The sequence below is a fragment of the Juglans regia genome, chromosome 13 (assembly GCF_001411555.2).
Source record: "Juglans regia cultivar Chandler chromosome 13, Walnut 2.0, whole genome shotgun sequence".
In the NCBI taxonomy this organism is placed as follows: Eukaryota; Viridiplantae; Streptophyta; class Magnoliopsida; order Fagales; family Juglandaceae; genus Juglans; species Juglans regia.
The window spans coordinates 5343207-5481796 of record NC_049913.1 but is presented as its reverse complement, the minus strand read 5'-3'; the positions used below and the strand labels follow the sequence as shown (position 1 = coordinate 5481796).

The 138590-nt window shown below is 35.4% G+C and overlaps 18 protein-coding genes, 1 long non-coding RNA gene, 1 other non-coding gene and 1 pseudogene across 38 annotated transcripts; 10 read left to right on the top strand and 11 right to left on the bottom strand.

Moving 5' to 3' along the window:
• Nucleotides 1-540: 540 nt before the first annotated feature.
• Nucleotides 541-3783, bottom strand: LOC108986957. Its single transcript, XR_001995457.2, has 3 exons — nt 3773-3783; nt 1267-1273; nt 541-625 (listed from the first exon to the last, which is right to left on the bottom strand). It is a non-coding gene; the product is annotated as an uncharacterized LOC108986957 (long non-coding RNA).
• A 358-nt stretch (nt 3784-4141) lies between these two features.
• On the bottom strand, nt 4142-5631 carry LOC108986974 (bZIP transcription factor 11-like). The gene has a single exon (XM_018959793.2). The coding sequence runs from the start codon at nt 4858-4860 to the stop codon at nt 4390-4392; it is 471 nt and encodes a 156-aa protein (XP_018815338.1). The 5' UTR covers nt 4861-5631; the 3' UTR covers nt 4142-4389.
• A 10905-nt stretch (nt 5632-16536) lies between these two features.
• On the top strand, nt 16537-22893 carry LOC108986967 (phosphatidylinositol/phosphatidylcholine transfer protein SFH8-like). 2 transcript variants are annotated; one of them, XM_018959781.2, is made up of 14 exons: nt 16537-17002; nt 17744-18044; nt 18532-18631; nt 18713-18979; nt 19089-19166; nt 19280-19381; nt 19463-19512; nt 19645-19744; nt 19941-20039; nt 20201-20314; nt 20694-20826; nt 21153-21556; nt 22337-22411; nt 22535-22893. In XM_018959781.2, the coding sequence occupies exons 1-14, from the start codon at nt 16969-16971 to the stop codon at nt 22553-22555; spliced, it is 1878 nt and encodes a 625-aa protein (XP_018815326.1). In that variant the 5' UTR covers nt 16537-16968; the 3' UTR covers nt 22556-22893. The 2 variants fall into 2 exon arrangements, with proteins under 2 accessions (XP_018815326.1, XP_018815325.1); XM_018959780.2 differs by having other exon boundaries at nt 16632-17002; nt 20198-20314.
• A 293-nt stretch (nt 22894-23186) lies between these two features.
• On the bottom strand, nt 23187-28773 carry LOC108986968 (phosphatidylinositol/phosphatidylcholine transfer protein SFH3-like). Of its 3 annotated transcripts, none has more exons than XR_001995463.2 (16): nt 28516-28773; nt 28101-28257; nt 27245-27506; nt 27026-27125; nt 26656-26922; nt 26377-26454; nt 26155-26256; nt 26020-26069; nt 25668-25767; nt 25465-25557; nt 25000-25116; nt 24640-24757; nt 23940-24319; nt 23782-23856; nt 23595-23668; nt 23187-23413 (listed from the first exon to the last, which is right to left on the bottom strand). XR_001995463.2 is itself a non-coding variant. In XM_018959783.2 (15 exons), exons 2-15 carry the CDS (start codon nt 28153-28155, stop codon nt 23651-23653), a joined length of 1803 nt encoding a protein of 600 aa, XP_018815328.1. In that variant the 5' UTR covers nt 28156-28257; nt 28516-28773; the 3' UTR covers nt 23187-23650. The 3 variants fall into 3 exon arrangements, 1 of the variants encoding a protein (XP_018815328.1); XR_004798066.1 differs by having other exon boundaries at nt 25012-25116; XM_018959783.2 differs by having other exon boundaries at nt 23187-23668; nt 25012-25116.
• Nucleotides 28774-30770: 1997 nt separating this feature from the next.
• On the top strand, nt 30771-35031 carry LOC108986926 (annotated as a pseudogene).
• A 4507-nt stretch (nt 35032-39538) lies between these two features.
• LOC108986993 (bifunctional dihydrofolate reductase-thymidylate synthase-like) lies at nt 39539-45032 on the top strand. Its single transcript, XM_018959816.2, has 12 exons — nt 39539-39841; nt 40806-41322; nt 41403-41802; nt 41913-41957; nt 42153-42218; nt 42879-42940; nt 43072-43146; nt 43237-43402; nt 43483-43606; nt 43861-43967; nt 44130-44320; nt 44669-45032. The coding sequence occupies exons 2-11, from the start codon at nt 40892-40894 to the stop codon at nt 44238-44240; spliced, it is 1587 nt and encodes a 528-aa protein (XP_018815361.1). The 5' UTR covers nt 39539-39841; nt 40806-40891; the 3' UTR covers nt 44241-44320; nt 44669-45032.
• Nucleotides 45033-46182: 1150 nt separating this feature from the next.
• Nucleotides 46183-49273, bottom strand: LOC108986998 (AAA-ATPase At3g50940-like). The gene is made up of 2 exons (XM_018959823.2): nt 47982-49273; nt 46183-46846 (listed from the first exon to the last, which is right to left on the bottom strand). Exons 1-2 carry the CDS (start codon nt 49020-49022, stop codon nt 46394-46396), a joined length of 1494 nt encoding a protein of 497 aa, XP_018815368.1. The 5' UTR covers nt 49023-49273; the 3' UTR covers nt 46183-46393.
• Nucleotides 49274-63406: 14133 nt separating this feature from the next.
• Nucleotides 63407-65090, bottom strand: LOC108981082 (7-methylxanthosine synthase 1-like). Its single transcript, XM_018952155.2, has 4 exons — nt 65016-65090; nt 64500-64907; nt 63946-64221; nt 63407-63787 (listed from the first exon to the last, which is right to left on the bottom strand). Exons 1-4 carry the CDS (start codon nt 65088-65090, stop codon nt 63407-63409), a joined length of 1140 nt encoding a protein of 379 aa, XP_018807700.1.
• Nucleotides 65091-66704: 1614 nt separating this feature from the next.
• LOC108981080 lies at nt 66705-67819 on the bottom strand. Its single transcript, XM_018952151.2, has one exon. It carries the CDS (start codon nt 67523-67525, stop codon nt 66845-66847), a length of 681 nt encoding a protein of 226 aa, XP_018807696.2. The 5' UTR covers nt 67526-67819; the 3' UTR covers nt 66705-66844.
• Nucleotides 67820-68396: 577 nt separating this feature from the next.
• On the top strand, nt 68397-71924 carry LOC108981085 (40S ribosomal protein S25-2). The gene is made up of 4 exons (XM_018952161.2): nt 68397-68624; nt 68734-68808; nt 68940-69074; nt 71615-71924. The coding sequence occupies exons 1-4, from the start codon at nt 68622-68624 to the stop codon at nt 71726-71728; spliced, it is 327 nt and encodes a 108-aa protein (XP_018807706.1). The 5' UTR covers nt 68397-68621; the 3' UTR covers nt 71729-71924.
• Nucleotides 71925-74504: 2580 nt separating this feature from the next.
• LOC108981084 (glucose-1-phosphate adenylyltransferase large subunit 1-like) lies at nt 74505-79842 on the top strand. Its single transcript, XM_018952160.2, has 15 exons — nt 74505-74651; nt 75007-75337; nt 75542-75664; nt 75813-75983; nt 76345-76437; nt 76888-76971; nt 77061-77116; nt 77351-77444; nt 77802-77987; nt 78114-78194; nt 78627-78713; nt 78791-78895; nt 79011-79117; nt 79205-79265; nt 79389-79842. The coding sequence occupies exons 2-15, from the start codon at nt 75104-75106 to the stop codon at nt 79488-79490; spliced, it is 1584 nt and encodes a 527-aa protein (XP_018807705.1). The 5' UTR covers nt 74505-74651; nt 75007-75103; the 3' UTR covers nt 79491-79842.
• A 1000-nt stretch (nt 79843-80842) lies between these two features.
• On the bottom strand, nt 80843-86026 carry LOC108981083. Its single transcript, XM_035684790.1, has 4 exons — nt 85687-86026; nt 83116-84627; nt 82639-82664; nt 80843-82457 (listed from the first exon to the last, which is right to left on the bottom strand). The coding sequence occupies exons 2-4, from the start codon at nt 84572-84574 to the stop codon at nt 81627-81629; spliced, it is 2316 nt and encodes a 771-aa protein (XP_035540683.1). The 5' UTR covers nt 84575-84627; nt 85687-86026; the 3' UTR covers nt 80843-81626.
• Nucleotides 86027-91223: 5197 nt separating this feature from the next.
• Nucleotides 91224-95257, top strand: LOC109013797 (protein RER1A-like). Of its 3 annotated transcripts, none has more exons than XM_018996007.2 (5): nt 91236-91345; nt 91863-91988; nt 92070-92426; nt 94623-94803; nt 94965-95257. In XM_018996007.2, exons 3-5 carry the CDS (start codon nt 92080-92082, stop codon nt 95016-95018), a joined length of 582 nt encoding a protein of 193 aa, XP_018851552.1. In that variant the 5' UTR covers nt 91236-91345; nt 91863-91988; nt 92070-92079; the 3' UTR covers nt 95019-95257. The 3 variants fall into 3 exon arrangements, with proteins under 3 accessions (XP_018851551.1, XP_018851552.1, XP_035540699.1); XM_035684806.1 differs by lacking the exon at nt 91236-91345 and adding an exon at nt 91559-91681; XM_018996006.2 differs by lacking the exon at nt 91863-91988 and having other exon boundaries at nt 91224-91345.
• Nucleotides 95258-96295: 1038 nt separating this feature from the next.
• LOC109013798 (adoMet-dependent rRNA methyltransferase spb1) lies at nt 96296-102062 on the top strand. The gene is made up of 11 exons (XM_018996008.2): nt 96296-96835; nt 97557-97604; nt 97726-97884; nt 98004-98050; nt 98766-98922; nt 99035-99096; nt 99351-99540; nt 100005-100094; nt 100384-100526; nt 100620-100746; nt 100856-102062. The coding sequence occupies exons 1-11, from the start codon at nt 96362-96364 to the stop codon at nt 101861-101863; spliced, it is 2505 nt and encodes an 834-aa protein (XP_018851553.1). The 5' UTR covers nt 96296-96361; the 3' UTR covers nt 101864-102062.
• A 2074-nt stretch (nt 102063-104136) lies between these two features.
• On the bottom strand, nt 104137-109256 carry LOC109013799 (probable pinoresinol-lariciresinol reductase 3). 11 transcript variants are annotated; one of them, XM_018996009.2, is made up of 8 exons: nt 109029-109256; nt 108803-108937; nt 108060-108297; nt 107734-107937; nt 106019-106181; nt 105681-105701; nt 105257-105342; nt 104137-104858 (listed from the first exon to the last, which is right to left on the bottom strand). In XM_018996009.2, exons 1-7 carry the CDS (start codon nt 109206-109208, stop codon nt 105258-105260), a joined length of 1026 nt encoding a protein of 341 aa, XP_018851554.1. In that variant the 5' UTR covers nt 109209-109256; the 3' UTR covers nt 104137-104858; nt 105257. The 11 variants fall into 11 exon arrangements, 10 of the variants coding, with proteins under 10 accessions (XP_018851554.1, XP_035540778.1, XP_018851559.1 ...); XM_018996010.2 differs by having other exon boundaries at nt 104164-104660; XM_018996011.2 differs by having other exon boundaries at nt 104164-104605.
• An 893-nt stretch (nt 109257-110149) lies between these two features.
• On the top strand, nt 110150-111932 carry LOC109013808 (syntaxin-112-like). 3 transcript variants are annotated; one of them, XM_035684793.1, is made up of 3 exons: nt 110150-110337; nt 110774-111663; nt 111764-111932. In XM_035684793.1, exons 2-3 carry the CDS (start codon nt 110797-110799, stop codon nt 111767-111769), a joined length of 873 nt encoding a protein of 290 aa, XP_035540686.1. In that variant the 5' UTR covers nt 110150-110337; nt 110774-110796; the 3' UTR covers nt 111770-111932. The 3 variants fall into 3 exon arrangements, with proteins under 3 accessions (XP_035540686.1, XP_018851566.1, XP_035540685.1); XM_018996021.2 differs by having other exon boundaries at nt 110774-111932; XM_035684792.1 differs by having other exon boundaries at nt 110754-111932.
• A 548-nt stretch (nt 111933-112480) lies between these two features.
• On the bottom strand, nt 112481-114968 carry LOC109013800 (laccase-11-like). The gene is made up of 6 exons (XM_018996016.2): nt 114818-114968; nt 114567-114718; nt 114227-114471; nt 114012-114140; nt 112945-113868; nt 112481-112800 (listed from the first exon to the last, which is right to left on the bottom strand). The coding sequence occupies exons 1-6, from the start codon at nt 114926-114928 to the stop codon at nt 112670-112672; spliced, it is 1692 nt and encodes a 563-aa protein (XP_018851561.1). The 5' UTR covers nt 114929-114968; the 3' UTR covers nt 112481-112669.
• Nucleotides 114969-116231: 1263 nt separating this feature from the next.
• Nucleotides 116232-117981, bottom strand: LOC109013804 (putative pectinesterase 11). The gene is given in 8 exon segments (XM_018996019.1): nt 116232-116439; nt 116599-116834; nt 116950-117085; nt 117087-117136; nt 117375-117494; nt 117496-117535; nt 117735-117816; nt 117819-117981. Coding segments are annotated over 8 exon segments (1035 nt in total).
• A 1169-nt stretch (nt 117982-119150) lies between these two features.
• On the top strand, nt 119151-119238 carry LOC118344359. Its single transcript, XR_004798132.1, has one exon. It is a non-coding gene; the product is annotated as a small nucleolar RNA U30 (small nucleolar RNA).
• A 2447-nt stretch (nt 119239-121685) lies between these two features.
• On the top strand, nt 121686-124114 carry LOC109013801 (universal stress protein Slr1101-like). 2 transcript variants are annotated; one of them, XM_018996017.2, is made up of 5 exons: nt 121706-122169; nt 122263-122342; nt 123435-123553; nt 123627-123703; nt 123792-124029. In XM_018996017.2, exons 1-5 carry the CDS (start codon nt 121935-121937, stop codon nt 123815-123817), a joined length of 537 nt encoding a protein of 178 aa, XP_018851562.1. In that variant the 5' UTR covers nt 121706-121934; the 3' UTR covers nt 123818-124029. The 2 variants fall into 2 exon arrangements, with proteins under 2 accessions (XP_035539973.1, XP_018851562.1); XM_035684080.1 differs by having other exon boundaries at nt 121686-122169; nt 123435-123703; nt 123792-124114.
• A 2982-nt stretch (nt 124115-127096) lies between these two features.
• LOC109013802 (transcription factor bHLH63-like) lies at nt 127097-130440 on the bottom strand. Its single transcript, XM_018996018.2, has 7 exons — nt 129603-130440; nt 128973-129212; nt 128711-128845; nt 128517-128588; nt 128108-128320; nt 127912-128014; nt 127097-127294 (listed from the first exon to the last, which is right to left on the bottom strand). The coding sequence occupies exons 1-7, from the start codon at nt 130122-130124 to the stop codon at nt 127257-127259; spliced, it is 1323 nt and encodes a 440-aa protein (XP_018851563.1). The 5' UTR covers nt 130125-130440; the 3' UTR covers nt 127097-127256.
• Nucleotides 130441-138590: the final 8150 nt, after the last annotated feature.

Genomic DNA, 138590 nt, shown 5'->3' with positions numbered 1-138590 from the left:
CACATGCCCTCTCTCTCACGGGTCATCTCTCCCTTACGGCCAAATCCACTACCAAACTATCGACTGACTGCTGCCATCTCGACAATCGACGGCACCTCGATAGTCGACACCCGAGGATGGGCAAGGGGGGGAGGCCTTGGGCGACAAGAGTGGTGGGGAGAGGAAGGAAAAATGAAATTTGAAATGGGAGGGAAGTGGGTTTTGTTTGGGGCGTTTTAGGTCATTTTACTATGTTGTGTTTTGGATGATCTAAACAGTAGGCTGATGCGACTACTTTCTCTATTTTTTCACCCATCAATAAAAATTGACCACATAAGAGATGCAAGAACAAACATCTACACTCGCACACACGCTCTCTCTCTCTCTCTCTCTCTCTCTCTCTCTCATCTCTCTCCTTGGTAGTGATCTCTCTCTCCTCACTTTGTCATTGCTCACTAGGAGCATTTAATTTTTCTATCTTCTTGCTGCGAGTAGAACACAACAGTGTAAATTCTTAATTTTTTTTTTTTTCTCTTCTTGCTGGGAGTAGAACATAGCAGTGCGAACTTCATTTCCCTTTGAAAAAATATAATAGTGCTAGGAAAGACCAATGGAGAGAGAGAAGGTTGCAGAAGTGCTTCTAGATCTTAGTTTTTTTTCTCTTCTTGCTTGGAGTAGAACACAACAGCTTTAAAGCTTCTTCAATGAGTAAATTTGATGGGAGTAAATTTACATATAACTTCTTCGAGAAGAAAGAAGAAGATGGTTCCATGATACTGGGTCTGGGCGTTTGCTGGTGATTCAATCTTTTTGGGTATTTGTGATTTGTCTATAAACATTTGCAAATTCATAAAGAAAAGCACAACAAATTGGATGCATATGCCAAAATTCACTCGGCATAGAAAAAAAACAAAAAGAGAGAGAAGAGAGAGGGGGAGAAAGAGAGAGTGAGATAAACAACATGCGGATGCAAAATGTGTTTTGCTGAGATGTCTATGAGGCAGTTTCTAATTGGTGGGTGTTAAAAAGAATTACACACTCGACCGGCTGGGAGCTTCTCCCAAATGAAGAGATAAAAACGAGAGATGCTCTTGAGAAAGAGCAATAATTCTTCGTGCTCAAGCATTATTCCAATGATTGAACAATTGAGTATGATTCTCGACCTTTTTTTTAAATTATTATTAGAGATTTGATCAAATTTTCTAGATATTCTTTTCTGATCTCCTGTTAACTTCAAGATACACATGCCAACAACCAATTGCTATCATGGGTCCATTTGCGCCTAACTTCATGCCTTATTCAAGTTCTCTAGGGTAGCATCTTCCAACAAGTAAAAAAAAAATGTAACTTTTGAATAATGAGATTGCAATTATGACAAGGATCTACTGCCTCATCAAATTTCTCAACCCTCATTAAGATCAAAGTGGAAATCACATTACCCTTAATAACCATTTAAGATAATATCATCCATTAAATAAGACACGCATACGTATTTGACACAATAACAAATGTTAACAGTTGTCATTCAAATTAAGTTTTTTTACCGTAATTTATCCGTCTGTCGTTAAAAAACCAAGAAAAAATCTACTTACAAGCAAAACGCTTAATTATATGATATAATTTAATTTAAAAAAAATCTTAAAATTTTAAATAATATGAATTGTGTATTCTATGCACCGACTTGTAAATAGAAAAACTCATAAGTTAATTAATCCGTGTTGATTTTCATTTGTTGAACCATGTGCTCCACTAGTTAATCATATTGCTGAAATTCTATCGATTTATAGGGCTGGTTTAGATATTGAGATCAAATGATATAGCTTTAGATGAAAATTAAATAAAATATTGTTAAAATATTATTATTGTTTTAAAATTTAAAAAAATTGAATTGTAATTTGAAAAAATTGAATTATTTATTATATTTTATATGAGAATTTAAAAAAATTATAATAATAAGCTGAATTGAGATGAGATGAAATACTTTACAAATCCAAAAGAAAGAGACATAAGTGACTTTACCTTCCCCAACACAGACCCAGTTTTTGTTCCTTTTTTCTTATCATCTGGTTTTGATTAATTAATATAATTATAAACCCAGTTTAAAAAAGGGGATAGTAATATAATTAAATAGTTTTGAATTCAATATATTTAATTAGTGGCCACCACATGTTTTCCAGCATACCCAACCTATAATTTTTTTTTTTTTTTTTTTTTTTAATAAAAAAACAACTTTCTTAGGTACAATGTATATATAAATCAAAAAGAACAATATAGTCATTTTAATACGCGTGCTACATTGCTTGTCTTTTGTGATTATTGACTACCTTACATGTTACTCTCGAAAAAGAGATTAAGGAAATAGGTTGTTTAAATGCTTACGGAATCATGATTTAGACTGACCAAACTAAAACATGACAGCCCTTATCCCCCCCCCTGCAATGTTTTTTGTATTTTGTGGAAGAAAAAATGTGGCAAGACAGGATCATCAATCTTTATTTTATTTATTTCTTCTCCTTTTTCAAAACGACATCTTTACTTTTTCTATATCCCTTTTTCTCCATTGTCTTTGTTTTTTTAATATTTTTGTTTGATCTATATGTGAGATGGAGGAGTCCAATTGGTATTGGAATCTTTGAAAACCAGAACCACCTCTAGTTCTCAAGAGGGAAAAAAAACAAATTGAAGTTGGAGCCCACTTACCATCTCAGTTGGCTTTATCTACACACACAGAGTACCACTCTTTCATTATTCTTTGCACACTTGTTGGGTGCTTTATGGCAGGATGTCTATTTAGAAATGGAACAACAGTGTCAATCAAGAAATAATTCTCTGTTTGCAAATCACTGCAATCAAACTAATGAAATCATGCCTTCAAGCGCGCAGGTTTTGTCACTTCAAAGACTCATGTGAAGTCAATACAATGAAAAGTGGGTTTGGATTGAAGTTATCATATCTCTTCAAGTTCTTAATGAGTTTTTACTCTCAATTTGGGGTTAATGAACCTTTTCTTTTCTTTTTTTTTTTTGCTGATATTTCCGTGAGAAAAGTAGACCAAAGCTAATCTCCTCATAGCATTTAGCACATGCTTTTTGTACAATCATGAGAAATGGTGATTGATGATAGTGCAGGTAGATCTTAAGGAACTGATAGAGAACCGTGACTTCTACTTCTCATCCTGCATGTGTTTTTGAGTACTTGCACTGGAAATCTTGTTCCCTGCACGTGGAACTACTTCCTCCTCAACATGAGCACCTCAAATCTTTAGAAAATCATGTGGCCCTATGGCTTTTTACATATCTGTACTCTTCTTGCAACTTTAACAGTGTGTTAATCTTTGACAGGCCCTTTTTTTTTTTTTAATCTCTTGTACTTGATGTCTCTTTTTGCATCTGTGTTTTCCTTTCAGAAATGGAGCATGCACTGAGATACTTGGTCCTAAGGGTTTCTTTAACTCTTTCCCATTTTCAAGCCAATTTGCTTTAACTTGTTCCTCCGGGCAATTCTCTCCAACAACTGCAGCCATGGATATACATCAAACATAGCCTGAACTATCGCGACTGTTTCTGTTTATGGACTTGACCCCTGATACTGCAATTCCGAGGTGCAGATCATGCAGGGACTCCTCTCTTAAGATTTTGTCCTTAATTCATTCTAACAAAATGATGACTTAGAGACTAATTTACTTAAATTACTTTGCATCTACGCATCTAAGAGAGTCGTTTTAACACTGACTAACCACATTATTGACTTCAGTTTCACGTTCCTGATCTCCAAAAGAAACAATAAACTAAACAATGGAATAAGACTTCCTGCCCGTGAGACCTCGATCGTGAAAGTTTAACTTTCAATCTCATTAAGAATGATCTTGTCCGGGGTTAAAAAGAATAATGAAATATCTATTTACAAGTCCTTTATTAAAAGAGAAGTATCCTTGCCCAAGATTGTGAAATTGTATTTCCTATCTTATTCGAGGTGGGATCTCAAATTATGAACAGCTCGGAATTCCAGTAAGAACACTGTTACTAGTTGACATGTATGAGTTCTGATGATCAGTTCTCACTTTGTCAAACAAAAGCCGTCTCTTTATGTGATAGTTGTCTAAGAATTTAGTCAAACAAAAGGAAAACGTTATTATTGTTAGCATTCACACAAGTAGGGCAGATTATGACGAAAACATGGCCAATATTATTATAAAAATAGCAGCCCACTACAATTGCAGCCACCATTTTACACACCGAAATACATAACATCCATCATATGGTGGACGCATACAATACATTAATACATTGTTTATTCCTTACCACCACCATTATAGAGATATCTCTGAACATAGGCTAGACACTAAAACCAACATTTAAAAAAAAAAAAAACTCTCTTTTACTCCAGGAAAACACTAGAAGCACACCAAGACTAATACTGAAATATGTCTGCAGTTGCCATAAGAGGCTGGCTCAAATATGACAGATTCAGTGGATTCAAAAGGCTATCGTTTGGCTCAGTGAAGGTATTTGAGACCCCAGCTCCAAAGACACCATTGCTAGCATTCAAGAAAGTGATGATCTCGTCCAGGGACTGCAATCTGTGGCTAAGCTCGCCCACTTGAGCTCTGAGTATTGAGTTTTCAGCCTCGATACTCAAGTACTGCTGGGTGGTGATGTTCACGCTTGTTATGATCTGGTGGTTCTCCGTCCTGAGCTGAGCTACCTGGGCCGTCAGTTCGTCCAAATGCTGCTGTTTCCTCATCCGAGACCGTCTTGCCGATTCTCGATTCGATATCATTCTCTTCCTCTTCCGCAGATCCATCAAAGCTTGCAAATCCTCCTCAGAGCCCGAGTTGTGGATCAAAGTTGACCCTGAAGATGTCCCACTAGAGGAAGCCATGAAGCACAAGATTTTTTGCAGACTTATCACAGTAAGAGTAGATTAAGAGATATAAACAGGACCCAGACACGAAAAAACTAATATTTTAGATTACGGCAATATAACTATACTATTAAAGCCTAATAATCAGAGTTCGAGAGGCGAAAAATCATGAAACGTAGTACAACCAGTAAAGGAACACAACTGAGAATGATTGAACTAAGTGGGTCCTGCGCCTGAATGTGGAATTTATCATACACCCGGAGAGGAGGATTTCACACAGAATTGGAAACATGAATCTCAAACATCAAGAACAAGTTGTTGAGCATTAAGATAATCCTTGTAGAAACTAGCAGTGTGTTACAAAAAATAATTGCGATATGGAGTTCGCAATAGTCTCAGAAACTCCAACTCAGCATGCAAGAGTTGGGATGTTTTCCGAGATTCAAGTAGCAGGGATCTCCGAAGGAAAATACAAGAAATCGACAGGGTTTTGACACGGGTGGTGGGATTTGAACCAACCGAAAAAAAAAACCCAACTTTGAAAGCAATACTGGACAAGCCCTGAAATCAAGAAAGATGAAAGAGCAAATGGGTGCTAAATTTTGGACTCGGAAAATCAGAATCCCATTAAGTGGGATGCTTGCTTCAGATTAAAGCCGGAGCTTCTTCAGAGATACAGACCAAAATATCTGCAACAGCAAGGCAAAAGAAAGACAGCAAATAGAAAGCGAAAGAGAAGGGGGCTTCAGAAGTGTTGGGGGTGGAATATATAAAGCAAAATGGACTGGCAAGGTGATGAATTAAATTTTTTTTTTTATTATTTTTTTTTTTAAAAGGAGGAAGTCCAAAATGAGGAAATGAGGAAATAAAGGCGAAAAAGAACTTTGGAATCTGCTAGAGAAAGTAGTTGAAAAAGTTGATGGGACATGTGAGGTGGGGGAGGGGGGGGTGTGGGGCGGAGGAGGCTCAGGAGGGGGCTGTTGAAGAGCAGACACCATGACTGTCCGGATCCAGCTGTGAACCAACAATGTAAGATTGCATCATGGGTCTTAAATTATTGTATTCGTACTACCTTCTTGGCAACATGTTCAAAACTACACTATAAAAATAAATACAATTTAAGGTAATTAAAATATTTAATCTGACATTTAACTGTAAATTTGATTCATTTATTTAACCCCCACAATTTTAATATTTTTTTCTCACTAAAATTCGTTTTATTTTCAATATTTCAAGAGATATTTTAAGTCTTACACAAGTGTCAGTATATTTTGGCATGAATCACGAGAGAGTGCGAACTTTTTTTTATATTATTCTAGTTATCGATTTTAATACTTACATAGAAATAAAAATTAAAAAAAATTGTTACAATAAAAAAAATTACATAAAAATAAATTTACAAACTAACATAATTTTACATAATTAATTAGATCTACTTTACAATTAAAATAACTTTTTAATCTGACATATTACATCAAATCATATCAATTTATAAATTTATTTTTATATAATCTCTTTATAGTTAAAATATTTTTAAAATATAATATTTTTTGTATTAGACGACTTTAAAAATGAAAAATCCAAATTTTGCATTAAAAAATATTTTTATTTATTTTATAATAAGAAATAATAGTTACATTAGTGAATATATAAGTATTTTATAATTATTTTAAAATAAATATAAAATTTCTATAAAAATAATAATTTTTTTTAAAAATAATTACATAATATTTACTTAATGTATAATTCATTACTTTTTATAATATATCATACATCTAGTGATGCGTGAGTGCGTGTACAAAGTACAAACTAATGAAAAAAAAAACACACACACACGTTCCCAGATGTTTGCCTACCTTTCACCGTCTTCTCTGTACCAGACGGGATCTTTTTATTTCCTCCACGGTTGATGTTCTGACACGAGTGTCTCTGAAAAAAGGGCGATGTGTAGGTTGGGACTATTAATTACGCTGCTTTTTCAGTTTGGGTCCAGACTCAGAGTCCTGAGCTTTATAATTGAGACTGCACATTGTCTAAACTGACCCTTTATTTTGTATTTTCCATTCATGAGTGCAATGGTTTCTCCGTCTTTTCACCTTCAGACATTGTAGATTCTTTTTCAGAGTAATATATTTTGATCTTAACCCTTTCTATGGACTGTCTCGCGGGTACCATAGGAGTAAGGACCATTGCCTTGCCCCCATGTCACTAATATTAAAAATTGAGAAAACTATGACATTGTTAGTGGAATTAACGTGGGGTCCCCGTAAGGCAACATTGATTCAGGGACATATGGCAAGATACAGAAGGTGTTTGATGTTTTGTTCTCTTCTTTCCTCGGTATGGTTTAAATAGTTTTAGATTTGCCAATCATTCTAAAGTTTTACATTTAGAAGACGCATTGAAAATGTGTTCTGATTGCCCATACGCATGAAATTGAGTGTGTCTCTTTGTCTATGAGCTACAGAACAATCATCCATGGATTGTACAGTGTTCAATGAATCCATGAAAAGTCAAGATGTTTAGCATCCACCCAATATACAACTTGACCAATTTTGTAGAAAATTAAGATCCTATGATATGATTTTATATGAAATATAAAAATTAAATAAAATATTATTTTTTAATATTATTATTATTTAAAAAATTATAATAAAGAGAGTATATGAAATCATTTTCTATATATCAACAGAACCTAAAACATTGGGATTTGTACATTTTGACTAGCTCAACACCTGACGTCAAGAAACATTAATACCCACAAAAATAAATGCATGTCTATTGTTTTGTGTCAATCTCTAATTCATTGATCAGTCTTGAGTCTTGACCAATGACAGTGGAAGACACAAAGCATAACTCAATTGGTTTTCTGACCAATTCCTCCCTCTTTCTCTCTTTCGGCAATTGGGGACTCCATTTTCCTCGTTTTTTTTTTATTTTTTGTGTCTCCATTCTTTTTAATGAAAAGGGTTAGCAGCCAGACCAGTAAATTTGCACGTGAATCCACATTATCCATGCCAATCAGTGAACAAAACCCAAAAGCTTTTCTGGGTTTGTAGCCAAGTTAAATAAAGTGTTTGGATGTTGAAGTGAGTTGAGTTGAGTTGAGTTGAGATGATAAAATATTGTTAGAATATTATTTTTTAATATTATTATTATTTTAGGATTTGAAAAAATTGAATTGTTTATTATATTTTATATTGAGATTTGAAAAAGTTGTAATGATGAATTAAGATGAATTGAGAGAATTTTTGAAACTGCCAAAATCTGGAAACCAAGTAGGGTTATTCATGGAAAACTAGTGTGTCTCGCACTTAGGTACCCATCGTTGTCAAGATGAGAAAAAATCCAAAATATATAGAGATGATTGGGGGGGTGCTTTGGTGGCCTGGTACACTGTATTAAGGCTCCAATTGCAGTTTTTTCCTTTGCGAAGAAGAAAAGCATGGGAGGGTGTGGGCGCGCAAACATGGAAAGTGAAAGCCAAATGGCGTAGTGGGTTGTTCGCAAAAGAGATCAAATTTATAAAAATGACCTCCAACCCCAGCAGACCGACTACATCCAAGATTCCAAAGCTAAAAGTTGAGTCCTCCTTTTCATCTTTGGCACATAAAAAAAGGACCAATTAGGCTGTTGTTGAGAGCCGAGCTTTCTTCTGTTTCAGTTGGTCTCTTTATCTTGTTTCATAAACTGGAGATGTTCTGGTTTTTCGTTAGTTTTTGTGTTTTTCCAGCGCTTGTGTTCCTTTAAAGCAACTGCCCATTTCCTGTTCTTAGGAAATTGCAACACTCGTACATATATTCATCGCCAAGTTTTTTTTTTTCATCTATGCATGCCTGCGTTTCGTACGCACGATATTATTTTAAGGTCAGTTTAGATTGAGAAAGTATTTTATCTTATTTTGTTATTATAATTTTTTTAATTTTTTATATAAAATATAATAAATAATTTGATTTTTTTAATTTATAATTTATAATTTTTAAAATAATAATATTAAAAAATAATATTTTTTTTTTTAATTTTCATCTTTTATCTAAAATAATCTCATTCCATATGTGAATGCAAACCAACTCTAAGATGACACGAGCATCAACGCCGACGCCTAAAGTAAACTAATATGTCATTTAAATACACGCGTATGTATTAATTATTATAAATAATGCTATTTTGATACAAAATAATAAAAATAAAATAAAAGATAAGAAAATAATGACAGTAGAAATCATTCCCAGATGATGATTCTCGATCCACCTTTATCGAAGTCACCTGATATGATTCTCCAAGATTCGTGTAATATTCTCTTACATCCCAACCCAGCACGATGCCGTCACTGTCTTAAAAAGTAAATTCTATTTTTTTTTTTTTTCCATGATTTTTAAAGATCCTCTGAAAATTAACAGTTAAGCTAAGCCGCACATATCTATGCCTTGTTTGTACCATTGTTTTGATTCGGCCCAATTTGCAGCCTTTTGGGGTCCGGGCCCAGTTCCTAACTGGCCCCTAAGTTTGTTTTTTACGATAGAATTATGGAAAAGATAAGTTAGCCAGTTGGAAAGGTCAAAGGAGTAAAGTCACATTCTTCTTCTTACAAATATAAAAAATTATTCTCATCAATTACTATTCATCACCTCACATTTCACTTATTATAAAAAACACTCTCATGCCCTATAAAAAAATTATAATTATAAGATATGAGAATGAATAGTAACTGATACATAAAAAATCCCTACAAATATTTACTAGCTTGTCATGAGACTTAGTACTCGCGTTCTGTTATTAAAAATTAATGTTTATATAGGTGATTTTAATGTCGTGTAATCTGGTGATAGGATAGATATACTTTAAAATAATATAATAAATTTAATCTTAAAATTATAACCCATTATTCTGATATTAATATTAAATTGCTTGCTATAATAATAATTTACGCATTACAGGATCAAAGTCATTGTGCACGGGCTTTCTTTTGTATCTAATTTAGCCTAGCCCACTCCTACTGGGCCAATTCTTGGCCCACTTTGAATTTTCTTCTCGAATATTTGCGGGGAAGTTGATTAGGAGATTAGCCCAATCCCAATCCCAATCTCTATCGGAAATAACAAAAGATGAACGATTATTATAAAATGAAATTTTATATTATATATTTTTTATTCAGCTCCGCTTTGCAACGGCCCGTCCGTTGCTAAGGCTTTAACAACCTCCAATAGAATTCCGCCACATTAACAATTCCACAAAAAAATCATGAGGATCATTACACTGGATGAAATCAAAATTTCCGCACAAATCAGTTATGTCGACACAAAAACCACTCAACCTCAGTCGAAACTTTGAGCACCTCACAAACTTCAGACCGCCGTGTTGGCTGCAAGATCTGTCGCCCACCGCCGCACGACTTTATTTGGGTCACCCACCATTTCCGTCGCCCACCAGTTCCATCACCCATCATCTTCGTTGGTTTGTCAAGTGAAAACAAATTGTACTTGTTTTTTTCTGGGTGTTTGTTTCCTTTGAAGTGATAACAAATTATAAATTTCTTATACCGACAAGCACAAAAGAAAAGGACCAGAGCTTACCTTGTGCGGGGTCTCTGTTGATTTGTTTATGGCTCACATTAGTAATGTAGCCTTGGTGCTGCTTAGAATTTTTTTGTTATCTCTTTGTTATTTTATTTTTCATTGCTGATTTATTTTGATCTCTTTGTGATTTGATTGGTTATCGTTATATTCTTTGAAATTAGATCTGTGAAAAACCAAGCAGATCTGTGAATTCCATTACAATTATATGCTCTGTATCCCACCACCATAAGGCTTTAAACAGATCATTCTAGATGAAATTGTTCTAATGTATATGCTCCTTTTTTTCTTCTTCTAATGTATATGCTCCATGTATTTGGGCAATGCCTTTTTTTATCTTAAATAAAATGTTGCTTATATAAAAAAAAATTATTTGTTTTTCTCTTTATTTGTTTTGAACAAGTTCTTTTTAAAAATTATAAGTTTTGAACTAAACAAAACTATGGGAAGTGGAAATTGGTTCACAGTTCTAAATTTCAATGATTTGATGCTATAATAAGTTGCATCATGAAAGCCACTATGAAGTAACAGTATCGTTAATGATGTAGTGCAAGTTTAGAAACCTGTCTACATGATTATGTGGAGGACTTCGCGATGAAACTCAAGTTCTTAGGGCTAGGAATTATACATAAATATATGTTGGTTCGTAGTTGAGTTTGGCTTGGATAGCTTGGATTTCTAAAGTGAAAAGGGGCTAAAATAGAGAATATGAATTTGAAAATAAAAGTAAAATCTCAAAAGAATTTGTAAAAGGGCATACTAGAAAGGCTAACGACACCAATCTTGTCCTCGAAGTGTCACGACTTCAATCTGAACATCAACGGCGGCAGCTTCAAGGGTTTCTAGATCTACAAGAGAGAGACAGGAGAGGGTCATGAGTGAGATGCGGCTTTAAAGTTTTTGGTCTGGTCTTGAGAGAGGATGGGCGGAGAGGGGTGGTTTCTTTTTTTCGTGCGAGAAGGGGGGGGGGGGGTTCTTGCAAGGTGGAGCGAAGAGGGGGGGAGAGGGGAGGGTTAGGTTGGAGTGGGGATGATTTTGTTTCCGTTCGTTATCATCTGATATGCGGGCACATGGGAGCTCAAATGGGAAGCCTATTTATCACTCACCCATTGGAGGGTAGTTATTTGGAATATAATGGACAGACTAGCCAGATTAACTCTTTTTTATTTTATTTTTTCCAATTACACTGTTTATACATTATATATGTTCATCACTTAAATGGAAACCCACTTAAAATGTACTATCTCAAAAAGTATAACTAAAGACGGTAAAATCAATTATGAAAAGCAGCATTGATCTTACAAAATTGATAAATTTAATCAACCAACTTAAGCTTTGTGTGTTATGTGATGTTTCTAACATTATAGTAATACTAAATACGGTTTAGAGAGTTGGGGAAGACTCTTGCGTACAATGGCATTGTTGGAATAATTCACCTACTTATGATTAAGTTAAATCTCACAAATTGTTAGGGATTAAATTGACTAGGTCCTGACTTTAGGTCGATGTGTTTTTTTTTTTTTTTTGTTGATTTTTATTTGTAGGAAAAATAATGTGAAATAGGCTATTGGACTTATGTCCATAGCAGTATTGGTTCCTCCCTTCTCCGGTTAGGAGGATGGATGTGGTGTTTACTTCTCCTCTTCTGATGATGGAGTTTTTATGCAGGTTGTTCTACTTCTATTTTATACAGCGATTAATACTCTCTTTTGAGAGTTTTTGAAGTTTAGACAATGTCGTCGCAAAAATATTTATGTAATTTAAGTCACAGATGTAACTTCCTTATGAAATGATGCCTATTTCCTATTAAAAATAAATAAAATTGACTAGGTCATTCCCTTTGAAAACCTACCATTAATAATAATGGAAGAGATAAAACCAAGAGATAAGGCAATAAAAAGATAAGCCAAAAGAAGTTGACTTTAGACTTCTAAATAAAATAGATTCAGACTCCTAAAAGGAAATAGGTTCACAAGGCAAGTTAAAGTCAATCACTTTAAGGAAATAAACCTCTATATAATGAGGGGACTCTCCACAAGCTCTTGACATACAAAACTCCACTACACATGGTGACTCCACCAAATCACTCTCAAGGGAGGCATCAACTTCAACCTCCTTAAATCTTAGATTTTTTCATTATATTAAGCGATATATGAGATCATTAGAGATTGTAAAATCATCTATCATAATAGATTTTGTTCTCCAAATAACCTGTGGATGTAAGCTTTTATGTCGAACTACGTAAATTTATATGTCTCTTTTTATTTATTTTTATTTGGTTATTTACATATATTTTTTATGGATAAATATGAAAAACACCGTATCGAAACCTGAATCACTATCGTGAACCAAGAATAATTCATTCCTCCCTTTCAGCCTATTATTCGAATTTAGGCACTAACACATATATTTCAATAAAAATGAATTGGATGCTTAATATATTTATTGGTTAAATCCCATTACGAGAGGTGTCAGAGAAAAATAAATTATCATTATCATTTTTGGTCTTGATTGAATTATGTCTACTAGTTTTCTCCACGGACTACGCAATCACACCTCGTTTGTCAATATTCTTTCTCTTAAAGTGTTTTTTTTTTTTTTTTCAAGTGAAAAAGCTGAAAATTAAAGTGTTTAATAAATGTCATGAAATTAAACAAAGCTGAAGCCCATTTCAACAGCCATAAAAGTATCTGATTTAGTGTACCATATAACTGGCCCTAATTGCATCCACGAGTCATTTGGTGTGGACCAACGCACATATTTCTTTTTTATTTTTTTTATAAATGGCCATCATTAATAAAATAGGGTACAAAAAAAAGGTAGTAATTCGTAAAGAATATAAATGAAAACGATAGGATAATTAACCAGCCTTAGGGTGAGTTTGGTTCCTAAACTCATCTCAACTCATCATTATAATTTTTTTAAATTCCAATACAAAATATAATAAATAATTCAATTTTTTCAAATCTCAAAATAATAATAATATTAAAAAATAATATTTTAACAATATTTTATCATCTCAACTCAACTCAACATCCAAACACAACCTTAATGTACTTCGCTCTTCAAGATTACTAGTGAACATGATTATTGTATATAACTAGATGGTTCTTGCATCAAAGTAAAGCATCCTCTATGGGGCTTGACATGTTACATAAATGGAGTCGAAAATTACAAAATTCGGTCCATATTTATACTTATAGAGTGTGTAGTTTTTTCGTACTCTCTTTGAAAATAATAGATAAATTTAAAATTTACATAAAAAAAATATTATTTTAATGATTCATTTTTTTTCAAAAATAAAAAATAAAAATAATATATTATAAGACTGTATTTAACATTATCTCATATTCACGTGTCAACCGAGTGGGTAAGGCACAATCTTTGTTTTTCAAGTTTATTTTTGATTTTACACATTCTATATATATTTTTTTTGGTATGTCTACCTAGTACGACAGAGGACCCCTACTTGTTCAGCAATTGGCAGTAGCCTTAATAATGTTTCAACATCTAATGGCAATTTGTAGGTTCGGTTGTTCGTTTATGCATTTCAGCATTTAGGAAGAAGTCTTGACCGGCAGGCGCTCATTATTTGGCGACAGCTTGTCAACTACAAGCTACCAATTGGATTGATTAACCTGTCGATGTTGGGTGCATATAATTAAGGATATATATATATATATATATATATTTAAGTTGACCTTGTTACTGTTTAAAATTAGGCACAAATTCTCCGACAACAATTTAGACAATATTGAAGAATGTTTAATATATTATATCCTATCACTCATACACGGAAAATTAATATTTAAATGCATGATAATTTAAGGCTTACATAATAAGAATAATTTTTATTTTTTTATTTTTTGAAATCTGTCCTTGCAAAGTTGGTGATAAATATATAGCAAACCAACTTTACAAGTTATTTGTAAGATTAATTAATTTAATTTTGGAATCAACCCAACTACTATAAGTTAATTAGATGCTTTTAGAAAGATGACAGATCATTAGGTAGTACCAAAACTCCTTGGTATCCCCTGTGGGTTACAATTCTATATAACAGTTGGTATGCTAATTGTATTTTTTATTTTTAAATAATATTTACATTTATGGAATCCGTAAGCATCCCTCACTTTTTTAAAAAAAAAGTGAGTAAAGATATGATCCACATAAAAAAAATTAATTTTTTAACAATAAATTATATTTTTTCTAAAAGAATATATAGAGTTTGGATAATTTATGATTGCATCTAATATTATTATTAATTTTTTTTTTTTTATGCAAGCTTGTGATAACATTTTAGAACATTAAAAAGAAAACATAATTTTTGTGCTTCACAAAATTATTTGAAAGCGTCCAAAATCCAAACTTGTGATGGGTAAAGAGAGTCGAACAATATTGACAAAAATAATTCATAGAAAAAGGTGAGAGGTCAACTATGGAAATCAAAAAGAAAAAGGAACAAGGGCCCTACGTGGGTCACCAAGAAAGCTCCACGTCGATACCTTTTTTTTTTTTTTTTCTTTCCTTCTTTTTGTCAAAAAATAAAAAAAAATTTAACTTTTATATGAAGAAAAATTAGCTTCCCAGAAAATGTGCAGAAACGTATGTGCTCTTTCATATGTAATGATTTGGTAGAGAAAGTGAGGTTTGTTGGCCTAAATTGTATTAGCATTTAGCCACCCCCTCCCCATATTACATGGAGGAGGTTAAGCGTTTTCGGTTGGGATGAATGATTTAGGTTATGTTTAGATAGTGAGATTATCTCATTTGATGTGTAAATAATATTTAAAAAGTAGTAACAAAATAATAATAATAATAAAATATTAAATAATAATAAAAAATAATGATAATTTAAACACAGTCTTAGCCTACGTTTGAATAATGAGATGATTTCAAATGATTTATGAATAATAATAAAAATATGATAAAAATATAATAATAAAATAAATAATAATAATAAAATAATAAATAACAGCAGAGTGATAAGAGATCACTTGAATACCAAAACAAAGCCTAAGGTCATAAAATGGGTAACAAATTGCAACGACTAAAAAGTAAGAGCTACATAATATGGAGTTTGATATACTCAAACAATTGATGAATATTTATTTTTTGAGTCCCAACATTTAATGGCATTTATTTTTATTGACCATTCTTTAGCTGATTAAGATTTATTGTACGTTTTATTAAAGTTGCGTTTAGATAGTGAGGTGATCTCAAATATTCTGTGAATAATATTAAAAAAATAATAAAATTTCTAGCATATCTTAATATTTAGTGAGCATTTGAAGTTGCAGTAAAAAATAGCACGTGCAATAATAAATATTGTAAAATCTGTTTTTACAAATTGTAATAAGATCCTACTCTTTCATTGTTAATTAGAATAAGATTGAAATTTCTTATGTCATATTGGCAAATTCCCAGTCAGTCTCTTCCAATAATATACTAATTATTATTAAAATAAATATTCTTACTATAATTTTTTTTTAAAACTATATAAATACAGAGAAATAAGTAGCGATAAGTATGCAGCTCACGCATTTAATTTGAAAAAAGAAATTGATAAATTAAAAAATTAACAGTAGATTTTATTTTTGGCTCGCATAGTTTAAAATAAATAAATATGACTGTTGATTTTTATTTTCTTATACGTACACACAATGATTAAAAATAAAACAAAAAAAAAGAAAGAAAAAAGTTTATAATTGGAACTTTGTTCACTCAACCACGTGTTGCCGTGTTGGGCATAATGACAACAAACCAAGAGTCCTTTAATGGTAGCCCACAACCAAACAGAAAATAAAAATAAAAACAGAGTAAAATCATTTAATACTAAACAGTGGGTAGGGGAATTAGCTCACCGGCAGCGACCAAATCATTGCTCAATCACAACGAAAAACACTCCTACTTCTAGCGCCCGCCCGCCCCCACACACACCAACAGCTACCTACAATCACCGTCGGCGTATTGCACATTCAATGCACTCTCATAAATCTCATTCTTACCCCCTCTCCACTCGCCATCTGTACGTCACAACTTAATTCTATTTTACCTATGGGCCCCACCCTCTATAGTCTATACCCTTGACCTTGGCTGGACTGACTGCCTTCTTTATACTGTCTTCGTTCTCTCTCTCTGTCCTCCTCGCTGTGTTAATCGGCCATTATTATTTTTTATTTTTTTAATTTTTTTTTAGTTATAATTCCTCTCGAATTTCGCGATCCGTTATAGCGCTCAGATCGGTAAGGAATTACTGGACGCATTTATGACCGTGGGATCTTCCTCGTGATCCGTGACCGTAGCGCTCTCATTTCCTTTTCACTTCTCCAGGGGCTACTTCTTTATTCTCTTCTTCTTCTTCTTCTTCTTCTTCTACTACACTACTTGAGACCAGTACTGCATTCTCCTCGGTTGGCTCCGGCTCTTTCTGGAATTCGGGCCCCGTTTTTCCGTGTTCCTGACCTGAATGCGGGTTTCCTTGATTGATCCTTTGAGCTTGATACGTGACTGACTGATCGGAGCTGGGTTGAAGGAGCTTTCTTTACACAAGATGTCGGGCCCACTGGACCGGTTCGCCAGGCCTTGTGAGTGGCTTCTCAGTTTCGATTTTTCTTTCTTGGAAATGCTTTTGTGAATGTTTGTTGATTCATATCGGTTTTTTGTTCGGTTTGGTGCGGTTCTAGGGTTTCACAACTTCACTCTAGTCTCTCTGTTTAGTCGCTGAGAAAACTGAGGACAGTTTTGAATCTGGTTGTTTGTAAAGAACGGTTGGGCTAATGTTGTTGAGAATAAGGAAAAAAAAAAAACTTTTTATCCGAGCATGTGGAAAACAATACTCAGGGTTAGATTTATGCGAATGAGCTATTTTCTTTTATGGGCCCCTTAATAATGGAATGAGTTTAAGCTTTAGGAACTGTTAAAGGTTATTTTATTCCCTTCTACATATATTCTCGAGAACCAAATGCAATCGTTGCAAAGAAATTGCATACTGATTGATGTATGGTATTCGTTAGTGAATTTGTTAATTATTTTATTTGTTGGAGTTCATGCTTATGACCGTGGCCGTAAGTATATGAACTGTTCAACTTCGCTTTTGTTTCCCTTTGGGTTTGAGGTGGCTGTGCGATGATGCGTATTGTTGTGAAGTTCATTCCTTGGATTTTGGAAGTTATAAAAATTGGATATGAAATGTCCATATTGCTTATAGTTGTTTTGGTTAAGATACTATTTAGCCTTAAACACAAGGATCTGTACGCCCTTTAGTCCATCGTAGTTTTGTATTGGTTGTTTGGAGTTTAACATTTTGTGATGTTTCTTTGTGGCAGGCTTTGAAGGGTTCTCTGGTAGTGATGAGAGAAAAGAAAGGAAATCTGATTTTGAAAATTCTGAGGACGAAAGGAGGTTTAGAATTGGGTCTCTGAAAAAGAAAGCGATCAATGCATCTACCAAATTTAAACACTCTCTCAAGAAAAAGAGTAGAAGAAAAAGTGATGGTCGAGTCAGCTCTGTTTCCATTGAGGATGTTAGGGATGTTGAAGAGCTCAAGGCTGTTGATGCATTTCGACAAACACTGCTCTTGGATGAACTGCTACCAGAGAAACATGATGATTACCATATGATGCTGAGGTGCTCCATCTCTCATCTTTTTAATATTTATCTTTCATATGCACAAAAGATTCCAGATATTTTTTGGTGCCTTTTCTAAAATGATTCTCTTTTTATTTCGATACATATAACTGATTTTGAGGGTTTTCATCTTTAGTTGGAAGATTGCATCATTAGCATGGAAGAAGTATGGCTTCATATCTTTTTTATGGGTTTTTACTTGCCTCCTGAATATGCCTCTTCTTCGATTTTCCGAGTTTATAAATTTTGGGATGTTTAAATTAGCTTTCTTGGAATCCGTACGTTCTATGCAATTCTTTGGGATTTGCATTCTCCCATGTGTCTCCTTGCATGTTCTCCCATGCTTTTCTATAAAAATTGGAAGTGGGCATCTTTTGCCTTCCAAAAAATGAAAATACTCAATGTGGGCATCCTCAATATTTCTCTTTCCTTGTGCTAAAGATATGTTATGTTCTAACATCCTCGAGGATTATGACATTACTCACAGGTTTTTGAAAGCAAGGAAGTTTGATATTGAGAAAGCAAAGCATATGTGGGCTGATATGCTTCAGTGGAGGAAGGACTTCGGTGCTGACAACATTATGGAGGTAACTAAAGTTGATGTTTTACCGAGATTTGCAGTGCCTAGTATATTTTCACCTTATTTACTGTATTGATGTTTACGTCAGGATTTCGAGTTCAAAGAGTTGAATGAGGTTTTAAAGTATTATCCTCATGGTCACCATGGTGTGGACAAGGAGGGAAGGCCTGTTTACATTGAAAGACTGGGAAGAGTTGATCCTAACAAACTTATGCAAGTTACAACTATGGATCGCTATATAAAATACCACGTGCGGGAATTTGAGAAAAGCTTTGCCATAAAGTTTCCAGCTTGCACCATTGCTGCAAAGAGGCACATAGATTCAAGCACTACAATCTTAGATGTTCAAGGCGTGGTAAGTAGCCCATACATAATCATTGCTGATTGCAGAGTTCATAGTTTGGTTGAAAATCAAAAGATCTAGTAGCTATTTGTTCGTTCTTTCTAACATTTTAGTCATTCAGGGCTTTAAGAACTTCACAAAGTCTGCACGGGAACTCATCATGCGGCTGCAGAAAATTGATTGTGACAATTATCCGGAGGTACGAAGTCTGCTTTCTTTCGACATGATTTATTATTTCCTAACTGATGCAATATTAGCAAAAGTTGAATTCTCATATCAGTTTTGGAATTTGGTATGCTCTTAACCGTGCAGACTCTTTGCCAAATGTTTATCATCAACGCCGGCCCTGGGTTTAGGCTGCTCTGGAACACAATAAAGACTTTTCTAGATCCCAAGACAACTTCCAAGATTCATGTATGCCTTTTTTCCCCTTACCATACGTTCTGAGTACCATGTTTCACAACTGTGGGGCCTTGACTTCTTGTATATTTTTAGGTTCTTGGAAACAAATACCAGAACAAATTGCTTGAGATAATCGATGCCAGGTATTTTGGGTTTGGTACTTCCACTAGTATGTGAATATTTCCTCCATGCTTTTAATGGCCGTGATATTTACTCATCTTCCTTTCATATGTGCACCATTTGTTAACTTAATGAAATCTTCGCAATGTGGGCAGTGAATTACCAGAATTTCTTGGCGGTTGCTGTACCTGTTCAGATCAGGGAGGTTGCCTCAGGTCTGACAAGGGGCCATGGAGAAACCCTGATATATTAAAGGTTATATTTTTAGCCTCAAGATTGCTTTTTGATAAGTAATATAATTTTATTAAAAAGCGTAGAGGGGCGCAATTCTAGTAGACAGGAACTTTTAGCTGTGAGATTTCTTAGTGCTGTCAGATATGCTTTTTCATTGACCAGTTGTACTTCTTGTGGTAAATGAAAAATAATTGGTTGTTTGCACACTTTCCTGCAGATGGTGCTTAATGGTGAAGCAAGGCGTGCTAGGCAGGTTGTGAAAGTTTTAAACAGTGAGGGGAAGGTTATTGCCATTGCTAAGCCACATTGCCCAATGGTTAGACCTTTTTGATTCACCCGATTTTGTTGATGGAGCCACATTTTCAAGTATTTTTTATCTTAATAAGAATTGTTCCAGTTTTTATTGATGGAGCCATATTTCAAGTTTTTCTGATCCTACTAATCACATATTTTTCTTTTGTTACCATCTCCAAGCAGTTGAGAGGTAGCGATACATCCACTGCTGAATCAGGATCTGAAGCTGAAGACATCGCTTCACCAAAAGCAAGTAAGAGTTATTCACACCTTCGATTGACTCCTGTTCGTGAAGAGGTAGGTTTCTCACCTTTTAATCTGTGATTATGATAACAAAATCAATGTCTTTCATTGATGATTTTATCGATGGTTTTGGGTGCCTTGAAATTTATTTTGCTCGAGGTAAAATGACAATGGGACCTCAGAAGATTTTTCCTGTTAAACTCTGGTTTTGAATTCACGAATTGGTCAGTTTTGAAATGGTTATATTGCATATCAATCTCTTGATTTATTTGTTTTGAACCTTGCCTTACTTGGAGATTGTTGATTGATAATGTATGTCGATGTACTAGGCAATATTATCTAGGAATTCATTCGAAGCTATCTTGAATAATGAATTTTGCTCATGTTTTGAAGAAACTGCTTACTCTTTTAATGTACTTTCATGGATATGCAGGCTAAGGTCGCTGGAAAGGCAAGCTTTGCTGGTAGTTTCTCGGGTTATGATGAATATGTTCCAATGGTTGATAAGCCTGTTGATGCTGTTTGGAAGAAGCAAATGCCACTCCATAGGCCTTATGCTCCCAAAGGTTAGAAATTTTATCCTAGATCTACCGTTGTCTATCATGTTTATATGCCCATTCTCACTATGACTGTGAAGCAAGCCTTCTTATAAACCAATTTTGGGAACCTTCCTTATGGACTTGAAGTGCCCTTGTGTAACTCCGGCATTGTTGTCGTCCTCCTAGAAGTATAGGGCAATAGAATAGTAAAGCCTCTGAAGTATGATCAAACACCCCCCTCTCCCCTCCCTTTCCTTGTTTTGACTTGACTCAATTGTTTGTCTGGTATCTCATTTCTTTGCACCTGTAATACTGGTTGTTACCTACTTATCAAAAAATAATTTCCTATACAGGGACACTTCCTCTTCCCGAGACCCAAAGGACAACTGAAGGGATTCGTGCTCGGATTCTGGTGGTGATTATGACCTTCTTCATGACCCTTCTCACTCACTTCCGTTCAGTGGCTGGTCGTCTGACAAAGAAGCTTTCTGAAACACCAAGTAATCGTGAGCAAAATACTCCTTCCTTGATGGTTGATGGAACTGACAAAGAGGATTTTCACACTCCTTCACCAACTCCAGCTCACACAGAGGCAGATCTCCTGTCTTCTGCGCTGAAGAGGTTGAGTAAGCTTGAAGAGAAGGTTGATACACTCCAATCAAAGCCATCAGAGATGCCTTATGAGAAAGAGGAATTGCTTAATGCTGCTGTTTATCGCGTGGATGCCTTAGAGGCAGAGCTAATTGCAACTAAAAAGGTACAGTGACTAATGCACGGAACTTTATCATTATCCTGCAGGACCATTTCAACTTTCAAGTGCTGTTGTGGAGTCCTTTCACTAGTCAATTATTATAATGAATGTTAATTGCTGGATTGTCCAGTGCACATTGAAGCCATCAAATTACAGGTCTGTCATATCTCAAAGGTGGGCACAACATGCAATAGATGGCTACTGTGTGCATTGGAAGCATCCGGCAAATGGAGTGTATTTTAGCCCTGATGCATACCTTCATAACTTTAACTTAAATTTTGAGGAGCTTTGTGGGAACACTGCACTGCCTTTCATTTCTTTTTATGCTAGGTGCCACACAACTGTATTTATCACTCCTTTGGCTTGTGTTCAAAGGGACCCAAAATGAAAAGTATTTTTTTTTCTTGGCAAACAGGAAGTAATTAATTAATAAGAGTAATCTGCTTCCCCCTCCTAGTCTATAATATGGTTCGCCAGCCAAAGAAACTCATAGTTTGGCCGTAAGAAAAGACAATTAGCTGTTGTAGAATTCTCTTTGGCTTCCCCCTTCCCCCTTCCCCTTCTATGATCTATATTTGATATATGTGCACGATATCTTCATTCTCGATCTGCCTCGCTATGCATGCATTACCCCCCCGTCTTTTTTTCTTCGTAAATCCCTTTGATGTCATGCATTTGGAATGCGATTTGAAGATAACAGTGTACACATATATTTTACGTATTTTTTTTAATTCAGCGCATTTTTCAAAAGATGCATGTATTGATGAAGAACTTTCTTCTGAACAGGCTCTGCATGAAGCTTTAATGCGGCAAGAAGAATTGCTTGCCTACATAGACTGTCAAGAGGAAGCCAAGTTGCGGGTAAGTCGATGGATTAATCTTAATGTTACGCGTGTGATATATATGCATATAGTCGACATATTGCTTCATTAATGAGATTGTGAGTTTGTGAACTCATATTTCCTCTTTTTGCTTGTTAATCAGAAAAAGAAGTTTTGCTGGTAAGATGTTTGGCCGACGACAATGCTACAGGAGAAGATCCGTTTCTTAGTGCTTTGGATACGCAATCTTAAACAGTGCATCTATGAGAAACAGACCTTGTTGTCAAGATGTAAAAAATAGCATTGATGTACTGAAACTGTCAGTAGTTTGTTTTTTCTTTTTTCTTTTTTTCAAACGTCGTGCCTCCCATGGAATGTTTGGAAAGAGTGGACTTCTCAACCGTTGAGTTTTCAGATCTTTGACTTTTAGGGCCTTGAGAGTTGAGATTGTTAAGATTGAAACATTTGATGGGAGAGTTATCCAACTTTAATGAAGCACTTTTGTGATTATTTGTCCCTTGAGATATGTTTGGCCAAATCTTTAAAAAGAAGCTTATAAACCAACGTGATTTGATGTGATATGCGAGACTATCAGCTTTTTATTGTAAATTTATTTCTTGTGATATGCGAGACTATCAGCTTTTTATTGTAAATTTATTTCTTTGTAGATGCAATACTTTTGCCGCTTGCTTATCTATCATCTACGAGAGCAGCTACCTCAACTCGGGGGTATGATAGTTTCTATAACTCACAAGTATATGTGAGTGGAAGATAATCTTATTTGTACGACAAAGTGGACGAAAATGACAACGTCGTTACACGAACAAAGAAGATTGTGAAAGTGAATGACATTGAGTTAATGAATGTTGAGTGTATAATCCTCCAATCCATCCGAGACAATGAAAAGACTGGACAAAATGCCCAATAATCAAAACAAAATTCTCCATCCTTTTCATTGGCAGCCAAACTTCTGCAGTGGATTTTTTCCCTTTCATTTGGTCAGAGGAAATGAAGCTTTTCAGTGACTCAAAAAAGTCAAAAACTGCAAAAACCCCATGAATATTTATTCAATACACACACTATTTAGAATAAACGACACACTCTTAATTTACAAGAGGCTTTGAGTTTAATTTATAAGTTGACAAAACAAACATGAAACATGGACTAAATGCATTAACAGCATCTTCATGGGATGAAAACCAACAACATAGCCGCCGACTTACAGTTAATCTTTAGGTAATTATTTGGAGCATTGTACAGAAACCAGCAACCAAGCACCTCACCAGCGGAATGGGTTCTGCAATCACAGTCCAAAATAAAAACTTTTTAGTAAAATGAAAGCTCTATTTCTATATCTGAAACAGGTGCGATTGAAAATTGTAAGCAACATCCGAGATTTAGTAAATATACCAGCTTGTTCTTCTTCTTCTTCTTCTCAATGTAGGCTACGAGCTCCTGCTGATGAACAAGAGAATCCTCAAGCGCCTGCACAAAGAAGAATGGTATTCGTTACATTTGGTTATCTTAAATTAAAGTTCTGTCTTCGTGTATCTTATATCAGATCATACCTTCTTGGTCGAGGATAGCTGCTGTTCGAGGGCATCGACACGGCTCAGTGCAGCGTTCAGTAACTCCTCCTTCTCAGGTGGCATGACGGCTGGTTTGTTGGTCAAAGCAACGACCTTCTTCTCCAATTCAGCCATACGTTTCATCATCGACATGTAATCGCTGCTGGTGATAGCAGGTGGTGGCAACTGATGGCCTTTCATCATGGTGGGATCATAGTAAAAGGAGCTGTCATAGAGGGACGCTTCAGTAACTTTCTTTGGCATGTTCCTTGCCAGGCGGACTACAGTGAAGATGCCCATAACAATGGCCATAATCCCACCAATAATGGGATTGCTTAGTCCTTCAGGAGCCTTGAAAGAATTATGCACAGGGAAACATTCTGTAGCAATGGAAACACAAAGTAAATTTTGTTCAATAAATCCTTGATCACGAAAATTCCCAATTTAAAGTAAATGAAAACCTCTAAAAGTTGGTGTTCTTCCACTTTCGTGTCACATTTCCACAAAGAGATTATGTCAATTTTAATCGTATTTAAACAAGCTGGAATTATTCCATGTCGAAGAAAATAACCTTGCAACATGTTTACATGGAAACCAGTGACACTACACAAGATAGTATTAAGGATATTTTTAGTTTAATCATACACATATCTGATTCTAAACTGGAAGGCATCAAAGAAGCAAATTTTCAATTTTGTACCTTTAGAAAATGAAAATTTATCATCTTGAACTGAGTTTGGCCAAGCTGCAACCAGAGCCTTGTCTACAATTGGAACGAAGCTGTGATAGGCACTATTCCTCCTTTTGATGATGGGAGCCTGCAACGTGAATAGAATTTTTATTTACTCATAAGGAGCAAAGTTAACAATCTATGTCCAAATTGCAAGAGATAGAGATCCAATATAGAAATCAACTCAGAAATATAGTAATCTCGAAAGATTCCCCGCTAGCACTCTTGGCCTCGATGACATAATCTTCATGTCAAAGTTGATAAACTTGATTAGAATAAATAACTTCTATCGTGCGATGAATTAAATTGAGTAGAGTGAGATGGAAATACAGAAAAATGTACTTCTTCAGGAACAGGAGAGAGTCTTGGATCCTCCGCATAATCCCTTGAAAATATTGGAGAGAGACATTGCACGTCGCCTGCTTCTGAGTTGAAAGAATCGTACCTCTTCATATTATAGCATTGAAAAGAAAGCGTCAGGCATTTAATTGACTTGTATAAAGACAGACCAGACAATTCAAAGACCATGACCGAGAGTATACTTGTAATGGAATCGTGAATTTTCAAATTCTCATTTACGAGAAAGATAGACATGAAGTGAATTCTATCGCATTTAATGTTGTCCGAAGAAATTTATATGAATAATCTTAAATGTTATAGAATCCACTTCATATGTTTTCTATCATTCACTTGAAGTTCTCAAGTCTAGACGAATTTGAAGGAATCTTTTTGCTTATAGAATACAGAGAAGATCATGAACTTGCCAAAGAGGTCAGACTTCTTTCAACTCATTACCTTTGGGCATGCATTCTCATCTTCAGAAATTGTCTTCTCCTCAATCCCGGAGAGTATTGTCCTCGGGCATTTGGCCTCACCATTTTGAACCATCTGGCTTATCAAAATTATAATTAGTCATTTATTGTTTATGTTGCATCTTGCTCAGATAAAAAAGGACATTTTAACTTGATCAAAGATCATTAAGAAGTATAGTCAGTCACCTTCAATATGTCTGGATCATTCCATGGCCCCTTATCAGAACGCATGCAACCACCCTTGTCTGCACAGGTACAAGAACCACCGAAAAACTCTGGAAGCTCACTGCCACAAATCCAGGAAAACAAGGTGTAAATGAGATTTGATGGAAAAATTGTTTATAATAAAATTCTTCCATCAAGCATGTTATAGATGTTGTCAAGGTAGCTAACGTGGAAGGATCTTCTCAAGTAAGATTTGTAATTGCAATTGTGGAACATGCAATTTATACCAGATGAGCTGGTCCTCTGGCAAAATAAAACTGGCCAAAATAGACAAAATTTAGATTTTGTGTGAACTGGATGAAGAAAGAATTACCTAGCATCAATAACTTCAAGCAACTTGCTCTGGTACTTATTGCCAAGAACCTGATAAATTAATCGTGACTTTCTTTAGCAGAATTACTTGATCAAAGTCAGTGGAAGTTTTGGATAGATGGATGACAATGCTTACATGAATTTTTGAAGTGGTCTTGGGATCAAGGAATGTTTTAACTGTATTCCATAAGAGCCTAAATCCAGAGCCAGCATTGATGATGAACATGCGGTTTAGGCTCTGCAATAAACAGAAGATTGATCAGTCAATGTGAGTGAAGCCAGAAACTATAATTCAGGCTAAGGTAGAACACCAAGAAGCTTGAGGCACATCATGAGCTTTTAGAGAGAAAATGCGTACCTCAGGATAATTGTCACCATCAATCTTCTGAAGGCATGTAATAAGTTCCCTTGCAGATTTGCTGAATTGTTTAAGCCCCTGAGGCGTCAATCGTATAATAACTTAGGATACACCCTTTCCGAAAATAATTAATTGGACAGAAAGTAAAAAGAATTCACAAAAAACAAAAGCAATAAAATGGTTTTTAATCAATATTTTGAGTGAATTTCTACCATCCTCTGTTTGATGATTTAAGTACTGCTTGGTTGAGCAAATATAAAATAGGAACTGCCAGCTTACCACTCCTTGCACATCCAAAATAGTTGTGCTCTGGTCAATGTGCTTCTTAGCAGCAATGGAACAGGCTGGCATCTTTACAGCAAAGGTCCTCTCAAACTCCCTTACATGATACTTCAGATAGCGGTCCATTGTTGTGACTTGCAACAGCTTGGTGGAATCAACTTGACCAAGCCTTTCGATGTAAACAGGTCGTCCTTCTTTATCAACTCCATGATTCCCTTGTGGGTAGTAATTTAAGACTTCATCGACTTCCTTGAAATCAAATTCCTTAACCAAGAAAGGGAAGAAAAAAGATTTGACAGCTTGTTAGTGAAAAAAAAAAAAAACAGAAATCAAGTATTAGAAAGTAATTTAATTTTTCAGTGAATACCTCCATGACTGTGTCTGTTCCAAACTCCTTCCTCCAGTGGAGCATATCAGCCCACATTTGCTTTGTTTTCTCAATGTCAAACTTCCTAGCCCTTAAAAATCTGTACCAACATACATGAATGACCTGGTTGGTTGTTTGTATTCTGGAGGCATAACTGAGCTACAGCTACAAGTGCAACCTATAGCCTTTTAATAGTGAAGAAAGAGAAGTATCTGTGACCTTAGCATCATATGATGATCATCATGTTTTGAGGGTAGTAGTTCTTCCAAGATAAGTGCTTGGCGGAATGCATCCACAGCCTGTAGCTCCTCTGCATCGATGTTATCCTCGATAGCAACAGACATAACCTTGCTGTTTCTCCGGCCCCTCCTTTTCAAGGAATGCCTAAACTTGGTCGAGGCATTAATTGCCTTCTTCTTGAGAGATCCGAGTCTTGTCTTCTTCTCATCCTCAGAGTTTTCGAAGTCATATTTCTCCGGACCTATAAAAATGAACAATGTTTAGACCACTCATAAATTTAAGGTCGTAACAAAAAGACTGGCTGAAAGATCTTCTCCTCTTGCTACTGCTCTTTCATATTTCATCTCATAGCAAGTGAATTTTGACATATTCAAGCCCCTCAAGAATCAAGAAAGCATCATGAATCAAGGCAGGTTTAACCAACAAGTTTCCATCTAAATGATAGAAGAAAAACAAATTACGACTACAAAGAAAATATTTTCCACAATTGCAACAGCTCTGAGGTTACATAAAATTGACAGAAGTCTCCATTTGGCTCATTTAAATCATTTTGATGTCTTTAAAACTGTGTGATGCGAAATTTCCTAAAGCAAAAGAGATCCGCTTTGGGCTTAGTTAAGAGGGAAATTCTTGATCTTCCAAATCTGAAATCTTTCTATTCCTTTTATTTCTTCTTTTTTCACTTCTCTCAGAATCAATTCTCATCACTGTCATACATGGAACATAATCAGGGAAGTATTTAGAATAATCAAAACCACATCAAGATAGATATATATCTCATAACAAGATTCCAGCAGACGAAGTGCGGACAAAGGCATGCTTGCGAGAGACTTACCCTCTTTAGATGGTCGTTCAAGAGGCCCAGACATAGTTTCGCACACAGTTGCCATATTGCAAGATAAGCTCGATTAAGACCACAAGAGGACAGGAGGATCAAGCACTCATATATAACAAGACGCCCAAACTAGTTCCCTCACGGTATATGCCTACACCTTTACCCATACACAAAAGTCAGAAACTTGCAACATTCAGAGCAAACATAATCAATATAAACGAAGGAAAAAAAAGTTGGAATAATAAAAGCCTGTTGGAAAACATCATAGTAGCCAAAGAAAACGAATAAACGCAAATGCCATAAAATGTTGGATCCAAAAGTTCAAGAATCAGACGAGTAATGAAGTGAAAAGAGAATGTGGGTAGAGAAGAAGACGAAGGCAGAGAGAGAGAGATGGGGTTTGGGTAAGGAATACCTTTCGATAAGAATGTAGCAAAGGGGTGCCGTGAGAGGAAGAGAGAAGTGTATATATCACCCGGATTACTCTCTGAAGTTGCGGCCCCAAAGGACGGCCAAAATGGACAGCCAGGATGACATGACAGAAATAGGAATTGGAATATCTTGTTCCCTGCCATTGACAGGGTCTTGCAGACTGCAGAGCGTAGATAATTGGCCTCTTTTTTCTGTTGCTATGAAACAGAAGAGAAAGAGTAGGCGAAAATAAATGCAAGCCACTCCGTTGGGACTCTCTCTTCCCCACGCAACTAACCAACCAAGATTATGTAATAGCTCCAAACCCACCCACTTTCCCCGCACCATTAACGACTAGTTCCATGTTCATAAACTATATGCTATACAATTTATTTTATTTTTGTGGATTATTTTATTTTTTAATGGATTTGCTTGCAGGTATTATACTTTCATAGCTGTATTTTATACACTGATGTTGAAGTTGGTGAGAGAAAGTCAATTTAATTAGCGTCGTGGCTCTCCACTAAAATTTTGCTTATTCTAATTCTCATGCCAGCTTATGGAAATCCTATGTCATATTGAATGATAATCAAATGTAAAGATCATGTCAACTTCAATATATATATATATATATATATATGTATTCAACCTCCATTAATTTATATATATTTTTCAATTTTTCCCACCTCCTTTAACTTTCTTTTTTAACTTTTTTGGGTGGGTACGTAAATCTCTACCTCATCCAGACGCTGTGCCATGAGTTTTCCAATATTAGTTTGTGGTTGAGATCTGCATGCAATTGCACCCACGTAAACCCACTACAGCCAAAAGATATATGAATGGTGTGGAGGAGTTTTGAACTATTGGATTGAACTTGAAAAACCAAAAATAGAACACACGCAACTTGAAATTAGTCCCTATTTTAGTACGTGCTTGAATCACATTTTCTCTCACGTGCCTCCATGGCCAAGCGATACTCGACAATTATCATACTAAACATCTTGGTTCGATGTTATCAAGTAGGACAACTATATAACATTGAGGACAAATTCATTGAGAGAGAGAGGTGACTTTGGACATTGGTATATTGAGTCGAACTTTTGTTGGTAAGCCATTCTCTTGCCCCGTCGTTCTTCTGTAAAAAAGAAAAATGATATTTATAGTCGTAAAATATATAAGAGTCATAATTTTTTTTAAAAAAGTGAGTAAATATCATAATTATTTGATAAAAAATTAATTTTTTAATAATAAATCTGCTCTTTTATCAAAAGATTATGTAATATTTACATACTTTACGACTGTATTTAACGTTACAAGATGTGTGATGTGTCCTCCCCACCGCCAACCTTCAACCAATACCACTCTTCTATTGTCAAAAAAAAAGTCTATACTCTTCTGTCACGCTACCACTAGTCTCACATGTAACCGTAGCCGCACATCATCTTTACCAGCACTAGTATAATTATCACCGAATCACCGATAAATGTATCGATATCTTCAAACTTGAGACACATATAAAGTGAATTGTGCAGTATTTATTAAGTGCTTAATATTGTCCAAATAATACATACACACAAATAATAGGACTGAGATGTTTGATGAATAGTAAAAGATAAATTACTATTTTTTAACTTAATTAAAAATAAAATTACTTAAAAAAATAAAAGTGAGAATTTTTGTACATTTTAAATTAATTAATTTGGTGGCTGCCTGTCGGTTCTCCTTTAATATATATATATATATATGTTTAGAATAATATAAAAGAAAATTTATTTTGAATTTTTGATATTTACTAAAAGGAAAATTCTAGTTCTACTAAGAATACTCGTTGAGAGTGGATACCGATTGTACATTTTTATTTCTTTAATGATTAAACAAATGTTTTTTAATAATTTTGTGAATTTTTTTTTTTAAATATTTAAGACTTTTAAAAAAATGTTTAAGAAAAAAAGCAAAAAAAAAAATTTACATGGCCAGTGAGGATTCTCAGTGAATCCTCGGCCTTATGAAAAATTGAGTGAGATTTGCATGTTTGGATTTTATAACTTAGACCGAAAAATATCTTTGACTGAGATGTAAGATATTTTGATTTGGTCTCAAAGCCAAACATGGCCGTACATTTGTCAACCCGAGACGTTCTAGTCTCTTCTAGAAACATTCATTCGTGATACCGTACAATTTTCTAATAAACAAAGTCACGAATAAGACAAAAGCACCCTAAGACCTTTTGTCCTTTTGTCAATGCTGTCTTCTTCGTCCATGGCCGCCGCAAGTTTCATCTCTCACTCCCCATCCCTCCCCAAAACCCACAAATTCACTCTTAACCAAACCTCCTTTTCTCCAATCCCAATCTTACATCTCAAACCCGCCCCAAGACTTCTCTCCCTCAGAGCCGTCCTCACCCAAGACCCAACCCAGACCACACCATTTCAGCACTGTTTCACCAAATCCTCTGATGGGTTTCTTTACTGTGAGAGCCTCAAGGTCCAGGACGTCATGGAGTCCGTTGATAAGAGGCCTTTCTATCTCTGCAGTAAGCCCCAGATCACCAGAAACTTCGAGGCCTATAAGGAGGCATTGGAGGGGCTGAACTCGGCCATTGGGTATGCTGTCAAAGCCAACAATAACTTGAAGATTCTGGAGCATTTGAGGCAGCTTGGTTCTGGTGCAGTGCTTGTTAGTGGAAATGAACTGAGGCTGGCTCTCCACGCCGGATTTTATCCCACCAAGTGCTCTCTCACATATATTGATTTTGAGATATGTTGATCTAGATTTGACTAGTAATGCTTAAGCGCTATCTCGCATTGTACCCGTGTCACTACTTTTTTAGTTTTAACTTTTGTGTTAATATTTGGTGTCCGTATGAACAGGTGTATTTTTAATGGGAATGGGAAACTCTTGGAGGATTTGGTTTAGCTGCCGAGAGGGGTGTCTTTGTTAACGTTGATAGTGAATTTGACTTGGAGAATATTGTATCAGCTGCGAGAATAGCGGGCAAGAAGGTTAATGTTATGCTTCGGATTAACCCAGACGTGGACTCTCAGGTATGTTGTAGCCAGATTATTCTTCATATTTTTATGGTCGTTTTCTATGTGGAACTTGTATTGTAAGTAAAGAGAACACCTTTTACAGACTTTAAATTGACTACGTTAAAATCTTTGCCAATCGACTGGTTCATTCAGGACATCAGCGAATTCCATACATTAGATGGTCGTTTGCACCTTGGGAACACTTTGGGTTTCAGAAGTTTGAATCAGCCCTTAGTCCACCACTTATTCTTGAAATAATAATCTCTTATAGGAGCGCCCTTGATGCATATGATTTAAAACGTGTTTTATTGTCCATTTGCTTCATACTTGGTCATCTATACTATTGAAGTAAGGCAGTACATACTAATCACAACTACTCTTTTATCTGAACTACCCAAGTTCATTTTTTTCACGTTGGTCTACTTTCTTTGTACTGAACTTTATGTTAGTGGCACGTCTATTCTTTTCTAGGTCCATCCTTATGTTGCCACTGGGAATAAAAACTCCAAATTTGGCATTAGAAATGAGAAGCTGCTATGGTTCTTGGATGCTGTCAAGGCACATCCTAACGAGCTGAAGCTTGTGGGAGCGCATTGCCATCTTGGGTCCACCATCACGAAGGTATTTCAACTACATTGTGTTTGTCTCTATGTTTCTCTCATGTAGTTGTGCTTTTTTTTTCTTTCGGTATAAGTTTTCCATAATTGAAGGTGCTTTAGAACCTGCTGAAGTTTAAGTCTGGGAAAAGTAATGCTCATTGTATGATAGCTGTACCTATCCCAATCGGTTCACATGACGAAAACTCTTAGATTTCTTTATACGGTAAAGTTTTTATTTGCGTAGCTTGGTTGTCTGTTGCTGTTTTGACTTGTCATGGGCTGTTCCAGCAGAATCTGTCCCACTATTTTTTCTATTGATCTTGGATTCATTCTCTGTTTCTTTTTTCTTTTGTGGGGGGGGGGGCGCCAATTCTGATATTCTGCAATTTGGTTTTTCAATACGTAAACATGTATTGTTCTTTCTATGATATGAGAAATTTTCAGGTGGACATATTCAGGGATGTAGCGGTTCTTATGGTCAACTACATTGACCAGATCCGAGCTCAAGGATTCAAAGTTGATTACTTAAATATTGGAGGTGGGCTTGGGATAGATTATTATCATTCTGGTGCTGTCCTCCCCACACCCAGGGATCTCATTGATACTGTGAGGATCATATCTCTCCATCCTTGTTTTCTTGCTTTTGTTAAGCATGAAAATTAAATCTGCATAGTGAATAACTCCCATGAAGAAAGAGAGAGTTCTTGATGCATGGGTAGCATTTACTCCCGACCACGGACATGTTACAGGCATCAAATGCTAATTTTTATCCTCAAAATTCTACATAGTTATAGCTGCATACTAGACACTCGAAAGTAGTTATCTTAGAATGATTTGTGCAGAAAGGGTTCTTACATTTGCACGTTTTACAAGAATGTAGAGCACAGTTAGGCTTCGAAGGAAAAGGGATTTTAGTTTTTACCGCCATCATAATCATCTGAGCCTTGCATGAATTTTTGTGATTTACATGAAAATCCACTACCTGGCAGAAATAATTTGATTTTAACATGAATGGTCCTTGGACCAAATGGCACCTCTTCTCCCCATAAACAAAGGGTGGAAGGTGGGTAACTGGTTCCATCCCTCACTTGAGAGTTAGGGATTGGCTGAGTAATTGCAACATGTAATTGCAACATGTAGAGAGTTATTTCAGAGTTAAAAAGGTATTGGCTGAGTAATTGCAACATGTAGAGAGTTAAAAGCCTCTCTCACTTGAGAAGGCGAACTCTCTTCATTTACTTTTATTTCAGAGTCTTGGCAGGTATTTTTTGAAAAGAGTCCTCGCTGGTGTTAAAATGGTTGACATGGTAAATAAGGCTTTGTTTCCTAGTGTGTTGTAGTTACCACAAGAATTAAAGTTCCTACTTTTATTTGTATAAATTCTCATTTTTAGAATCTTGGTTGTTGGTGCAGGTTCGCGACTTGGTCCTTTCACGAAATCTTACTCTCATTATTGAACCTGGGAGATCAGTGATTGCAAATACTTGCTGCTTGGTTAATCGGGTAAGTGGGGTTAAGACTAATGGAACCAAAAACTTTGTCGTGATCGATGGCAGCATGGCAGAACTTATCCGTCCTAGCCTCTATGGCGCTTATCATGTAAGTATTCAATTATTCTTAACTTCCCTCGGGGTGAACAGCCTTAGTGTCGATTGAAGATGATGGACATCTCACTTCAATCAGCTCAGTATCAGTTTGTTTTTTGTTTTTTTTTTTTTAAATTTCAAGTGTATTATCAAATGCTTTCTGTTTAGTGCTTGAAAAAAATAATTCAACATGTCGTACTTGATCCAAAAATCATAAAAGTGAGATTTTACCGATCAAAAAATAAAAACTTGATCCAAATATTGTGTTAGTCAGTAACCATATCTCACACCTATATAACAGTGGAGTATTCAGTCTATTTGAAACTCAAATTGCTGATTCTGATCTATAATATTATGTAATAGATGTACTTGTAGTTTTCCTCATTTCGAACTAATTTCACTAATCAGCATTGCTACATCCCACGTTCCTGTGTTTTTTTTTTGTTTATCAGACTTGTTTTTGCCTTTCTTATAACAATTGACTTGTAAGTATCTGGTTGCAGCACATAGAGTTGGTTTCTCCTGCACCACCAGGTGCTGAGATGTCAACCTTTGATGTAGTGGGCCCTGTATGTGAGTCGGCAGATTTCCTGGGGAAGGATAGAGAACTTCCAACTCCAGTCAAGGTAGTGTCTAGGCTCCTGTTGGATTCTAACATCTATAATTTTCTTGCCTTTTTTAATGGGGGCTAAGTTTGAATGCTCTTGTGCGTCAACCAAAAAACCTGAGGATTCCATTTTACTTTCTTCTGATTGAGTTTCACTTTGCAGGGAGCTGGTCTCGTTGTTCATGATGCAGGTGCTTATTTCATGAGCATGGCATCAACTTTTAATCTTAAGATGCGCCCTCCAGAGTACTGGGTATGAAAGAATTGACTTTATGCTGTCTGTTTCTTCAACCACACATCTATTCTGTACAAAAATGATACTGGAAAGTCTCGAGTGTTCCATCAATTAACCCTAGAGATGGCTTCTACTGCTTTTATTTTTAGGTTGAAGAATATGGCTCGGTGGCCAAAATTCGGCATGGGGAAACATTTGAAGACCATATAAGATTCTTTGAAGGGATTTGATCGACACCATTAGTTGTCTGTAGCTGCATATTACAATTTGACGAATTATATCAAGTTACATCATTTTATAGATTATTATTTTATATAATTCTTTTATGACTTAAATATCTAAAAAGAAAAAAAAAATTGTACAAAAAAAAGTTGGCGGAGAGAGCAATGTGGCAACTCGTGATCTAAAATCTTCCTTATTTTGTTGGCAACATTTGAATGGATGTTTTTGTGTGTACATATCAATGCATGCTTTTCTATGGACAATGACTCTTACTTAGACACATTTATATTTTAGTTCATTCGTCATTTCAAAAATTCACTCCACCCCACTACATCAATTAATATCAATGTGGGCCCCTAACCTATATGCTAATGCTATGCAATTTGGAAAGGTCCCCATCATGCTTCCCATTATATTACTAAAAGGATTATAAATAATCAACCCCCCCATTGTAAGCAACGACTAAGCAATGCAAAATATTTATGTTTTGGGTCCTTCATTATGTTTTTACTTTACACTCCTTTTCTTAATTATTCCAACGTCACAATCCCTTCTTGCATTCGAGTGTCTTTTAGAAATTGCTGTACAAAATAAGTTTTTTAACAGTTATAGAATTTTACTATTAAAAAATTATTTATTAATGTTGGCTCTGCAAGAGCGTTTCGATCAATCTGGTGTTAATTTTTTTTAATTAAAATTCATATTTTTTCAAATTTCAAGCCCAAACAGGGCATCTTTGTATTTCCCTAAAAAAATAAGTCGTGATTCATGAAGTTGGACATCATGACCTAATTAAAGTTGAAAGGGAAAAGCTCCCCTAAATGACTCCATTTACATCGACTGTTGTAGTAGGGTTTGATCCAAACGTGTTGACGACGCAGATAGATGCTTTTATGGTTTCATTGGATTGTTGAATTCAAAACCCTTCAATCAATTCGATTTTAAATGGCTTTTATCTCACCACAATAAGATAATAAGCTTTACTGGAATTTCCGCAAGCAACTTTTGGAGCTTTACCATTTTGTCTTCAAAACCTTTTTCTTTTCCTCCTCTCTTTTGTCTTCCCATTGACAATTTATTATATATATATATATATAGTAATACTAGAGAGAAGCCACTATAGCAATGCACACTTTACACTCACTGCGTGGCTGCTTCTAGTTGATTGTTCCCAACACTCACTTGGAGAGATGTGTGGTCTAAATGATGTCACATCATGTATACAAAATGGATGCTCTCAATAGTGGTTTATATATATATTTATTCATATATATATATATATATATATATATATTAGCTAAGCAAGGGACAAGGTTATTGGTGTGAAGATATGACAACAACAACGTATGGATGAGTGAGGAATGATGTTACTTCTTTTTCATATGATGTTTTGACTCTCTTTCATTACACTTATAATACTCTTTGTTGGTGTATTTTTCTTTGATGGCCAAGATATTCAAGATCACTCCTTATCTTTTCTTTGTGTTTGAAATAATCTGCCAAATTTTATTGGATACTGCAAATCTTTTGTGGATTGTCAACAGGTTTTTGGCCCTTAGCATTTCCTCCGGTAAAATACTACCAGATACAACTCCCCATATCTAACTATAACTTTTGAGCAATTTCTTAATAAAAAAAAAATTATCATTTTAAAATTTTTATACCATCAAAGTAAAGTAAATTTCATATAAATTCAAAAATAATAACATTGTATTGGAGAATCGTTTAAAAATTAGAAAAATAGTTGTATCTATATATTTTTTTTAAAATAATAATATTTTTTATTATCTTAATTTTATTATTCTTAATTAATATAACACATTTGAAGTGATGTTATATACAAAATCAATCATGACTACATTTTTTAAGAAAAATATATATATTTTAAGAGATAAAAATTTTATTTATAAGCCATGGCCCAGTATAGATAACACTAGTTAAAATATCTACGTGATATAATTTAATTTATAAAAAAAATTTAAAATTTAATCTAAAATAATTTGAATACTCTAATTTCTTGACGAGAATAATTATATATAATTCTAAGATAATAATTAAATTAATTGGAGTCAAATCTCTTCAATAATAATAAAGAAAGCAAGGTTCGATCGAGTTAATAATATATATTAGAAAACTGTTACTCAGCCTCATTAATGTTACTGTTTAAAGTTATTGCTAGAATATTTACATATTTTTTTATTTTATTTAGTTTTTTAAAAATATTATTAATAAAATTGTATATTTAAAAAAAAAAAATCATTTGAGACACAAATTCGAGACATAAAAAATATTTCTCTATTGCAAGAAGTACAGTTCAGATTTGCTCGGACAGTGACGTGTACGGCCGAGATAGCGTTGCTGTAGATTAGCTTAAACTATGATATTTAGGGAAAGTAAAACGTTCAAGTAACACCTATTTTACCATTAACTACATAGAGCTGAAAAGACACTGACAGGTCTTTGCGATTGACGCCAAGTGGACGCCCGATTATACTCTGCCCATTACTCCATTTGCTGAGACTAACAGGTGTCGTGCTATGGTAGTTGTAACGCGATTTCCCGCCTTTCAGGCCATGGTAGCACACAGCTTTGGTGCCCCTGAGGATGACCGAGAGTATTAATAATGTGCTTTTGCAGTTTGCTTATTTATTTTTTTTTTGAGCGGAGCACCGCTCCAATTCACCTCTAATTCAAATTATTTTTTTAAATTTTTTTAATTTATATATTTTTTTATCATTTTAAACAAATTTTAAAAATATATAAAAAAAAATTAATATACTAATAGTCACTTTTTTAATTATTAAATAAAATATATTTAAAAAAAAATAAAATATATGAAGTGTTAAAATAAGAAGACAAATTAAGTAGATAAAATAGTTTTTTTTTTTTTTGGCTATTTTAGTTTCAGATATTACGTTTCTTTTATGTGCTAATCTAGAACAATGACCTAATACCCTAGTTGCCCTGGTCTTCAAGAAATTATAACCCTACCATCATTTAATTTAATTTAATTTAATTTAATTTTATAAAAATAGATTCATTTTATTAATGAATCAAAGTTACAATTGTGATTTATTAATACATAAAAAATCTAATACATGGAAAATCTAGATTACACATCAACTCTTGGACTTCCCCACACATAAATTCATTTATAACGAAGATTGTCTTAACTTCTAAATAAACTCTCTTATAACAAATAAATCGCTCTATAAAACAGAACTTAAAGGCCCCTCTATCCTTCCAAAGAAGAAGAGTACATAACATTGCTATAGAGACCAAATCCAATTGCATATTTCTATTTTATTAATAACTAAACTAACAAAAAATTACAAATAAACACAATAACAACTACATGACCACAAGCACTGGTGAGATCTCGGATGTCACGCCCACCGCAAGCATCGGCATCTCGAGCCCTGACGAAACGAGCACCAAGCACATGCACGGACCACAACAGCTCGGCCGTATGATCATCGATCGTAGCATTGCCCACAACTCTCGAACGATTCTTGCCTCAGATTACGTCCGATCCAAAGCCCCAACACCTCACTCGGGTCAACAAAAAAATAAAAAAACAAAGCAACTACAAAACACTAAAAATGGAAACAAGAAATAAATAGAAAAACAAAACCGGATGAACAGTGCACAATGGGTCAGCAGTGGCTCATGCAGAACACTGTTCACTATGGGAAGAAAGTTGACAGTCAGACTTGGAAGTCCCAGAGTCAAAGGTTCCATAGAAACTGAGTGTGGCGTCGGCAGAGGGCTCCTTGGTGGAGAGTGATGGCCACGCGCCGACGATATCTGGAACTTCGTCCTGCGCGTGTGGGTTACGCTCCACTCCGATGGATGCTGGATTTAGTAGTTTTGAAGATCGGCAGTTGGACTTCATGTCGATGTGGCATGTGTAGAAGTGCGACGATTGGAAAGACTTGAATGAGAATCCTTCATTATTTGGCCTAAAAAATACAAAATAAAATAATAAAAAAATATTACACAAAAATAAAATAGACAGAAGAGAATGGGGGACGAGCCCAATTTCGTTTGATATGGAGTTTTGAAGACTTTAGAGAAAATGGAGAGGATTTTTTCTAAAGAGAGATTAATATCCGGTTCGGTACCATCATTTAATTTTTGATCCATTGTGTATATCTTCTTTTTGTTCAATATCTTATATATAAAAAAAAGTATAGTATCTTTGAACTCTTATTTAGATAATATGTATATGAAATGAAAAATTAAGTCATTATTTATTATTTCACGTTTTATAAAAAATATATTTATATTTTATAAAAATATTTTATAAAAAAATAATAAATATAAAATATAAAAATAAATAGTGATTTATTCATAATAAATTACATGAAATAAACGAGAAAAAGATAAAATATATATAGGATTAATATGGACCTAAAAATAATGTGAAGGGACCCCAATAGTATTATTGTGATTGTGACCTTGATTGAAAGGACGAGGATGGATGCATAAAAAAAAAGAAGGAGAGGAAGTTAAGATAAGGGTTAATTAATTGAAAGCGGAAGGCCACAAATTAAAAATGATCCATCATCCATCGCACAGCAGGGAAATGGAGACATGCTCGTAAAACGACGCAACAAGTGAGGGCATTTTGATGAGACCAACAACATCCTATATTTACTCAAATGACACACACACACACAGACCTCGGCGGCACCCCGCGTCAACTGTGCTTTTGGATTTTTCTCTGCTCTCTTTTCTCTTTCGCTTTTTCCCTTTTCTTTTTTTCTACGCAGAGACACGAGAGAGAGAGAGAGAGGAATGTTGGAGTCAGAGCGGTTTTGGGTTTAGTTGCTGGTTTCTGCAGTCTCTTTCTCGTGCCTTCGTGTTGTTGCTCTGCTACCATTCTTCTCTGTCTCCTCCGAAATGCCGCGTAGCTAGCCACCGACCAAAATAAAAAGTCTCCCCCTCCTCCATTTCCCTTCTAAACCCTTATATCTCTCATCCCAAATTCTCCCTCACTCTCTCCTTCCCTCCGAGTTAAGATTTTGCGGTTCGGCCCGAGATCGCCCGGTAACTTTTTGGACATTTTCAGTTTTTTCCCTCCTTCAATTATCTCTTTTCGTTTTGGTAGCGATTGAAGGTTTGGTTGCTTCGCGGGTTAATTACTATGCGAGTGTTGATCGATGACTGCTCCATTTTAGATATTTTATGATGTCATTTTTCTCGTAAAATAGTTTATTTTCCTAGTTGGGGATTTCCAATGAATATTTGGTGGAATTGTAATTACCAATAAGTTCTTCTTATTCAAATTCGCATTATCAGTCTTATTTTTAGTACTTGTTTATTAGCATCAAATTCTCTCTCTCTGTATCTCTCTCTCATTTTTCTTCTTAAACACTGAATGAGAAAAATCTTATCTTCAGTGTTTAATGTAATTTAAACTCTACAAATTATGGTAGTTAATTGCTTTTTATTTAGAAATGTGTTGTTTCAGGTTTAAATCACACTTATAAAAAAAAAGGTTTAAATCATATTGGGTTTTTTTAGTGTCTTCTAAGAATGATCTTTCCCTTCTTTTCCGCTGGTTCTAAGAAAGAAATTGCAGTGCAAATATTGTCAAATTGCCTCGCATGTGTATATGTATGGGACATGATCTCCTGAGAACCTAGTCTTGTTTTGTTTATTTATAGTTTTAGTTCAATAATAATGTCAAATTTGAAAACTTAGATGGAGAATTGGAATTTTTATTTGGATCAGGGCTTAGTTGAGTTGACCCGAGCTAGACGATTGGAATTGGTTAGTTGGTTTGCTTTGCATGTTCTGGTGTTTCAAATTGGGATGCCATGCCCTGTACTTACATATATTAAACTGCTTGCAATCTTCTTTCCTAAATTTCTCGACGCTTGATTATTCCTTTGTTATGCATGTACCAGTCATTACTTTCCTTATTGGATTGCAGCTCAGGAATGGTTATATATATATATATATATATATATATATTGTTTTTCTAATAAATTTCTGCGATCTATTTTAGGTCCTACGGAACTTCTGCAAAAGTTGGCAGTGCGCTCCTTTTTCAAGCCATCGTCTTTAAGTTTCTGTGAGGTTTTGACTTCAATAATGGCTGGTGACTCTTTGATAAGCTCTAATGGTCATGGCAACGGCAACGGCCAGCCTGATCCACAGAGAACTTACCAAGTTGTTGTGGCTTCAACCCGAGAAATGGGTATTGGTAGGGATGGGAAATTACCATGGAAGTTACCTTCTGATCTCAGATTTTTTAAAGATATCACTACAAATACATCAGATCCTGCGAAAAAGAATGCACTTCTAATGGGTAGGAAAACGTGGGAGAGTTTTCCCGTTGAGAGTCGGCCTCTGCCTGGTCGCCTTAATGTTGTTCTGACTCGCTCTGGGAGTTTCGATATTGCAACTGCAGAAAATGTTCTAATATGTGGAAGCATGGCTTCTGCTTTGGAATTATTAGCTGGCCCCCCATATTGTCTGTCAATTGATAAAGTGTTTGTTATAGGAGGCGGCCAGATATTGAGGTGTGTTTTTGTTCATTTCTGTTTTTGATGAGCACTTCTTTGTTTCCTTCCCTTTTTCTATTGATCGTCTTTAAATACAGGGAAGCTCTCAATGCGCCTAGATGTGATGCTATCCACATCACAGAAATTGAGACAAGCCTTGAATGTGACACATATATCCCTGCAGTGGATACCTCTATATTTCAGCCATGGTACTCGTCCTTTCCTGTGGTGGAAAATAATATTCGATATTCCTTCACGACATATGTTCGTGTTAGGAGTTCTGCGGGTGAATCTTTTTGTCAAAACGGTGATCTGGTCTTTGATGGTAGTTCAGATTCCATTAAGTTTGAGGTCAAGAAGTTCTCTTTCTTGCCCAAGATGCTCTTTGAGAGACATGAGGAGCTCGTTTATCTTAGAATGGTTCAAGAAATAATCTCAGATGGCACTCTCAAGGATGATAGGACGGGGACTGGTACTTTGTCGAAGTTTGGGTGCCAGGTAGAAACTCAGATAATCAAGATATACTTTTTTTCTTTTATTTTTAATATTTCTTGTTTACATATTAATGATTTTCGGTTGGTTTCTCTTTCTCCATTGTATTTCAACAGATGCGGTTCAATCTGCGCAAAACTTTTCCTCTTCTTACCACTAAGGCATGTGAATATTTCTTAAGGATTTAATAGGAATGACCATCAATCTTTCTCTGGTTCCATTGTATGTATTTTCTTTTTTATCATCGATTTTAATTTGCGGCATGTATTTTTGGTCACAAGGTTATGTTGCATAAAAAATGAATTTCTTTTATTCATCTCAATATTAGGTTGACACATTTATTATTTGGTTAATAGAAAGTGTTTTGGAGAGGTGTTGTTGAAGAACTTCTGTGGTTTATCAGTGGATCAACAAATGCCAAGGTAATATCTTTATTGAACATTTTGAGCTGTATGCTCCATCTCTTCCTTACCTTATTGGAAAATGGAACCATAGTGGAACTTCAACTTCCTAGTACCAGTAGCTCGTTGACCAGACTCATTCATTTGATTCATTGTTTTTTCTTGCTTGAATTTTTCTTATTTCAAAAAATTTTTGAAGAAGATTATTTTCTGTGATACTTCAAGTGCAGACATACCTATATAGTGTGAAGTTTTTGAGAAAAAGATATAATCACTTCTTTTGACTCTTCCTGTGTATTGGACCAAGTGTACATGTTGCTAGTTTGTACGGAGTATGATTGGTATCTAAAAAACTGTCTTTGATTTTGTGTTCCTGTTGGTGATGTTGCAAAGGGAATATCTTTAGTTGCATGGATGGCATATGCATGCAATGAAAGATACGAATTGCAATCTTAGAATATAAAATGAGTATGTTTAAGCTCCCATTTCTAATATTTATTGTCTTCTTTGATATTTGTGTGGTCTTTCATGACAAATGTAATGAGTACATTTTGAACACCAAGTGAAATCTTTGGTTGGTCACGTGTCTTTCATTTACCTGATGCATGTATGATTCTACATTTAGAATCCTGATCTGTCTGATGAAATGGAATGCATTATCAGAAGTTGGTTTAATGACAGGTCCTCCAGGAAAAAGGGATTCATATATGGGATGGCAATGCTTCTCGAGACTACCTTGATAGGCAAGTATTGAATCTAAATATCGGTAAATACATTTATATTCATTCACATGTATCGTCTTTGCTCTGCAGCTAGAGTAAATAACTTCTGCCTTCATGCAGTTTTATATTATATTTTATTTTCCTGTTTCCAGCATCGGTTTGACAGACAGGGAGGAAGGTGACTTGGGACCTGTATATGGATTTCAATGGAGACACTTTGGTGCTAGGTTGGGAGGATTTAACCTTTTCTAAGTTCATGTTGTTGACTAGCCTGAAAAGAATTACATTCCCACTTTTACTCATCTTACGTTCTACAGGTATACTGACATGCATGCTGACTACAGTGGACAAGGATTTGATCAATTGTTGGACGTTCTTGACAAGGTTAAAAATAATCCTGATGACCGAAGGATAATACTCTCAGCATGGAATCCTTCTGATCTCAAATTGATGGCACTTCCACCTTGCCACATGTTTGCCCAGGTTTGTACTGAAGCATTGCACGCAACCTTTTCTTTTCTAATATCTCTTTATTTCTGAGTACATCATCTTTCTTTTTGCAGTTCTATGTGGCCAATGGCGAGTTATCATGCCAAATGTATCAGCGGTCTGCTGACTTGGGCCTCAGTGTGCCTTTTAACATAGCATCTTATGCTCTCCTGACATGCATAATTGCTCACGTTTGTGGTATGCATTTACATAATTTTTTTTTGCCAGTGAAGATCTTTCTAGAATGATATGCTTTTGATGATTTCTATGGTGGCATTTGGTGCTTAATGTAATGAGTTTATGATACTGCATCTGATGGTAAATTTTAAATAGTGATGAGGTTAGGAGGATCAATCTGCAGATGCCTAAATTATTTGTTGGTTTTCTAAACGTTCAATTTTGTGGTTTATGGTACACTTCTGCAGACCATCATAATCATTTATCTTTTACAGATCTCAAGCCAGGTGATTTTACCCATGTTATTGGGGATGCTCATGTTTACCGCACTCATGTCCGACCTCTGCAGGAGCAGCTTCAGAAATTCCCTAAGCCTTTTCCAGTAAGTATAACAGTGTTAAAACCAAAACTCTGTTGAATTGATTTTTATCTCTTCTTGAAATACGTTGCTAGTTGGAAAATGGTATGATTTTCATTACTCTTTCCAAATTCCCTATTGTTTGAAGTGTTCTTTTTACATTATTGGCCCTCACTTTTAATGCAGATTTTGAGGATCAATCCTGAGAGGAAGAACATAGATTCTTTTGTGGCTAGTGATTTCAAACTCATAGGTTATGATCCTCACCAGAAGATAGAAATGAAAATGGCATTATAGCCATCTTGTAGAGCTTTTCAATTGAAAAGACTTGAGAGAATGGTCCCTCCTATCAGGCAATATTTGCCATAGTTTTTAAGGCAAGTATCTGAATTTATACTTTTTCACTTTCTGCTAGAGGTTCAAATTTTTGCCTCCTTGACGCTTACCTATTAACATGAAATTCCTTTACATGTTTATTTAGAGATCTTTAGCCTTCTAGATGGTTCATTGCTATGAAGATTTCTTCTTCATCTAATTGGTGCCTGTTGTAGTTGATTATAGGGATTTCGGCACTCTTCACGATACATAATGTTTAACACTGCCTAATTCATATTTTTAAGTTTTGATGATCGAATCATATGTCATCTTTTATAACTGATCATTATGCCTTAATTTCTGCATGTTTTTTCCCAAGAACTGATAGATTTCTCTCTATGATGTCTCAGGCACAACTGTGGGAGGTTTATGTTGATATTGAATTCTATACGAATAAAAAACAAAAAAGGAGGAAAAAAAAAAAAACTAGTTGAATATACTTAAACTTGGACCTGCTGCAGTGAGGAGAATCCTTCAGTTCCACGGAGTTTGGTGGTTCTAAGGTGATTTAGTTAAAATGAGGAGCTTCTGACTTTTTAAGTTTGTTTTTCCCTTTTTATATGTAGCTATCACCTTTTTAAAATATAGCTGCAATTACTCTGCCGGTGTTATTGAAAGTAACCAGAGTTTAAAATTTCGAATTATCTTATATATTTTTGTTGAAAATTACTCGGATTGTGTTCTTGAGTTCTATTTCAGTGATTGTTGTGCTTTCACTCGTATTAAAGATGATGGATGCAACATTTTCTTTTCCTTTTTATTTTCTCTTTTTTGTGGGTTAGTCAAAAAAAAAAATTTGGGCTTAAGCTTGGGGACTTCTTACGAATTATTACCTGCATTTTATTAAAAAAATAAAAGCGTCCATGCCTCCCAGCTTTTATTCTTTCATGTTGATCTCCAAACAACCTATCCTACTCCTTGATATTAAAAGCTTAAAAAAGGTGATGGCCAGAGAAGATCATACCTCGCAAGGAGGAATTGCCGTGAATGTTCGGAGAATGAGATAATATGATAATTTTGTGAATAGAAGTAAAATGATTTATAAATAATAGTGAGATAGTTTTAAATATTTATTGGGTTTTGAAAAATGAGAGATAAAATTAAATAAAAAATATTATAAAATTAAAATATTATTAGAATATAATTTTTATTTTGAGTTTTGAAAAAGTTTAATTATTTTTTATTTTTGTTTTGAAAGTTTGGAAAAGTTATCATAATTAGTTTGAAAAAATTATAATAATTAATATTAAAGTATTTGTATTTGAATGATACTTGAAAAAAAGATGAGATGAGATGAAAAGAATAACGTCCATCACAAATAACGAATAACGATAGACTCACAAACAAGACGCTTCATATAAATTGGTGTATATGTTTTTTGTTCAATGTATAAAAAGATTTTATAAAAATGAATTTACAAATTATTAAATAATTAATGTATCATATCAAGTCATGTCAATTTATAAATTTATTTTTATAAAATTACTTCATTCTTAAATTTAAGAGGCTGAAGTTCTTATTCGGAGTCTAGATTTTGTATTTGTACCCTCTTATCTAAGCTAACCATGAAGCGAAGCTGCATGCGAAAAGATTAAATTATTGTTTTAAATTAGGTATGAGTAACAAATACATGCCTTGTTTGTTATTATAAATGAGATGAATTGAGATAAAAGTTAAAAATAAAATAAAATATTATTAAAATATATTTTTAATATTATTTTTATGTTAGAATTTGAAAATATTGAATTTTTTATTTCATTGTGTAAAAATTTGAAAAAGTGATAATGATGAGATGAGATAAGAACGGTTGTAAAAAGAAATAAGGAATTAAAAGTTTTTATGTTAATGTTCGAGAAAGACGAAGTAATTTGGACAGGTAAAGTTATATATATTTCTTTATGGTAAATTTAAATTTCATGACTAGTGACAACCCCACAACCATACAATGTTGCATTACAAGGAAAAGGTTCGATTCTGATCTATTTGTTATTACATAGATGCCAGCTTTATTCCTTCAACTTCGTTCCCCAAGGCCACAACGAATCACTCTTCCTTTATATTTACGTGGGCTTTGCTCACCCTTTCGCGGTCTCGCTTTCACCTTTTCCCTCTGCCTCCTGGACACCATCCTCTCCCGGTGCTCCCTGTTCCTCTTTAGTAGCTTTTGGTTCGTTACTCTCCCTGTTCTTCCTTTCAAGGAACTCGATTAGGTCTTTTAGTGCATCTTCAGGTTCCTCACTTTTCAGCAACTCCTCACCTATCTCGGCGGGAGTTACCTTGCTTGTTTCTATCAGCTTCTCAACATCTGAGAAAAGTGAGTGCTCTGTAATCCCAAGGTAGTTTGATGCTAGAGTTTTGAATCCGCATGGGGTGCAATAGGACAAGTGGATGTGTACATCCATCCGGCCGGGGCGCAACAAAGCCGAGTCCAGCCGATCTTTGTGGTTGGTTGTGAACACTATTATCCGCTCATCCCCACAGCTTGACCACAGTCCATCTATGAAATTCAGAAATCCGGACAAGGTCACCTATTTAGAAAGAAAATACCCTGTCAAGTTATTGGTCAACAGGAGTTCTTGAGAAGAAACCGCGAACACAAAAACACATGCTCAGACACACCCACGATAATGCTTGCAATGCTCCCACTAGAATTGAGAAAATCCACGAGCCTCCATATTGATTCTACTCTTCTTTGGCCACTAGTCTTATGAGACTCCAGCGCTTCTTAAGCCCACTAATCAGACTATGTGACATCACCAAGCCAGAGAGGCCCACATTCATGTCTTTGATCTGGTTGGAACTGGCGTTCTCATTGTTTCCTCCTCAGTGACAGCCTGAACTTTGATGCTTACGGCTTTATGGGCTGAGGTGTGTGTCTATATTTCCAGTTGAAACTAAATAAACATTTGGTCTTCCCACTTTTCGGGCAAGAAGACAGACATGATCCACACAAGAAGATTGAATAGTCCAGGTCATAATGGAGAAACACGTTGAAAACAAAGATTTTCTTTACTGGTCCAAGGTAATTCTAGCAATTGAAGGACTTCCAAATCTACTCGGAAAATTTAGGAAATATAAATTTCACAATCAGAGTATTGAACTAAGGCTTTCTCTGATAGTAAATCGAATCGTAAGAGGTTTGAAGTTCTCTAGTCTATACAAACCCGAACCGGGGTTGGAAGAAAATTTGACAACAAGTGTGCTTTTGTTCTGCACAGCTTCAAATAGATGTTCAGAAATTAGGACAGTGTGAGCCAGCAAAGATGTAAATATAAAACCCATTTGCCCACAGAGATCTTTTCTCCATTGATATCTTAATTATAAATCACCACCAAAATCATTGTAACCTCTTCACAAATCCAAATTATATTACCAGAAACAGACAGGCATCTAGCAATTATTATTGGACAATCGGTATCTATAAACAAAATCTTCAACACACATAGCGGCCCCGTCTCAAGAACGCTATAAAATAACCCAAAACCAAGTGCGAATAAAAATCAAATAAAAACAACCAGCAACTAACAAGCCTGAAAAAAAACCAACCAAACCTGAATAAAAACATCTGAAGACCAATTTTATCAACTTTGAGAGACCCATTAATAAAGACAACGGGCAAAGAGGGAAAAATAAAAGAAATAATAACAAAGCAATCAAATTTACCTGCTCTCCTTGATTAAAGGGATGATGAAAATGGGGACGAGGATTCACAGCCCTGGCTCGCGCAAGCCTATCCTGCAATTCAATAGTGCAATCGATATCCTCCACCACAAGAATCGATCGGTTAGCCGTTGAGATCAGCAAGTTTCTGAGCTCAGAATTACGCTTAACGTCGGTCAGCTCCAGGTCATAGATATCAAAATTAAGGTAATTCGCCATGGCTGCAATCAAGCTTGATTTCCCGGTACCTGGGGGCCCGAACAACAAATACCCTCGTTTCCAAGCCTTTCCGACCTTCCGGTAAAACTCCTTCCTCCTCACAAACCGCTCAAGATCCTCCATTATCGTTGCCTTAACATCGGTTTCCATGGCTAAGGTCTCAAACGTCGAGGGATGATCAAGATTTACAGACTGCCACGGGTCCCCTCTCCTCCCTGCCATCCGAACCCGATCATATTTCAAAGTGTGAAGCTTCAGTGTCTTTCTCCCTTCAGTGACCTCCTTGGACTTCTCCAAGACAAAGGGCAAGTATTTTTGGAAAACCATGTCCCTATGCTTCTTGTTGAAGCTCAACTCGAAGTAGCGGAGGTCTGACTTGAGCGTGGAGTGGTGTGATTCAGAACCCGGGTTCGATATCCACTTTGATGGGATTTGCTTGCAGACCATCTTCCATTTGAGTTGGACCCCTTCGTACACGTCAACAATCTCTTCGTTTCTCTCCATTGAGACGGAAATCTTGGTCTCCTTCACGGGCAAAGTGACCCTGAACCGTTTCGTGTTGGGAGATATGGTAGGTCTAAGATAGACCGTGGCAGCTTCGAAGAGATGGTTGTGATTGAGGCCTTCGAACTCGTCGATAATGAGGGTAAGTTGGGAGGAGAATGCGGTGAAGAGGGTGCGAAACTTGAGTTGGAAGTAGATTTGGAGCTCACGGGGAAGGTAGTCGCGGGCGATAGAGCGAAGGAGGACGGCCGTGGCAGCAGCCGATGCCACCGCGGAGATCAAAGTTTTGGTGGAGGGGAATTGGAGGTTTTGGAGGAACATGGTTTTGTAATTCTGGGTTTTGGTGGGTTTGTACCAGAGGATGGTGCTGTGGAAGAGATGGGCTGTAATGGCGGAGCTTTCGGTGTTTGGAGAGAGAGGGAGGGGGGTTGTAGTTGGCGCCTGGCTGGAACAGGGACGATGGCCGTATGCACAGAAGGACACGGCGTTGTTTTGATTCTTGCGGGCCAATTTGTTTTTGGGGTCTTCTTCTTGGTCATGGACTCATGCATGTTTTATCCAATCAGTAAGACTGGGTGACGATGCCTGTGGGGCTCAGTAATGTAAAAAGGAAAACAAAGTTCAAAACACAGAGAAAATACTTTTTGACTTTCAGTTGGCAGATGCTTGCCAGGATGACGTCTACGACTTTACTTGTGCGTATGCTTTTTTTTTTTTTTCTTTTCTTCTTTCTCAATTTCTCAAACTACACATAAATTATAAAGTACTGCTAAAATCACCGCTGTGATTGCTCCTGCGCTAGGAGCAACAGTTAGTTTTAATGTGTTTTTTTTTAATTATTTTATATAGAAATTTGTTTAATATTTTTAAATATTAAAAAAAATAAAAAATATTTAAAATATTATTAAAAAATATTTTTTTAATTAAAAAGTAAAAAAAAATCATTAAAAAAATATTTTTTAATGATATTATGAATTTATTTTATTTTTTAAAAATATTTAAAATTGTTAAAAAAATTTATATAAAAAAATTAAAAAAAACACATAAAAAAACACACTAATGCATACTTCTTTATCTCTAATTATTAGATCTACAACTTCACTCGTGATGATTTAGCACTCGTTTAGATATTATGATAATTTATAAATAATAATAAAATAGATTATAAATAATAATAAAATAATTTAAAAATATATAAAAATACTTAAAAATAGTTGTATTCCCAATTAACAGATCCTAAATACACGTTCACTCTTCTTATTTTTAGTTTTATAAAGAGATGATTCATCCGTAAAAGTTAAATACGCAAACTTAGAATGTGTTTGGTGGAAAAGAAAATGCTAGATAGCACTGAGTTTGCCCCCTTAATCATAATCATATCGCTCATATATTTTAATTTTTTTACTTGATGAGTAACAAAATAATTATTAATAAAATTGTGCATTTCTTTTATGTTTTTTAATGATTGAAAATATTAAAAAATATTTAAAAGAAAATCATAACAAATAAAAAAAAGAAAAATTTTCAACTATGTCCAGCAATAAAAGCTGGGAGGCTGCTAGCAGCATCCTTGGTGGAAATTGTGAGGAGAGATGGACTTTTGCCTCATGCAGGTCTCTGAAAGTCAAGCTAGAGTTAAAAAAAAAAAAAAAACCATTGCAAATTGTGACTATACCTGTGAGTAAGAGAGATAATACCTGAATTAAAGAATTTTTGGCATAGCTTGTTTCTCCGTCTCCTCCATTCATGCAGAGAATTTGATTCGCTTCCATCTCTAGTCTGTGTGGATTGGTTCCCTTGGTTCGAATATAAATAGTTAGATATATGATATATATATATATATAATTCTCATAAATCTTTTTTTTTAATAATACTAATTATTATTTTTACCTAATTTATTTTTTTCATATTTTACAATTTTACCTATCATATGTTAATTAACAATCAAATTATAACTAAATTATTGTTTAAAAAACAATATTTTTAATAGTCATTTAATGTTAATAACTACAATTTTTATTTTATTAAACTCACCTAAAATTTCATATAAATGTTTTAATTACTGACCAAATATCCAAAACAATGAGTATGGAAAGAGTGCTGGAAAAATGATTCCAAGCCACTGGCCTGAATGATTATCATTCCCAAAACTGGACACAAAAAATACTGTATTTGGAGTCCGACATATACCTACTTTGAAGCGACAAGTGAGGACGACAATCTTGTATTTGGAGTCGAAAGTTGGCACCCGGACAACAGATCTTATGGCATTGAACATTTTCAATAGCTTAACAAGATCTTCATCCATTTGCTCCCGAGGCCATTTAACAGGATCAAAAATAAACTCACTGCATGCCAATTTGCACACGTTATTTATTTAAGGTACTCTCACTACTATTATTTATTTTATTATTATTTTTTATCTATTTTTTTACTATTTATTATTTTTTATTTATTTTTTACTACTATTTAATATTTTATTATTACTTTTTTATTATTTTTTCACTACTATTCACAAACATTCTCAATACTTCTCAACACTTTTCACTATCCAAACATAACCTTCTAAAATTCTTTCAATCAGTAATTTATCAAACTTGGTTTCACGATACTCATCTCTTAAGAGGCCCCAAAGCGCCCGATGAAGGCTTTGACAAGGTCGGAGATTTGACAACCTTATTGCTGCTTCGAGAATATCGCCTAGCCTTTAGGTTTCTTCTCCGGGCTCACTTTGTACGATTTGATTCCAATTCTGTCGTTAAAGTTGCGTTTAGATGTTAAAATGAATTGAATTGAGATGATAAAATATTGTTAGAATATTATTTTTTAATATTATTATTATTTTAGAATTTGAAAAAGTTGAATTGTTTATTATATTTTATATTGAAATTTGAAAAAATTGTAATGATGAATTGAGATGAGTTGAGAGATGTTTATCATCCAAACGAAACCTTAAGAACAAAAAATGAGAATTGGATTTTCAATATCGAGTGACTATAATGATGGGTTTCCGCTTATATCAGAATACAAAGATGGGTTCAAGTCCATCAAACTTTTGGCGCTTGAAAGCAACGGAGACCTTGGCGGCCTTGGAGTGGATTTTAAGGGAAGTCATAAGTTGATCGTTCCTGCGAGAATATTATCGAGGTGCTTGACCTCATATTCTGTAAGTTGCTGAGACGACTCCATGGGAGAGGTTGAGAACTCACTCGGAGAGAGAGAGAGGGTGGCTCAAATTCTGTGTGAGAATTTAAAGCTTCGTTTGGATCTCAAACTCATCTTAACTCATCATTATAATTTTTTCAAAATCTAATATAAAATATAATAAATAATTCAACTTTTTCAAATTCTAAAATAATAATAATATTAAAAAATAATATTCTAACAATATTTTATCATCTCAACTCAACTCAATTCAACTCACTTCAATATCCAAACATAACCTAAGAGAAACAAAGAGCAAATGCCAGGAATTTAAAATCACTGCATTGGATTCACCAAACATTAAAATCTGAAATTTTAAACTACAGTCCATTTCAATTCATCTTCAAATTTGAAGATTTATTATTCACACTCTATAACTATTATTATATTTATTTAAATTATTGTTTCTCAATTTTGAACCATAATATATTTAATTTGAAAAATAATAATTTAAGTATCAAAATAAATGATTAATTAACATATAATTAGTGTAATTGTAAAATATGAAAAAAATAAATTAAAAATATTATTATTTTAATGAGTTCAATGGCTAATTCAATGTGAAGTTATGGATATAAAGATTTTAAATTTATAAAAAATATGTACTTTTTATCAAATTTTAAAGATAAAAATAATAAATCTAATATTAATGCTCTTAGAATAGCTAAAGGATAAATAAAATCCTTCAAATAGCTATTAGAAACGAAAAATCGGCAGTATTGGATTAGGCAACGTGATGCTGGACCGAGTTTTAGCTACAATATTTTCAAAATTGAAGTCATATATAGTATTATGTATGAAATTAATTGATTACAATTTGCATGCTATCTCTCTCTCTCTCTCAACTCCTGACATTTCAATGACAAGGACTTGAGAATTTATTTATTTATTTTCTTTCAGAACTAATTCCTTCTAAATCAGAAGAGTAATTCTATACATCAGTCTACACTCTCCACATAACATGCATTCAAATTTTTTTTTTAACTCAATACATTAAGTGTGTTGAGTGTGTGATAAATAGTAGGCTGATGCAAATATTTTTCCAAACTAGAATGTGTAGGCCAGTAAATTTGATCTGTGTTGTACTATTTGGATTGGAAGCTGTGGATGTTGATGTGAATTTTTTTGGGCTGCCAACATATTGCTGTGGATGTTTTTGGTTGGTTGACACAAATCTTTGGGCTATATGTTAACGCTAAACATTAGTATGTGGCTTTTGTTACTATATTAATGCTGTAATGGTACACTTCTTTGGGTTGTTTGTTGTAAATGCACATTGATTTGGGTAGTTTTTCTGAAGATATAAATGTCTTCCTTTTTGTAGCTGTTTTACATAAGATATACTTGACTTGAGATTTTCTCTTTTGGTAGAATATATGCTGAATAATGTTTGATATATATATATATATATATTTTGTATAGTTTTTTTGGTAGAAGATATACTTGATTTGGGAAGAGTGATGGTGAGTACTTTAATTAGATGTTTGTGATTATTAGCATTAAATGACCATTGAAAATATGATTTTTTAACCAATAATTTAATTAGAATATGATTAATAATTAACATATAATCAGTAGAATGGTAAAATATGATAAAAATAAATAAATTAAAAAATTAAAAAAATATATGACCTTATTATTATATAAAGAATAAATAGATAATTGAATATAGGAATTAGATGTGAATAGAATATGCAGAGGCAAATTCATGTCATATAAGTTAAAACTTAGGTTTGACTTTGACTATTCCAATGAGAGTACTATCAACATAACTATTTTTGAGCAAATATTAGTTAAATGTTTTACTTTGATAGAGGATGTGTTGGTGAAATACACAATAATATAATAAAAATTAAGACGAAATCAGTTTGGACTGAGGCACGAAAATATCGCTCTCTTTAAAGAGATTCAAGCCCTCTGCGGTGTACAAAACTTCAAATTAACCGGTGCAGTAGAAATCTTTTTGACTTGACTCCTTCAGGATATAACAGCCCAACTGATCGTCGTATGACTCAAGCCTATTCTGCACAAGTAGTTGAGCCCAAAGCTCCACTTAAAAGAACACATCTCTTTTATCTAGAAATATTCTCAAAAATATATATTCACTAAGCTTGTTATTCTTATCACATTTTCTCCAAAGTATTTTCCTCTCTCCATACCAACCGCAAGACTACACAAATATATACATATATATATACTAGGTGAAAGCAACGTGCAATGCACGTTTACTTAGTTTATTAGTTTATATTTAATTTTTTTGTTAAGAACTAATTTTTCCTTAATAAGGATGTAATGTTTTTTGGTTAATTAAATAAAGATGTAATATTTATATAATTTATAAATAATTACACTCTGTGATATATTATAAAAGAAGAGCATTAATAGAAGATATAATCTTATAAATAAACAATATCGCTCATAGTTTTATAAAAGTTGTTTATGATAATTTTAATTCTTTTTTTATAAGTAATTTTAATTCTAAAATGACGATCCAGCATTTTTCTCATCTTGCATTGTCTCACGTCAGTAAGTTCTCTCTCTTCTCTCTCTCTCTGAGACTCACATCTCTCCCTCTCTAAATCACCGGAAATAAGTTTTTGCCGCATTTATAGATCGTCGCAAATACTCCCGATTTAAAAGATTATTTCCAGCGAATTGTTATCACTGGAAAAGGTCCCTTAAAAAATAAAAATAAAGTAAACAGGATATTTGAAAAATATAATACTTGTATATGTATATAATCAACAACTAACTCCCAGTAAACATGATATGTATATAATACAGTAAACAGTATATTTGAAAAATATAATACTTGTTCATAATACAGGCTCCTTATGAGACTACTATGAAAACTGCCTACCAGGATCTGCTCCAAGCATATGCATTCTTTTCGGTGCCTCTGAAGCTGGAGGATTCATCCAGAAACAAGTAAAAACCACGTTAACCAAATGTAGGAGACTAAAACCCTCACACTATAAGAGGCATCTATAGGTAGGTGAAGATAACAATATAAGGAACAAACTCTAAGCCGCTTTCCTAGAATTTAAGCAGGTATTTGTGCATCAAATCAACAATAAAATCAACAAAATGCCTCAAGATATAAAGAATAAATATTTTTTTAGTTGTGCAGAATACACTATATAAATAATAAATATTATTAATCTAAAATAAATACTTTCTATTATTCCATCACCTTCCAAATAGATTACTTCTAAATCAACTTGAGCACAAGCTTTATTATCATGTCTCATCTCTGATCCCTCTCTATGTATATGTCACTAAGAATATATGTCTCTATGTATATGTATATGTCACTTAAGAATATAAATCTACTTTAGTACAAGCTTTATTATTACCTGAAACCAACCCATGCGATTAGCTTTAGCATTTTCTGGAAAGAACTGCAAGCATAGTATCAATATTAGAAGGCAATATAATAGCCACACTGTAAGCATGAGAATTAAGCCAAGGAAACTATGGTGCCAACAAAAATTACATTATGTTGTAAGCATGAGAACTAAGGCAGAATGATGAAGTCCAAGAGGGAGTACCAACGAGATCCTTGGATTGAATAAAATATGTGGACCCTGGCCTAGCAACGTTGATTGGATCAAAATAAATGTTTTTTAGAAGGGGTGGAAGACTGAAAATCTGAATTTGAGATATCTGGCACATCATGAGTTTGGAAGACTCAAAATAAGTAACTCTCTTTAGATTCAAAGTCAAATAGTTTACTTTCCTCTCAGTTTCATTTACCTGGGTTTCCAAGATTGCATTCTCCTTATTTTGCATTCACCATCACATGCATAAGCCTTACCAACCTACTTTGCATCTAAAGTCCCTTCTTTTATGAAATTATAGAGACCTGCCGTATGAAAGTCCCTTAAATTTACAACGTGACTTCATTATGCATAAGAACAAAACTGTAGTCAATAATGTGCACTTATGTAGTAACAAGCTAAGCAGATCTAGCAGCCTCTGAGTATAGAAGAATAGTACCTGTTAATTTCATTAAAATTGGACATGTGACTTCATAATGCTTAAGAATGATGATATCCAAAACTGTAGTCAACAATGCGTTCGTACGTAGTGACAAATAAATGGCATCCACACATGGATTGTACTACCTCACGTCTACATTTGGACGACAACAAAGAAAACTTTCAATATAGAAAACAAAGAATTTATATGATCTAGATGAGTCTTTCATAAATTCAATGGGCCTAGAGAAACAAGACTAATTTATGACACGCCAAAGGTGCTGAAATAAAATTCAACAACGACCTAAACCACCAATTTAAGAATTCCCAAACTATGGTTCTGTCAACAGCCAGATAATTTTAGTACCTCTTGTAGAAAATTCGCAAAACTGAGAAGAAGTGCCCAATATGACTCTTCTAAAGCCCTGCAGATAAGCAATCAGATAAATAAATCAACTTAAATAAGTTTCGAACGCGCCAAACCTGAAAACTGTAAAAGAGGCAAATAAAGAGAAACAATTCTATCAAAACCTTAAACACAGAGTACCTTAAACACAGAGTACAACAAAAGCATATATTTTTTCCAATGACCAAAAACATAGGGAGAAACAAAAGAAATGCTCATATATGAAAATTTCCATTTTATTTCAAAAGAAAAAAAAGCCCGAAAGAGGCTAAAACTGAACATGTTACATTTTTTTTTTTTTTGCCTCTTAGAAACAAGCCACCAAACTCCATTCGGTCAAACAGTTGCAATCGGCTCCTTTGCACGAGGACCATTATCTTCAATGGTCCCAAACCTTAAGATTCCAATCTCTCCAAACTTCCATTTCTTAAAAGTGCGCACACTTGGTCGGTGATCCAATAGAGTGTAAGAAACAGAGTCCCCGAATAAACATCGAATGAAAAAAGGCTCTAAAAAATGGTATGCAAATGGGTGAAGAGAGTGACCTCCGAAATATGTAGATAGTGTCTGAAAATGGAAGCGTTCCGAAAAAGCCTCGCCATAGACTGTTCAGACACCCAAAACAATTAACTTCTTCGAAATCCACTGAACGGATGAAATGAAAGAGACAGAAACTGAAATCACTACACTCGGTCGAACAGGGGCAAAAATTGGCGCCCCTGAAAACCAAAATATCAGTAAACCCTAGATTCAGATGGCAAAAAAATAAAGTAAATAAAGCTTTAAATGATTATAAAAAATCAAAGAAATTAAATCCAAAACCCCTAAAATGCAAAACCATCTAGACAAACCCAAATGCACGAAACACAGGTCCAGTAGAAACTGCGAAAATCCAAACCCAAAAGCTAAAGCTTCGAAATTATTTTACCCAAAGACAGCGACGACACCAACGCCTCGCCTTCGACAATGGAACCAGCACATTTATCTGCATCACAGGCATCAGTGGACTTTGGTGAACCAGTGTTTAGCAGATCAGGGATTGCAGATACGATTCACAAAGACGAAGAGAAAAAGAGAAGATGAAGAGACAAAGAAGGAAAGGATTTTGGTTTTTGGAGAGTTGTTTGTGTCGGTTTGTATTTCATTACTGATTTATTCATGTGCACTGTTTTTTATTTAAAGTTATTATAACGAAGGCTTAACAAATTATTGCAAGAGGCTTAACGGAAAGTTAATGCAAATAAGGAGGCTCTGTTAACACAAAAAAATTCTGTTAAAATAAAAAAATACTGTTTTATAGACTCTTTATATATATACTAGGTAAAAATAATGTTTACTTAATTTATATTTAAATTTTTTTATTAAGAATTAATTTTTTATTAACAAAGACATAATATTTCATTTAATTAAATAATAATATAATATTTATATAATTTATAAATAATTACACGCTATGATACCAGTGTTACATTCCAAAATTAGTTATATGATTTTGAAGTATTGAAAACGATATGTTTAATTAGTTTTTGTCTGAATTTAAGAAACTCATGAACAAAAGATTTATAGACACGACTTTAATTAATTAGACTAATTTACAGAATTTATTGAACATTTATATCATAATCCGTGAGCATCGAAAGCAATGGATGACTATAGAGTAGACGTACAACGAGATTCAAGTTTTATAATCACAAAATATTGCTGCTTTATGATGGAAAATTTGTTGAGTGGTACTTTTAAGTCGCGCATGCCAGTAAAGGAAGGGAAATCACGCTGTAATAAGTTATTATAGCGGAATTTGGTACGGAACTTCTGGATAAATATAGCTATATATTCTTGCATTAATTCTATAGGTTCGTGTATTGAAAACGGTGCAGTATTTCAAGTACGTACAACATTTCTTCTAGGATAGATAGATAGAATTTAATTGGACACGAAATTCATCGTGATTATATACATACATATATGTGCATACGCGTGATGAGTTGCAGTTTGATCGTTTTGAGGCACAATAATTAATTACTGCACTTTTCTTGATCTCCGCAATCCACTTTTTTTGACCTGTATAATTAATTACTGCACTTCAATAATATACCTATAGATAAACGGTGTTAACTTTAACAGAAAATAATAAAAAACCGTTAAAATAAGATTTTCTGTTAGATAGTCACTTTATATATATAGATAGATATAGATAGATATATAATTGATAGACGTAAGCAGAAAAATGAATAAAAGGAAATAAAGAAACCAACGTTTACAACCCGTTAATGCCAAGTTAAACCATAGAGAAACGGAAACTTAATTACTAGCCGTTAAAACCAACGTCCAAAAAAGCATTAAAGCAATAAAATTGCTTGAAACCCAAAAAGGTACTATTTCCAACGGAAAAGCTATTAAACTACCAACAAATTATGAGAGAATGAAAACGTAAAAGCAACGGCAAAGAAAAGTTACGAGAAACCAACGTTACAAAGTAAAATGTTCCGCTGCTAGCAAATCAAGACTCAAGAGAATAAAAGCAAGCTTAAAAACGTTAAGCAATAAATCTCATAAATCCTAATAATTATTTTAAAAATACCAACAGGATGTCTAATCCAATACCCGTGCTTGGCCACCCACCTTTAGTAAGCCCCCACAATTTAAAAATAAAAAATAAAAGTACTATGACCATAAAAAAAAATTATAGAAAAAATATTGGTTAGCATAAAATATATTGCCTAAAATAAAATTTTAGAATCAATCTTAAATGGTAAAATTGGGTAAAAAAAATCAGTAAATATAAAATATCTTACTCTAAATGTTCAAATTTTTTAAATAAGGGTGAAACTAGAATAGAAGTAACAAAATGATTATATATTAGTCTTGAATATTTTCTAAAAGATGATGTATATTTTGATATTGATGCCTTGATTTGTTTTCAAAACTTAGTCTTAAATTAAAGAAATATTATGGATAAGGGATTATAGTAATATTCCGTTAACAAAAAAATTAGATTATCTTTCAAATTGTTATATTACTTATAGATATTAAATTTCAAATTTTAAATTTGATTTTCATATATAATTATGCCACAAATATTTAAATTATCCTTCGATAGAATGATCAAGAATAAGTTCATAATTAGAGTCACATATTTCCACATAGAAATATATATATTTTTTTGGAGTATTGAATAGTTCAACATTTTGGGGTTTTATTAGGAAATTCGAAACTGATAACTGGGAAAAAAAATATCCACAACACTTTTATTAGGAAATTCGAAATTAATACATATAATTATCTCCTCTTTAATAAAAATTATTCAAATCTATGATTTATAATTTTTCTTAAACAAATGACGAATTTCTATATGGACGGAAAAATAATATGTTGGTTATAATTACAATAATATATTTTAACAAAAAAGATAGATTTTTTGGGAATATAGAGTAATATCGGCCCTCATGGGAAAAAAAATAAAAATAAAAATTGAGATTTAAATTTATTTATCATAGATTTTGTAATTACTCAATATCATGTTACATGAGTGCCTTGTTTGGTTACGTAATTCAGGTGAGATGAGTTTAGATGTTTTGTTAAAAGTTGAATACAAATATTGATATAATATATTTTTAAATATTATTTTTGTTTTTTATATTTAAAAAAATAAAATTATTTATTATATTTTATGTAAAAATTTAAAAAATCAAATAAAATGAGATGACATAAATAGAGTTCAATCATTTGTAGAGCCCACCCCTTTATCAAATCCAAAAAAGCCAAAATTATTTCATTTCAACTAATTCGTCTGAATTCCATAACCAAACAAGATTTAGATGGCCAAATAAAATACAAACTATCTCATCTTACCAATACAGCTAGGAGGTTCCATCTAACCAAACGATGAAATAGAAAAATATATTTTATATCTGATGTAAAATATATATTAGATGTAATATATATAAGATGAAATAATGTTATTATACCTCCTCAATTTGTCTCCTTATTTTTACTACTCATATATTTAATATTTTTTGTTTTGTAATATTTAAAAAAAAAAAGGAACTGATTATTATTGTATTGATATTTTTATTTTTAAATATGTTTAAAAATATTTAAAATAATTAAAAAAAAGAGTCAATTTATACCAGAGGGTCAGATTGAGGAGGGATAGTGTCACTCATATCAGATGTATATTTTCAACCGGTGTAATTAGTGCCTGACAGTAACAATGAAAAAGAGATTGCACAGTGAAAAACACTGTGTTCTTTACGCAGTGAAAGGAACTGAACGATTGTCCTTCCCACTCCCCAGAATAATTTTCCCCTGCAACGCCTTTGTCCTCCCCACTTTATGTGATCAACGCATCGAGAACCCATTCCCTTCCCCTCTGCCGAACGCCATGGTTTCACTGGTGAAACCAACTCCATCCCCTCCGCCTGACCACCCCCGTGCTTTCATCCTGGCTGTGTTTATCTTGTGCATGCACCATTTTCAGCCCGCAAGTGATAGACCGAGACGACGTTGGTGGTCGTTGGGGATGCTGGAACGGCATAAAGGTAACCATACTGCATCTTTTCCTGTGGATCTAACCATTTTTGTTTTCTTCCACTCTGCAACTTTGTTACCCCTCTCTGCCCCATTTTGACTGCAGCAGCTGTTGAAGTCCATGCACTGAACAATCATTGTTGACTGCTCAGCACTCATCTCCTAGCGCTCAGCGCCCCCAATGCCAGCAGTTACCAATTGAATGCAACAACTTAATGCATTCACACAGGTAGACGATACATCGGGCGCTTATGAATTGAAGCTCCATGCATGTAAGAGCTTCATACACATCCAAGGAGAAAAGTAAAAAGAGAGAGTCAGAAAAGCTCTGAGAGAAAAGAAGAGGGTTGAGTTGAGTAGAGTGTGATCCTCCTCCTCTATAGTATTTTCTTGTGTTTCACTATTTATTAGTGAAGTTATTTTCTGTGGATGTAGGTAAATACCGAACCACATTAAATTATTGGTGTCACTAAGTGTGTCAGTGTACTCTTTTATTTCCGTTTTTAATCCTTCCATTGTGTTGATTTTTCCAACAAGTGATATTAGAGGTGATTATTGGGAGGAATTTTTTTTTACAAAAAACTCATTTTTAGTGCATTACTCAGTTTGAAAAATTGAGCACACCACTCTGTTCGTTTAATCTAGACAAGAAAAGTGGTGAAAACCGGAGGCTGAATGGACACTGCAAGCTCTCCCACGCGCCGTTTGAACATCGGAGAGTGAATCTCACTCTCGACACGCGCTACACGCGCCAAGGAATGCTTGAGCGCGTGAATCCCATGCTTGTGCATGCGCCGCACGCGCTCCAGAGAAGTCCTTGCGCGTGAAGTTCACGCGCATAACTTGCCCTGACTCCAGATTCGCGCATGTATTGCACGCTCTATGCGCTCCACGCGCACCAGTAAGATTTATGCGCGTGAATAACACCCGCCTACGCTTTATTTATCACTCCACGCGCTACACGCGCGACAGAGGTCCTGTTTTGATTTTTTTGCTCACTCCTTGTGCCATTTGAGGAGGTGTTTGCTATCTCGGACTGCTGAATTAAGGGTATATTTTGAATTTTAAACTTTGGGTTATCAACTCATGTGTAGCATTTTGTTGGAACGCTAGCTGCACCTATGTATGGGTTTCGGTTAAGAACTGTTGTAGTTGAAATTTGTCCAGCAGTTTTAAAAAGTGTTGTTAAAACGAAAGTCTGTTTTACGAAGGCCAGTCATGGTTGGTGCTTTTGGTGTAGCGTTAAATATATATATAAGCAGAGATTGATGGAATGGTGTGTAGTTTGTATTAAAATAAATTTTGTTTGTGGTGTTGGTATTTATGATTGCACGTTATTAATGACATATATGAACAGCAATTCGAATTAAAAATATTGTAGGAAAAAAAACAAATTTTTGAATTGGAATTATATACTCCTCTTTATATTACAATATTCATTGGCAATTTGAATACATAATTACGCCAGGTAATATTTCATTTTGGCAAATATATAGAATAATTAATAAGTCATAATTAGAATAATATATATTCAAAAAGAAATTGATATTTTTGTTAGTATTGAATAGTTGTTAATTTTGGGGTTTTATTACGAAATTCGAAATTAATAAACTGGGGAAAAAATCTACAACACTTTTAATACATATAATTATCTATTACAATCATCAAAATTATTCTAATTTTTAATTACAATAAAAAATTTCGATTTTCCAATATATAGCAAAATAAATAAGTCATAATTAGAATAATATATTTTAACAAAAAAATATTCAATTTTCCAGATTATAGAGTAATTTCCGCCAACAATAGGAAAATATATTATGGGATTTTAATTTATTTATGATGAATTTTTTAATTACATGTTTATTAAAATTATTGGTGAGATCTACCCCTTTATCAAATATATACATAACTACTACTCAATAATTATCCAATAATTTTCAATCATTGATAGAATCCACCATTTTATCAAATATCAAAAAGTTAAAACTATCTCATCTCATCTCACTATTTAATTAAACATATATTTTTTTTATAAACAATCTCATCTCATCTTAATTCAAAATTCTCATTATTATTTAAAATATTTCATCTGAACTGCGTAACCAAATGAGACCTTAATGGATCCTTGTTCCGTGGAAAATTAGTATAAGTTATATTAAGTAACAAGACGTGTGGCTTTTCGTGAATGAATTTTATGATCCTCCTCTCCCCTTCATATCTGATGGGCGTGTAAAAAAGAAATTAATTGCAGGCAAACCATGTGTGAGAGTTCACTTCACTTGGCACGCAGTGCCCAACTGTCCATGTAGAGCATGAAGCTGGTGATATATATAGAGGGAATGAAGAATCAAATCATACAAGCTGGACGGACTGGTCTCCACAGTCCACAATACCACATATATACATTATTGGAATTTCTTCCCCTATTTATTCAGACCATGGACACGCAAAACCTGAATTAATTTCATGAATGCATGGAATATATATATATATATATATATATATATTTATATAATACACAACTAATCCTACTGTTGGGGGAAACAACTCCGATCCTTTGAGAAGTGAAGTGCTCAGAAATATTAAACATTCTTCGTCATGGAAATGGTGATAATCGTGTGCTTGCCTTCCTCAACCTCCAAATATTCTTCTATCTTACTGGAAAATCTTTCAAACAAATCATCCATGATCTCTTCTCCAAAATGACCCACCAGCAACGATTCTGCAACCACCCTCATAGTCATGGCCACATACTTTCCTCTACCGACTTTTTCAAAACTATACCCTTTCATGTTACTCATCATGTATTCATCCATGTTACAATCCCAGTCCACTTCAAATGTTTCAAATCGATGAATGTTGAAGCTGGTTCCTTCTGTTTGGATCACGGCCTTAGTTTCCTCTACAGTAGGTGCATAATATGGCAGATTGAACCAGTCCAATTTCGCCTCTTCAACTTTCCCCTGGATTAATATATACCGCTTATAATAAGAAATACATAGCGAAAAACAACCAATATTTCGTTTGCATTAAAAAGTCCGGCCTATGTCTGCCTGCCCTTAATGCAATTAATAGTACCTTATGTTGAGCAGAGAAAAAGAAAAAAATAATACTACTGTACCTCTAGGACCATGTCATTTAGAGCGATTCCTAATAACTCCCAGATGGAGCAGCTTTGGTTGCTAGAAGAATCAGCTTTCCTGGTACTACCCACCATCACAAGGACCATGTGACCACCAGCGACCATCTCTTGCGAACGTGACCTTAAAAATAATGTGAAGTCTTTCTCAAAAAGATCCGAGTAGGCTTTAAGCACATTATGGGGGCTTGTCTTTGCTATGTGAATATTACCCTTGTTTAATGGAACCCCTGATTCCCCTACAAGCCCTTCAGGGACCTGTAAATACAATTTTCAACATGTTTCGGGTGAATATTAATTATAGGAAGCAATTCCATGCATGTTTTTTAAAGAAATGTTTTTATAGTGACGTGATGCCTTTTTAGAAGAAAGATAGTACCAAAAGCATCTCCATAATGCCACCAAGCATGCTCTTCTTCTTCTTCTTCTTTTTTTTTTTTCCAGTGATGACAGAGATCATGTGTTATATATCCTTCTAATATGATTATCCTACGGCCACCAAAAGGAAACAGATAAATTAGGTCATAAGTGCTAACCTGGGAACGCCAATGAAGACTGTTAGAAGAGTAAACAAAATGAAGAAAACAGTCGGGAAAGAGCCTCCCATAGAAAGTTCCAGGCATTCCTGCGATGAAACAAGGCTCAAACTCACTTCCCTTCTCTTTCTTTAGTTTCTCATAAAAACTCGGCAAAGACCTGAATATGCTATTGAAATCATTTCCCGGAAGATCATTAAGGAACACTTGGAACATGGGTGCCTTGTGACTAACCCGTTGGCATGTTGCATGGATGATGTCCATAATCTCCCAAACCAACGACAGCGTGTTGGGTCCTGATGAACATCCCAAATCTGCTAGTTTTACACACTTGGGGAAGCTGCTGCTTAGAGAGAGCCGTACGACGCTTTCTTCTAATATTGGCTTTGCCTTGAGTATCACCTCTTTCTGGAAGAAAAATCAAGTGGTTCAATAGTTTTTCGAACGAAATGGATGAAGAGAATGACTGCAAACATTGCAAATTGTGACTATATCTGTGAGTAAGAGAGATAATACCTGAATTAAAGAATTTTTGGCATAGCTTGTTTCTCCGTCTCCTCCATTCATGCAGAGATTTTGATTCACCTCCATCTCTAGTCTGTGTGGATTGGTTCCCTTGGTTCGAATATAAATAGTCGTAAATGAGAAATAATAGTTATAGCGGTGATGAGTGCGTAAGTATTGTACAATTATTTAAAAAAAAATACGATTTCTATTCGATTGGTCGCACTATTTTTTAAATCGATTACACGATATTTACCCACTTCACGATTATATATAATATTACTCTAATTAGATGTATGATATATCTAATTCTTATAAAAAAAAAAAAATTTTATTTTATCAAATGGTGACTTAACAAATCCCATTATCCTCTCCCTTTCACGATCAATCGAAAAGGAACCGTCCATATATATTCTAAGGGACAAGACACCAAAATGTCAAAAACAGAAAAAACACCCAGGCTGGACCGGCTCAAGGTAGGCAATAGCAACATCACTAGCATTAAATAGGCAAAGTCAAATTCAGAATTTTTCTAATATATTAACATGTTTTGTCTTCTGTTTAAAACATATTCTAACGTTGAATTATTTATTTATTATTCAAAATAATAATAAATTATTATTATTTTAATACTTATTATTATTATTTTTTCATATTTTACAATTTTGCATATCATATGTTAATTAATAATCAAATTATAATTAAATTATTATTTAAAAAATAATATTTTTAATGGTCATTTAATGTTAATAACTGCAATTATTTTTTTTATTATTAAACTCGCCTAAAATTTGATATAAATGTTTTAATTAACAATCAAATATCTAAAACAATGAGTATGGGAAAGACTCTTCTACCAGGCAAGAATCACTTTTGCAAATTCCATGCCACTCACTGATTTCATCTATAAAACTTTTACTTATATAAGACTGGAAATAAAAAATAAAAAAAAAAGACTGGAAAAATGATTCCAAGCCACTGGCCGCTTGATTCCAGGCCAATTACTAGAGACAAAATAAAATTATTTAATATAATTGTACGGTTGATGACCAGTTCAAGCAAATAATTAGTCAACTGTTTCTTGTTTAATAGGGTTTAATGCACCTTTCAGATGCGGAATTATTCTGACAATTATTATCTGTTAGAAAATGCAAAGCAAGAGCTCACTATATATATATGACTTTGCATCAAATTAAGCATCTGAATCAGCATATGACACAGCTTTGAACACATTCTTATCCAGGGGAAAAAAATAAATAAATAAGCATCATTTCTAGGACTTGCATGGGAATTCTCTTATCCGCATATATATCCAATCTCCAAGACATGCTCATTTCACGAAATATTACATCAAGCATCTGCTTTTGACAATTATGAGATGAATAATGCTATTATGTCTCTTTAATTTGTTCTCTCATTTTGACGGTTAATGTATTTAATTTTTTTTAAAAATTTTATTGTTTTTAATAGTTAAGGAAGTGACTATTAGTGTATTGATATATATTTTTTAAATATTTAAACATGTTTAAAAAATATTTAAAATTAAAAAAAAAAGGTGTAATTTGTACTAGGAATACACTAAGTAGATAAATTGAAGAGACATAATAGCACTAATCTCATAAGATTAAAGGTTTCTTAAAATAATATTTACATAAATAAACACATTATTTTTCATGGACTTGACTCTTTTTTCTTCCTAAATAACCAAAAACTTTCTTATAGTATATTAATAATCCTAAATAGAAACTGTTTGATATACAATGGAAGTGAAAATGCATACTGCATATTTGCATTTCACACTTTCTTTCTTTCTTTTGGCGTAATCCACTCTTTAAGAAACTCTAGAGCATAGTGACAGAGTACTCTTCTTCCCTTCGAAGCCTTTGATGCCAGCAGGCAATGAAAGCCTCAACCTTTTGCTGGAACTCCTCGCAACTCATTTCATCTTCGGGACATGAACTTTTCGCCAACCTCTCACAACAACGAGCAGTATTCTCCATACATTTTTCTTTCTCCTGGCCCTGATCTCGGCTTGTTTTCTCGCACAACGTCCCGCCATTTGAATACTGCGAGTAACTCTCAAGTACTGTCCGGTAATTCGTGACTGCACTCTCATTAGAAATATCGCTATGCTCGTCAAGTTTTGGGGTCTCGTCTGGGTGAACCTTCCGATTGATCTTTTCACTGTTCTTGATGAACTCCTCATAAAGATCAAATCCTGAAGTCTTTATTGTAGAATCTCGAGCTGAAAACTGACCGGACTTAGCGAAAAGGGTGATAATGATAACATTTCCGACGAAAAACACGAAGCGAGGGCTCACCAAGACGAGTTTCACATCACGGAAATACTCGGTGGAGTTGTTGACAGCAAGTGGGAGTTGCATGGAAAGCCTAGAAATCAAGACAAGGACAACACATACCTCGATTACCCGGCAAAGGTTTGCGATCTTTTGAAGCCTTGGCATCAACGCGTTTGCCTTCTCAGCTTTGATGCTGTAGAAATTGAATGAATCCATTTGCATATACAGGGCTTGATAGACAAAAGGATTGAGGATTTTTACTTACTTTTTTTTTTCTTTGTTTTGCAGTTTTCACTCGAAAGGAAACTGAGTTTTCATCACAGCTTCATTAGCGACCATTTGTCTGAACAAAGAAAAGAGAAAAAATGCTTTCATCATAGAAGATGACAAGGCGGAGTTGAGGTTTCGGAGCATAGAGATGGAGTTAAAAAGGCAGCCAAGGCTTCAGAGGTAAATAGAGAGAGTTGGAAAGGCAAAACAAGACAAAGTGAACAAAATTTCTCTGTTTGTTCAAAAGGGGATGTTGTTAAACTCTCTAGGAAGTTTCTATTTATAGGCTGTAGAATTACACTTCTTTTTATTGTTTCTTTTTTCTTTTTTCATGTTTGCTTTATTTCTTCAACTTTCTATTGTTTTTATTTCTCTCCCTCCCTCTAAAACTACTTACCTTTATTTTTCCTGAGCAAAGTAGTTTATCTTATCTCGAATATTCAAATTTTGGCTTCTTTGTACCATTGAGGATAATTTTTCCATGCTTTTGGAGATATGTGCTTGTTTTGGGCAGTTGCATTTGTCCGGAAAAATAGAATAGAATAAATTCTCCATTCTCTGTGTTTGGATAAGAGTAGAATTTGTGGCTATATTTCTTTAGAAAACAAAATGTTATGGAATCTATTCTACTTTTCTTTACAAGATGTTATGATTTTATATGATATATTAGATATAATTTATGATAAAAATAATTTTATAATCTAATATATCACATATTTCTGCATTAGTTCGTTTCGTGAATTTAATTTTATGAAATCTGGCTATAAAATATTTTTTTGAAAATAGATTACACATAATGTTGGGGTTGGAAGCAAACCAGAAAGAACGACACATCGTTCATAGGCTCGCAGGAGCCACCGAAAAGAGCAACACGTCTTTGTGGTGTAGACGTCAAAAGAGGGGGTAAATAGGGAATGGCGTCGTACGTAGCTGGGTTTACATGATCGACATTCGAAACCCTAGTTCTATAAAGCGCCTCCGCCCCTACTCTTGCTTCTTCTTGGCGCCTCCCTCTTCGCCTATCCCTCCTTCCCTGTGATCCGATCCGATGGTATACAACTCTGTTATTGGATTATCCTAAAGATTTATCAGTAGCTGTGATGAAGCTTCTCTCTATCTCACTCTAACTAAATTTTGGATTTTTTTGTTTCTTGTTGCAGGCTCCAAAGAAAGACAAGGCTCCTCCACCGTCCTCCAAGCCTGCCAAATCTGGCGGTGGAAAGCAGAAGAAGAAGGTTAAATCCACTCTAATTGTTGTTTTACAGTGATAATGTGCTATTGTTTTATGAGTATTTGGTAGAGACCCCGAATGGATTTCTGATAATGCGTAAAGTTTGTTCATTTATTTTATTTTCTGGGGTAACAGAAGTGGAGCAAGGGAAAGCAGAAGGAAAAGGTGAACAACATGGTGCTTTTCGACCAGGGCACATATGATAAGCTCCTCTCCGAGGCTCCGAAATACAAGCTCATCACCCCCTCCATCCTCTCCGACCGTTTGAGGGTATAAGTTTTATTATCGTTGTTTTATCTTTTGTTGTCGAAATATTTATGTTTGGATATCGTTGCTAATCAGTTCTGTAAGCACCTCTATTGCTTTGTATTTTTTTTATTCGTGGGGTTTTTTTTTTTTTTTTTGATAAGTAAATAGATAGCTTTATTGAATAGAATGAAACTAGGCAATGCCCAAGTACACAGGAAGTATACAAAGTGAGACACCTAATTACATTCTAGTGAGCTGAAAACCACTGTACACAGAAACCCATGGACACTCTCACCCTTCAGTACAATAGCAGAAAACCACTGTAAAAGAGAGAATACAAAAAAATTTCAGATTTCCCCCATTGCACGCTCTTTGTTGTTAAAGCACCTATCATTCATTTCTGATCATAAACACCACATTAGGCACAAAGGTAACATACGCCACACTGCTGCCAATTGTGCACTGTATGCCCCCTGTTCCAGCACGCTAGTAGTTCCACCACACTCTTAGGCATTACCCAACTCAGTCCGGCTCTATCAAGGATACCAGCCCATAATTCCTTCGCCACCTCACAATGTAAAAGCAAATGATCTATCGATTCTCCATTCCTTTTGCACATGTAGCACCACTCCATGACCACCATACCTCGCTTCCTTAAGTTATCAACCGTCAATATCTTTCCAAGCGCGGCTGTCCAAGTAAAAAACGCAACTTTAGGCAGAACTTGTGCTTTCCAAATACTCTTCCACGGAAAAAAGATGGGTTGTAGTGCTGTTAAAGCCCGGTAAAAAGATTTAACAATAAAATCTTTTCTCCCCGTGTGAATCCACAACATACGGTCTCCCCCATTTCCTCCTACCTTTGCTGAATACAAGTGGCTAAAAAAGGCTGCCATCTCATCAAGCTCCCAATCGTGAGCATTTCTAGTAAAAGTGACATTCCAAGTTACCATCCTATCTTGTAGATCCCACCTACCAAGCTAATTGGCCGGAAGTCTTTCAAATTATGGGCACCAACTATCTTGGAGATAAGAACAATAAAAGTAGCATTTAATGACTTATCAAACTTAAGATTAGAATGAAAAGCATGAAAATCTGCATCACTTCCTCCTTCACAATCTCCCAACATTCTTGAAAAAAAGCCATAGAAAAACCATCCGGGCCCAGGGGCTTTATCCTTGCACATGCCTCTCACCACTAGATGCACCTCCTCTTCAACAAACGGCCTCTCCAACCAACTTGCTACCTCCGAACCTAGCTGGTTAAACAATAAACCATCCAGTTTGGGGCGCTACTCAACTTTTTCAGCTAGGAGTTCCTCATAATACTGCACTATATGGTCTTGGATCTCATCGGGAGATTGTAACACATTCAAGCCTGAATGAAGGACTTCAATAGCACTGTGGTGCCTAGGGGAATTGGCCACCTTGTGAAAGAACTTAGTGCATTTATCTCCTCCTTCAACCAAAGCGCCCTTGATTTTTGCCTCCAAGATATTTCCTCCATCAACAACACTTTCTCTATTTCGGTTACCACCACTTTCTGTCTTGACAAAGAATCCTCATTCACCTCTCCTTCCTCCAATACTTGCAACTCATCCCAAAGGAATTAGTTTACCAGAATATTTTTTTAGAGACACTAATTTATCAGAATCTGAGTTAAGAATTATTGGGGAGAATGTTAAACTACTAGAATTGGAGCAGTTGTTGGTGCTACTGCTACCACTAAAGTTTTCAGCGAAAGAAATATCATATTGGGTTGCTGTTGGGCAACAATCCTGGATGGTCATGCTTGGGTCCGTAAATCTTTTCAGGCGGGGGATGGTTCACATGACTGGTTCTAGTTATGAATGCTGCAATAAAGTAACCTGCACATATATGCTATTCTAACAGACCCTTTTTTTGAAGTATTTAATTATGATAATGGAGTCTGAAGTTGTAGAATCCAAACAAATATGGCTTCCTAGTTTGATGCATAATACAAGCTTATTGTGTATGAATCAAGATGCTTACATTTTTCTATCGATAGAGGATTTCAAGTTTTTTTATTATAAAAGAAAAGAAGATTTCTAATTTCCAAAACTCGTGCATCCATTGGAAGAAAGGTGAATTACTGCCAAGCTGCTACCCATTGGTAGAGGATTGTCAATTTGGGTTCATGATGTTGAGAAGGAGCTATTTATCATGAAGAAATGATATGAAAAATCTTTGTTTGTCGACAATGGGTATCACCACAGCCAGTTTTTTTATTCTGTAGTTGTGATCTGTTTTGAAAACCGATTTGCATTATTATTTTAATTAGATTAAAAATTATTGATTGTTGACGAGAGCACACCCTGGTTCAGTCTCTGGCTATAGTCATCACCTTGGTAAGTAACCATGCTAGAGGAATACTGGCATAAGCAGTCTGAATATAAAGCAGCGTGCTCATAATATACTCCTGCCCTCCTCTCCTTTCCTGCCCTTCCTCCCTTTAACGACTCCCGCCATGTATGTTTGTCAACTCTACTATTGGAGTAATGTGTTCTCTTTATAACTTTTCTGCTTTGCATGCTTCTCTCAGATTAATGGATCACTCGCAAGGAGGGCAATCAGAGAGTTGATGGCCAGAGGCGTGATCAGGATGGTGTCTGCACATTCAAGCCAGCAGATATACACACGGGCAACAAACACCTGATTGTTTTATTGTCTTCGCATATTTAGTGGCTGAGTTTGACTGCTTTTATTATTTCCGTGTCAAGACACTACCGGATATCTTTGTTTAATTGGGATCATACGGAGTGATTCAGACAGTCGTTATTTTTGAGTTTTCGTGGAATAGTGTCTACTCTACTTATAGAATGGAAATTTGATATTGGTGGTTTTGATCTTCACCCTCTAGTATTATGCTTCCCTTTTTGAGTGTTTAAAGGCAAGAAAATTATGTGGTCTGCAATAGGCTAAAGTTAATACCATTGCCAGATGTTCTAATCTTGTAGATTTGAGGCATCAAAGTACGAAATGTTGCGTCTCCAAGGATCCAGCGGAAGTGCCATAAATATATGGGCATTAGATCCATAAAAATTACCGGTGCCTTTAAAATCTATTTCAGCCCAAGCAAAATGACTTGGGGTTATGAGTAGGCCCGTTTGGAAGTTAGACTGAACTGAACAGTCTAATTTTAAGGTGGGTCTAATATTTAAATATGTAATTCTCAAATCATTAAATTCATCTTAATTTAAAATCTCTTTACATATGTGATTCATAATCTTTTTCAACTCAATAATTTTTTACACATGAGATTTATAATTTTTTTCAACTTTCTATAAATATATTTAAATTTATCTTAACATCTAAATACATTTAAATTCATCTTAGATAGATCCTATAAAATTCTCTACCATTTCAATTCATTACTATTTATAAAGAATTCAACTCTTCATATTATTAGCTTTCCAGCTTTTCTCTTTTGAGTGATGGGGAGAATAGAGTATTTTTATTTTGAAAACTTTTCAAATTCACTACCAAACGATAAAAGTTTATAAAAAAAAAGAGAGAGAGAGAGAGAGTGTAAAAATAAACTTACTCTCGTGAAAAATGACATTGGATGAAGCTATTTTTTTCCCGTTAAAGCTTCTTGACATTGTACCAATGACACATTATGGATTCTTCTATTATAATGCTAATGAAGTTTTGTCTTCCACAGTGTCATCGGCAAGGACCAAGAAGGAAAAATGCACGTAATCTGTGGCCACTTTTGACCTAAGAAAATGAAAAGATCCACAAGTTCTTGATTGTATCTCAAAAGGAGTGATTTTTGTGGTTCATAATTTAATTTAATAGCAAGCCATGTGAAGCTTTTGTCGCCTAATAATTGGTATTTATCAATATTATCTACAACTACTTGTTTGTACTGTCATCTTTAGGTACCAATCAACAAAGGACCCCTATCCCTATGATAGAAACTCAAAACTCTTGCCCTTGTTTTTTTCCCACTTCATAAATCCACATCTATATGGGCCCACTCCAGATGAATCTGCCAGATAAGTCTAGGGAATTTATATTTTATTCATATATACTGATTTACAAATTTACTTATTGGCATACTCAGCATATCATTATTGCAAAGTCTTCCATCTTTATTATATATATATATATTAATGTTTTAGTTCTTTAATAATCACATTAATATATATTTTTTCATATATAGTATAACTTAATTTAATGTCATGGTGGTGTCACGTAAAGGACACGTTTACGGTGAAGAGAGAGCCAAGAGCTTGAAGTACTAACTTGGGTCGAAGTCAGAAAAATTATATGGTTTGGATGTTTTCCCAGATGTTAAGCCCATGCAATCACAGATCAGCAGACCACCAAATCACAATTTTCCATCCATCCTTTTCACTTTATCTCTATAATTTTTTACGTACTTCTGTGTGGTATGGACTCAAATGTCTGCTTCTGGGTCCCGCCAAGGATCATCCCTCCGGATGGTTTTCAGCCCTATTCCTATCGACTATCCTGTCTGTCCGTTAATGGGAGCTGATATCAGTCGTCTCGGTCTTAAACATGCCCAACAACTTTTTTGGTGTATTGACTGTATTTCTACAAATTGGCATTGCTGTAAAGCAATTTCTTTGGCAATGGCATCTAAAAACTCTGGTAATATTCTCGTGGCATAAAGCTAGAAGTGGCTATCACTGTTGAAAATGAGAAAGAATAGTATATCTGGGCAACGGGCTAGTGTCATGACTGAAGCCTCAACAATGGGGTACCGGAGCATTATTATGTTTGAAGTGGACATTACTCTTTATTTGTCCATGACATGAACAGAGAGAGTCCAGTTCCTTTTCCCGTTTGGAACATAACTGTACTAGTCTGGAAACTATTGGAATTCAGTCAGCCTCATCACGAACTAATTAAGATTTGCATGAGATTTTAAGTCTGGTATTAGTGATCTCTATCTGTGTATCCTATCCTCTGGATAACCTTACGAATTTAGGTTCTGAATATCAGCAAAACTATATAATCAATAATCATACCTTTGAAGATCAGTAAAGTCATTATCATTCAACTGGCAACATGTCAAGTTGTAGGAAATTTCTAATCCCGGTTGTCAAATGAGACATTAGAACTGCTCGGAGAGTAGTAAGAAAATTTCTCCTTACTGTGCAACTTACTCTAAACAGTAATTTCCAGGCAGAGAAAACAACCTCAGATTTCGGGATGGGTGCAACATGCTTTCGTGTTATTTTGTTTTCTTGCGACTTTGGCATGAAAGGGACAGGTGTTGATAATAGCTGCTCCGACTGCAAGAAGGAACCTACAAACTTGGACCGTGGCAGGCAGTGGGCTCAGCCGCTCAACTCAATGCCCAATGGCATGGTTCATTGTGGCAAGCCTACATTAATTTTTGTCAACGTCATTTTTTATTTTTTTTTTCTAGTATATATATGATATATACACACACCGAAATTGCAAGATTTCTAGGGAGGGCATTCAAGCCAACATTATTCACGCATTTCACTACCTCTCAAGCCTGGGTCGTACTCCTACTTTCAGGATCCTATAGCTCGCTGATCACGCTCAGCTATCGCAGTTTTGGCGGTTTTGAACTTCAGGTCGCCTTTCTTCAACTTGGATTTTGTTCTTGCTTTTCTTTTTTACTGTCAAACTTGTTTTCACTTTCTGAATACTTGGAATTGATGTTTCTTAGGAACTTAACTTGGTCTGGATGCTAAGAATTTCCTTGGCATTTCTCATGTACTTCCCAGATTTAGATTTATCTTTGTTTCTGAAACTTCACCCTGAGGTTGCTTAGTTTATGCTTTTTCTTTATAGAAGTCTTATTCGTAGTGTAACTTTGAATGCCTGGCACTAGTGTCTTCCTGGTACCTTTATGTGATCTATTCTTTACTTAAAGTTCAGAGTTTTACTTCTACTCGACCCATCGTTTTAAAGAGTTGTACTTTACAGGGATTTGGGTTTCAGTATTTTGTGGGAGCATCATTCATATCTCATCCATTACAATCGGGGGTTGCTGATTTTCTGGGTGTAGTCTTAGGCAACTGTAATGGATTCTTGCTGTTTGACCTTGAAACCCAATACCTATATGGCAAAAGCAATCAAAGGTAGTCTCAGTCATGGAAATAATGGGCTTTTGGGGGAGAGGATCACAGGGAGCCTGAGTAACAATGTATGGGCTAATCAGATGGCGAAAAGTTTGAGAAATGAGAAGAATGTCACGAAGCTCAAACCTGGTGTTGCTTTTGCTGTAATTACTTCCAATAATGCCCAAGAGGCTGTGGTAAGTTAATTTCAATCTTTGATCTATTTCAAATGCATGAAACTGTATCATTTTCTTTGTATTCAGCTCTGTTAAATACTTGGAAACATCGTGTGATCTCATTGTGTATGTCCACTGTAAATTTAGATCCATCGTCTCTGTAATTTCAATTTGATGGGGTAGTTTTATGAATGCTATCATTATTAATCTCGGGTGTGATCTCAGACCATAGAAGCACCACCCTATCATAGACGAAAAGCAGACCCAAAAAATGTGGCTTCGATCATATTAGGAGGGGGCGCAGGGACTCAACTCTTTCCTCTTACAAGAAGAGCAGCGACACCTGCTGTAAGTCGTAAGAAAATAGCTATAGATGTATATTTTATTAATTTAATTGCTTGTAAATTAATTTAGTGGTTGAAGAAGAGCGGTTTAGCCTTTTTTAAACGTCCAGTTAGTTAGCTATGCTTACGTGATGAGTTGGTATGATCTGCAGGTTCCTGTGGGGGGGTGCTATAGGCTTATAGACATACCTATGAGCAATTGTATCAACAGTGGCGTTGACAAGATTTGTGTACTCACTCAGTTCAACTCTGCCTCCCTCAATCGACACATTTCTCGTACCTATTTTGGAAATGGTATTAACTTTGGGGATGGATTTGTGGAGGTATAGAACCCAGCAGAAATTATTTTGATGTCAGATATTTCATAAATTTATTGGTACTTAAAGCAACATGAATAAGTTCCCACTTGTACAAGGGAAAACAACTTAGGTTTGATTGATTTCTCTCCTGATAACTATTTACCAAGTATTGCAGAATAAAATCTGCATCATTGGCAGATAAGTCTTTAGGGAAGCCTCATGTTTTAATTAATGCTATATACAGTATTTGGTTATCAAGAGAAGGAAAAATATCACAATTTTATATGTTATAAATGAATGGACAAACCAATATATGTGTTCTTTGGTAATAATTTTGCAAGATCCTTGATTTTTATGACTTAAAATGTTCCCACTTGGCAAATAGGTTCTGGCAGCCACTCAGACACCAGGGGAAGCAGGAATGAAGTGGTTCCAGGGAACAGCTGATGCTGTGAGGCAATTTTTGTGGGTATTTGAGGTGGGTGTGGAACTTTTTGTTCGCGGTATAACCAAAGCAGACCCAGATATAAATAGATGGACCTTTCACCTACATTTTTAAGAAAAACTATGCTTTACCTCCCTCAAACTATTATTCTTTTTGCAATATAACCACCAAACTATTAAAATTGTCATCTTTCCCCAAACAACTGCTTATGGAAATTTGCCCCATTTTAACAGATTCAACCGCTAAAAGTGTGCTACACCGGTCACCAGCTATTTTCATCCATCCAATGGTTAGATCTTAACGGGGGAATTAATTGTAGCTTATGTTTCAAACTGAAGACAAAGTGACAACTTAATAATTTGGTGGTTAAATTGCAAATAACAATGAGTTTTAGGAGTAAAGTATATTTTCTTTTTAATTTTCATTCCTTTGAATTTGAACTCTTGAAGTGGAATCTGGTATATATTACATTGATTATTGTAGGATGCCAAGAATAGAAACATCGAGAATATATTGATCTTGTGTGGGGATCATCTGTACCGAATGGATTATACGGACTTATTGCAGGTATACCATAAGTTATATAATAAGATCCACTCATTTGATTTTTCACGTCTTTAAAAAACTTGGTTTATCTATATTCAATGAATCAACAGAGCCATGTCGAGCAAAATGCTGATATTACGATATCATGTGCAGTGGTTGGTGACAGGTTTGTTCACTCTTATTTTTTTCGTCCTTTAAATTTTGTCTTTATGGGTTGATTTGCTCTGATCATCTAGTGATCTTTAATTCTGTGTGTACTAACACAACAATTTCTTCTGCTAAGAAAGTAGAAAAAGCTTTCTCCTCTCATAGGAGAAAAAAAAAAAGAGAACAAGAAGAAAAAGATTTTCCTCTGTTTTATGAACTTAATTTCATCTAAAATAGATTTGGCACTTTTCAGCCGTGCATCAGACTATGGATTGGTGAAGATAGACAGCAGAGGCCGTATTGTGCATTTTGCTGAAAAACCAAGGGGAGCTGACCTGAAAGCAATGGTAAGCACTAAGTGAATCCAATGCTAAGAATTGATTTTCTTCTTCCTGTCCAAAAGATTTTTTGTTTCTCTTTTTAGCCTGATACTCTGGACAATTACTAGATTCGATCACACTTGGGGAAAGATTTAAATCTTATATGCCAATGATTTTGCCCCAATGAAGCTCAAAAAGTTTCCAAATTTCTCTTGATTTGAGCCTTTTGTAAGCTAACTGCAGACATCAGAATGATCTATCCTGAAGATTTTAAGCATGTTTTCCACATTGTTGGTATCTGCTTTTACCCATGCATGTATTTTTAGACAGTAATTGAACTCCCATGTTACTAACAAATACAAAAATTTACTCGCATCTATGCAGCAAGTGGACACTCGTCTTCTGGGGTTGTCCCCGCAAGATGCTGTGAAAGCCCCATATATTGCTTCAATGGGAGTATACGTCTTTAAGACGGATATTTTACTGAAGCTTTTGAGGTGGAGATATCCTACAGCAAATGACTTTGGATCTGAAATCATTCCAGCAGCTGTGAAGGAGCATAATGTCCAAGTAAGAGAGAGCTTTTAAAGTTCGTGAAAAAATATCTTCAAAGTTTGAAAAATACCTCTGTTATTGCTGAAGGGTGTTTTTTTTTTTTCAGTAAGGCTCGACTGACATATTTCTCTTTTTTGACAGTCTTTCATATTTAGAGATTATTGGGAAGATATTGGAACCATAAAGTCCTTCTTTGATGCTAATTTGGCCCTTACCGAGGAGGTTTGTTAAATATTTTTAAGATTAATATCTTTGAATCTGATATTCCCAGAGTTCCACTGGATTCACATTCGTTTTCGTTGAGCTCTAACTCAAACGCATTTCCTCCCTCCATAAGAAAGGGGAGGGTGAGGATTTGGGTTTTGGACACATTGTATGACTTACCATCTAAACAAATCCAAGTCTTATGTGTTTCTGTGAAATAGACCCTCCTGTTTATACCCTGCTTTGCTCAATCTATTTATACCTTTTTTGTCAAATAGGGTGAGGTTCTGCCTGTGACACGTTGAAGGCTTTGGAGTTTCTTTTATAAGCAACTTGTACATAGCCCTTTACTACTGAAAACCAGACCTTCCATTGTATGAAACTTATATAATTGTCTTATTTCCTTGTTATGAAATCAACATATATGCAGTGACCATCTCATTTTTGCAGTCTCCAAGTTTCGAATTTTATGACCCCAAGACACCCTTTTACACATCTCCTTTATTCTTACCACCAACAAAGATTGACAATTGTCGGGTATGCTGACAGACTTTGGCTCTTGTCACTTGCTTCATTGAGTTACTTGCCTTTCATGCTTCAATTGGGTTTTGCAGATTGTGGATGCAATAATCTCACATGGATGTTTCTTGAGAGAATGCAGAGTTGAACATTCAATAGTTGGTGAACGCTCAAGAATAGATTATGGTGTTGAGCTCAAAGTAATCTATCACGTTTTCTGCATTTTAATCCTCAAACACAAAGAACCCAGTAGACTAGAGCGCTTTGTTTAGGTTGCTTCAAGATCTTAGTTGAGTGGCAATTTTCCATTTACAGGATACCGTGATGATGGGTGCAGACTATTACCAAACTGAATCTGAAATTGCCTCTCTCTTGGCAGAGGGGAAGGTCCCAATAGGGGTTGGACAGAATACAAAAATTAGGTAACTGGCCTTGAAATCGAGAACAATTAAATCCAGATTTAATAGTAGAAAGTTCAATGCTGACAATGTTCATTTTTTCCTTGAAAGGAACTGCATAATCGACAAGAACGCAAAGATTGGGAAAGGAGTTATCATCATGAATAAAGATGTAAGCATACCACTCATGCTCAGCCCTGCATTTTGCCTTCTCAACGAACTTTTTTAGCGCATAGAACTTCTGATCGAAGTAAAATGTTCATTTTTATATTCTGTCTGAATGTTATCATTGCAGGGTGTTCAAGAAGCCGATAGGCCAGAAGATGGATTTTACATTCGGTCAGGAATCACCGTTATCCTGGAGAAGGCGAAAATAGAAGATGGCTCAGTTATATAAATGGATCTCAAGTACTTTCTTTCAGAGACTGGATGGGTGCCTCATTATCAAGGAAAGAAGCAAACAACAGCCAGCTTTCTTACTGCATCTTAAAAAAGGATTGGCTTATTAGCCTGTAAGAGTTGGCAGATGCAAGAAGTAAATAAATAAAGCAGAACGCTAGCTGGTTGTCTGGGTGGGCAGGTGGCTGCCTTCTTCCTTTTTATTGGGTTTTCATCAAAGCCAGACAGACACTCTCTGTATCCATACTGATCAGGAATAATGGTATCGATGAGTTTACTCGTACCACTATCAAATTTTCTATGTTAGTACATGAAAAATATGTAACTATAAAAGATGATCTCTTTATTTATCCGGATTAGAAGGTTTATGTATTGGATCAATTTATTAGAAGTAAAAGAGAGTTAAAATATAAATTAACAACATTAAATTTATCTCTTCTGGTCTCGATTAAACATAATCCAATCCAATCCAAATCAATTGGATACTAGGACGGTGGCGAAGAAAGAGACCCTCATTTTCCGACTTTAAACCTTTATGATAAAAATCGGCAAAGTTGATATCGGCGGCTTCCCTCCGACGCTTTCCCGATCACACCCCCATCAGCTACATTCCTCTTCCTGGCATCAAAAAATTCATCCGGTAGGTCAATCAATATTATTAATAAGCACTAGAAATATTAATTTAAAAATTTTATATGCAGTTATTTTTGCGTATTCTTTATGTATTCTACTAATGTGATTAGCTACGTCATTTTTTTAATATAAAATAATTCTTTAGCCAATCACCTCAGTAAAGTGTATAAAGAGTATGCAAAAGTCACTATATGCAGCAGAACTCATATTAATTTTTCTCTTTCAACTTTATTTTGTGAGAAAAAAACCATACTGACTATGATAATTATTTCAGTTTTTCTTTACTTGTTTTTCTCATTTATTATAAGCTCCTGGATTAAAAACTGCGGATACTTTTTAGGAATGCCATATAGATGTACGATAATGATGTGTTTGGTGTGCCATTGCGGATAGGAAAATACTATTCCCACAGAAATTTTCTACCGAATTGTATTTTTTTTTAATTTTTTTTTTTTTACTTAGTTATTAAGGAAGTGTTTTTAAGTGAATTTGTGAATTTTTTGTATTTTTTAAAAATGTTTAAAGTGTTTAGAAAAATGATTGAAAAAAAAGCAAAAAAAAAAAAAAAAGTTTGCCTTTCGGTGAGGATTCTCTGTAAGAATCCTCTGTGGCTGTAGCAGGTTCATTGCGGATATTTCAAGACACTGAAGCTTTCCCCCAGAAGATTTTCGGACCTGTAGAGAAGAGAATGAATGCATCATCATTCAAGAGAGCATGGAAAGGGAAATTTCTGCTTGTTTCATGCGCCACACTTTAGTTTCCAGATGAGGTCTCTTTTCAGCCTAACGAAAAACGGTAGCTCAAGAACACCACATGCATCTGACTCCTGTCCACTTCCCAACCACATTGCAATAAAGTTTGGAGTATTCTCTCACAAATTGCAATCATTCAAAGGATACATACCATCAGGAAAAAACACAGTAAAAGCTCGAGAAATAACACAGCAAAAGTAAATAATGTACAAACACAGGATACTCGAAACAGAATTTTAAGCTCCCTCTCTGTAATGTCTCATACATATGCGTTTGTCTTTGTGTCGGTTTCTTTTCTATGAATTAAGTGCATGGTTCCTTGGCAGTACTAAGGTCTCGCTGTGATTATTCTGGGAGGAAGAGGAGGCCACATCAGCAGCATGGCAGATACTTTTGAAGTCGTCATGATATTAGTCTGGCTGCGCCTCTTATCCTCCCAGACGCGTTGCCATGTTCAAGGAACAAAACCTCTTTGGAGTTCCTCCCACTGCACGTCAAGAAAACCTATTCTTCTAGAGAGAGATGAAAAACAACAGATAACTCACAATCAGAAAAGGAAATGGGAAAAAAAAAAAAAAAAACTACTCCATATATCTTCCCTCTGATCCGATTGAAATGCATGGCCAAAGCTTTGCTTCCCTTTCTCAACAACTTAAACGGGCACTACTCCATTGGACCTCTTTTTTAATCTTTCCTTCCACAGATCTCTTTGCTTACTCTTAAACGAACCCATATTACTCTGGGCACCGTTATCTCAAGACCCCTTCAGAATTCCAAACAACGAGAGACCCTCTTTTCCTAAACTCACATGAACGGAAACCACGCATAGCCTTCCCCATCAGAGCCATAGCAGCAACGCTTGGAAATTGCTTCTTTGGAAAATCATCTAATGTTGCCTTTGAACACTGTGGCTGACAAACCACCACAGTTTTGGGTGACTTTCGGGGAGATGTAGCCGAATTATGACACCACCGCCGAATCCAAGGATTTGAAAGAGTTACATGTTGACTTTTCTTCACTGAATCAACAGTAGAAGGCTCACCATTCCTAAGAAAGATTGCATTTTGATCTAATGCCATCTGCTCTTTTCCATGGCATCTACCCATGGTAGGATCCGAACAGGTTGTGCCACATTTCAAAACTTCGCTGAAGAACTTCTTGACTTTTTCATGGGAAGAGGCTTCTTCCAATTTTGAGCTCTTGGTACCATGAGCAGAGCTACAAGAACTTGGCTTGAGTCGTTTGACCCACCTGCTGCTTGGCTCAGGTCCCAGATGGCCATCAGGACAACCACTAGATTTGGAAATCCCAGGCTGCTCAGCATGTGAGAGGAGGAGGTGTTCGGCGTCCAAACTCTGGGTTCTTGATGGGCTAGTCTCCCTGCAATCCACTGGGCTTGCCAAAGCAGGAAGATCGGGAAGTGCTTGATTTATATCACATAACTCCCTGGTCACGGGTATGCTCCTCATTTCTTCTCTAGCTGAAGAATCACATAACTCCCTGGTCATGGGTATGCTCCTCATTTCTTCTCTAGCCGAAGCATCTGCAGCTCGAGATGTTGGTGACTTCCCCTTGAGGCCCTACAAAACTCAATTTTTGTGATTGCTTTAGTATAGCACACAGAAAGCTTAAATACTAGCACAGAATCATTCTTGTACAAGATGACTACTACAAGCCCAATTTACTTGGAAGACAAACAGACACATGGTCTAGTCAATAAGACAACTACTAATAGGACAACCTAAAAAGATCAAGAGTTACCTTATCAGATGGGGATGAAGCAAGACCTGCAGCAAACAGGCAGCACTATCAGCCAGTGAACGAGAGAGCTTAACAATACACATGCAAATTAAGCACAATGCCTATAGAGCAAAAATAAACTACAGCAAGACCATAAATATTCTTGTCCACCACACAATAAAAAGCATCTTATTCTTGGGCCTCATTCACTTTCACAAAACTTTTCATCTCATCTATATACTTATTACAACTTTCCCAAATTCTCACACAAAATAAAATAAACAATTCAACTTTTTCAAGTCCTAAAACAAAAATAATATTAAAAAAATATATTCTAACAATATTTTATTCAACTTTCAACTTTTATCTCAACTCATCTCATCTGTGAAAACAAACGAATCCTTAGTGTAATGATGTAGAACCTAGTTTACTATACATAAAACTCAGTACAATGCCATTGAATCAAATCCAGAATATTAAACACAGCAGTATGCATACCAGGAAGATGGCTCTCCCGTAAAGCATCCATGTCCATAGTATCAGTTTCAGCTGATGATTCGGTCTTCAATCCAACTGAAACATTTACATCTTTAACATATTCTTGCCCATCACTTTCTGTGGAGCTGTCTAGAGGTTGCAGTTTTACTCCTTGCTGAACTTGGAAACGGAAATCAGGTGATAAACTGAGAAGTTCACCAAAATATTTTCCTTTGAATTTGGCAGATACAGTTGATTCTCTCAATATTTGATGTTTATCAGATAAGGCAACATTGGTCTTTTCCGTGATCATAAAATGGCGAGTTGTTTGGGAGAACTTGGAAGGACTTCTAGGTGATCCTCCTATGGAGTTGATGGTAGTGAATATTCTCATAGTCTCCACATCATGAACAGAGTATGGAAATCTTGGTAGCAAATGACATCCGTGATATAAATCTTCTGATTTGGTCACCTCTGGGGGGCTGCTCTGGCTTGGAAACGATCCCATACCTGAATGGTTTTGCATATTATGCCACTGTTTACCAATAAAATGTGCTTGCTGGTTACTACTGCTTGTAGAGGGATCGTGGAGCAACAGAGTTGCGTCTTTCTGCCTAAGCAATGACTTCCCACATGTTCTGGAATCTAATAGGTCGCTCACTTTCTTCTCATGAACCAAAATAGTGGAATGGCTGCAATGATTGGTATCCTGGACACATTCTTCGGATGTCATGATGGAGTTTGATTTATGTATTTCTTCTTTTCTAGGCACGAAGGGCTGCAATGGAGTCCTTCTGCTGTTAAATCCATGTGGCACAATTTTTAAACTTGACCTCATAAAATCATCATGAAGAGATGTTGAAGCAGCTAGGCTGTTCATATCAAGATCTTTGTGAGATTTCATCTGCTGCTCTGAGTAATGTGAGATGCCTCCAGATTGAAAACAACATTCAAGAGTGCCTGTTTCTGGAGGAGCCCTTGCAGATTCAGAAGGTAAATGACTCTCACTTCTGTGAAGTGAACCAGTAATATGTCCAGACTTGGAGCCATTTTGAGAACTTGGTACTCCCCCATGACACGTGGTTTCATCATTCTTTAAAGCCAAAACAACACCCTCTCTCTTTTGAGAAAGATTGAACATGGGAAAGGGCTGGGAACCCAAACTTTCTCTCCTAAGTCGTTTCGAACCTGCTGCCAGACTCTCATCGATAATATCGACTGTCTTGGATTTGGCTACTTCTGCAAGTCCTTTGGCATAAATTTCTGTCCCTATCTCTGGCCCACTAAGTACAGGGTGCTTCACAGGATCATGAACTTCTTGCTTGGACTCATAATGAATTGACATATTACCGCAAGCCTGAGTAGCTGACTTACAGCTTGTTCTCATCGAGTGACCCATCCAAACAGATTGGTAACGACGCACTGGTTTACCCACCATTGCATCACTACCATGATAGGATTGTGTAACTTGATCGGACATGGCACTTAATTATGTTTCCCAATCAATAACTATCCCTCATCAGTTCATCATCACTTGTACATACCATTCAGCAAAAAGGAAAAACAAAAGGTTTAGGGAACTCAACCTTTTATCATGTATATGATTGCCACTTCAATATGGTTAGACGAATGATCTAAAGCTCAAAAAATCATATATACCTAGCACATAATATCCACATGAAATGGAGGATATGCAAAAAAACATAATGGGCGGTTTTGTGGCAATGCAAATTGGGCACCTATTACAAAATCCTATTGTTTCATTAAAATATAGCTCGAGGGTGTCAAAGTCCCCTAATTATTTCCAACAATTTGTTCACTTCAAGAATAATCAAAGTAAAACAACGAAGTATTTTAGTCACTTGCAGCATCCATAGCACACCTTCTTGAGTTTTTAGAAAGCTTTGATACAAGGGAGGCTTGTGCGTTACATTTGTGATTTTCCCAGAACACAGAACGTTTTGTTGTCTATCAGTTTTAACTTCTGCAAAAAAATATCATTTATCTTGATAGTTTCTGAGGTCACTCCTGAATACCCTCTACCTCTCGCTCTTTCTCTTATTCGAAGTTAAGTTTTAACTTGTTGAGCACAAGGTACAGATCACCTTACCCCATTTAAAGTCGAATACTAGGCTGGTTTGGTTACATAAAACCAAACTATCTCATCTCATCTCAAATAATCATTATAATTTTTCCAAACTCTCAATATAATAAACCATTCAATTTTTTCAAATCTCAAAATAAAAATAATATTAAAAAAAATATTATACAGCTCTCAACAAAACATCTCATCTCAATTGTGCCAAACCAAACGAGGCAACGGGTCTAAACCTGCAGGAGTTCGACTCATATGCTTTTTTTATAAACAGTAATTTATTGGAACAAGGCGTGGTTGAAGCAGCTTTAACCAAATAATAAGAACAACAATAACGAGAATGATATCAACAATAAAATTAGGCTTAGTCCAAGTGAATTCTTAGGATAAAGGTTTCTTACAAACAACCACTTTCCATTTCCACACTCTTGCCTAAGCAAGAGACATCTATTTTTGTTAAATATAATTAAAATTACAAAATAATAAATATGACTTACCATGGGTGACGGAGACAGCGAAGATAGAGGTGTGAGGTTCAAGAGAGGCCATAGATCCAGAGCGAGAGATCGAAACAGAAACAGGAAGTTCTTGAAGTTCGGAAGATGGAAATCTTGTGGACATGGATAATTGGAAGTATAAATACTAACTAGCTGTGGAGGAGGAAAGGCAGGAACAGGAAGAAGAGAGAGCTTAGCGGAAGCTGGGAGTTTGAAGCCGAGTTTCACTTTGTATCTGTTTTGCTTTGCACTGCTCAGCCGCATACACATTAGGCTGTAAGCAGGAGAGGGGAGAGAGAGAGAGAGCGCGAGAGGTCGTCAAGCGAAGGGACCCGCCCACCAGCACTTTTCCCAATGGTCATTGTTCTGTTCTATCTTCTTCTCTTCCTCTTGCCGTTTGTGGCGCAAATATTTGTTTTTTTTTTTTTTTAATCTCCGTCGATATATCGAGGAAAAGAGAAATGCTACGTGTACTAGTAGAAGAGTAATCCGCTCACAAGTTGACTGTTTTTTATTTTTATATTTTTTTTATATATTTTTAATATTTTTAAAAAATAAAAAATATTTTAATATATTTAAAATCACTTATTTAATCATTAAATAAAATAAAATAAAATTTTTGATAAACGATAAAATTGATCTATACAATTGGAAAGCAAAATAATTTTTTTCATTAGTAGAATCAAGTACAATGCAATCACGTAGAATATATTATTAAAAAAATTTCACGTAGATTTTCTATTTAGGCAAGAGTGATGTTATTATTTTAAAAAAATAAATAAATATGAGATTTATATAAAAAAAATTAATTAATTTTTTAATTATAAATCAAATTTTATTTTATTTTCAAAATAATTATGTGACACTTATACATTTAACAACTATATTTAAAATTATTTAATGAGTAAATATAAAATTCATATAAAAAATTAAATTTTAATAATAAACTCTACTATTCTTAAAAAAACGATTATATCTAACATTAATGGTATACCCATTGAAATTTTAATGCATTGTTTGAGGCTTTTATCATAGGATAAATTAACGGTGGTAAAAATGGGAATGCTTGGAATTAGGACTATGCATAAAATATTAGAACCCGGCCCGTCCGTGTGGCTCGGCTCAGCTTGACTCTGCCCGACTCGACCAAAATAGTAGGTTGAGGTAACATGCGGATCGAATCCGCTGAAACTGCTAAAAAAAAAAAAAAGAAGAAGAAGAAGAAATAACCGGGCTGACACTTGAAGTTCACTCTCTTCAAACAAAAGCTCAGAAACCCTAGCCTCCATCAAGAACGACGTTGCCATCTCCAGCCTTTATGGCCTCTGTGGCTTCCATCAACATAAAATCGCAACCCAGCTTAGTTTAGACATCGGCAGCCTTTGAAAAAGTTCCAAAACCTTCCAAATCCAGACACGGCTTCCATCATGCTCTATGTTTCTCTTCCATGGATACTATTGAAGCTTCTTTGCATGCCCCAACGCCATTGCTAAAAGATGAGTTTTGAGCCTTACCACCTCATCATCATCTAAGATGGTGATCCTTCGAAGACCATCAACGTCCCTGATGGCTTCGATTATGAGCTCTATAACCGCAACGACATCAACAGGATTATGGGTCCCAAAGCCTCCTACATTTCCTTCAAGGACTCTGCTTGCCGCTGCTTTGGGTGTCTAAGAATAAGTATATTTTCACAATTGACGACGACTGCTTTGTAAGTTCTTTGATTTATGGTGTTAATGGGTTTGGTTTTTCTGATATGAAGGTGCAAATCTTGCACGTTACTTGTTTTGGGAATTTTAGCTTACTTTTCCAATTTCGATATTCCTTTATTTTTCCTATAAAATTTGAAGTGATTGAGGTGAGGATGCTTCTAAGTTGTCTTTAATAGTGGGCGTTAGTTAAATTTGAAAATTCAAGAAAGGGATTGTATATAGATATGTAAGGATTTTTTTATATGTTTGTACACGATTCGGGCTTCCATTTCCTACTTCCAATGTTGGGTCGGGTCGGCCCATAACGATTTGACCCGTTTTAAAGTTGGATCGGATCGGATCGGGTCTAAACATAGACCGGGTTGGTCGGATTGCAATCTTACTTGGAATAGTCTTGGGAGTCGGAATATAAAATTCTAAGGTTATGTTTGGATGTTAAATTTTTTTCAATTTATTTCAAATTAATTATTAATAAAATTAATTATTTTTTAATCTTCTCGTAAAAAATTAAATATATCTATTTCAACTAAAATTATTCATCTAACTCCGCACCAAACGCAGCCTAGAATGCTATGTATGGGTCAGCCTCCTTATATGTAAAATTATAATATCTTCCCAGATTTGCTGGAAGTCTGCACGTTCTCAGCTGCTACAAATATCTTTTCCTTTGGAAAAAAATATCTTCGCCAGCCGAGGTTACGGTTACAGACAAGCTGCATCTCCGGTCAATCGGAGCATATGAATTCGGACTAGCTTTTGTGAGGTTAACACGTATGGTTTTTGTTCATTGCTGATAAAAGAAAGACTGACGCCGTTTATTTTTAAAACATATCTCATCTTATTTAATCGTTATATATTTTTTAAATTTTAATATAAAATAAAATAAATAATTTAATTTTTTTAAATATTAAAATAAAAATAATATTAAAAAATATTTTATAATAATATTTTATTTAATTTTTTAATTTTAATCTTATCTTATATCTGAAAATAAACCAATCCTAAAAATTCAAATGCCTTCATATAACTGCACAAAAATATGGTGGTCCTGTATATATATAGGAGAATCAAAACCTACGGAAACTTACCTTTTGAGGGAAAAATTACCCAGTTTAGTGTGTCAATAACATTTGCAAATAATTCAATTTATTTTTACAACTACAACAAATTCAATAATAAATGTTGAGTTTGCAAATCATTTTATAAGCAGAGAACTTATATACAATATTTTAATCTTATGTATTTTCGAGATAGTGAAGTGACTCGGAATGGAAATCGCCGAAATTGTTGCAATGACATATCATATCGTGATCCGAGCCTCTTTCAAATACAACGTTATTTGAATTTAGAAACTACAGTGGATAACTCATACATCACACTTCCTAGATAGGTGAGTAAAATCAGCTCCACACACCGACACGGACACACGTGATGCACAGATCCATGGGTTGCTGATGGGTTCGGCTGGTCCGAGTCGAGTCGAGTCGAGCCGAGGGCAAGAGCCGGATCGAAAAAAAGACGATATTACCGCGTAACGCATTGGATTTGTTGGATACAAGGATCACCACGCACCGGGCGTCCCCACCACCCACCCTATGTTTTGGTCGATATTTGTCCACGTCATTTCCGTACTGGATGAACATTCTAAAATGAAAATGATTTGCAGCAAGCAACTCATTCATGAGAAAAAAGCAAGATATTTGTTTTTCAAGTGGAGTTTCTGTTTGATATTATCTTCGATACTTTATTATTTTCTGAATAATTTTTTTCATTATAATTTTTTTCAGAATATCTAAAAATACTTCAATTAATTTTTTTTTTTTCTTATTGACGGGCTAACAAAATAAAAATCTGTCCCGATCAAAGTCGTGAATCTTGTTTTGGTGATATAAGCATAAAAGAGAAAAAAATGGCTAGAGGCTGAGGGGAAGGGAAGGGAAGGGCTAGGGGACCCTCACCCACCCCACAACGGTGTCTAGGCCACTCAAGAGGCACCACTACCCCTCAATTAGGAACGGATGAGTTTTTCTTTTATTTAGACAAACTATGAAAACGGACCATGAAAACGATGAAGGGTTCTAAGAAAACTATTACCGTGTATTCTAATTTAGTATTTCTAATACTAACTATTATGTCTAAAAAAAATAGTTATAACTATTTATTTTCTTCTTTTACCCGTTCTCGTTTTCCCTCCCACTTTCCTGTCTACCAAACAAAGAAAATAATTTATTCTCCTCAGTCCTTTCCATTAAATATAAACAAAATGAGATGAAAAGAATATTCCACTGAATAAACTCTTGCGTCTTGTCCTCGTCAAAAAAACCAAAGCACGCTTACAATTACCATTATTACATCAAGCTAGCGATATGATTCACTATACGACATGACTTTTACCCATAATTTGCAATATCAAGACCAGACATACACACCATGGATTTAAGTTTTCTTATACTTGATTTTAGTAAAATTTCTCGTACACAAATTTTGCATAGACCCTTTTTTTTTTTTTTTTCTTAAGCAACTTTTTGCGACTACTTGGTAAGTTAGTATGGACAATAGGTATGAAAAGTATCTAAAAATATGTCTAATTTTATCTTATAATTATAATTTTTTTAAATTTTTATATAAAATATAATAAGTAATTAAAATTTTTTAAATTTTTAAATAATAATAATATTAAAAAATAATATTTTATTTAATTTATTTAAAATCATCTCATCTCATTGTCTAAACTAACCCAAAGATCTATGGTTCAGTTACCGCCGGAAACTTACCGGCAATCTATAAAGCAATTGAGTTTCAAAATTTGGCTTTGGAATACTCGCAGTCAAACTCCGTTCGGTTCGAGATAAACAGTATGTCAATTTTATTAGAGTAATGCTACATACAGTCGTGGAATGCGCAAAGACCGTGCAGTCGCTTTGAAAAATAGTGGGGTCCACTATTAAAAAATTAATTTTTTTTTCAGGTGGGTCCCTTATTTATTCACTTTTTTCAAAGCGACTGCACGGCGACTGCACGCTCACGACTGCAAGTATCATTTCTCATTTTATTATATCTAATATTATAAATTTTAATGTTGTGGATTTTTTAATTATAAAAATATTTAAAATAAAAAATTATAATAATATTAAATATATTCATATAATATGTAAGTTTTACACTCTATTTTAAAAAAATAGAATCCCAACTTAATAAAATATTTTTATATAAATTTTAAATTTACTTAATTTTTTTTAAAAATATCTTAAAATTATAAATATAAGTTCTCAAAAAATTATATCCACACGCCCCCGCAAGTCCTCGTGCTCATGGTGTGATTGGTGAATAGAAACTAAGAACACGAGGTTTATAAGAATATTAATTATATTTATAATTTTAGAATGTATTAGTTTTTTTTGTAAAAAAATAGATAAATATAAAATTTAAATAAAAATATTAAATTTTTAATAATAAATTATATATATTATTTTAAAAGAATGTACATATACACTCTTGAATTATATATCATATTATATTAAAATAAATAAATAAAAATTATTATTAGAAGTATTTATTTTATAGACATAATATGATATTATCTAAATTACATATTTTTCTAAATAAATATTAGAAACAATAAATTAAAAATAACTATACAATAAATATAAAATATATATTATTATAATAACTTCCCTCTAATATTATTCTACCACAATATTATCACTCTTGAAATTCACGATACACTGGCGACTCCGTCTTCAACGGCGTCATTGTCTATTATGGTTTCGATTCACGAATGATTTTTTTTAATATATTTTTAAAGTTTTAATAAACGAAAAAAAAAAAAAACGAATAATAGGCTAATAGCCCTCTCCTTCTCACAGATCTGCTGGCTTTTCGCTTCCTCACATTAATTTTTTGTCTGTGTTGGCTTCCAAAGCTCAAAACAGCAGTCATCCAAGGTCAGCTCCCCAACCTTCCCCAACTAAATTTTCCTTCCCTAATTATCCTTCATTTATTTCTTGATTTCGATTTGTGTCCTACTCTATGATTTATAATTTCCGGTTTTGTATTTATTTATTTTTTAATTTTATCTTTTATTTAATCTATTTGCTGAGTTTCTTGTGCTATATTCCATATAAATCTTGGAGAACCTTGTCCGTCTAATTTATGTAAACCCTAACCTCTCTTTGGTTTCTGAGGTTTTTTTTTTTTTTTTTTGCGGTTTCCGAGAAATTGGCAGGGAAAAGAAAATAGAGTTTGGATCTTGCCTCTTTTGTTGTTTGGGGTGTTTGTAGGTGAATGACAGCGGTTCCTTGCATTTCTCAGTTTTCTTGCGGATCCCCTGTTTCATTTATTTTATTGTTTTCTATTCTTTTGGGTGTGTTTACCGGGTTGCCCCAGATTCCCAATTGTACATTCTGTTCTTACATTTTTCGGCTAGTATAATTCAACATTAGGTTTTGTTCCCCATTTCAGGTTGATCTATGAAAGTGGGAGTTAAGTAGTCTTCATTTAAGTCTTGTTTCCGTGGAAATCCAAATTATAGTTCACATATATGGTTATGTATGTATATGTGCACTCGGGAAGACAATAAGCTTAATGGTATTTATATCCAAACATATATGCAATGTACTTCATGTGGTATACTTGGGTTTGATTGGAGCTTATTGCTATATTATGAAGGTTGAATTGAATGGAGGGAGTTGGAGGCGATAGTGCAGCGGCGTCACCTGTGAATGTATTTTGGCAAGATGTGTGGAGGCGGTACCAGTATCTTCTGGATAAGTCGACTCCACACACAGTCTATAGATGGATTGGGACCCTTGTTGTAGTATTGATTTACATTTTACGGGTTTATTTTGTTCAAGGGTTTTACATTATCTCATATGGGCTGGGGATTTATCTGCTGAATTTGTTGATTGGGTTCTTGTCTCCTTTGGTTGATCCGGAGGTGGACGTGTCAGACGGGCCTATGCTGCCCACAAAAGGTTCGGATGAGTTTAAGCCGTTCATTCGCCGGCTTCCAGAGTTTAAGTTCTGGTAACTGAGCATTTTCCTGGTTGCTATTTTTTGGCTTGTTTTTTCCGTCCATTATTTCCATATTGCTTATTGCTTTGTGGTTTCTGCTATCAAGTGGTGTGATTCTGATTCTAAAGAAGACTGCGCAATTTTCATCCACTCATGACTTTATATGCCATCTTTATTTAGTTGGGTTTTGCATTTTCTATAATGCTATCTGCATATCTTATTAATTTTTTCATCAGTTACTCAGAGAACATGCTTTTATTTGCACCATCAAGGTGAAGAAGGCATATTAGAAGTAATTAAAGGCAATAAACTCAGGTGAAAAACTAATTGGAGAAAATGTGGGTGTGCACTGACTAATTTAATTGCTTAAGCTCCACTTATGCCCAAGCATATTTTCGTATGGATAACTAACTGTAGTCAAGCATCGAAATAATATTCACTGTTTTAAAAAGAAGTACTGGCATCAATTCATTGTTAATACCTCCATACGAATAAACTATAAAGAGCTTGTTGGAAGTTGTTGAAACCTTAGATTTCATTGCTCCACCCTGGTTATCAGTTCACAAGGCTAAAGATTTTTTAATTTTTTTTTGAACGAGGCTCTTATTCGTTTATGATCGCATTATTCAAATTTATGCATCTTCTTTCCCTTTGCAATTATAGATATCTCCTGTTTGTCTCACTGGTTTGAGATTTCTGGTTACTTTTGTCTAACTGGTGCAAAAGTTTCTGGTTGCCCTCTCTCACACACTCTGATTTTCCTTTGAACAAGCGTGGGGATACATAAAGTTATGCAAGGATGATATTTTATAAATACGATTCTTGTTTGTTTTAAAATGGTAATAATTGTTTCTGCCGCTGCAAAAAAAATGTTTTTCTTATAAAAATACTGCTTCTGCCACTGCATGTAAATTTAATAGATGGGATTTCGAGGATTTTGATAAATAAGTGCTAGCATATTTGGTTTTTTATTGTTCATTGGTACATCTTCATGATGGTGAAAATTATAGAACAACAGGATAAAAAGTTGCTTTCCTCTGTCAGACCTTGATTCTAATCCTAAGAACGTTCAGCAAAATGGTTTGTCTGGATGCGGCAGATGTTAGCTAGGTTGGTACTGCAAAAGAGGTTATTCGTCCTTTTACCTTCAGGAATTTCCTGCCGTGCAAGGGTTATGTTGGTACTTAAGTGTGATACCCATATGATAAGGATAAAAGTAGGTGGTGTATGAGATCCCACATTACTTGAGAACGAGAAGTTCTTGCTCTTTATAAAGTTTCAATGGGGTTCAAATTGTATCATTGACTAGTCATTTTGAAGTATATGTTATGTGGTTTGGGCCTTCCATTGGGGCGTTACAAATGGTATCAGAGCCTATCCCAACCAGAAATGTGGGACTTGAGCCGTGCCATCTACAATAGATTGGCCCAATGTGAACGTCGGGAATTTAAGGGGGGTAGATTGTGATACCCCATATGATAGGGATAAGGGTAGGTGGTGTATGAGATCCCACATTGCTTGGGAATAAGAAATTCTTGCTCTTTATAAGATTCTAATGGGGCTCCAATTGTATCATTGACTAGTTTTTTTTGAGTATAGGTCATGTGGTTTGGGTCTTCCATTGTGGCGTTACATTAAGTGATGGCTCATCGTAATGGCTGAAAACTTGTTTCTTTCCCTTCTCCTACTTCTCTTCCAACAAATTGGCGGCTTCTAATAATTGATGTTATTGTACTCGCCTTGGTAATGATGTGTTTACGTTATAACCTTTCTGGTTACCAAACCCTGCAGAGTGCAGATCCTGCAAAACATCTAAAATGCCTGGTAGCAAAACCTAACGGGACAGTTGAAATTGACATTTTCACCAAAGCATTGTATCAAGGCCACTTAATTGATCAAATTTACTTCCTATGGGCTGATACATGTCAGTCCTACTCTCTTGGTAGTTCTGAAAGCTTGGACAATAATCATGTGAACTTGCTAGATCGATATTTAGGTGTTCTTTTGTAAACTTCCTGTGTACACGGGGGGCTATGCCTATTTCATTCGTATGAATAAAATCTACTTATTACTTATCAAAAAAAAAAAAAAAAAAGATATTGATTTGAAAGCCTTTCTTCAATTTTCATGGCTATGCTTGAGAATTTTCTTTATCTTTTTGAGATGCATTGTTTGGATGATATTTTTGCTTTGCCATATTTTTTCCAGGTACTCCTTCACCAAAGCTTTCTGCATTGCTTTTGTCATGACATTCTTTTCTATGTTTGATGTTCCTGTCTTCTGGCCAATTTTACTTTGTTACTGGATTGTTCTGTTTGTCCTTACAATGAGGCGCCAAATCGCTCACATGATCAAATACAAATATATTCCTTTCAACTTCGGGAAGCAGGTGAGAAAAAAAAAAAAAGTTCTAATTATTTGACTTCGTTCCCGCCTGTAGTATCGGTGGAGGCAACTTAATTTATTTCATTAGCTAGTGTTGCCGGAGGAGCAACTTTTTCTGTAATTGACTTCTGGTGCGTGGGAAATTAACTTCTTTATCTTTGACAGAGGTATGGTGGCAAGAAACCTTCTGCAAGTAGCAGCGGCTCCCGTGGAGACTGAAGTTCTTCTAACTTTATGATTAGAGCAAATATAATTTTACCAGATGGCCAAAAACAAAAAAGGCTGTGTGAAGATCATGTAGGATAGTTAGAATTTTTTTGCTTTAGACACTTATCATGTTATGGATTGTAATATGCATTCACAAACATTGAAGTTCAATTATCATGTCTTTTAATGATACCAGGGAAACTTCATTGTTTATACACGTTAAGATTCAATTGTGCCTTTTGACTGCTCTCGATGTATTTGCAAGATGCCGAATTTATTACGATCATTGCCACCTCTATTACTGGCAAAAGAGCCTCCTCTGTTGATAATAACATTTTGCAAGTGAAAAGTTCTTCCTTTCCAGAGTTAATAGATGTCGTAGATGCAAAGATACGTGATTGCATATTGTTTAGTTGTTTTCTACCGGACTTCAGTTTGAGTCTCACGTGTTTACGGTAAAGAGCGATGTTAAATACAAATTTCAAATAAATAAGTTATGTTTAGGTCCTTGTAAAAGAGTAAGTTTCACAAAAAAATAGATTTTTTTTTTAAACTTTTTTAAGGCGAGATTTGGTTTCTCACAAAAGTCTATAAAAAAATTTATTTATTTAAAATTTGTACAAATCATTTCTCTTTTAAAAGTTAAAAATTTCTCTTTTAAAAGTTAAAAATTTATTAGGTACGTGCAAAACACAAAACTAAATTATTGTATACCACGTCAATTAAGTAGGATATGAAATTATTTCGTCTTATTTGGGCCATTTAAGAGGTTCTAGAGGGGTTCTATAGTTGTTAATGTATTTTATTTGTAGTTTTATTTATTATTTTAGTTATTAATAAAATAAAAATAGGTTATTAGATTTGGTGTCTATAGTAATGTCCCGTACTCTTATGTTCTGGAGGGATAGAATGGGCTTTTAAATTCTATTTTGCAGAATACTTTTTCTATTAAGAGAGTTTGTTGAGAAGTTAAGACAATGTCCACCATAAAAGAATTTGTGTGTGAAGAAGTTTTAGAGCTGATGCATAATTTGACTAATAATATGAATTTTTTATGTATTGATTAGTCATAATTGTAACTTTACTTCATTAACAAAATGTGTATGTTACTGTTAAAAAATAGAAAACAAAAAGAAAAAAAAAAAAGAAAAGAAAAAGTTTCTAGAGGCCTGTGGTGGCCATTCTAGAGGCCCATTTTTTTATTTTAGTTGGTTTTTAAAGAAATTTGTAATTTTATTTGAAAAAGGATCAAATCTAGAATCTATAAAATGATTTTCGCATTTAATTATAAATACCATTTTCTCAGCCTCAAAACCCTATCAGAACCCTAACACGGGATCGAGGAAACATAACTCATGGGGAAGGTAAAGGGAAAGCATCGCTTGGACAAGTACTACCGCTTAGCGAAGGAGCATGGCTACCGGTCCCGAGCTTCATGGAAGCTCGTGCAGCTGGACTCCAAGTTTGGCCTCCTCCGCTCAGCGCACTCGGTCCTCGATCTCTGTGCCGCCCCCGGAGGCTGGATGCAGGTGGCGGTCCAGCGCGTCCCCGTCAGCAGCCTTGTCCTCGGCGTCGACCTCGTCCCCATCGCGCCAATACGTGGCGCCCTCGCCATCGAGCAGGACATCACCAAGCCCGAGTGCAGGTCCCGGATCAAGAACCTCATGGCCCAGCACGGATGCGTCGCCTTCGACTTGGTCTTGCACGACGGCTCTCCCAATGTTGGTGGCGCCTGGGCCCAGGAGGCTATGAGCCAGAACGCCCTCGTTATCGATGCCGTCAAACTGGCCACACAGTTCTTGGCTCCCAAGGGCACTTTTGTCACCAAAGTAATGCATTTTATTTTTTCTTTCGGTTTTTGAATTGAGATTTAATTTGGTTGTGTTTTCGAAACATTTGATTTGTTTGTGTTTGGTCGCGTTGAAAACGGAGTTGTAGCTATTTATTTTATTGGCACGAGTGTGAGAAAACAAAGTTCCAACTAATCCCTAGCGCCCTTGGCAAGGTGTTTCCCGGAAGCTCGGGTAATTCAAGAGGAAGTTCTCTAGTCCGATGGTCTTGCACCCAAGAGGACTCAAACCTTCAATCCGGAGGAGTATTCCATCCGGACCAAGGCCTTTACCACTTGAGCCAACTTCAAGCTATTGATGTTTAATCTTGGACTTTGATAATTATGTAGGGGGGAATGAATTACGGATTCTTATTGGTTTGGTTCGTGTGGTTGAACTTTGGAAATTCTGGTTACATAGTTTAGGGTTGAGGAAATCAACAGGCTTGTGGACGTACTGTTTGTGCTAACTGGTCCTGAAATATTTAATCTGACAAAACTTATGAATTTCATTATTACACATTAAACTATTTTTGTACAAAAGAATATTTTATGTATCATTAACATGGTATTCTTCAGTTGAATATGGATAATTGGATCAACATATAAAGTAAGAGTGTTTACACATTTGCAAGATCATTAAAGTTCAATGCCTCATAGATCCATATTATTCAATCTTATGTTCGTTGGATGCTGAATTCTTATCTGTTGTCATATATTAGGTTTTCAGGTCACAAGATTACAGTTCTGTCCTGTACTGCCTTAAGCAGGTGATCTTCTGCTTCTTTATTGAGAGATCTAGATGATATTTGTAAAGAAGGCTGATTTTTTCTTTTGTTTTTTTTTTTTTTTTTGGGGGGGGGGGGGGCGATATTGGACTTTGCTTTGCAGTTATTTGAAAAGGTTGAGGTGGATAAACCAGCAGCCAGTCGTTCGGCATCTGCAGAGATATATGTTTTGGGTCTCAAGTACAAGGCACCTGCGAAGATTGATCCGCGTCTTCTTGATTTTAGGCATTTATTTCAGGGATCCATAGAACCTCAGCGGAAGGTAAATCAATATGGAACTAACAGGAAAATGACTTATCTCCATTTACATTTAAATTTTTCTATTTTTGAGTACTTTTATTGCATACTATAATCTTTTTCATTGGATGAAACTCGATGTAGGTGGTAGATGTACTTAGAGGAACAAAGCAAAAGAGACACCGAGATGGGTAAGTTTTTTTTGTATTATGATAAGTATATATGTATTTCCTTAAATTTTTCATGCTCCTGATCAAGCCACATTAATAATATAATGTGGGATTTAACCATTTTATTTTGTCATTTGCTAAGTAAGTTACTATTACCAATGATAAAAAAAAAGGCAGTATTCAAGTGTGCAGAGAGTATAGATAGATACACCTAGCTAGATAAAGTAAAGGGGTCAAAAATTTTGGAAACTAAAGTTAGAGAAACATAAATGGCCAGACTTCCAATATTAGAGTGTATTAAATAAGAAAACTTTGAGTTCCTCCATTGTCCTTGTACCATCTTCAAAGCTCTGCTTGTTTTTTTCTTGCCATATGCACCACATTAGTCATATCGGAATCATTCAGTTCAGGAGCGTGCTGTGATCATTCTCGACCATTTTGTTCTGAGACATGGTGACTGCCTGTGCTTCTTTGTGTAAATAAGTATCATACCTCATAATTAGAGTTGATTATGCTCATGAACGTCCGCATCTAAATTAAAAATCCCCAGTCAAACATGGAATTGGGCTGTGGCATACTATTTTTCCATGTTCATTTAGATTGAGCATTCATGTGCGGACATTGTTGATCTATCTATCTATTTGCAGGTTTAAATATAAAATTTAGGATACTTAGAAAAGAGTGGAAACAAACCCATGGTCTTATCTTATGGTTGCTAATTAGGTTCTAAATACAGGTATGAGGATGGGGACACAACTTTGAGGAAAGTGTCCTCAGCTGCGGATTTCATTTGGTCTGATTCTCCTCTTGAGGTCCTTGGTTTGGTTACATCTATAACCTTTGATGATCCACCTAGTTTGACGATTAAGGAACACACATTAACAACAGAAGAGGTAATCTTTTTGTTGTTTTTGATTCTATAAAAGCTTTAATGTCAGAGAATGTTGTAACAATGACATAGAATTCTCTGTAGTTTCAACCATTTGAAATGCTATTGTCTGGCAGGTTAAAACTCTCTGTGATGATCTACGTGTTCTGGGGAAGCAAGACTTCAAGCATCTGTTGAAGTAAGCAGCGCCTTTATTGTTCTTCCTCTTGTAAATTTACTCTTCCTGATTATCTGTTTTTGCAGAATCTCGTTTGTGGAAAAGGAAAAAAAAAGATTCTTCCAACATTCAAATTTGTATTATATGCATTTGTGCCATATTAGCATTGTTCCTAATTTCATTGGTTTTTATTGTTGTATTATAGCTTCTTTCTTTCAAAGAGTGGTATTACTCTACACTGAATGGTGTATTCTCATTTTTGTTTCCTGATGTAGGTGGCGGCTGCACATAAGAAAGGCCCTATGTCCTACACAAAAGCCTAATTCTGCTACTACTGTAGATGTTGAAAATAAGAACGAAGAGGATGAAGATGATAAAATTCTCAATGAAATGGAGGAGCTGACGTATGCCATGGAGCGCAAGAAGAAAAGAGCAAAGAAACTTCTTGCAAAAAGACAAGCTAAGGTTTGGTGAAAAGTTATGTTTACTACTTTGGCAGCTGAACCATGCTATTAAACTTGTTGAGATAATATGAGAGAGATGATAATCTATGCATTTCTCATTGCTAAACTTGTTGAGAGGTGAAATATGAATCAGGGGTTGATTTTACAGATTTTACAGAAGATTGTATATTTTGAGGTTGTGCAACATCCTCCATCTGCTTCAGAATAAATTCATCTTTGTTTTTCTCTTAAACTTCTGGAGTTAACAAATCAGAAATCCAGATATTTGCATCGTTCCAAACTCATAAATTTCTCTAAATATGCGATGTTGATCTGTCATGTTTCAGTAGCCACTCAATTTTGGTTTTGAAAGGTAATCAAAATGTGTGTATTACATTTATTTTCTGAGTCATCAATTGCTCACTCCCCTGCAACTAGGCAATGAACAAGCTTTCGCTTTCGCTTCACTATTTTTTGATGTTGCAGGACAAGGCTCGGAAGGCAACTGGGATGCAGATAGATGCAACGGAAGATAGTTATACGGACCTTGAGTTGTTTTCCCTTTCTTCAATCAAGGTATTATATCATTTAACGACGTTTCTCTATGATTTTAGAAGCAGGGAATTAAATTTCTGGTTTGCCCACTATGATGTCTCAAGCCACAGTAAGGACCCATGTTTCTCTTACAGTGACTTTAATGAATGGATATGATGACTTTCCATTAAAGTAGTCTGGTTTCTGATATTTAATTGTTAGGACCAGACACTAAAGAGGATGAAATAAATAAAGCTGAATATACGAACCTAAAGCTCATGTATTTAATGCTTCTCTGGTTTCTTTACTGTCATCATTTGATGGTTTCTAGGGTAAGAAAGATTTGGTAGCAGTGGATTCCACTGGATTTGATGATGAAAATGGTGACTTGAGGGATCGTGAAAATTATGAAACCCATGATGTAACCCAAGAGCATTCATCCAGTGATATCGACACTGATGAAGAACGCCGAAGGTTCTTTGCCCAATCTATTGTAATTGATATTAAGTTGATGAATACAATCAGAGATAATTGTATCTATCTTTAACTGATGTATTATGCTGTTAGATATGATGAACAAATGGAAGAGTTTCTCGATCAGGCTTATGAACGATTTATGGCAAGAAAGGAGGGAAGTACAAAGCAGCGGAAGCGTGCAAAACAAGCCTATTCCGAAGATGCCCAACTTTTGGAGGTATAGAGCTCAATGGTCCCAACGTCCCATCAAGTAATCACAACTTTGTTTGGTTGTGGAAGTTTGGATTTGTGTGGTATTTATTTAATTCTCATTTTTTCCTGTGTAGAATGGTGATGATATTATTCAGTCCGATTATGATTCAGACAGAGATCAGGATGATCAAGAGAAGAATCCTCTCGTGGTACCCCTTGATGAAGAGGTGCCTACTCAAGAGGAGATTTCAAACAAGTGGTTCAGTCAGGATATCTTTGCTGAAGCTGTAAAAGAGGGAGATCTGGAGAAGGATGATAGTGACAGTGAAATGCAGGTTGATAGGCAGGAGAAACTTTCTATACCAAAAAAGTCCAAGGAAAAGATAGCAAACCGCAGTGCAGGGTCTGATCATCCTCAACTCCAAGCTTCTAAGGCAGACAATGATTTTGAGATAGTCCCTGCCCCGGATACAGATTCAAGTGATGACTCATCATCAGATGAATTGGAGGATGAAGATGTTGATACAAAAGCTGAGATATTGGCTTGTGCAAAGAAGATGCTGCGGAAGAAGCAAAGGGAGCAGTTACTGGATGATGCCTACAATAAGTACATGTTTCAAGATGAGGGCTTACCCAAATGGTTTTTGGAAGAGGAAAAGAGACACCGCCAACCAATTAAGCCTGTTACCAAGGAGGAGATTGTTGCAATGAGAGCACAATTCAAAGAAATTGATGCCCGGCCTGCAAAGAAAGTGGCGGAGGCAAAAGCCAGGAAGAAACGTGTTGCCCAGAGGAAGCTTGAGAAGGTTCGTAAGAAGGCTAATGTGATATCAGACCAAGCAGACATCTGTGATCGCTCAAAAAGGAAGCAAATTGAGCAACTCTATAAGAAAGCTGTGCCTAGAAAACCTAAAAAGGAAGTTGTGGTTGCGAAGAAAGGAGTTCAAGTGAAGGTTGGCAAGGGGAAAGTCCTGGTTGATCGAAGGATGAAAAAAGATGCAAGAACCAGTGGCAAAGGGAAGCCAGGAAAAGGCATGAAGGGAAAAAACGTCAAGGCTCAGAAGGGTAAAGGATCCCACAAGGCATCAGCAAGGAAGGGTAAAAGTGGAAACAGAGGAAAAAAGATGGGCATGCATGACTGAGCTTGTTAATTTCAGGAGGCTGACTACTGCTCCCGACTTGTTTAACGTTTCCATGTTGTTGCCTTACTGTTTTGTTTTGGTTGTTTTTTTTATCCTTTCTTTTGCGCTTTGATTTTGTGGGACAGTCCTTCAAATTCTTGTTTAAAATTCTTGAGTTAATTGTTCTGGAAAAAGTACCATGCGGCAATTGTTAGAGGCTTATAGCTGTTGGAAGTCCATGTTTCTCACGTTGTAATTGGGAACATAATGAACTAGTGGTTGCGCCTTGCGGGGCAATTTCTTAACCTCCAAAAGCGGCAACTATTTAAGATATACAGAGAAGTGCATCTAATTTAAGCATACATTAATTTAAGATTCTGTATTCACAAGACGAAGAAGCTCTAGAGGAAACGACATTATCAAAGGACGAAGGAGACTTCCAAACAGTGTAACAAACCGGTGACGCCTGATAAAAATGCAATGAGAAATGGTTCACTTGGAGGGGAGCAACCTCCAATAGAGAAGAATAAGAGGATAAAAAAGGAAAATAAAATTGTATTCAAATTCTGCTTATTCTCACAAGAGGGACGGTCACTACATATAATAAAACTTATGGGCTAAGGCAACACCTAAAACAAAAGTAAAATGACATAAGCGGCATAAGCCTAACATATCTATCAAAGTTGGAAGTGGGCCATTAATATTATGTTCTCATGACATTCCAAGAAGCCAAATCTCTCTTCGACATTTCATCAAAGAGCAGCCTCGCAATACCCAACTGCACCATCTTATTGCTCTTGTTGTTATTGCCAAATTAAATTCCAGCCTCCCATGTTTACCTCCAGGTCCAACAAAAAATCCCGCTAGCAAATTTTCAGTAATAATTGAATGTCCAGCACAAGCAAAGACAATGCCATACAAGTTGCTGAGACAATAACAACTACCAAATCCGAGTATCCAAAGATTATTGAATTCCCATTAGAGACTATGACTTGCTCTTCCTTTGCAATTGTTGGAGTCATTTGTGCCCTTGATGCTGCCTATTCTTTCTAGAGATAATTCTCTACTTATGTGAGCTCACTTGCTTGCAACTTTAAACAAGTTGGTTCATCAGATTTTTGGTTTTTTAATTCAACCTGGCTTCCATTTACGATTCGTCAATTTTCAAACACTGAAAGTCAAGCACCATACACTTTCCCCTCCCAAAAATAAAATGTCTCCTATACATTTTATTGAGCAGGTTAGGCGCACCCTCAGTAATTCTATTTGGTTTTGCTAATTTCCAATCATAGGTGTAGGACCAAGATATGTTTGCAAGTTCTACATAATTTTTAGAGGCAATGGACTCACAGGTTAGTACCTCATTTCTTTCGGCGAGGATAACACCATTAGCTACAAACTCTGTTGCGAGGAAAAATTTGACGAGCATGGGGTTGGTTCGATAGGGTGGTATCAGGATGTTCATGCCACTTTTCTTTTGTACCTCACTACGATCACTGAAAACTTGGAGCAAAATTCTTCATTGCTTCAGCTGCACGTCGTGGGACACCAGTGAGGTCAGAGACGAGGAGGGTGGGGCCACTGAACTTCAGATGAGCAGAGAGAATGGAAGCCTCTATCAACAGCTCCGGCTTAACCTCCATGAAAACCTCAGCATTGGTGACAAAGCCCATAGTGGCTGCTCCATTATGGACATCTTGCTGTGCCTATGAGTCTTCGAGAGCTAGAAAATTCGAACGACACTCCAGTATGAATGACGCTCTAGGGGAGACGAACTTGAAGTTATCGGGGCAAACGATTTGGTCGTCGGGGCTCGATCTGAAGCTACTACCAGTTACAAAGACCTTGGAGTTAGCATAATAAACTGAGTGAGATGATTTGAGGTTTGTTTCTTATTGGAGAGGCAAAGATAGAGAGGGAGCAAACAAGAGAAAGAAGACAAGAAATGGAAGAAATATTGTTGGTTTTTTGGATTCCAAGTGATGGGGACTAAAATAGAGTTAGAGAAGAAGAATTGTGAGGGTGGGAATCGGAGACCACCAAGATCAAATTTCCATCTAGTGCCAAGATAATCGTTTCCAACAGTTGGACTGATATGCTCCTTCTCTCTTTGCCGCATCTCTTGTGCATTTGTTTCGTGAAAAAGGTAAAATTGGATTGCCCCCAAAGCTTAGTCGAGGAGAAGAAATCCACGTTGGCGAAGAAAAAATCGAGATTTAAGAGAGATAGCCTTTGTTGAAGAAGAAATCGGACAAGCAATTCGCTGCTACTCTTCCTTTTTTTTTTCCACGTTCTTTTTTTTTTTTTAAAGAGGACGGAACCCCAATTTTATTGATTGCCCTCACTTTTGGCGGAGGAAAACCGTGGTTACAATCACGACACCTGGGAGGTACAAAAACCTAAATCTAAAAAAAGAGCACCCAGGCATCAAAACAAGTGTAACTATATAGGGTATAAGCCTAAAGAAATATATATAACCTACTTCCGAGAAAGCCAAAGAGGGGAACCTGCAAAAAACCAAGTACACAAGAACAAAGAGACGCAAATACCAAGATATCAAAATTAGACAAGTAAAAAACACAAAACAAACCTGGCAAGAGGCTTATGATATCCTCAGGTAGGGCATACCCAATTTGTCCATGCGGAGAAGACCCCTTAACAGGCTAGGCAACATGTGAATATCAGACCAATCAGAGTTCAAACCTTCAGCCCCACACTTAGCTAGAAAGTCCACCACGAAGCTGTTGTGTGTTCTTCTTCTTCCTGCAACACACGAAGCTGTTGCTCTAGATGGCTAAATTTCTCTTCAAAATCCTTCCTGCCATCAATTACATGTTGATGGAGAATTTCAAAGTTTTCTTGAATTCGTTCCATTGACTCTTTGACTTCGTTGAAGGATAAAAAAAAGTTCTTTCCACGGTAGCACAGAGATTGGGGTCTCCGATACTACTTTGTAACACACTGGTGATGATTGATAAAAATGCACTGAGAAATGGCTCACTTCGAGGGGAGCAACCTCCAACAGAAAAGAAGAGGAGGATTAAAAAGGGAAACAAAATTGTATTCAGATTCTGCTTATACTTGCAAGAGGGACATTCACTACATATAACTTATGGGCTAAGGGCCAACACCTAAAACAAAAGTAAAATAAAATAAGCCTAACATATCTATCAAAGTAGGAAGTGGGTCATAACCCAATCAACAATAACATGCAAATGAAAGAGATGACCACTTAGCCAACACTTAACCCACGAGCTGAGCCCATCTACTAAACTCATAATACCCAACCCTAGCCCGCTATGACTTTGGTCCCTATTGTCACTATTACAGACGTGTGACACACTGCCACATGCCAATCATATCCGTAACTTATTAAAGGAGCATAGCAGTTTTTTTCTATAAACCATGACCGACCTTAGAGCTTGCTTCCCCAACGAATTTTCCGATGCATCATGTTCCTCCAACGAACAGGATCTTGCTTTTCGCTACCATTGGAAAACCTTTTGCAAGAGAGAGTTAAAGGGAATAGTGTCAGATACGTTGTAAAAGAGAAGCTCAGAGTTTTCATGAGCACATGTTAATGGGTGGAGACTACTCTCCTGACTGTTTCAGCTTTGTCAATGACGGAAATGCACTTGGGGTTCAAATTCTTCCTTAAACCAAACAGGCTCAAGTGTTCCCCAAAACGGGAGATATGAGTGGTTTTACAGACGAATCTGAATTTTCTGGGCTATAGGCTCATTCTCGGAGGACCGGGTGTTTGTAGACTGTCATTGTTAATTATTTCCCTAAAATGGGGGAAGTTTGTCACCCATATCTATACTGAAGAGGTGCTCACATTCTCGTCCGTGCTCCGTTCCTAATCAAATCACAGGTACAACATCAATAGGGTATCTTCAAGCTCAGGGGTAAAGGGTCTTTGTGCAGAGTCTTGTGAAAAAATAAACATAATTCAACTTATCAAAATAAATAAATAAACATAATTCAAACTCAATGTTTTTCTTCTAAACTCGTAAACAGGCTTTCTTCATTGTTTGAAAATCACTGTTGTTGGCATTACAAATCTAGAATATATAAGCAATGCTTGCTGCCATAAGATATGAGTCTATGAAACAGTAACATTGCCATTCGAATACAATGTACAACCTATCAAACAGAAATTTCAGAGTTTCTTACAATTGGGTGTCTAAAAATTCACTGATCGTAGTGTATTTCAGCTGTGGATACAGTTTTGTCCCATCAACACCGCCAGATGACTCGATATCAAAGTATGTATGATCACCCTTTATGAAAGTAGAATATATGAAAATCATTTTCATGTTGTCAGGATATGGGATCTCTGCAATGTAATAAACCACACATTTTTGGTGCAAAACTGTCAGCAAGAAACTAAAGAAGAAGGGTTATTTACACTTTGCCACCGCGAACTTTCATTTAACACACAATGTGCTTCCGAAACTAATAATTGCATCAAAGTGGAATGTCTACTTTTCAAAACTTCCCAATCCCCCCCTTCCGTCTACTAGCAGCGTTAAATTTAACGAAAATTCATTGTACGTGCTGCTAATGTGCATAACATTCATTGTAAAGATGTAATTTTTATCTAATTTATTATCATTGGCCATATAAAATATAAAATAATATATGTTATCAATTAATAATAAATTATAAATCATTAAATAAATTTTTTATTAATTTATATATGGTTAATGAATATCAAATAATTTCATTGTGTAGATAGATTATTCATACTTGCTTGCAACTTATATATAAACTAATTTTATATATGATTAAAGATTTATTATTAATTGATAGAATATATTATTTTATATTTTATATGGTCAATGATAATAAATTAGACGAAAATTATTTCTTTACAGTGAATTTTCGTTAGATTTGACGCTACTGGTAGACGGAATGGGGGATTGAGAAGTTTTGAAAGTTCGAAAGTCCACTTTGATACAATTATTATTTTCGGAGGCACATTATAAATTGAATGAAAGTTCAAGATGACAAAATGTAATTAAAAGAATCAACCTCGATCCAAAAAACAGAGTTCAAGTTCAACATAACATAAATCCCTCGAAACCAAGTAGAGCACTCTCATTAGATTAACCAAAGTTAATGGACAATTTTGATGAATGTAAGAGAAATTTGACTTTTGACTATTCCATTAACATAAATCTCCACATTGGAATAACTATTTTTTTATTATATAATAATAAAATAATATAAGATGAATTTGATTTTGATTATTCACATTAAATCTCCACATTAGATTATACATTTATTCATTATATGGTAATGAATAACTAATAATTTCAAAAATATTTAATTTTTTAATCATTAATTTATTTAATTTTATCATATTTTACTATTCTACTTATTATATGTTAATTAATAATCATGTTCTTATTAAATTAATATATCACTAAGTCAAATTAATATATTAATTGTGATAAAATATGTGATAGAAAGAAATGAAAATAGAAATAATTAATAAAATATGTGTTTGATGTATGTATAGTAACCTTCAAATTTGAAAAAATTTTAAAAAGTCACTGTAGTCATTTGGAATTTGACTAATCTAATGTGAGTATATTTTATAATTTAATAGTTAAATATTCATTGAATTTAACTTTTAGCTAATCTAATTAGAGTGCTCAAGTAAATCAGTGTTGGTAGAAGCGGCCAGCGCATTTAAGCATAAATGCCGTCCAGAGCCTAGGCACAAAGCCAACTAGAGCGCATATAATTTTTTTTTTGGTCTTCTTCAAATTTTATTCCCTTCTTAGTGATTTCACTGATTTCAGACGCTCATGAAAATCCTCAAATTGACAATTAGCGTCTAACTATGGCGCAAATAAATTTTTTAGATACTACTAAATTACCTTTAATTTTCCTAAGAAGCTCTTCTTCTGGTACATATATCTTCTTGAGCTTCTTCCCAATCTTAGTCTCCCAAATCGCAACCAGCTCATTCATGGAATGTACATTTCCAGGGGGCCTCCAATACAACACCTTATTCAATGTGCGTGGATCATCCACTGAACTGATTGTGAAGGCAGCAACATCACTTTCCTTAACGAATACAGCTGCAGAAAAGCCAAATAACCAACCAGTAGATTACCAAACTGTAGGTTCTAGTAAACAAAAAACAAATCATTATCTGGGCATATCAATAGCAGGGAGGCCTATTACATCTTGATAAACAGACCTTTAGTATTTCCATTACCAAATATGGTAACATTGTCCCTTGGAGGAGTCTCTAGGTCAGGTTGAACGAGCGAAGGAAGTAAAAAGCTCATAAAGTAGTTGCATGAAATGTAAGTGTAGGGAATGCCTTCAGCTTCCACAAGACGTCTAATTTCAGCTTTCTGTGAATAGAAGTTGTAGTCCATGTCTGATATTTGAACCTTATCTGGGTCTAATCCGAATTCTGATGGAATGAACCTCTGGATTATTGTACAATTATCAGTATCACACCGCAAATAAAATATGAGAGGACATGATCAGTGTGATTGTAACAGATGAATAAGCAGGTTACATGGTATGAAGAGAATGGATTTAAATGCAGGCTGGAAGATATACTAGTATCATATGCCAAACTGATCCTAGAGATATTTTCTCTAAGATTGTGATTAAATGCACGGGTAATCAAACGCATCTCATCCATTTAAGTTACAATGCATTGCCCCATTTAACGAAACAACGGAAGACCCGGGCATTTTAACTTTAATATCTTCATTTCCTACACACAAGTATATGTATATCGAGAAAGGAACATTATAACAATTTCTCACTTACGGAAAAATTATTTTGGTTAAGAAATGAATCAAAATTGTCGATACAGTTCTACAATATCAATATCCAGAAAGAAATACATGAATGATATCAAACAAAAACGAATAGGAGAGAGAGAGAGAGAGAGAGAGAAATCCGGAAGGAAGACTTTAAGACCTTAATGGAGCAAGCTTGTTTGATGGCAGAAATAAGAAGTTTCTGATCGAGAACTTGTTTAGAAGAAACAGCACAAATAACCACATCCACTTGCTTTATCGCCTCCATGAGGCTCGATTCATCTTGCAGCGAGCCCTAACATTCAAGAAAAATGACCAAATAACACTCTAGATTCCAGTTAAAAAAAAGAAAAGAAAGCTGTGTGTGTGAGAGAGAGGGAGATGACCTTGAGGAGTGTGGCTCCGGCATTGGAGAGGGACTCGAGCTTGTGAGATTTGAGGGGGTCAGAGAAGGCGGAGTCTCGTACGAGAGCAAATGTTGGGTGAGAGAATTCAAGGCTGGCTTTGGCCAAATCGTAGCCTAGCTTTCCTGTCGCTCCGATTATAAGTATTCTGCTCTTCCCCATCTCTCTCTCTCTCTCTCTCTCTCGCGACTCCGAATTCCCCACCGTGCTTCTGTCAGTTTTGTATTTCGGTGATAGTAGATGTAATTACGATTTTATTTATAATTTTCTGACTATTTTTGTCATGTTTATTTTTAATTTTATAATTTTTAGTATATAGGGAGAAGTAAATTTTTTATAATTTTTTTAAATACAGTTAATATTTATTTTTAAAATAAACGTTAGATAATAATATAATCATTATTTTTTATACAGAATAATATAATCATTATTGTATTTATTTAAAAAAAAGTCGGAAGGATTATATAAATACATAATTTTAATTGATATGATATCTTATATATTTATATTAAGAGTAATATTAAGTATAAGTTTAAAAAATATAATTTTTGTGCAAGTCCTTTATAAAAAAATAGATCGTAATTAAAAATAATGATTTTTTTATATTTTTTAAAATGTGGTCTATTTTTTTTACAAGAGTCTATTTGAAGCTTGTTTATTTAAAATTTGCATAAATCATTTCACTTATATTGAATCTATTTTATAATAAAATTTGTATAATTCAACTTACGTGTCAAGTCAAATTAATTTTATGATATTTTTTATTAAATTATTTCTACTATAATTAAATTAAATTTTTATATTCAACAGTCTTATATTACATATTTACTGATGTGATTTTTTTATTTTTTTCCTCAGCCCATGGCTGCTAGCAGAAATTTTCAATAAAATTAGCACGTATCCAATCGTGTACTTATTAATAGTCGCTCTAGGCGAGGCGTTCGTGATTCCATATTTGTTCTGCCTTCAGAAACGACGTCATTTGGGATTGTGCTATTTGAAATATGACCTCTCAAACTTTTAACGGTTCTCTAATAAAAAGCCTTCGAACTTGAAATTTGGAAGTGTTTCAAAAAGTCCTATAAAAAAAATAAAATAAAATAACGGAAGCCATAGCCATTCAAGCTCTATATCGATTTTGCTTGTAGGAGCATACGTTATATATTATCCGTAAAAGAGTTAAAATATCTCGCACAGATTTGCTGCAATTTTCCAAACTCAAAAGTGCTTTCCCGAAGAAAAAGTTTCAAGCAGCTGAGCTTCTTGTTTCCTACCATCGCCTTCTTCAAAGGTTTATTTTTCTTCTTACTTCGTTTTCTCATTCCAGAATTATATCTGTTGTATCATTGCACATTGAATTAGATAGTCCTCCAGAATGAAAGCTCGTAGATTTTCGAATCGAGGCCCTTCAGGGCTCTGTTTTGTCTGTCAAGATGTAAGTTTTAAAGGGAAATCTGAAGACTTTGTTTAAATAACGTCTTGCGGCTTTTTCCCGGTGAACTTGTGCATTTGTTAGGGAAACACCGCAATTTTATTTGCCCCTGTTTTCCCAGCGATTTAAAAGTGTTCAACTCTTATCTGTGTATGACCCAATCAATCTTTCATTCATTCTTTTTTTCAATTGTATATGAGGAAATGCATTTCAATTTTCAATTACAAATTTCAAATATTTTTTCATAATATTGGACATTTTTTTTTTTTTATAAGATTTGAAAATTTTTGTTCAGGTGAGTGTTTGACCGTCGGGAAGATGAATGATCTTATGACAAAATCATTTCTCAGTTATGTGGAACTCAAGAAACAGGCTATGAAAGACCTTGAAGCGGATCTGGACATTGAAATGGGACAACTTGATCCCACCGATGAACAGAACCTCGCACAGTTTTTCGAAGAAGTGGCTGTAATCAAGTCTGACATGGAAGAGATCACCAATCTTCTTCTTAACCTTCAAGACCTGAATGAAGAGACCAAGTCAACTCACAGTGCTAAAGTTCTTCGGGGGCTGAGAGATAGGATTAACTCAGACATGGTCACTGTTCTTCGGAAAGCGAAAAATATTAAAGCTAGATTGGAGATACTAGATCAGTCTAATATAGCCAATCGTAAGGTATCGGTAGAATACAAAGAAGGAAGTCCAGTTGATCGAACAAGGGTTTCAGTGACTAATGGTTTGAGGGTTAAATTGAGGGATATGAGGAATGATTTTCAATCTTTGAGAGAACGGATTGTTAAAGACCACAAAGAAGGTCTTAAAAGGAGGTATTATGCTGCCACCGGAGAGGAACCGATCGAGGAAGATATTCAAAAGATGATTTTGGGAGTTGGGCAGGTCAAAGTTTTTGAAGGTAGGGGAGATTTGGTAACGGAGAATAAGGAAAGGCATGAGGCTTTGAAGGAGATACAAAGGAGCTTGACAGAGCTCCACCAAGTTTTTCTGGACATGGCAGTGTTGGTGGAAACACAAGGCGAAAAGATTAATGATATTGAAGAGAATGTGGCACGCGGTTGTGCTCACATTAATGGTGGGACCAATGGACTGTTCTATGCGGAGCAGATGAAGAAGAGGAGGGGAAAATGGACTTATTGGATTGTTGGCTTGGTACTGATTCTGTTGTTGGTATGCCTTATTTCCATCTTTGCTTCTTAAAGTTTCTGAGTTCATAATGTGGCTGGAGTGTAAATATTTTTTGCTAGCTAAAGCCTAGAGTATGGGATAGGTTTGATCTGGGGAATATGATGGAGCTTTCTCATGGAGGCGGCTTTATACTGAGCATTGGATTCCTGTACTTGTCATTTGGACGGCTATCTGTGATGATGATATCTCTTCATTCTTCGGTGTTCGTTGCTTTGTAGTTTAAACTTGTGTGATTTTTTCAGCTTTTTTCTTTTTGTGTCAAAGAAATCAAAGTGCATTTTTTTTTTAGAAATAGGACGAAATCTCAATTTTATTGATAGTCCTCACTTATGGCGGAGTAAAACCGTGTTTACAAACCGAAACCTGGGGGTTACAAACCAAAGTGCATTTGAATCAGCTCGACTGAACTGAGACCCCTTTTATAAGCCTATATATTTTACCTTTTTATTTCTAGTGTGAAAGCAATTCATAGCGCAAAAATCTATTTAACACACCCAACACACAACTAATGTGGAAGCTTTTCACATCAGTTATGCTAAAAAATGATTGGTATTTTAGTTTTTTTAAAGTTATAATAGTCCTCACTATAAATGGTATGTTAACACACCGGCCTATATGAAGCAAAACTCATTTATAGCACATAATCTATGCAGGGGACTTTACAGATGAAACCCTGTTTCCACATTCTCTTGGGATATATTGTGATTTTTTGGTAATTTGGGGGTGATTGTGAAAATTGATAGTTTTGGGTTCAAATAAAATAATAAAGATTTAAGAGTGTTATCTTAGATGAGAAGGCTAAAAAAATCATGCAGTCCTTATGGACAAAGGATTTTATTGTAAGCTGAACGATCTTAATTTACAACTTGAAACAAGAAGAATTGATACAAATTTTCATGTTATCACTTTGCACCTTTCTGGAACTCATCACAACAAAATGTCGCCGCCTATTTTTCCTGTTTTATTATCGCCAGAAAGTTTCAAACAGCTAACAAGGAGGAAGGTCCTTAGGCGGAGGTAGAATAGATTGATCTGCGCCTTTTCCATTCTCCACCACAAATGCTGTCTTTAGACCCCAGCTCGTGTGAAGCTCCAGATGACAGTGCATGAACCACACGCCTAAACAATCACCACACACCATTTGGAAGATTATTGAAAGAACTCATAGATCTTACAGATATATCATTATACACTGAATTAAGAATCATTGTTGCTTATTTATAATGGGATATGGTAATTGGTCATTTTTCAACTTGGACATACCTGGATTATCAGCTCTGAACCTTATGGCAGTCCAACCGCCGGTTGGAACCCCAACTGTATTTCTTTCAGGAGGATCCACCAAGTTAAATTTAGCTGGATCTTTAGAAGGATCAAAGTTCCCAACTCCAGTCCCAACAACAAAAAAGTTGTAACCATGAAGATGGAACGGATGGGACTCAACAGTGAGAAGGTTTGTGTCTTGTAATACCAATTCCACTGTTGAATTAAAAGCTATCCTACTTAGACGTGTGGCCAGCGTAGTGCCAAGATTGGCAGTGAGCGGTGCACCAGTATAATTGAAGGATGTTGGAGGGCGGTCTGGGAAGTCTGTTGTGAACACACCTTTGATGTTGAAATAGTGAGCTTGAAGGAGGCCAGTTTGTGGCATTACGAAAGTAATGTTGTTTAAGGACGCAGTGAGTCGTGTTCCATTTAGACATGTTGGACATGGGTTCATTCCCAGCCCGATTGTGTAAAAGAGATGGCGGTCAACTTTAAGGGGGACATTTGCTGGGAATCGGGGAGAATTGAGACTTCGGAGTTTGCCATTGTAGCTTAGTGCAAAAGCTGTGTCATTGGGTGCCGGCAATTGGGGAAGGATGGGGAGTACAGTATTTGGAATGCCTTTGTATTGTAGTATTGCCGCGGCAGTTTTGTTGTCAATGGAAAGTGGCACATCCATGAAAGGCCTAGCGGCCATGAAATATCTGCTTGGCACTTGGGTAGCTTGAACAAGAACATTTGTCGTCTGCCCTGGTGCTATCAGTATTGCTTGAGTTGTAAAGGGTTTGGTATAGACTGCATCAACCTCTACCACTGTCATGTTGTGACCAGCAATGGCAAAGAAAAGCTCGTCATTGAGTGCAGCATTGATTATTCTCAAGAGGTATGTCTTTCCCTGTTCAACCTCCATCGCAAAGGTGTCTGTAAAAGAGGAAGAAAAAATAGGAGACAAAGAGAAACTGTTAATGGAAAGTGCCTTTAGCATATTGAAACAGTAGCACCTGAAACTACCCAAGTGATGTTACAGAGCTAATTTAAGTAGTTTTCAAATAAGTCTGGCTTACGTTTCTCAGAACATGGAAAGAGTGGCCCTGGCTTTCCATTAATAGTATGGGCATCCGACATGTTTGGAGGCAATCCCAACTTGTTTCCCTGTTTGACAACCTCTTCAACATCATTGTTCCACCATTCTCCTGCAGAATTCACAATAATTATGGGCAAAAACATTTCCTTCTACACATACGTATAAAATTGAGATGGCAAACATAATCAAACTCACCTAAGAGGATATTGACTTCTCTGTCAGGCTGAGGGAAAGGAAATGGAGTCCCTTGTTTAGGCATGACAACGATTGCACCATAGACAGTGGCTCTTAGCCAAAAGATATGCGCATGCCACCAGAGTGTTCCTCTTTGTCCCGTGACATTAAAATCGTAGACATAACTGTTCCCTGTCTTGATTGGACATTGTGTTATATAAGCTGGTCCATCAGCCCAGCCATTTCGATATTGCTTTAGTCCATGCCTGGAAATAACAGCATAAGCTTCATCAACAAAACCACGCGCACATATTTTATGTTCCTAGTTTTTAACAATAACATTATATTATGCTAGTCCTACCAATGAATAGACATGTTATATTGGGCATAGTTGGTAACATTAATTAGAACTCTATCTCCTTCTCTAACATAAACTGTAGGGCCTGGGAACATCCCATTGACTGTAACAATGGGCTTCGCATGGCACAACCTGCTGACATTCCTCACTTGAATCTGAAAAACCAGAAAACGAACACCATCATCTATAGAACTAAAAATAACGTGAAAAAAAACTCCTTGGGACACATAAAATTGCTGATATCAAAGCTTTACATCGAACTGGTATTTCTTTACAGCAGCTTCTATTGGAAGGAAAAAGAACGTCCCAAGTAAACATAACAAGAAAAAGAAAGGAATGTAGGAGAAGTTTTTGCAGTTCCCCATAACTGTTTCAGAAAAATTTGATTTCTGGAAAGTCTGTTTGGATGAGAAATGATGGGTCAAGATGTAATGGATTTATAGCGCAGCAAGTGCTAAAAGAGGGAGGTGGTGATGTTGAATTAGGTAGAGGATGCAAAGGTTGCATACAGAAGCTTGTAAGCAAAATACTGATAGGGACAAAAAGGGTTTTGTTCCAACTTGAAGAGCGAACAATAGTAGCTGAAGAGCTCCTTTTTATTATTATTATTCATTTAAAATTCGAAGGAACGAGCATGAGAGCTACGTAAAGCCAAACATGACCAGTCGGAGCTTTACCGTTAAGGAAAGGGTAAGCCTCTTATGCATTAATCGTCTTTTTGTTTCTGCCTTTATTGCCAGGGGGGAATATTTGGTAATTAAGCTTAAAAAATGGTCAAAATCTAGACGTCTTCTGTACTCACTTAGACATTGTTTGGCGGTGATTTGGAGCTCTCCTTTGACCTGAAATGTTTCACTGTTGCCCGGTAACATCAGGGGCATTCTGATCATTAAACCTTAACAAAATGTTCCTAATCAGCCTAGCTATTAGAAGTGAGCTATGGATACAACTGGGTAAATGTTGGCGATGGATAATAGATACAATGAGTAAACCTTTCCTTTCTCTGTTTTTAGAACCTTGTTGTTTTTCCTTCCTTATTCAACACAAAAATGTCTTCCTTAAAATCTGGTAAGCAAAGAAGAATGCCTTGCTTCTAAGCTTTGGATATTGTGTTGGTTTAAATATATGGTTGTTCAGTTGTTTTGCTTGTTGATGACAGAACTTTGTCATGCCCTCTTTAATGGTGGTTTTTCTGAGGTAAACATGTCTCCAACCTAAACAAAGCTAATACGGTGCCAGTCTGTTAAGAAGAAAAAGATAATTCCACGCTCTGCTTTTTAATCTGGGGCAGGGACACAGTCACAGAGTTACGTTTGTGCCACCTACACGTGGCTGTTCTTAGTCAGTGACCCAGCCAAGGTAAACATGTAATAGAATGTCTTCCCTTTTTGTATAATTGTTTGATATTAATCTAAAAAAGCCGTAAATTGTAAGGGTAAAGAAGAAGAAAACGATAAGAATGACAAAGCAAGAATCTTGAATTTGATTCATTATTGAAGATGTTTTCATATGAAACTGTGAATTTATACTGCTGCTTATCGAGATCAGCATCTACAAATAAATAAGAATGTTGTATACTATAAAGAATATCACACCATATACTGAAGATGTTGTATGTGTTTGGAAGTATCAGCCAAACCATTTACGTACGAGAATGATTTTATTACTCTAGTTATTTCCATTAGCCTTCGCTGTGACAATGGTAGAGCCTCTCTTGAAGTGAGTTGGTGCAGGTCGAAGCCAATCTTTCCCCCAAATTATGTCCTTAGTTAAGAAGGGTGTAGCATCTTCATTGGATAGACTTTTTGACCATTCGACCCTCTTCGTTCTATTGGCCCCAGGACCGTAACATTGATACTCTCCGTAGTACACAGTGCTGATCACGTACCCAAAAAAGGAAAATAAACAAAGGAAAGCAGAATGAAACATGTTAGAATAATATATATCAGTTTCATGGTGTTAAATGAGGTCAACTTTGATTTGGAATTCATTCTTCTTTGTACATATATAGATCATAGATGATGTGTATATATACCTGCGCTTGCTTTGATCTCCCCAGTCATCCCAGCCCGGAGGAACAATTACACTGGACATGTAAGTTAGGGCAAACACTACCCTAGAGTAAGGCCCCCATGGTCTTCCAAGAATAACAGTTCCAACACCAGTGATCTTGGAACCCAAGAAGGTAAAGCCAGTGTCCTCTGATGGAGAATTCCGATGCTGAGCAGTGATAGCTCCACCGCCTTTGGAAAGTGAATGCAAACGGCACCTCTGCATGCAAGGACGAAATTAAAGCGCGATCATGTTCTCTATGTACGTGTAAAAGTTTTCTTGAAAGAAGTTATATATAATGAATGCCATCGGATTTTCAAAGGGGAATACTCACTTCAAAGAGGGAAGCAGCGTTTCCACATATGAAATCTGTGGCTCCTTCGATATAGCAGTTGCTGTAGTAATGTCTACCAGCATCATCCAGGAGAGTATCTTGATAAGAAAGAATTCTACAACCATAGAATGCAGCCGTCTCCTGCTACCCTAAGAGCAACAGCTTTGCCTGATGTCCCAAATGTATTCTGGATAAAACATAATAAGTACACAAATTATTATACAGTTATTGACACTAAAACTGATCAGTATGCAAAATAAATACGAAGTTTCATCAAAAAAATTCTACCCCCTACAAAGTAGGATATGCAGAGCAGACTCATTTTAATCTTGTTCCCTTTCTGATGCCTAATTACTATCAGTAATCATGCATAGAAAATAAATGACTCCAGGCCAACACCTGTTAAACAAAGGCTTTGCATATACCTGAATTACGAGATATCGTCCAACAAAGTCGGAAGCCAATATGGAGAGTGTTGCAGAATCATGTATCTTCCCGGTGTCCCCCCATGTTATGATGGTGTTAGAGGCCTTTGTGCCACTCAAAAGTTATAAATGGTTTATCAGCAGGCACAACAATTTTTTCCCTGCGTATTTAGCATCAGAGAATCAGTACGTCGATCTATCGTACACATCAAATCAAGAAGCCATAATATCAACACGTACGTGCGTTTTGCTTAGTTCCCAACAAGAATCAAGTATTTATAACTATTAATATTAAACAGCTAGCATAGAGCGCACACACACACACACATATATATATATAATATCGATACCCACACACACCCGTATGTCCCTGGCTTGACCCAAATGAAAACCAATTGATCAGAGTTATTAGATGGAACTGCATCAATAGCATCTTGTATCTCTTAAAATCTCCATTTCCCGTTTGATCCACCCTAATGAGAATGGCAGTTGACATGTCCTTAGGGCCCGTGGCAGCTGCAGCCATAATGAGAGAACTAAAAACAACTATGTCAACCAAGATAAACATTGCACAACCATTATAAACCTTGTTTGCTGCAGCAGCCATGTGCACACGTGATCACTTTTCTCGTCTTGATTTGGCTGCAGAGAATAGCTAGCTACAATTTAGCTAACTAAACTAAGTTACAGAGGGAATGTAGGAGTAATACAAGTCGGAAAAAACAATTCTCGGGGTTTTTATTGTATGGCCGTCCCAAATTAAAGGTCAACACGTTGGTGGCCTGCCGGTGGCCGATTTCTTAGGGTAGAAGCTGAAAGATCACGGCCTTCACGTTAGCATGTACATATGTATCCAACCTGACAAATAAGCAGCTAGCACTCTACGTGTTAAATTTCATATTTTTCATTACATGATACGTTAGGCACGTGGTTAATTTGCTGTATCTACACTGCCTTAATCACGATGATAATTCATTACGGTCAATGATACGACCCCTGAAATTCTCAAACTACGTTATGTGAGCAGTATAAACGGAGCCGGCCGCCGGTGTCTTTGACTCTTTATATGGAGTTTTATTGCTGCATGGTTATCTTTCGGTTGTACGCAGTACTGCATGCAAAATTTGTGGTACGCATGCATTGCACACTATTACATTAAAATTATAATCAGCGTAAAACTTTCAAAATTCAAATAATAATAATAATAATAATAATAATAATAATAATAATAATAATAATAGTAACTTTTATTAGATGATGTGCTAAATGTTGTTTTGAAATTGGAATTGGCTTGAGTCTGACTATGAGGATTTGATCCATTAGAGAGGAATGCGTATTATTGTGGGAAGAAAAGATTCAATGAATACGTATAAATTATAGGCAAACAATAAATAAAAATTAAACATTTGTTTTGAGTTTTATGGAATGAAGTGGAGCGGTGGGTAGACATGAATTAGGTGAATAAAAGAGCCTTCCAAAAAAAAAAAAATGCATGAATTGGGCTAACAATTGGGTTTTGGGCCCTACTGTCTTCTGTGAATGATTGGTCAACAAGATGGGCTTTTTATGGGGTGGACTTGTGAACCTGGGCCCATGTACATTCCCAAGGGTATTTCCCGTAATTGTTTAAGATGCACTGTATATAAATATCTGCAACCAAACCCTAACTTCTATCTCACAACTCGTCGGCCTCTCTCTCTCTCTCTCTCTCTCTCTCTTTCTGTTTGTGTGTGTGTTGATGTATGTATGCGCGTTTGCGATCTATGAAGGAGAAGGTGCGATGATGATGGGTTTACACAAGAAATCTCGTTAATCTGATGTTAAAGTGAGGAATTTCTCCCATCCATTCATTACAGTTCTGAGCACCTTCTCTCGTTCTTTCATAGTTCCAAATTTCAATCATCAACAGAGTGTGGTTGGGTAGGACTGGATACATATCTATGAAAAGCTTTTGTGGGTATATATATTTCTGAGCTTCTGTGGATTTGTTCGGGATTTGCCAAGTTTGATCCCATTTTTCATTTGTTGTAGTAGGTACATAAACACTGATCTGAACAATTTTTCCTTAAAAAATACAAACTGTTCCAATTTTCGAATTGATATTGTATTTGTAGTGCTCAGGTTTTGGATCCTGAGGGAGATATGCGATTCCAAATGTGTTTCAAAAGTTTACATATTTATTTTGGGGGAGTGGGCAAAGCAGAGTCTGTTGCTCAAGGATTTATATCCAACATGGCAGATTGCTGTAAACCCCTTAGAATATCTTCTCCATACATTAAAAGCAGAAATCTAATACTTGTACTCCTTTTTGTTTGGCTTGCAAGTTTGGCTCTTCTGTTACAAATTCTCATTCCGAATATCCAAAACATTTGTTGCATTTCCTTAGTAATATAAAATCCATGGAATTGTCAGGAGTATATGCTTTTAGCTGCTATGTTACTTTCAGAGATGGCTATAGAGTATGGGCAATGACCCTACGTTCCCGGATATAAAAACAGAAACCAAGTGTAGTAGAGTGTAGACAGGAGAAAGGGCTCTCCTGGAGTGACTCATGATCCCAACCAAGTGACTTTGGAACTAGATGTTTTAGAAAAAGAGGAATGTCATTTAAATACTAAGGTAAATTTTTAAAGTAACTTCTATGCGATCGTTGAATTTATCTGTGTGCAAAGAAAAGCTCGTAAAGTTAAAATTAACTATTTTTACAAATTAAAAAAAGCTCCAAAGTATACAATTATAGAGAAATATTTTAGATACAAAGAAATTTAAAAAAAAAAAAAGGAAAATTACAAACATACGATTTGATATAATACGATTATAAAATTACCTATCTTGTAAAATAGATTTAATGAATTAATGAAGTAGCATTTCTCATCTTTGAATTATCTCACTTTATTGATTGATTATTTCTTATTACTCCGAAGTCAATATTTATCGGTTGGTTGAATAAAATTTTAAGAATTTTGTTGGACACGAAATGAATTAGAATTTAACCCACGGAAGCTTAATGTCAAGATGACTCAATTATTCTAAAAAGAGTCATGTTATACAGAAGTTTTATACTATTTCAAAAATGTGATTTTATTTTTTTATGCTCTTATTACATATTTTATAAAATATGAGAAAAATATAAAATAAGAGAATAAAATGATAAAATTACATATTTTTAAATAGTGTATAGGAGTGTAGAGTTTATGTCTAAAATTTTTCTTCTAAAAATATAAGATTATTTAGTCTCGTGATTTTGTCGCCTTGTAATTACCTTAGTGTATTTGATTTTTTTTTTTTTCAAATGGTTAAAAATGTTACCACAAGTTTATTTGTGTAATTTTTCTTTAACAATTAAAAAAATACACAAAAATCAATTTAAGTAACTTTGAAGGTGCAAAATTATAAGACTGAGTAACATACTCTTCTAAAAATGAAAGTGATAAAAGGGAGAATTTCTATAAATCAAGAGAGATTATTAGATCGTTCTTTTTACATTTTTTTGTTAAGAGAGATCTTTTTAAATTTATTTTTTTCATTGTATTGAGAGATCATGAGATAACAAAGTAGATTATGCCCTTAAATGATTTGTGGATGTGGATTTTTATGTCAAATCATATAATTTTATTATGAATAATGCTACTATGTCTCTTTAATTTATCCACTTAGTATGCCCCTAGGGCAAATTATATTTTTCTTTTCCGTTTTGTTTTTTATTTCAAACATTTTTAAAAAATAAAAAAATATTAATACATTAATAGTCATTTATTTAACTATTAAGTAAAAAAAATATTAAAAAAATAAATACTTAAGCGGTCAAAATGAAAAGAAAAAATAATGAGACATACTAGTATTATTCTTTTATTATTTATTTCATAGATTAATACCTTAGTACCGTATCAACATTCTAGACATCACCATAAATCATTTAAACGTATTGTTCGGCTATGATCCTGTAAAAAAATGCATAAACTATCTTTCATTTAAAACATTTGTTCTTATATCTAACAAAACAAACATTTGCTTTCTATTATGTTCAGAATGATATACCTAATTGAGTAATGCTGTATATTATTATGGAATATTCAAGTAACACTCAATCGTTTTGAAAAAGAATAAAATTTATTATTAAAAAATTAATTTTTTTATGTAAGTCTCGTATTTATTTATTATTTTTCAAAAAAATTATACAATACTTTCATATTCTATGACTACAAATATTATTTTTCTATCTAATTTATTATAATTGATAATGCAAGTATGTTTGATGATCAGGTTATAAACCTATTTAAGAATTAACGATCAACTGATTGCTTGTATTCGAAGAAACCGTTTCTCCATGATCAATAGTGCCCGAAACAAATGCCAATGATACAGTGCAACGTAGAGTCGTAACCAATTTCCACACTAAAGTCCTTCGATAGGTCGTGTCCGGTGTCGGCCACGGCCATCCCATCATTTCATCAGGCTCGAGAAAGGGCTCCGACAAATACAAGAACATAGCAATCAAATTGAGTTCTGAAACCAGCAACAACCCGCCTTCTTGTTGTACAGAAGTCTCTCGGTCCGATTATGGAGACGTTGATGGAGAATGAGGAAGAGCACGGCCGGAGAGAAGTGAAGCTGCCAAATTTGATACCCATAGTGCGGGAGCCAGAGCTGGAGAGAGAGACGGGGGAGAGGAGGCAAGGCCGGGACATACTGATAGCTGTGGATCACGGTCCCAATAGCAAGCACGCCTTTGATTGGGCCCTCATCCACCTCTGCAGGCTCGCTGATACCCTCCATCTCATCCATGTCGTTTCCAGTTAAGTAAATTTTATAATATCTTTTACCATTTTTTGTTTGTTTGATGATCGTAAATTATTTTAGTGTTAATTTTTTATGGGTTTTTGTTTAGGCGTGAAGAACGAACTCGTTTACGAGACGAGCCAGGGGCTGATGGAGAAGCTTGCTGTTGAGGCCATTCAAGTTGCCATGGTGAGTGAGTCATCCTCTTTAATTTGTTTTTTTCCTGCAATTCCAGAGGAACAATCTCTATGTAGAAGTTGTGCGAAGATACATATTTTAGAGTTTCAACTGTGATGGAGAATCTAAGGTGCAAACTTGGTACCTTTAACATGACTGGGCTTGGAGTCGTTAATAATGATTTTGCATAAGGCGGTCTCCCCATTTATTATATCAACGTCTAATGGTCTGGCTTCAACCATTTTGTTCTTAAAGTTCATGCACATAAAAAATGTTCTCTTGCGTCAGCTATTGTGCCTTATTGCCTTGGCATCCTTCCCATAGCTTGGGAATTTGGAGGCTAAAATTTGATTCTTTTACACCATAGTACCATACTAATTACTAAGCAGTTTAGAGTAGTAATTATTTGATATTCCCGGTACTTAAATAAAAAATATTATCTGATGTACCCTGGTGATGATCTATCGTTGCGTATATAGATTCCACCTGAACTCATTGTTATCGTTAAAGTCTAAAGTTACAGGGGAGATACTTAGACTTGTCTCAGATAAAAATTTTTAAGTGGCACTTCTCCCTTCTCTACGATTGTGATGCGTTATGACACTTGGCATAAGAATTAGTTCATACTTCATGTAGTCAAGTTGCTCATTATAAAAATAATGTAGTCAAGCTAAACTCTCTGAGTTTCATGAATTTTTAGCTTTTTCATCACACATGACTGAATTCTCCTGCAATTAGAAACCTCAGCTCATGACTCAAAACTCCTTTGGCAACCTCCAAACGTAAATCAGCTGTACCCAATCACTTTGCAGTTCGGTTTTAATCAATTTTATGCCCAAGTGGGAACCTAATATGAAAATAATTTCCATACCCAGTCATTTTTCCATTGATTGAGCGTTCAGTTGATCTTGTGCTCCCTTTATGGTGTGATTATCACTAAGCTTCGCCAAATGGGATACACTCTAGCTAAGAAAATATAAGATAACCCCAACTTATAAGTCACTGGTTTTATATATAAATTTGTCACTATTAAAAATTTGACCATTTGCCAGTGTTGGTCCTTTCTGTATTTTTATTCGAACTTAAATGGTCTTTATGGAACAGGTAAGGACTGTGGCTCGGATCGTGGAAGGGGATCCGGGTAAGGTAATTTGCAAAGAGGCAGAAAGGTTGAAGCCTGCAGCGGTAGTCTTGGGTACAAGAGGCAGAAGCATCATCCAAAGGTTCGTCCTCACTCCCTCCCCTCCTCTCCTCGTTTGTCTGGCTGTCTCAGTTATATTATTGTTGGGACTTCAGTGTACTGCAGGGAAGCGTGAGCGAATATTGCTTCCACAACTGTAAATCAGCACCTGTAGTAATTGTGCCTGGAAGAGGTATTTTTTCTTACTAATGAAGCCCTCAAATTTCCTTTAGTGAGCATCAATTCCTTTTTTTTTGAGGAATTATACCTTTGATTTGCAGAGGCTGGAGATGAGTCTTTGATATAGGGTAATGGCATGCAATAAACTGTAAGTCCTGGGTGTTGTGATGTCAATAAGAGCTTGCTTGGTTGTAGATAGTTGCACGTTTGTTGTGGAAGACAGTTTTTTATTTTGTGTGACCAGAATAAGCATTAGATGTTAGTGTGACTGATTTGTAAAGCATATATCAATTTATTTATTTGAACTAGCTGTTGCTATGTGGATTCAATTTGGGGTAATGGGCTTGGTTTCACGATAGTAAAATTTGTAGGGCATCATCCCAAAGCTCTGAAACATATAGATGTATGGTCTTTAATTTTTAAACTGCTGTGACCACAATGGCTTGATACCAACAGCTTGAACAGAACTCTTCTATAAACAAAGTTGAAAGGATACAATCATTTAAAAACATCTGTTCTCTGAGTCGATCAGATCAAGTTTTTGAACACAAATGTATAGTTGTCTAGCTAATCATGTGTCTTTCATTCGACTGAAGCTTGGCATTCGATTGAAGTTTAAGATGATATAGACCAATACATCTGTTTTAATTGAAGAGGAAAGCAGAGAGATAATTTGGTGAAACCAAGCATATAATCCTAATGAATTGCTTGGTTTAAAGCATTGTGATCATGAGCTTATCTATTATATTTTCATTAGTTCTAAGAGGTCGGTAATAAAATCTGCCCAATCATCACCCTCCGCCAAGCATTTCCGACTTGGATATCTTAGCCACGGTCCATGTTGGTTTCAAATTAATTGTGTCAGTAGCAAGACGCCTCTCACGTGGAAGACTGATCATCTTGGCCTTAGAAAACTGATTTCTGAAATCAAAGTAGTCTGCCTCTCACGTGGAAAGTTTTCCTCGCTCTTGTTACTTCTCTTCGTTAAAGATCGTGACCGTAAGCTGGCTTGATTTTGAACACGTCAACATTTTATTCCTTCGTTATAATGTGGTCTGTCTCCTGGACAGAAACTCGAGTTCCCAAAACTATAAAACCTTATTGAGACGAGTGACGGTTGTTTGGGAAGTTCTGGGCCTACTACTGTTCACAATTATCTTTAGGACCCAACAAAAGTTCTTGTACCCAGGCTTGGTAGAGCCTGGGCTTGAAAACTGAGTGTCAGGTTGCCCAACCGCAGTGGCTCCGGTGTTACTCTCCAACCCTAAAAGATACCGTTTGAAAAATCAGCATGAGGTGAAATAAATGTATTAACATCTGTTACTTTCCCATATTCTTATCTTCCCTTCCTGCTATCCAGAACCAGTAGTCACTGATTTTTATTTTTTTAAGGATTATCCTACCAGGAAGAGACAGCTTTCGAGTTCAATGGCGCCCAACAAATCTTGGGAGTGGTACCGATATTTGCACACTTGCAAGAGAATCTGTGGCTTTCTTTAGAGTTCTAATGTGAGTACTGAAAGGTGGAGAGAAAAACTTCTGAAAGTATTTACAAGGGGATAATTTTCACTCAGAGCTGAAAATGGACCCTAGAAAGGGAATGATACTATCGCCATATAAAGGAACAAAGAGAATCGTAAGAGATCTTGGGTATGGATGAGGCCAGCCCCACCCCCTATCGCTATTACAACGTAGCTTGAAAATGAAGGGAAGCTGACGCTCTTCTTTACTCACTCCAAAAGCAAGAAGATGCGGTGAAGATGTTTGTAGGCGACCTTTTTCAGTGGTCCCCAAACCATTTCCACAACCTAACACTTCAAAACCTCCTTCCTTGTATGGTAAAATTATGACCTAAATGCCTATAGAAGTTACAGAAGACCCAACTTTTCTTAGAGAATACTCCACCCAACTCAGGACCATCATTCAGACTTTGTTCATTAACATCTTCCAGTTTAACCAAAAGACTAGTAGTGGTTCAGGCTTCATGATATCACATATCTTAAATTCAAATCCTGACTAATTTTTATTTATTAAAAATTTCTCGTAATACATTTATTTTTAAAGGAGAGCTCATTCAGATGTGAGGAAATTTATTAAATATATAAATTAAATTTACCTAATTTATATTATTCAAAAATTTTGAAATAGAGATGATAATTGACTTTTGGGTCCTTTGACACTCACAACTACCATGTTAAGTAATGATTTGGGGTAGTAGCTAGTCAACCACCTTCTACTATGATATGGCGATAAAATAATCTTGTATGATTGGCATAATTGCTCTGCAACAGCGGAAATCTTTTTTACCATGTGAAGTAATAATTTCAGGTAGTATATAGTCAAGCACTGTCTAATATGATATGGGAATGAGATAAACTCAGATAATTGGCATAATTGAGAACTGTTTATTCAATTCAGAAAGTAAAGAGGAGATGAGATGATTTTAGATGAGTTAAATAAAATATTGTTAGAATATTATTTTTTAACATTATTATTATTTTTAGATTTGAAAAAGTTGAATTGTTTATTATATTTTATATGAGAATTTGAAAAAGTTTAATAATAAAATGAGATGAAATGAGTTGAGAGTATTTCTGCATCTAAACGGAAACAGTCATTGTGGTATGATGTTATCCAGTTAGGAGGTGCTGGGTCCCTCACGACATGAAACCCAACCATAACAAATTGAATGTGAATGATTGGATATGTTGGTCCTCTGTAATCTCCTTCTGCACATAATAATGGCATCGCATTCAACATTCTACTGCATAATTATCAGCCTTCTCAATCAACGTATTAATCTCTCCAAGAGGGACTCTCAGACGGTCCTAGTGCTTGAGAGTTGTCACTCAAGTTCATCCTACAGAGGGACAACTTGTACCACTGGATTAAAGCGACGTATACCATTTGCACAAACAAATGTGTTTGCTGCGACAGTTTGGTGCAGGTTAATTTACTTTTGTACTGGTTTGTCTTTCAATTGAAACGAGGGTTTTATTATTTAGTTCGATTTGAAGATGGTGTCGATCTTCTGAGTTGATTTTAATAGCGACAAATGGTAAGTATACATGCAGCCTCAAGCCTCAAGGTGTGACATAGTAGTGAACTAGGACGAATAGAGTATAGACCAGACGTTCTGATTTTGAAACTCTGCATCATATTGACTATCATATTGGAAAATAGACAAGTACTTGCGGAAAACTAATTGCCGAGCTTGTCACCCACACACTCCGGTGCAAAAAGTATAAATGCATCTGCCATCCCGGTGGAAAAATCTCCCTTTTAATTATCCCTTTTTCTTTGTTCTTTTGTGCCTTACCCTTGGTTCCGTCATCCAATCTCCATCAACTTTTCTTAGTACCTCTAGCGTTTTTTAGATTACAGTAGAAGGCAAAGAAACAGAGGATTGTTGACAAGTAGGCATTGATATTATTCATACTATTGAGGCAAGTATAAATACAACTATATACGTTATGTATTTTAACATTAAAAATCAAAAAAGAATATGGATCAGAGGCTTCATTGAGTGAACTCTGCCAAGAAATTGTATGATGGATACTTTTTATTCAGATCTCCATCTTCAAATTGCTGGCCTCGTTGGAACCTGCAAAAACAATTGTGCATTTAGTTTTTTTAGCGTCAATACTTCGCAGTGTAATAACTGTGTAATCCGATCCGATTTCCTTTTCTTTTCTTTTTTTCTTGTTTTGGGGGGGGGGGGGGGGTTTGTTTCATGGAATTTAGGGACAGAAAGAGAATATCAAAACGCCCAATTGATGCTGTGATTAAAAATTAAATACATCAAAAAGCTCATCTAAGGAGGGAGACCCATTTCAAGTTAAGGAAATCTTTGTATGATGCATATTCACCAGTGAATGGTGATGATAGCAATTATGTGGAATAGTGTCAAAGCGCACTACACCTTTGATTGCTTCTTCTTTCTATCAGAACAGTTGTGGGTGTGCTGTGGTCATTGAAAAATATATGTGGATTCAATGGTTTTGGAAGAAAAAGATAGATAGATCCTTATAAGCAGCTTTCTCTATTTCGACATAAAAGTATACATACTTTCTGAGCATTGACAGTAACAGGGCACACTACATGGTCTTGTTCTTAGGTAAAAAAGAAAACACACGCACACACACACACACTCCATTTCCACTTGAAACTGATGGAAACATGAAAGCGAAGAGGAAATTTTTAGATGCTAGCTCTGCCTACCTGTAAATGGTTGGGATGGGAAGGAAATCGATCTTCCTTGATGGGAATCCAGATTGAAAAGGTTTTGTAAATCAGCATCCCAAGTTAAAGGAGGGTGGAGTTGCTGCAGGAGAAGGAAGGCCAATCTATTTTATAAAACTGACAAGTTCAAAGGGAGATAGTAGCACATTAAAATACAAAGTATAGAAGCAATTACAGTGAAGCAGGGTGTGTCGAAATAAGTTTCGGGGAGCGATACAGGTGCACTGATGGTTCGTCGAAGTGCCATAAGATCAGGTGTATTCACTCCCATCTCCAACCCACAACATGCAACCATTTGTTGTACTGGGTTGAACTGAAGATAGGCAGGATTAGTCATCTCAGATGAACTTCCAATTGTTGGGAAATTGGCTGAGCAAGCAGGAAAGATCTGTTGATATTGAAGCAAAAGAGAATGAACAACACGAGAGAATGGTGGACACCCTAAGCTTTCCAAGAGAGCCAAAATGTTAAAGCTAGCATGTTCAAGCAAATCAATTTCATTCATTTTACTCATTCTTTATGAGAACCAAAATGGATGGCTAATACACACTTCGTCAAATATACTAAATTAAATATTTTTTTACCTCTTTTGCGAACAAGTCCTCAATATTGAAGTCAAGCCTCGGGTTCACAGTAGCTAGTTTCATGGACAGAAACTGCATATCATAATAATGAGAGGACACCATTCAGATTACATCGAATATGACATCTTAAGAAACATATCTTAAGAATTATAAACAAAAGCATAAAGTCTATGAAGACTATAATATGAAGCTACCTCTACTTGTCGTTGAAGGGATTGGACATAATTGATGATTTCATCAAGCATTCCAGCTTTCCCTGTGACTTTGTTGCACCCTGGTACTAAATCTTGTAGATACTTCATTCTCTCGCTGATCTTCTCCCTTCTCACCTGCAAAACACATTCATACATGACATAAATCACACTATTGCTGAAGAGAAATTCTGCCAAGTGGAATATTGTTGATCATGACGCAAGTATATGCCTAAAGAAAGGAAATATCATAATTCGTACTCACTCTCTCAGCTAGGCTGTGGCTGTCTGTGGCCTGACCACGACGTGCCCGGACATGAATATAGTCAGGCTTTTGAACTTCGGAAGCTTTTGAATTCTCCCTTGAAGTATCAGCAGAAGTCTCCCTGTTATTCGTGTGAGTGGAGGTGTTTTTGGTCCTGGTTTGTTCTGTGGTGATCTTTGATTCCCCCTCTTCTGCACATACTTTGCTCCTCTTGTCTTTGGCGTCGTCTTCCGAAACAACCTAGACATAAGAAAAAGAGATCCTCATTAGTAATTTCACCAGAACCTCCCAAAGACTGCTGCTTTAAAGATCTTGCGCATCTTAAGTTGTCAAAAAATATCTAATCTGCAAGTCAAAACAATTTATTTCAAAAGAGTAAGGAAGCTTGTGCTGCTAAATAAATTCTACAGGTGGAACAGGGCATTCAATTAAAACATAGAGGAACAAAAAGAAATAAAACACAGAGAGAAATCAAGTAACAGGAATTATTCATTACATCCCAAATTTAGAGAGATTTAATGAGTTCCAAAAGGAACGCTTTGAAATTTTAAAGAGGCATTGTGCATGGTATTACAGTCTTTATGGTAAAGACTTCGGAGAAATCCTTATAATAAAACAAACACAACACACCTTGGTGTTCTGCACCTTATCAGCCTTCCTCTTCTTGAAGCTCTCTCTCCCGACCGCGGAACTCATCTTCTCCGTCGGCTCTGACACTTTGCCTTTAGCTTCGGGCGCCACTTGCGCCTCCGCGGGTGGGCAGCTAGAAGTCCTTGTAATGGTAGGGTTCATTTCAAACCCTGTAGGACTCCCATTCATCAACACAGCAGACCCAAACCCCAGGTCCGGCAACTCATACCTGCCCAACTCAGGCCACCCATTTTCCAAACCTGGGTCTGGCTTCACTGAGCGGGTCATCACATCACGGAGCACCGAGCCGCCGCCGCCACCCAGCAAATCCTGAAAATCCCCAACTTGACCCGCCTGACTTGGCTCCAAAAACACGCCAACAAACTCACTGCCCCCAAAATAGTTCTGTTGTTCTTGGTGCTGCCACTTCACGCGAGTCCTCTGCCTCTCCAGCACCGTCATGTCCGTACCGTTCCCCGGCCCGCTTAGACAGTGCAACATCTCCGGTAACGCCCTGTTCATCACCTCCCCACAAGAAAACTCAAGAGACCCTTTTTAAGAAACAAGCGAGTGGAAAAGTAAAAGAAAGGCAGCAGCTTTTGCTCTGATAACGTACTACTACTGCGCAGTGCGCTTGGTGAACAAAAAGGTGGTGTACTGGTAATATCGACTTGGGATTAGGTAAATTCCACTAACTGATGCTAGCACAGAACAAGAGGCCTCAGTGGTTGTGAGCCAAAGGTACTGTGCTGCTTACTATTACTCGTTACGTGCGCTTTAATGTATGTATTGGTGTGCTACCTCGTTGTATTCGGCCATACATGGTTGAGAGGAAAGGAGAGGATGGGTGGGGTATATATAAAGGAAATAAAAGGTCGTCGGGGAAGTCTGACAGGGACTCGGGGTGTACCGGAATCTGACAATAACTGGCCCCTTTAGTAAGGTGAAGTAACGAAATGATTCATCTCGAGTTAGATATTTTATGAGATGTTAAAAAATAAACGAGAAAAAATTAAATAAAAATATTATAAAATTAAATATTATTAAAATATTTAATGGAGCAACTGGGACAGAGAGCCATGGAATGTATCCAAACCAGGGGCCGTGGGCGGTTGGATCTACTGACATGACCGCCACGTGGGATTGTCCGAAGAGAAACGGAAAGACAAATATGGTTGAAACGGAGTCAACGGGATTTCGCAGGACAACTTGGCATAATTTTACGGTATCACCTGGATCAAGTTGCTTGTTTGACGCCGCTCTTTGAAAAATAATAACAAAAAATTATTTATAATCGGAATAAATAATACATATATATATGATATAATTTAATTTTAAATAAAAATTTTTATTATACTTTTGTCTTTAACTTTGTGAAAAATGTTATTTCAATGTGTTATGTAGTAGTGCAACATTACATTCTTTTAAGGGAAAATTCACCTCGATTAAATATTACGACAGTCAAAATATAGTTTTACTATCGACGACTAAAAATAATATAGACCTCACTTCTCAAAACGATAAGGTTTTTTTTTCAAGGGGTCATAGTTATTCGTATGAATTTGTTGAAAAACCTTGAATAATTAATAAAAATCATACTATCTGCATATGGTTTTTTCTTAGCAATTTACGTTTGGGACTTTGGAGTTTGAACCCTGAAGGATGGCGTTCTCCACAATAGGTTTGAAATCATTGCAGGTTCTTATGCAACTAATGCTGGTTTAGATTTAGAAATGAAATGATTTTATATAAAAGATAAAAATTAAAAAATTATTATTAAAATAATATTTTTTAATATTAATATTATTTAAAATTTGAAAATTTTGAATTTTGATTTAAAATAGTTAAATTATTTATTATATTTTGTGTGAAAATTTAAGAAAATTGTGATGATGAGATGAGATTAGATAAAACATTTTCTGAATCCAAACTAAAAGTCTTATATAACTTTTTTGTATAAATATGAACTCATAAAAAAAGTAAATTTTATTTATTTATTTTTATAATAAAATTTATACATATCATTTCTCTTTGATCATATATGTGTGACGTGGAAAGTGATGTGTTTCGACGGTTTTGGCACAAGGTACTTGGGAATTTGTAAGAGATTATAAATAAGAGAACGGCCGTAGAAATAGGAGTTTTTATTCGGGTTCCAACTCGGGAACTCGAGTATACTCAGACCGGGACCCAGGTTTCAAACCCGGGTCGGAACCCGGATCGGGTTTGTTCGGGTTAGACCTTGGTTTTTTGAAACCCAAAAATCCAGGTTGTACTCGGATTTTTTTTTTAACAAAAGCTTTTTTATTATTAATTAGACTTCAAATATTTTATCTCCATTTAGATTTTCAAATCATATTCTCAATAAAAAACTAATATAAATCTCTTTTAGTCTTACTTCTTAATACCAACTCTCGGATGTCGACAGGTTTGGTTATTAACCAATTTTGAGTGTAAATGAGGACTTCGACAGTCTCTAGAGACAATGAACTTCTAAAAGGATCCAAGATGCGTCATCCAGTATTAAATGCGGACTTCAAGGCAACAATGGAAATGGAGGTGACTAACACATCACGTGTTACCTTAGCAAGGACATGATAATTGGTGGCATTAACTCTCCACCAATCCAAAATATCAAAACTGGGTGATTTTTGTGCACACCCTTCCGACAAATACTGATCTAGTTCTGATCTAAAATCTATAAACTATTACTTTTGAATGTATTTCTCTAATTTGATATCAAATTTAGTCGAGATAGTAGTAGAAGTAGAAGTAGTGCTTGACCTCTCTTGAGCCACATTAAAACTCCCCCCATTACCCACACAAAATTTGTTATACTGCTCAATTAAACGGCTTAACAAGAGTTTAACCTTGGCCTCCATCCTATCCGCCAACTCATCCTCTTTGCGCTGTTTCAACCAAAACTTCATTGCTATCATTTTATATCGTGGATTAAGTACAAAAGCAACATATATCATCAAGTTGAACCTATCTGTTCTAACCCGATACTTTTCATATTTTTGCCTATGGTCCTAGTGATAATATCATGACTATTGCACATATCATTTAATGTATCTTCAATTATGCAAAGTTCTTGAAAGTATACATTAGCCGTCACATACAAAGAATTAGAAATGTTCAATGTAACATCATAAAATATTTTCAGCAACTTTACAAAAATATATGATTTTTTTCCAATCATCAACAGTGAGGTTCACGAACTCACTATCCACACACATATAATAGTGTTCAAAGGCTTGTTTGTGATTTTCAGCGATACTCAACATCTAATATGTGGAGTTCTATCTAGTAGGAACATCCAAACAAATCATATTTCAACTAATATTTTCCTTTACCGCACAAACCTTGAATTTGGCAAACCTCGACGATGAAGACTTCACATATCTGACGACATCTCTAATCTTTGTTACAAACTCATAAACATCTCTCAAGCCGTCAATAACAATCAAATTCAATATATGGGCAACACACCGCATGTAAAGAAACTCACCACTCAATATGGTACAATCACTATCTTTTATTCTCCTCCTCATGTAATCAACAACAACATTATTAAAGGAGGCTTTATCAACTGTGATGGTCAAGATTTTATTAATCTCTCAATCATGCAACCCCAAGTCTAACACCCTCATAATAGTTTCGCTCCTATGGTTGAGAATTTGGCAAAACTTTATTATTTTTTTTTTGCAATTTTCAGTTGCAATTAATAAAATGTGCAGTAATGCACATGTAGTTCATATTTTATGCCGATGTCCAGGTATCAGTGGTTAGAGAGATTCTTTGATCATCCAAAAATTGTTTTAGCTATATCTTTTCTTTGTTATACAGCTTAATACAATCTCTTTTTGAAGTGATTCGGGATGGTAAAGTAAATTGAGACTCTAAATCAGCCACATATTCAACAAACCCTTCATTTTCCAAAAGCCTAAAATGCAATTCACACCTAAGAAAAAACTTAACGGTTGACGCCCTAAGTTTTTCTGCATCATAATTCACTAAACTTTGTGGGCTACACACTCTTCCCTCGGCATCCCTCTTAACACTAGATTATTGACTTTTTCCAATTCCTTTAAATCTAAGAGGGGAAGTTTTATTTGCATTTTGAAGCTGGTGTATTATAGATGAAGTGTCATTCTTGTAGTGAAACCTCTATAGCTTAGCGCAATAATTGCACTGAGCTTTTGAGTTATCTTGGTCAATAAGTTACACTTTAGTAAAGTGTTCCCAAACCACCGATTGGTTACTAAGTATTTTTTTTTATTGTTTGGGTAAAGGGGAGATGGAATATGTAGGATGTTGTAAATATATGGATGAAAGGGTTGGAAGACACCCATGCTCCTCCACATCCACTTGAATAGACGAGGAGTCACCACCAACCCCTTGGATTGTACCGACATTACAAATTACAGAATTTTCTTCCACCTATTATTGAGTAATAAAAACTACCAAACACAATATAATAAATGATTAAATATAATAAAATATAAGAGAACTTACAAATCATCAAACACATTTATGACCATAACACCAAACCACTATAAAAATTCAGCATCTAGACTGTCAAACAATGCTCTCATTATGCTAACAATGCTCACAATTTACAGATTAGTCTCTGCATCCCAACTCAATCCAACCCAACATGGATACCCACCCCCGACCACAACTACAAGTCTACAAGCATCAAGCAGAAAGAAAATTTGAAGAACACTACCCAGAATGAAACAAAACCTTCTAAACAAGAACACTACACAGGGCATGCATGAACAAGAAGTGAAAAAAATAAAATAACTAAAGATAAAGATGATATAAGAAATGACGAATGCACAAAATGACAAGAAATTATTAAGTCAAGGCCTAAAATCACTAAATTGGAATGTTTGATGGCTGGAAGGCAACGTAAAGCTTAGAGCTTAGATATGAAAAAAAGACTTCCTAAAGGTCATCCTAAGATGCTATTCAGTTTATTCTTACTAAATTAAAGTCTGTGTAAATCCAGTTTATTTACAAATTCATATTTATACGTACTAATGAAAGATATGGAGGTCCAGAAATCCAAACAAGTAAAGCCAAATCCAGAAATCTAATGGAGGTCTAGTACTCTACTTAATGACAAATAAGATATACAAAACAACACAAATCTAAAAGGAAAAGCATAGACTTAAAGCCCACAATCCACGGAAACCAACACCCATTAACTACGATTATCAACCAATATAGAATACATAAATAACCCAAACCATTATCAACCAATTGATTACCCAATCCATTCCTCATGCACATAATCATAGTTACAGGGAGGGAGAGAGAGAGAGTATCCAAACAAGTGAACAATGCTCTAGAGGGAAAGGCCGACGACGATAGAGATGCAGCAACGGGGATGCGGTGACGATGATGCAGCGGCGGTGATGGGGTCACGGCTCACGGGGTCACGATGATCGAGGCAGGGACTTAGGGTTTCTTAGTTTTCTCTGGCCACAGCGTAGAGAGAGAGAGAGAGAGAGAGAGAGAGAGAGAGAGAGTGGGGGGAGGGGGAAGTCTATAACCGGTATCAAAATGGGGTCTTGATAACGGTTTTTTTTTTAAAGACCCGGGTACTGGATTTTAAACCCGTACCCGAACCAGGTTGGTCCGAGTTTGTCAACCCAAGTTTCGGCCCGGGTTTGATCCGAGCCGGAATCGAAACTCAATTTTTCGGGTTCTGGATCAGGCCGGGAAAAAACTCGGCCCAGATGAATTGTCCTACATAGAACTTACCAAACGATCATTTTTCCACTCGCATCTATCTAGTTTGAAGGACTTGACATTCTTGCATTGCCTCTCTACTTATTACGTTGATAGAGGATGGTATATAGGTCAACTGTAAGATTGTCAATTTGCTAGCTCAATAATTTCTAAACAAAAAATATGGATGCAACCAGCATGTAATCGAGATGTCCATGTCATTTAACAAAATAGTGTATTTTCACCCCTTTCATTTTTCTCTTCCTCTCCCTCTCCATTTCGTTCCCTCCCTCCATCTCCATTTCCATCTTTGACGGACCTCTCTCTCTCCCTCTCCCTCTCCATTTTGTTTGTTCTTAATTGTTTTGTTTGAAGGCCAATAGATTTATATTTCTTAGATCCGATCTCCATAATTTCATAACAATGGGTCATGGTATTTAAGCATGTGGCAAACGAAAGCTTGCAAGAAAAGCTTCACGGCACAGAAAGGGAATCGCTTGTGCTTTCGTGGACAAGATGAAGGGAAGGAGAGGTAGCAGTAGAGGCCGAGGTAGAGAGGCAATCTTCCACCAAGACTTAAACTTCAGCCTTGAAGAAAAAGTTGTACATTGCTATTACAAATTACAATGCAACCAAGACTTGAACTTCACCTATGAAGAAAAAGTTGTATGCTTTTAGAGAAATCCAGAAAAAGTCGTATGCTTTTACAATGCAACCAAGACTGGCCAAAGAAGGATGAGAATGCGTCCATGGAATTTCAATCATACTGGAAGAAATTACGCAAAAAAGATGAAAGAGAAAATGAGGATTGAAGTTTTATTAGCAAAGAGGAATGGCGCCTAGTGCTTTTTCTTTTGAGAAAAGCTATTCTGCCGCCTCAATGGTACCACTCAAGTGTACCGCTCGGAAATTTTTTATTTATTCAGTGATTAAAGAAGTGATTTTAAGTGTATTGGTATATTTTTTTATTTTATAAAAATATTTAAAAAAGTGAATAATAAAATGAAAAAAAAAAACTCAAATATAAAGTGTGGTTAAATAGAGCAGACTATTCTAAACGACAGACTATCCTGACTCTTTTCTTTTTTAAACTAAAAGAATGTTGCCATGTTAGATGAGTGCGCGATGACTCCGCGAGTGTATCTATACATGGCTGAACTCAATAAAAAAAAGGAAAAATATTTGCATCAGTCCCACACCAGCACACACTCAACCTATTGAGTGTAAAAAAAAAAAAAGTGATGTGAAGTGTGTGCTGGTGTGAGGCTGATGCATAGCATTTCCCTAAAAAAAAAAGACTTTCTCTTTAATAATATTTTTATTCCACGTAAAAAGACAAGAAAAGTAAGCCATCAATCAATCATAATTTGATTAAAACCCCCTTTAATCATAGATTCCAAATAGATTGTGTAATTAAAATAGGAATAGCCACGTCATATTAATTTATATCATTTAATATTAAGATTCACAATATTCATATACATCATTAAAATTTAAATAATATTAAATACAGTTATGAGTTATATAAGTATTATGTATTTTTTAAAAAAATTAATATAATTTATTAAAAATTAATTTTTTTTATATAAATTTCTTATTTATTCACTTTTTTTAAAAAGAAATACACGACAAAAATTGCGTACGTACTCTATAAATCAAATATTATACGTCTTAAAATTTGATGAGTTTACAAGTTGTCTCTTTCTTAATTTCGGAATCTGTTTTGATCGGATGATTATAAATACTCTTAATCCATTCAAATTCTATTTTGCTTCTCATAATTGATTGGTCAAAAACCAAAAACTATGGACACTAGTTGCCAACAAGCTGGCCATTGTCTCCCTTTTGTCCCTTTGGCCGTTAAATAGTCTATTCCATCAAGTTATGCTCCGTCGTTTAAGGCGATAGGACTTCACAAGGACTAAATTTGAGTTCACAATAACTAAGAAAAGATGATTGATTGATTGTAGAGTTTGGATAATCGATAGAAACACCGTATAGTTAAAGTGACAGCTAATCATAGGTTAGGAAATCGACTAATTCAAGATGAGGGCTACTACTGACATAAATGAATCTTACACACTGATATGACACACTCACAGTTTGTCACGTCTCTCAACTTTCTTTCTTTTTTTTCCTCCCTTCCGCGTCTCCCCTCCCCTCCTCCCTCCGCCTATCTCTGCCCTCTCTGTGGCAGCCATAGTGGTCGGGGACCACCTCAGGGCCAGCAGAAGTCGCCGGTGGTCCAGGTGGCAACGTCTCCCACTCACGATAGCGCACGAGTCCCCTCCCCTCCTCCCCCTTTCCTTCTCTGTCTCAGCCCGTCTCCACCGTTCACGTTGCCGCCATGGTGGTCGGGGACCAATCTGCCGGCGATCCAAGCAGCACCGTCCGGCAGGAGGATGGGAGCTCCTGTGCATGGCAAGCTGTCTGAGGTGGTCCCTGACCACCATGGCGGCAATGTGAACGGTGGAGATGGGCGGAGATAGAGAGGGAAAGGGGAGGGGAGGGGGCTCGCACGGGAAGAGAAAAAAAAAAAGCAAGGAAAAAAAATAGAGAGACGTGGCACACTGTGCACGTCAGTGTATGGGATCCTTTTATAGGATCCCTCTGTATCTATAGTATTTTCCATTCAAGATTATTATGTTTAATGATTTTCTGGAGCCACAAGTTTCGTTATCTAATAATTAAGTCGTCAATTTCCTATATGTTGCATTCATCGTAATACGACATATGTACAAGTGGAATATCTTGTCGCCAAATAACATGATTTGGTTTATTTCTTATAATTGTCAATATCTTAATTAAATCTTCCTGATCGGCCTACACTATTTCAAAAATAAGATCTTCTCGAGTTTTTGTTTAAGTTTGAAAGCCTAGGCACTCGTTTGTATAATGAGATGAGATGAGATAATTTTAGATGAGTTAAATAAAATATTATTAAAATATTATTTTTTAATATTATTATTATTTTAAAATTTAAAAAAATTGAATTGTTTATTAGAATTTTGTGTAGAAATTTAGAAAAGTTATAATAATGAGATGAGATGGTTTCTGTATCCAAACGATTATGATAAAAATAGACAGATGAAGTAGGCCCTACAAAATTTATTATTATTCACATGGATTTTCAAACGGTACTATTATATATATGATTAATAAAGATTGTAATTCTCTTTATATCTATTTATTTGAGAATCTTCATTCTACTAATATTTGAGCTAAAAGGCTTAATTTGCATGTGAT

What these genes read in the sequence shown, in the direction of transcription:
- LOC109013802 (XM_018996018.2), bottom strand. Translation starts at nt 130,124, where the DNA reads ATGAACAGGGCGTTACCGGAGATGTTGCACTGTCTAAGCGGGCCGGGG. An exon ending in GCCACAGCCTAGCTGAGAGA is followed by an intron (nt 128,846 to 128,972) that starts GTGAGTACGAAT and finishes TGTGTTTTGCAG; the next exon opens with GTGAGAAGGGAGAAGATCAG. An exon ending in CCCTTCAACGACAAGTAGAG is followed by an intron (nt 128,589 to 128,710) that starts GTAGCTTCATAT and finishes TATGATATGCAG; the next exon opens with TTTCTGTCCATGAAACTAGC.
- LOC108986968 (XM_018959783.2), bottom strand. Translation starts at nt 28,155, where the DNA reads ATGGCAACTGTGTGCGAAACTATGTCTGGGCCTCTTGAACGACCATCT. An exon ending in GAACAGACACAGTCATGGAG is followed by an intron (nt 26,923 to 27,025) that starts GTATTCACTGAA and finishes TTCTTGGTTAAG; the next exon opens with GAATTTGATTTCAAGGAAGT. An exon ending in AGCTATCCTCGACCAAGAAG is followed by an intron (nt 23,857 to 23,939) that starts GTATGATCTGAT and finishes TTCTTTGTGCAG; the next exon opens with GCGCTTGAGGATTCTCTTGT.
- LOC109013798 (XM_018996008.2), top strand. Translation starts at nt 96,362, where the DNA reads ATGGGGAAGGTAAAGGGAAAGCATCGCTTGGACAAGTACTACCGCTTA. An exon ending in TCCTGTACTGCCTTAAGCAG is followed by an intron (nt 97,605 to 97,725) that starts GTGATCTTCTGC and finishes TTTGCTTTGCAG; the next exon opens with TTATTTGAAAAGGTTGAGGT. An exon ending in ACTGATGAAGAACGCCGAAG is followed by an intron (nt 100,527 to 100,619) that starts GTTCTTTGCCCA and finishes TTATGCTGTTAG; the next exon opens with ATATGATGAACAAATGGAAG.
- LOC108986967 (XM_018959780.2), top strand. Translation starts at nt 16,969, where the DNA reads ATGTCGGGCCCACTGGACCGGTTCGCCAGGCCTT. An exon ending in ATTGTGACAATTATCCGGAG is followed by an intron (nt 19,167 to 19,279) that starts GTACGAAGTCTG and finishes TTAACCGTGCAG; the next exon opens with ACTCTTTGCCAAATGTTTAT. An exon ending in AAGAGGAAGCCAAGTTGCGG is followed by an intron (nt 22,412 to 22,534) that starts GTAAGTCGATGG and finishes CTTGTTAATCAG; the next exon opens with AAAAAGAAGTTTTGCTGGTA.
- LOC108986974 (XM_018959793.2), bottom strand. Translation starts at nt 4,860, where the DNA reads ATGGCTTCCTCTAGTGGGACATCTTCAGGGTCAACTTTGATCCACAAC.
- LOC108981082 (XM_018952155.2), bottom strand. Translation starts at nt 65,090, where the DNA reads ATGGAGGTGAATCAAAATCTCTGCATGAATGGAGGAGACGGAGAAACA. An exon ending in CCAAAAATTCTTTAATTCAG is followed by an intron (nt 64,908 to 65,015) that starts GTATTATCTCTC and finishes TTTTTCTTCCAG; the next exon opens with AAAGAGGTGATACTCAAGGC. An exon ending in TAAATGACATGGTCCTAGAG is followed by an intron (nt 63,788 to 63,945) that starts GTACAGTAGTAT and finishes ATATTAATCCAG; the next exon opens with GGGAAAGTTGAAGAGGCGAA.
- LOC108986993 (XM_018959816.2), top strand. Translation starts at nt 40,892, where the DNA reads ATGGCTGGTGACTCTTTGATAAGCTCTAATGGTCATGGCAACGGCAAC. An exon ending in TGGAGACACTTTGGTGCTAG is followed by an intron (nt 43,147 to 43,236) that starts GTTGGGAGGATT and finishes TACGTTCTACAG; the next exon opens with GTATACTGACATGCATGCTG. An exon ending in CATAATTGCTCACGTTTGTG is followed by an intron (nt 43,607 to 43,860) that starts GTATGCATTTAC and finishes TATCTTTTACAG; the next exon opens with ATCTCAAGCCAGGTGATTTT.
- LOC109013808 (XM_018996021.2), top strand. Translation starts at nt 110,797, where the DNA reads ATGAATGATCTTATGACAAAATCATTTCTCAGTTATGTGGAACTCAAG.
- LOC109013800 (XM_018996016.2), bottom strand. Translation starts at nt 114,928, where the DNA reads ATGGGGAACTGCAAAAACTTCTCCTACATTCCTTTCTTTTTCTTGTTA. An exon ending in TAAAGAAATACCAGTTCGAT is followed by an intron (nt 114,719 to 114,817) that starts GTAAAGCTTTGA and finishes CTGGTTTTTCAG; the next exon opens with ATTCAAGTGAGGAATGTCAG. An exon ending in GTTCAGAGCTGATAATCCAG is followed by an intron (nt 112,801 to 112,944) that starts GTATGTCCAAGT and finishes GTGATTGTTTAG; the next exon opens with GCGTGTGGTTCATGCACTGT.
- LOC108981085 (XM_018952161.2), top strand. An exon ending in GTGGAAAGCAGAAGAAGAAG is followed by an intron (nt 68,809 to 68,939) that starts GTTAAATCCACT and finishes CTGGGGTAACAG; the next exon opens with AAGTGGAGCAAGGGAAAGCA. An exon ending in TCCTCTCCGACCGTTTGAGG is followed by an intron (nt 69,075 to 71,614) that starts GTATAAGTTTTA and finishes TGCTTCTCTCAG; the next exon opens with ATTAATGGATCACTCGCAAG.
- LOC109013799 (XM_035684885.1), bottom strand. Translation starts at nt 109,208, where the DNA reads ATGGGGAAGAGCAGAATACTTATAATCGGAGCGACAGGAAAGCTAGGC. An exon ending in GCTTCTTAGGAAAATTAAAG is followed by an intron (nt 106,182 to 107,733) that starts GTAATTTAGTAG and finishes ATTACATTGCAG; the next exon opens with AGATCCCATATCCTGACAAC. An exon ending in GAATTTTTAGACACCCAATT is followed by an intron (nt 105,702 to 106,018) that starts GTAAGAAACTCT and finishes TGATTTGATTAG; the next exon opens with GAACGGAGCACGGACGAGAA.
- LOC108981084 (XM_018952160.2), top strand. Translation starts at nt 75,104, where the DNA reads ATGGATTCTTGCTGTTTGACCTTGAAACCCAATACCTATATGGCAAAA. An exon ending in ATTTGGCCCTTACCGAGGAG is followed by an intron (nt 78,195 to 78,626) that starts GTTTGTTAAATA and finishes TCATTTTTGCAG; the next exon opens with TCTCCAAGTTTCGAATTTTA. An exon ending in TTATCATCATGAATAAAGAT is followed by an intron (nt 79,266 to 79,388) that starts GTAAGCATACCA and finishes TTATCATTGCAG; the next exon opens with GGTGTTCAAGAAGCCGATAG.
- LOC108986998 (XM_018959823.2), bottom strand. Translation starts at nt 49,022, where the DNA reads ATGTTCCTCCAAAACCTCCAATTCCCCTCCACCAAAACTTTGATCTCC. An exon ending in CCTTTAATCAAGGAGAGCAG is followed by an intron (nt 46,847 to 47,981) that starts GTAAATTTGATT and finishes CTTTCTAAATAG; the next exon opens with GTGACCTTGTCCGGATTTCT.
- LOC109013797 (XM_018996006.2), top strand. Translation starts at nt 92,080, where the DNA reads ATGGAGGGAGTTGGAGGCGATAGTGCAGCGGCGTCACCTGTGAATGTA. An exon ending in CTTCCAGAGTTTAAGTTCTG is followed by an intron (nt 92,427 to 94,622) that starts GTAACTGAGCAT and finishes TATTTTTTCCAG; the next exon opens with GTACTCCTTCACCAAAGCTT. An exon ending in CTTTCAACTTCGGGAAGCAG is followed by an intron (nt 94,804 to 94,964) that starts GTGAGAAAAAAA and finishes TATCTTTGACAG; the next exon opens with AGGTATGGTGGCAAGAAACC.
- LOC108981083 (XM_035684790.1), bottom strand. Translation starts at nt 84,574, where the DNA reads ATGTCCGATCAAGTTACACAATCCTATCATGGTAGTGATGCAATGGTG. An exon ending in ACGGGAGAGCCATCTTCCTG is followed by an intron (nt 82,665 to 83,115) that starts GTATGCATACTG and finishes TGTTTGCTGCAG; the next exon opens with GTCTTGCTTCATCCCCATCT. An exon ending in CTTCATCCCCATCTGATAAG is followed by an intron (nt 82,458 to 82,638) that starts GTAACTCTTGAT and finishes TGAGTTTTGTAG; the next exon opens with GGCCTCAAGGGGAAGTCACC.
- LOC109013801 (XM_035684080.1), top strand. Translation starts at nt 121,935, where the DNA reads ATGGAGACGTTGATGGAGAATGAGGAAGAGCACGGCCGGAGAGAAGTG. An exon ending in TCTCATCCATGTCGTTTCCA is followed by an intron (nt 122,170 to 122,262) that starts GTTAAGTAAATT and finishes GTTTTTGTTTAG; the next exon opens with GCGTGAAGAACGAACTCGTT. An exon ending in AGGCCATTCAAGTTGCCATG is followed by an intron (nt 122,343 to 123,434) that starts GTGAGTGAGTCA and finishes TTTATGGAACAG; the next exon opens with GTAAGGACTGTGGCTCGGAT.
- LOC108981080 (XM_018952151.2), bottom strand. Translation starts at nt 67,525, where the DNA reads ATGCAAATGGATTCATTCAATTTCTACAGCATCAAAGCTGAGAAGGCA.